Source organism: Mesoplodon mirus, assembly GCF_964341445.2.
Source record: "Mesoplodon mirus genome assembly, chromosome: X".
Classification (NCBI taxonomy): domain Eukaryota; kingdom Metazoa; phylum Chordata; class Mammalia; order Artiodactyla; family Ziphiidae; genus Mesoplodon; species Mesoplodon mirus.
Genome location: NC_138981.1, coordinates 51,295,120 through 51,432,341, shown reverse-complemented (window position 1 = coordinate 51,432,341; position 137,222 = coordinate 51,295,120). Strand labels below are relative to the sequence as shown.

Below are 137,222 nucleotides of genomic sequence, written 5' to 3'. Positions count from 1 at the left end.
TTCCCACCCTTCTTCTTTCCACTTTCTTTTTCTTTCCTTCCTCCCTCCCTCCCTCCTGTCTTTCTTTCTTTCCTCCCTCCCTCCCTCCCTTCTTCCATTCACTCTTCCTTTTGCTTTCATTCCACACTACCTCCCTCCTGTCTTTCTTTCTTTCTTTCCATCCTTCCTCACTCCCACCCTCCTTTCTTTCTTCCTTCCTTCCTTCCTTCCTTCCTTTCTTCCCTTCTTCCTTTCTTTCCCTCTCCCTTTCTTTCTTCTACTAATTCTTTCTTTCTACTCTTTCTCTTTTATTCTGAGCCGGGTGGATGAAAGGCTCTTGGTGCTGCAGCCAGGAGTCAGTGCTGTGCCTCTGAAGTGGGAGAGCCAACTTCAGGACACGGGTCCACAAGAGACCTCCCAGCTCCACATAATATCAAGCAGCGAAAATCTCCCAGAGATCTCCATCTCAACACCAGCACCCAGCTTCAGTCAACGACCAGCAAGCTACAGTGCTGGTCACCCTATGCCAAGCAACTAGCAAGGCAGGAACACAACCCCACCGGTTAGCAGAGAGGCTACCTAAAAACATAGTAAGGCCATAGGCACCGCAAAACACACCACCAGACGTGGACCTGTCCACCAGAAAGACAAGATCGAGCCTCAACCACCAGAAAACAGGCATTAGTCACCCCTACCAGGAAGCCTACACAACCTACTGAAACAACATTAGCCACTGGGGACAGACACCAAAAACAACGGGAACTACGAATCTGCAGCCTGCAAAAAGGAGACCCCAAACACAGTAACATAAGCAAAATGTGAAGACAGAAAAACACACAGCAGGTGAAGGAGCAATATAAAAACCTACCAGACCTAACAAATGAAGAGGTAATAGGCAGTCTACCTGAAAAAGAATTCAGAATAATGATAGTAAAGCTGATCCAAGATTCTATTTCCAAGATCCACAATCTTGGAAATAGAATAGACAAAATGCAAGAAACAGTTAACAAGGATCTAGAAGAACTAAAGATGAATCGAGCATCGATTAAAAACACAATAAATGAAATGAAAAATACTCTAGATGGGATCAATAGCAGAATAACTGAGGCAGAGGAACGGATAAGCGAGATGGAAGATAAAATAGTGGAAATAACTGATGCAGAGCAAAATAAAGAAAAAAGAATGAAAAGAACAGAGGACAGTCTCAGAGACCTCTGGGACAACATTAAACGAACCAACATTCGAATTATAGGGGTTCCAGAAGAAGAAGAGAAAAAGAAAGGAACTGAGAAAATATTTGAAGAGATTATAGTTGAAAACTTCCCCAATATGGGAAAGGAAATAGTTAATCAAGTCCAGGAGGCACAGAGAGTCCCATACAGAATAAATCCAAGGAGAAATACACCAAGACACATATTAATCAAACTGTCAAAAATTAAACACAAAGAAATCATATTAAAAGCAGCAAGGGAAAAAAAAAAACAAATAACACGCAAGGGAATCCCCATCAGGTTAACAGCTGATCTCTCAGCAGAAACTCTACAAGCCAGAAGGGAGTGGCAGGACATAATTAAAGTGATGAAGGAGAGAAACCTGCAACCAAGATTACCCTTCCCAGCAAGGATCACATTCAGATTTGATGGAGAAATTAAAACCTTTACAGACAAGCAAAAGCTGAGAGAGTTCAGCAACACCAAACAAGCTTTACAAAAAATGCTAAAGGAACTTCTCTAGGCAAGAAACACAACAGAAGGAATATACCTACAATAACGAACCCAAAACAATTAAGGAAATGGGAATAGGAATATACATATCAATAATTACCTTAAATGTAAATGGACTAAATGCTCCCACCAAAACACACAGAGTGGCTGAATGGATACAAAAACAAAACCCATATATATGCTGTCTAGAAGAGACCCACTTCACACCTAGAGACACATACAGATTGAAAGTAAGGGGATGGAAAAAGATATTCCATGCAAATGCAAATCAAAAGAAAGCTGGAGTAGCAATTCTTATATCAGACAAAATAGACTTTAAAATAAAGACTATTAGAAGAGACAAAGAAGGACACTACATAATGATAAAGGGATCCATCCAAGAAGAAGATATAACAATTGTAAATATTTATGCACCCAACATAGGAGCACCTCAATACATAAGGCAAATACTAACAGCCATAAAAGTGGAAATCGACAGTAACACAATCATAGTAGGGGACGTTAACACCACACTTTCACCAATGGACAGATCAACCAAAATGAAAATAAGGAAACACAAGCTTTAAATGATACATTAAACAAGATGGACTTAGTTGATATTTATAGGACACTCCATCCAAAAACAACAGAATACACATTTTTCTCAAGTGCTCATGGAACATTCTCCAGGATAGATCATATCTTGGGTCACAAATGAAGCCTTGGTAAATTTAAGAAAATTGAAATTGTATCAAGTATCTTTTCCGACCACAATGCTATGAGACTAGACATCAATTACAGGAAAAGATCTGTAAAAAATACAAACACATGGAGGCTAAACAATACACTACTCAATAACGAAGTGATCACTGAAGAAATCAAAGGGGAATTTAAAAAATACCTAGAGGGGCTTCCCTGGTGGTGCAGTCATTGAGAATCTGCCTGCCAATGCAGGGGACATGGGTTCGAGCACTGGTCTGGGAAGATCCCAACATGCCGCGGAGCGGCTGGCCCCGTGAGCCACAATTACTGAGCTTGCGTGTCTGGAGCCTGTGCTCCGCAACAAGAGAGGCCGTGATTATGAGAGGCCCGCGCACCGTGATGAGGAGTGGCCCCCACTTGCCGCAACTAGAGAAAGAACTCGCACAGAAACGAAGACCCAACACAGCCATAAATAAATAAATAAAATGAAAAAAAAATACCTAGAAACAAATGAAAATGGAGACACGAGGACCCAAAACCTATGGGACGCAGCAAAAGCAGTTCTAAGGGGGAAGTTTATAGCAATACAATCCCACCTTAAGAAACAGGAAACATCTCGAGTAAACAACCTGACCCTGCACCTAAAGCAATTAGAGAAAGAAGAACAAAAAACCCCCAAAGTTAGCAGAAGGAAAGAAATCATAAAGATCAGATCAGAAATAAATGAAAAAGAAATGAAGGAAATGATAGGAAAAATCAACCAACTAAAAGCTGGTTCTTTGAGAAGATAAACAAAATTGACAAACCATTAGCCATACTCATCAAGAAAAGAAGGGAGAAGACTCAAATCAATAGAATTAGAAATGAAGAAGGAGAAGTAACAACTGATGCTGCAGAAATACAAAAGATCATGAGAGATTACTACAAGCAACTCTATGCCAATAAATTGGACAACCTGGAAGAAATGGACAAATTCTTAGAAATGCACAACCTGCCAAGACTGAATCAGGAAGAAATAGAAAATATGAATAGTCCAATCAAAAGCACTGAAATTGAAACTGTGATTAAAAATCTTCCAACAAACAAAAGCCCAGGACCAGATGGCTTCACAGGTGAATTCTATCAAACATTTAGAGAAGAGCTAACACCCATCATTCTCAAACTCTTCCAAACAATATCAGAGGAAGGAACACTCCCAAACTCATTCTACGAGGCCACCATCACCTTGATACCAAAACCAGGCAAGGATGTCACAAAGAAAGAAAACTACAGGCCAATATCACTGATGAACATAGATGCAAAAATCCTCAACAAAATACTAGCAAACAGAATCCAACAGCACATTAAAAGGATCATACACCATGATCAAGTGGGGTTTATTCCAGGAATGCAAGGATTCTTCAATATACACAAATCAATCAATGTGATACACCATATTAACAAGTTGAAGGAGAAAAACCGTATGATCATCTCAATAGATGCAGAGAAAGCTTTCGACAAAATTCAACACCCATTTATGATAAAAACCCTGCAGAAAGTAGGCATAGAGGGAACTTTCCTCAACATAATAAAGGCCATATATGACAAACCCACAGCCAACATTGTCCTCAATGGTGAAAAACTGAAACCATTTCCACTAAGATCAGGAACAAGACAAGGCTGCCCACTCTAACCACTCTTATTCAACCTAGTTTTGGGAGTTTTAGCCACAGGAATCAGAGAAGAAAAGGAAATTAAAGGAATCCAAATTAGAAAAGAAGAAGTAAAGCTGTCACTGTTTGCAGATGACATGATACTATACATAGAGAATCCTAAAGATGCTACCAGAAAACTAATAGAGCTAATCAATGAATTTGGTAAAGTAGCAGGATACAAAATTAATGCACAGAAATCTCTGGCATTCCTGTACACTGATGACGAAAAATCTGAAAATGAAATCAAGAAAACATCCCCATTTACCACTGCAACGAAAAGAATAAAATATCTAGCAATAAACCTACCTAAGGAGACAATAGACCTGTATGCAGAAAATTATAAGACACTGATGAAAGAAATTAAAGATGATACAAATAGATGGAGAGATATACCATGCTCCTGGATTGGAAGAATCAATATTGTGCAAATGACTCTACTACCCAAAGCAATCTACAGCTTCAATGCAATCCCTATCAAACTACCACTGGCATTTTTCACAGAACTAGAACAAAAAATTTCAAAATTTGTTTGGAAAAACAAAAGACCCCGAATAGCCAAAGCAATATTGAGAACGAAAAACGGAGCTGGAGGAATCAGGCTCGCTGACTTCGGACTATACTACACAGCTACAGTAATCAAGACAGTGTGTTACTGGCATAAAAACAGAAAGATAGATCAACGGAACAGGATAGAAAGCCCAGAGATAAACCCACGCACATATGGCCAACTTATCTTTGATAAAGGAGGCAGGAATGTACAGTGGAGAAAGGACAGCCTCTTCAATAAGTGGTGCTGGGAAAACTGGACAGGGACATGTAAAAGTATGAGATTAGATCATTCCCTAACACCATACACAAAAATAAGCTCAAAATGGATTAAAGACCTAAATGTAAGGCCAGAAACTATCAAACTCTTAGAGGAAAACATAGGCAGAACACTCTATGACATAAATCACAGCAAGATCCTTTTGGACCCACCTCCTAGAGAAATGGAAATAAAAACAAAGATAAACAAATGGGACCTAATGAAACTTCCAAGCTTTTGCACAGCAAAGGAAACCATAAACAAGACCAAAAGACAACCCTCAGAATGGGAGAAAATATTTGCAAATGAAGCAACTGACAAAGGATTAATCTCCAAAATTTATAAACAGCTCATGCAGCTCAATAGCAAAAAAACAAACAACCCAATCCAAAAATGGGCAGAAGACTTAAATAGGCATTTCTCCAAAGAAGCTATGCAGACTGCCAACAAACACATGAAAGAATGCTCAGCATCATTAATCATTAGAGAAATGCAAATCAAAACTACAATGAGATATCATCTCACACCATTCAGAATGGCCATCATCAAGAAATCTAGAAACAATAAATGCTGGAGAGGGTGTGGAGAAAAGGGAACACTCTTGCACTACTTGTGGGAATGCGAATTGGTACAGCCACTATGGAGAACAGTATGGAGGTTCCTTAAACAACTAAAAATAGAACTACCATATGACCCAGCAATCCCACTACTAGGCATATACCCTGAGAAAACCATAATTCAAAAAGAGAAATGTACCAAAATGTTCATTGCAGCTCTATTCACAATAGCCCGGAGATGGAAACAACCTAAGTGTCCACCATCGGATGAATGGATAAAGAAGATGTGGCACATATATACAGTGGAATATTACTCAGCCATAAAAAGAAACGAAACTGAGCTATTTGTAATGAGGTGGATAGACCTAGAGTTTGTCATACAGAGTGAAGTAAGTCAGAAAGAGAAAGACAAATACTGTATGCTAACACATATATATGGAATTTAAAAAAATATGTCATGAAGAACCTAGGGGTACAACGGGAATAAAGACACAGGCCTACTTGAGAATGGACTTGAGGATATGGGGAGGGGGAAGGGTATGCTGTGACAAAGCAAAAGAGAGGCATGGACATATATACACTGCCAAACGTAAGGTAGATAGATAGTGGGAAGCAGTCGCAGAGCACAGGGAGATCAGCTCTGTGCTTTGTGACCACCTGGAGGGGTGGGATGGGTAGGGTGGGAGGGAGGGAGATGCATGAGGGAAGGGATGTGGGAACAGATGTATATGTATGACTGATTCACTTTGTTATAAAGCAGAAACTAATAAAAAAAACTGGAAAAAAAAGAAGTTGAGATGTGAGGCAAATAGAAGGTCACTTTGCTATGGCTGAACATGTCTCAAGGCCTCATAAATTTACCTGTTCAATGTGAGAGGCCTCATGTGGCTATGGTCTATGTATCTACCTCTGAAGACAACGTGGAATATAGGGAGCCACTGATGTTTACAGTCAAAGACACCTAGATTCACTCCTGAAATGACTGGCTATGTGATAAGGGAAAGGCTAAATTATCTGATTCTCACTTTTCCCATTTCAAATGAGGATATAAGAATGCATAACTGGTATGGTGTTTGTGAGTGTCAAATGAGAAAAATGCATATAAATTGCTTGGAATATTAAAGTTGTTCAGTAAATATTAGCTCCTTGCTCTACTACAAACTCTCCATCCCTAAATGTGAACAACTGAGTTTAAATCTTTGTCATGATGTCCATTAGATTCTGTTGATGTCTTAAAATTTTCCCTAAGGAACACTGGGTTAGGGTAAAGCTGTCTATCTACAAGTATTTACTCATAGCAGCACACCTGACTCGGCAACACTGGTAAAATGTCATGGGTTAATGTGACAAATAGAAATAGGATATATTACTTCCAAACCACTAGAGGGAATAAAGTATTAAAGAACGCTCAGTCCATCCTACAGAGACTCAGTCAGTGCAATACAAAACAGAAAATGTGAATAATACATGAAAAGTGTAGGAAACAAATCACAATAAATAGGAAGCAGAAATAAGATGACAGGAACAACTGCAAACTACAGATTACTAGGAAAAATTCAGAATGGAGCCATATGACCGTTAAAAGAGGACTATCTATATCATAAGGGCATGCCAGCATCAAAAGTATACAGTTGTGAACATTTTTTAAATGATTATCTCAGTTCTTAAATGATTAAAAGGAGGTATTCAGGGCTAATCAGTGTGATGATAATTCTGAAAGCTCAAAATATACATTTGCCAAAAATGCACAGAAATTGACAAATTCACAGATTGGGGACTTTTAGTTTCTTGCTCAGTAACTGATCAATTAAGAAAACAGTAACTATTACCAATGATATGGAAGATTTGAAGAACCCTATTAAAATCTTGATCTAATGGGCATGTACACAATACTAGGTCTAAAGATTAGAGAATATATATTATTTGGAAGCCCAATTGGAACATTTAGAAAAGCTGATAATACACTAGGGTACAAAAATATGTCAGCAATTTTCAAAAAAGTGTTGTGAAGGTGGAAACCATGCTCTCTGAATGCAATGTAATTATGTTAAAAGATAATAACCCAAGGAAAACAGAAACAATCAACTTAGGGTGGGAACATTTAAAAATGCGACCTGAATCAAGTGATATGTATGACCAACAAGGGATAAATTGTAATTATTAATCATAATAGAAATTAAGAAATATTGCAAACAAATGATAATGAAAATAGCCCCTATCAAATCTTGTGGAATACACCAAAATGGTAGTTTGAGGGACATTTATAACACCAAATGCTTATATTAGAAAAGCAGATAAATGAGCTAAGCAACAAAAATATGAAATTAGAATGAGAGTAACAGAATAAATACAAGAAAGTGAAAGGAAGGAACATTTATCAAAATTAAATAAAGAGAAAAGAAAAGAAAACTCCATAAAGAAGTTCATGCAAACCAAACGCTTGTTCTTAGGAAATGCAGAAGAAATGGAGAAATGTATAGCAACGGTTATTGAGAGAGAGAGAGAGAGAGAGAGAGAGAGAGAGAGACAACTAAATGATACTAGGAATGAGAAAAGAAGTAATCATTCAGATACAGTAGATATTTATGTAAGTAGCATACCACTTAATTTGAATTAATTTTAAAACAGATGAAATAAATAATTTTCTTCACCTACCAAAATTAAATCAAATAGAAACAGACTGATCATTTCTATAATACAAGTGTAATCCATCAAAAATATGGAATGTTAAAACTAAAATTGGTAAAGCCCCTCAAAACTTTTCCATGGCCTCAAATATTACCATTAACTTTCATGTCTGTAAGATCAACCCCATCTGGGACTCACAGTTTATCTACTTATTAATTCATATCAGGCCCGTCCATACACTTGGGAACCTCATCTCCAATTTTGGATTCTACTGTTTCTACACACTGTTAGGGTTAATTACTTGAAAGCCCTCATGTGATACTTCCAGCTTTATCTCACGGATATGAGCAAATCTCCAAAACACTCACCTAAACAGCCTGTACATGATCTGCAACCTGGAGACTTGGTCTTCTGAAATAAGCATCAGAAAAATCTGCCCTTGTGCCTAGGTTAAAAAAAAAAAAGTCTTACCAGGTACTGTTAACAACTACCAGTAAAGCTCCAGAGTGTTGATCCTTGAGTTGTTCCTCATTACATCCCCCTGTCTACTGGATATCCACTCCATCTGAAGACCTTAAACTGAGGATTCCTAGCAGTCTTCCAGGTGACACTGAAGGAGTGGACAGATTCCTCCCAAGATGACAGAATAAGATTAATTTTCTGATTCTCTAAGACCTTTTTCTCCTCCTTTACTCTACTATTAATATTGCCTATCATTACATTGTGATGTCTTTCTGACACATTACTGTGACCTTCCCTTATCATTATTGTATTATTTTTTAACTCCTGTGGTCTCCTACCACTGAAGGAAAAACATCTGACATTCCCAATCAGACCCTGCTAATAAAAGAAACAAATGCTGCTTCTTTAAACACACTTAAAGGAAGATTTCTTTTTGAAGGCACTTCTGATTTCTCAGTTTCCCTTTCAGCATTAATCCCAACCTCCGGACTTTGAAATTTGGACACTGACCTCCTGCTGAGGTCATTGCAATCCTATCAGCAAGTCCTACTCAATCAGGAGTAGTCTCCAATATTGGGGCCGTCCTGCCCCTGATAGTCAAATTTGCTCATGGTGTTCAGTTTGTTCATGATAGTCAGCCTGCTTTGTGAAACTGGTTAACTCTGCTAAATACATTGTTTACCTTGAGGAACACAAACTTGGTTTCTCTTGTTGGGATAAGTGATACTTATACTCTGGATACAGTCTGTGCCACACTGGGGTACTATTTCTTACATAACATCTTACATAACACCCATATGGCATACGCTAACTTATCTTCTTAGAGACGTTCAGATATGTAAAACTGAACATTCCAGCAGATCTTGTTCCCCTGGGGTGGCTGAGTGGGGGTGGGGGATTATCCAGTAACAGTCAAAATAATTTCTTTTAAAAAACTCCCAGGAAGAGTAACTGACTCCCTATTCATATATGCTTTGTGACCAGCTATCCTCACATTAGGGAAAATAATAACTAGAAAGGATGGCCCCAAACTTGTCATTGATTCTGAAAAAGTCATGTGGCTCTCAGAAGTGAATGCAGCTAGATTCTTTGCCTGTTTTTTATAATCTAGGCCCTTGACTTCAAGACTAGCTTCAAGGACTAATAATCATTGTGTTTTGTATGATTACTTTTTTTGCAGTTGGCCAGTGCATCCTGTCCAGAGTCTTAAATGCTATTGCACAGGCAATGTCATATCAGAGCATTCAACAATGCATTCTACAACGAAAGGAGCAGGAGAGATCAACCCATCTCCAACTAAAGACTACATTCTCTAAATAAATTCCTCACCAGCAAAATCAGAGCAATCGTGTAAGACTGGATAACATGGATTAAGGTCTTGTGGCCAAAGGCGGGTAATAACAGTATCTCTTAACATGCAGGCTGGGACAGGTGATTCTCCCATTAGGAATTAAAAAATCTCACAGAATGCCAACTTCAGATGAGATCATGAGATCTCTTCACTCTGAGATCATGATAAAGTGAGACAAAAAAGGCCGCTTCATCATTCTTTTTCTAAGCACAGACAAAAGCAAGATCACTGGACAAATCACCATATGTCCCTCTCCTAGCTAATATGAGTGACAGCTAGTTGGGGGTTTTGGGGTTTTTTTCTGCTTTGTTTGTTTTTTTTTGTTTTCACCAATTGAAGCTTTAACCTCACTCTAATCTATTCTCTCTATACAACAGATTTATGAAGATACTCAGTCATAGGAATACCTGTCTTCCTGAATTTATTCAATCCAGATCAAAACTCTGCTTCCTTCAAACCTCACCCAAATCACCTAAAACAACTACGATGTATTAATATCCCTTTTCCATCACCCTCTTACTTATATGGCCCACAGTTTCTCATTGTGTGTGTTCTCCTTCACTGCTAGGAAAAGTAAACCCAGCTTGTTCAACTACAAATGCGTTCCTGGTGGTTGTTAGCTGGGAGGCATTGACATATTTTGTCATGTTAAACTTGATGACAAAGCAAAATGAAGAATCAGATGTGTTTACTACAATAACCCCACATGCTAATATTTCTAACATAATTTTCAGTTCACAAAGACATTTATTTTGTAACCTTTCAACTGGCAATTACAAGGTCTTGAGACTGAGAAGAAGGCTGGCATACTGGTAGATATATTAACAAGATGAACAGTAAAAAAAAATCAAACATAAAATATACTGAAAATAGATTTTCATGATAGTGGAATGGGAGAAGGAAGGAAAAGGTTGAGTTTTGGACAACGAGTTTGAGATGATGGTCTGACTACCAGGTCACATGTTCTATGGGCCACAGTAGATAAGACCCAAATTCTTCCAATTCCAGAGCACAGGGCTTCAGAACACACCATCCCTGTGGCTGGCTACCAACCTTCCTCAAGCCCAGGCCCCAGCCTCCATAACATCTCAACAAGCACAGTGAGACAGACAAGATCCTGATGAGACCCTGCAAATCCAAATGTGACCATTTTGTATTTCCATTTTTCTAACCCTCCCCACCCCCACAATCATCATCAAACCACTTCGAGATTATCCAGGCCACCTATGTATTCAGAAGGAGAAAGAAATGTAAAATTTACTTGGGGCAACTGATTATAGAACAGCACTATCTAACAGAACTCTCTGCACTGATAGAAATGTTCCATATCTTTGCTGCACACAGTGCAGTAGCCACAGTTTACATGCAGCCATTGAGCACTTCACATGTTGCTAGAGAGACTGAGAAACTGAGTTTTCAATTGTAGTTAATTGTAATCAATTTAAATTGTCACATATGACTAGGGGCTACCATTTTGGAGAATGTAGCTCTTACAGGAAGTCTCCTCACCTGCTGGTGGACCATACTCAGCCACTTGCCTTCATTCAAAACATGCTCTTCGTAACTGCTTGGAAATTTTTAATTCACTTAGAGTCACCGTTCTTCACAAAATTCCATGTGCTTCAAACATGCTAATCAAAACAGTTGCTTGTAGATTCCTATTTTTACCATCATTTTGTATTATTTTTATTTTTTAAAAAAATACTTGACAGGTATCACCAATGCAATGAATTGTGTTTTTGTGATGAATACTTTTCAGAGACTTAAGGATCTTTTGGGTATTCAAATATTAGCATGAATTTGCACAGGTTGTTTTTTTTTAATTTATTTATTTTTGCTGTGTTGGGTCTTCGTTTCTGTGCGAGGGCTTCCCCCAGTTGTGGCAAGCGGGGACCACTCTTCATCGCGGTGCACGGGCCTCTCACTATCGCAGCCTCCCCCGCTATGGAGCACAAGCTCCACACGCGCAGGCTCAGTAGTTGTGGCTCACGGGCCCAGCCACTCCGCGGCATGTGGGATCTTCCCAGACCAGGGCTCGAACCCGTGTCCCCTGCACTGGCAGGCAGACTCTCAACCACCGTGCCACCAGGGAAGCCCTGCACAGGTTGTTTTTATCCCATCCACTGCATCATATTACCCTGCTAGTCTTTAAAGCAAGTTTGATAGTTGAATTTTGCTACAATGAGGAGTGAAACTATTCTTTGTTGTCTAATCTCAGAATCATAACAGTCGATGTGGAAAATGTGTTCACATACTAAATCATACTTTCCCTTGCACCATTAGAACAAATCTTTCCCAAAGACTGTTCATATATCAATTGGCTATTTGTTGTCTGAATAAATGAGGTAAATTTCAGTTCTCTGGCCTACTACAGAAAACGCCACCTATCTTTAGAACATCATGAAGAGACAAATTTGATTCCTGAAACTCAAACACTTGAGTAAGGATAACTTTCAGCCAACGTCTTGGTTATTATCTCCTTACCACCATCAATGACTTTCTATTTATTTATTCAAATGAGAAAGGAAGCTACAGTTAGATTAAAATTGGTTGCCTGGACCATAAGTTTGGTTTGTTCCTTTGTAGATTGCAGCACCTTTGAAATTTCCACATTGCGGGGCAGACCGTTGCCTATAGGTCTGGATTCAAAGAAGAGGTCTGTGCATGGGCTATGAATTTGAGAGTCTATGACATTTAGATGGTAACAGGAGTCAAGCAAGTAAACCTTGGAACCTGAGGCAGGTGATACACCCCTTTCAAGAGACTTATCCTGAATAAAGGGAAGGGCATCAAGGCCCAGGTAGCTGAGTGAACAAGGAAGGGTGGAACTTTATGTGGGCTCATAAAATATGAATGTCTTAGGAGTCATGTTACTAGCTAAACAGGTGATGACATTGAAAACTTGGATCTTGTTTCAATCCACTTATTACAATGTGCTTTTTACTCACCCGAATTCAAAATTTTATGTTTAATCCCATGGTTTGTGCTGTGTACTTATATAAAATAGGTGCATTTTGCTATTTTAACTCTCATCAGGCAGCTTCATTGTCCAAATTCTTTGGTTTAGACTTGGCAAGCACTTTCCTGTAGACCCTGTAGCTAGACACTCCCTCTTGTTTTTCTTTTCCTCTTAAAAAAGATGGTTGTCTTTTTCTAGCACATGATGGATCTTTCATTAAAATTCCAATGCCATCTTTGTGCTGTTTCTATGTAGACCCTTTCCACAGTAGCATACTTTACACTTGTGTGCTGTCTGTGTCCAGCCCACCTACATCCCTGGGACACTGCTTTCTCCTTCATAGGCCATTGTTTATTTAGGTCTCTTATGTCTTTGAACATGAATGCTAACCTTCATCTTCTTACAGCATCTGTCTCCGGGACGCCACTAGAAGGAAACATAAGAGAAGAGGGTTTGTGTACTGAATTGTAATAACCTTTCATCACTGTCTCCTTAAGAGAGGCAGAGACAGAGACAGACTATCAAAAGATGTAACAGAGCCTGAGGCAGAAACAACCAGAAACAGGACAGCCTGACAGAAAAACAGAGACAGCTGGTTGGACAGGCTGTGAATGTCCAACAGATGGACAGAGCCAGATATTACACCTCATCCCCAAAAAGAGACAGTTAGAAAGGGATACACAGAAAGGGGCAGACACATACAGCTAGAAATACATAGATACAGAAAGAGGGAGACAGAAAGAGACAGACCCAGACAGGGACAGACAAACATATGTACAAACTAAGAGAGAGAGCGATGGTTACAGACAGAGAGAGGGAGATAGGCAGAGGCTGATAGACACAGATTGGAAGACAGAGACAGACAGACTGAGAGACAAATGCAGAGACAGAGAAAGACAAAGAGAAAGAGAGTGACACATTGAAACGGAAATGTAGAGATAGTGATGGAGAGAGACAAAGACAGAGACAGAGAGAGAGAGGGAGGGAGGGAGGGAGAGAGAGAGAGGAGAGGGACAGAGAGAGAGAGACAGAGACAGAGGCAGAGACAGATTGTGACAGAGACCGACCGAGACAGAAAGGGAAAGACAGAGACAGACAGATGGAGAAAGAGACACATGGACACAGACAGATACAGAAACAAATGGATATAGAAACACCAGAGAGATACAGAGACAGAGACAGAAAGATAGAGACAAAGACAGACACAGTCAGACAGGCACAGATTCTCAGAAACAGAGGGAAACAGAAAGATAAGGATGGTAAGACAGAGACAGAGAGTGACAAAGATAGACTGAGACAGAGACAGAGGTAGACAAAGACAGACGTAGATAGAGATAGAAAGAAATGCAGACAGAGACAACAGAGATAGAGATAGGGAATGACAGGGAGACAGAGACATACATACAGAGAGGGAAAGACAGAGACAGGGATAAATCCTCATCATTGTCAAGGACTCCACTCTATCCCATAGGGGTACACCACCTTTGGTGTGGTGTTTAGTTTGCTGTTATTTAGTGTGATTGTTTCCTGTAGCCTTACCATGACTATACATCTGGTTCTGCCTCCCCATCTCCTCACACCTTGACTAAGAGGCTACAAAAATAAGTGAGGGTCAATGTGGAAGAAGTTTTCTTCCTCATCATTAGCAGTCAAAAAGAAAGAAAAAAAATTGAAGTCAAAAAATAGGGACTGATGGGGGCTTCCCTGCTGGTGCAGTGGTTGAGAGTCCGCCTGCCAATGCAGGGAACATGGGTTCATGCCCCAGTCCGGGAAGGTCCCACATGCCATGGAGTGGCTGGGCCCATGAGCCATGGCCGCTGAGCCTGTGCATCCAGAGCCTGTGCTCCGCAACGGGAGAGGCCACAACAGTGAGAGGTCCGCGTACCGCAAAAAAAAAAAAAAAAAAAATAGGGACTGAAATTGGATAAATTGCCCAAACTGGCAATGGCAACAGTCACTGATTGTGAGATTTTAAATGTTTATTAAATGAGTGTATTTCAGCTGTCACTGTGGGTACATTATTGAACATCTTTCTATTGTAAACAGCAAAAAGCAATTTAAGAATTTAAAGTTAGTTGGGGAGGAAAATAAAAGCAGATCTCTCAGTCAATGTGCATTTCCAGATAAGCAGTCTCTGAATTCCCCAAGTGAGGATACCTCTCTTTAGATGAAATGGCATCCTGGCATTCAGCTCAAGAAAAAGTAATTGGAAATTGCTTAGAGATTTTATATAAAAGCAGTGAAATCGTTACATAAAAAATAAATAATAATTTTTACCTTTCTACTGAATCAATGACTTACACTTTCCCCCAGTTTAGTTATTTAAAAAAATGTAATGAAGTTTATTGTTTGTAATTGGTCAGATATACAGAGTATAAGGGAACACTGGGAAGGGGGGCGGAATGAGAAATTAAGGGCAAACAACAAAGGATGCAACAGCAGCTTCCTGATTGAACTATTTCTTATAACTAACTGTTATGTAAATATTACTCTAATACTAGTATGTGGGTATGGGATAATGAACCTATAAAACTGCCTTAAATGGAAAAAGTGAATAAATGAATGAATGAATGAACAAAGAAAAATAAGAAAGTCAAAAGTAATTTGTTCACAGGATGACAAAGGACAAAATTTCATTGGGAAGAGAAATATAAGCAAACGGTAAGGAAAATTCTGGTTCAACTAAATAAAACATTAAATATGGAGATTATTATTTTTAATTTATTTGTTCATCTTGTATGAACTTTTCACACTCTTCCCAAGCATGTATTTATAATTTGTATGGATTCTTAAACAGAGCTTTCCATTCTTTGACCTCCTTTAACCACAAAAATCACTCAGTGAAATGCAAACAAGTAGGGCATTTAAAAGGGAATGGGATGGGGTCAGTTTGCAAGTTAGCAGTAATCAGAAACCAACATATTCAAATCATGACTAGTGTGTTTCTCCTTTTGTGACAAAACAGTCTCTACCTCATCCTTCTCATTACTGGCTTGGTCTGCTTTTCTTTTGATCTCATTTCCAGATGCCCAGTAATTCCCACCCTAATTCAAAGGCATTCTGTTCCAGAGGTTACCACTCCTATTCTTAAGGGGGAAAGAGTCATTCCTAATACAATTTGAACATCAAAGCTTTCTGAAGAGCAAAAGCCATCAACTTGCTTAAAGAGTACTTTCTCTGGTGCATAAATAATTCATGACTGTATGCCACAGAAAAACTATATTTAGTACAGGAATAATCTCATAGAATTCATCAGCTTCCTTCCACTCCACCCCCAATATAGGGAGTTATAAGATTTGAAATGTTTCTCTGGGGTTAAAATGCTAGGGAAGTTTAAGTCTAATTAACATCAAGATATGCTTACGTTCATAAAAAGAAATGAAATTGGGTTATTTGTAGTGAGGTGGATGGACCTAGAGTCTGTCATACAGAGTGTATTAAGTCAGAAAGAGAAAAACAAATGCCATATGCTAACACATATATATGGAAACTAAAACAAAACAAAACAAAACAAAAAAGGTTCTGATGAACCTAGAGGCAGCACAGGAATAAAGACGCTGATGTAGAGAATGGACTTGAGGACACGGGGAAGGGGAAGAGTGAGCTGGGACGAAGTGAGACAGTAGCACTGATATATATATACACTACCAAGTGTAAAACAGAGAGCTAGTGGGAAGCAGCCGCATAGCACAGGGAGATCAGCTTGGTGCTTTATGACCACCTAGAGGGGTGGGATAGGGAGGGTGGGAGGGAGACACCAGGGGTAGGGGATATGGGGATATATGTATACATATAGCTGATTCACTTTGTTATACAGCAGAAACCAATACAACATTGTAAAGCAATTATGCTCCAATAAATATGTTAAAAAAATGATATGCTTAGGTTGAAGAGCAACCAATAAAAAGAAGATCATCAGTGTGGTCTGGGTGGTGTGCTCACATAGTAAGAGACCATGGAAACCAAGTAGCAGCTCTAAACACACCAATTGAAAGAGAAATGAAACTGTTACTTTAACATTCATTTAATCAAACTAAAGGAAACACATATATTAAGAGAGTTTCACTAAGAGTAGTAGAGTAGGTAGGCTCACAGTTTCTCTCTAAAGTCAAGAGCTCTTTGGCTTCACAGAAGTGATGGGCGGGGCGGGGGGTGGTGTCGATGGATCCTAAACCAGGATGACAGGTTGCCACATTAACAGCCCAAATGAGTTCTCGAGGTGTTTGCGGGGCTTCAAAATTTGTCCTCTTCATATGCTCATGTAAACAATCTCAAGTATTATGAGCTACAGTTCAACAAAGCCTCTGACAGAGTTGGTTACCAGAGATGGGCAAGCCTGGTTGGTCCCGCAGAAGGAGCTGGCATCTGGACCAAGCTGGTCATCCCTGACCCCAGGAAAGAGCTGCTCAGTTCTCTGAGGTTTTTTGCAGGGGCAAACGCCCTGGGAAACGCCCCTCTCGGTGGCGGTACCGGAAGTTACAGGCCACATATATGGGGAAAACCACGTCTTGGTTTTCCAGGTCCATTACCTCTAGCTCTTGATTCTGTCTCAGGGAAAGCATCCGGTATTCTGTGCGCTTCCTGAAAACGGCTCTCCCAGCCCTGTCCAAGGAGGACAGGCGCAGGCGGAACGTGACCTTTCTCTGCCAGAGTAAGGTGACCCCGAGGCTGCGGGACTTGTTCCGTGCGCTGCACCGGAAAATGATGTGCTGGTTGGCATAGCACACCACCAGGTCCCAGCTGAAGTCGAAGCCTTCCCACTGCCAGCTGCACTGCTTGTCCTATGGAGGTGGCCCCTGCACCGCATGCTGTTCCCCTGGGGGTCGGACACATAGACGTCCACGGGCCAGAGCTTTCTGGTCTGCTCAGCCCGGAGGGGGCCAAGCCAATGCTCGTTGTACACTGGGGACAGCCAAGCAGCAGGGATTGCGCATCCCGGTGGATGACGCGTGCTGACGTCAGGTCCCAGATTATGTAGGTAAGCTGCAGCTGCTGGAACACTGGCACGAAGGCTCTGCCCTGCTCGGTCTCCAGGAAAGCGGTGCCCTCCGAATCCCTCCTGGACCTGGCAAACCACGAGTCGGTGTCAGGCAATAGGGCCCTGCGCGGGCCCCTCCATGTCGGCTGCAGCTGCAAGAACGTCCACTTTTTCAGCATGGTGTACACGTCCATCTCCACCCCCATCACCAAGAGCCGTGAAGAGGCAACGACCTCTTTCATGAGATCCAGGCTGACTTCTCGCAATAGCCCCTCACTACACTGGGTCATCATGTTGTCCAGCAGCCACTGAAGACACCTGGTCCTGATGGTCGGGAGTCCGTAGCTTTCAGCAGAGTAGTAGTAGCTGCACACGATCTGGGCACTGACAGTCTCCTTCATGACCTCCCTGCACTGCTGAATCACCTCGTCCAGCTGCAGCATGCTGGCTGTGGCCAGGATGGTGATGACTCGACCGGATGGGATGAGCATGGAGTCTCGGTACAGGGAACCTAAGGCCTCGTGCAGTGCCTCACGATCAATGTTCTCGTCAGGCACCTGCAACTCTATAGTATCCATGTTTGTCTCCCGCCAAGCGCCACTGAACATGCTAGCAAAGTACCCTGACTGGCACAAGGAGACCCTATGCAAGTTCCACTCCTCCCCCTGTGCGCAGATCCGCACGTCGCTCTGTTCTCCTCTCAGGAAGAGTGCCTCATAAACGGACCCTGAACAATGTTTAGCATGTTTCCGGCAGCTCTCTTTTGTGAGCGGCCCCACTGGGCCTGTCTTCCACTTGCGGCTCCCCTGACTGGCGGCGGGTCTGGCATCTTCACTATCGTTCCCTTCCTCTCTCTCTGCCACTACTGCCTCCTCAGCCTCCTCCTCCCCGCCACAGGCACCTGGCTCCTCTGGGGCACGCCCCCACCAGTGCCATGGCATCCTACTGCTTCGTGCTCCCATGGCCTATACCTCAGTGGTGCAGTGGACAAGCTTCCTTTTCAGGCGTCGTTGCCACGGGCACGAGCTCAGCCCAGAGTGCTGCTGGGTACGGATGACGTTTGCTCTAACGGTCTCTAGAGAGGACGCCACGCTAAGCCACACCCACTAGGCCCCACCCCGCCGGATAAGGGCACTCCGTACCAGGGATTCCACTCTGTTTATCTTTCCCTCCTGGGATGATTGCTGTCAGGCTCCCTTCATAAGATGATGGGGGAACAGGGGCCTTTGTGTGCGAATTTTCCCCATTAATTCCAAGAACGCTCTTCCCCATCTAAAACAGTTAGTGATTATTCCTTTATGGAGAATTACATCTTGGTTCCAGCTCTGTCCTCTAGGCACCTTAATTTCCATAATTAACTTCTTAGGCTATCTCATCACTTGACCTGTGAAACCATGTTTTTGTGATAAAAGTGGCAATTTTGCCCCAGTCTTTGCTTTGGTCTTTAACTTTTGTTTTAATATAGCATTGCCAATTATAGAATCATTTGGAACTCTGTGTGTGTGTGTGCATGCCCGTGTGCATGTGCATGCACATGTGCGTCCAATCAGCTTCTCAGAGTGCATGACTCCATTTTCCATAGGCACACATACCTTTAGTTTGTGGGAAGATCTTATGTTCCCAAAATAATTTTAGCTTTTTTTTAATGTTTTTATTTTTGTTCCCACTCCACCTGTGTGAACATCTTGAGCTCTCTTGGCACTTTCATTGTTTCTTGCAAACAACTACTCATTCCTCGTGGTTTGAGCTCTGGATCAAAGACCACCGTTTCTCACACCTCCAAGGCAGTTATATATATCTTTCTTCAACTGTACTCCCATCAGGCCTTGATCAAATATTTATCCCAATATGGCTGTAGTTATTTTACTGTATTATTTTTCAGCACTAGATTTTTGAATGTTTGAGGCAAGGACTTTGGATTACCAGCACCAGACACAAGGCTTAGCAAAGTAACAAACTTACAGTGAAAGAAAATGAGGAATGAATGGGATGTTTTCCATTTTTGAGGAAATGAATAATATTAAATACTGCACTGACAAGTGTAATATGCTAAACAAATGATGTGTTGCAGAGAGAGTCTGGATCTTTCAATGACAAGGGAAGTACAGTATAAGAGAAAATACAAACAAACAAAATCCTCTTGAAAATGGCAAGCATCTAAGTTCATTTGATCCTGCCTAAGGAGAATGTTTACATAATTTGAATAGTGCAGTATAACAATATGTTACATTTTAAGAATTCTCTGTTATATAGCTTTACAGAGGTGCTGATAAGAGGGTCTACAAAAAGGCTGCATGTTCAGTGGCGCTTGACGGGAGACAAACATGGATACTATAGAGTTGCAGGTGCCTGACGAGAACATTGATCGTGAGGCACTGCACGAGGCCTTAGGTTCCCTGTACCGAGACTCCATGCTCATCCCATCCGGTCGAGTCATCACCATCCTGGCCACAGCCAGCATGCTGCAGCTGGACGAGGTGATTCAGCAGTGCAGGGAGGTCATGAAGGAGACTGTCAGTGCCCAGATCGTGTGCAGCTACTACTACTCTGCTGAAAGCTACGGACTCCCGACCATCAGGACCAGGTGTCTTCAGTGGCTGCTGGACAACATGATGACCCAGTGTAGTGAGGGGCTATTGCGAGAAGTCAGCCTGGATCTCATGAAAGAGGTCGTTGCCTCTTCACGGCTCTTGGTGATGGGGGTGGAGATGGACGTGTACACCATGCTGAAAAAGTGGACGTTCTTGCAGCTGCAGCCGACATGGAGGGGCCCGCGCAGGGCCCTATTGCCTGACACCGACTCGTGGTTTGCCAGGTCCAGGAGGGATTCGGAGGGCACCGCTTTCCTGGAGACCGAGCAGGGCAGAGCCTTCGTGCCAGTGTTCCAGCAGCTGCAGCTTACCTACATAATCTGGGACCTGACGTCAGCACGCGTCATCCACCGGGATGCGCAATCCCTGCTGCTTGGCTGTCCCCAGTGTACAACGAGCATTGGCTTGGCCCCCTCCGGGCTGAGCAGACCAGAAAGCTCTGGCCCGTGGACGTCTATGTGTCCGACCCCCAGGGGAACAGCATGCGGTGCAGGGGCCACCTCCATAGGACAAGCAGTGCAGCTGGCAGTGGGAAGGCTTCGACTTCAGCTGGGACCTGGTGGTGTGCTATGCCAACCAGCACATCATTTTCCGGTGCAGCGCACGGAACAAGTCCCGCAGCCTCGGGGTCACCTTACTCTGGCAGAGAAAGGTCACGTTCCGCCTGCGCCTGTCCTCCTTGGACAGGGCTGGGAGAGCCGTTTTCAGGAAGCGCACAGAATACCGGATGCTTTCCCTGAGACAGAATCAAGAGCTAGAGGTAATGGACCTGGAAAACCAAGACGTGGTTTTCCCCATATATGTGGCCTGTAACTTCCGGTACCGCCACCGAGAGGGGCGTTTCCCAGGGCGTTTGCCCCTGCAAAAAACCTCAGAGAACTGAGCAGCTCTTTCCTGGGGTCAGGGATGACCAGCTTGGTCCAGATGCCAGCTCCTTCTGCGGGACCAACCAGGCTTGCCCATCTCTGGTAACCAACTCTGTCAGAGGCTTTGTTGAACTGTAGCTCATAATACTTGAGATTGTTTACATGAGCATATGAAGAGGACAAATTTTGAAGCCCCGCAAACACCTCGAGAACTCATTTGGGCTGTTAATGTGGCAACCTGTCATCCTGGTTTAGGATCCATCGACACCACCCCCCGCCCCGCCCATCACTTCTGTGAAGCCAAAGAGCTCTTGACTTTAGAGAGAAACTGTGAGCCTACCTACTCTACTACTCTTAGTGAAACTCTCTTAATATATGTGTTTCCTTTAGTTTGATTAAATGAATGTTAAAGTAACAGTTTCATTTCTCTTTCAATTGGTGTGTTTAGAGCTGCTACTTGGTTTCCATGGTCTCTTACTATGTGAGCACACCACCCAGACCACACTGATGATCTTCTTTTTATTGGTTGCTCTTCAACCTAAGCATATCATTTTTTTAACATATTTATTGGAGCATAATTGCTTTACAATGTTGTATTGGTTTCTGCTGTATAACAAAGTGAATCAGCTATATGTATACATATATCCCCATATCCCCTACCCCTGGTGTCTCCCTCCCACCCTCCCTATCCCACCCCTCTAGGTGGTCATAAAGCACCAAGCTGATCTCCCTGTGCTATGCGGCTGCTTCCCACTAGCTCTCTGTTTTACACTTGGTAGTGTATATATATATCAGTGCTACTGTCTCACTTCGTCCCAGCTCACTCTTCCCCTTCCCCGTGTCCTCAAGTCCATTCTCTACATCAGCGTCTTTATTCCTGTGCTGCCCCTAGGTTCATCAGAACCATTTTTTTTTAGATTCCATATATTTGTGTTAGCATATGGCATTTGTTTTTCTCTTTCTGACTTACTTCACTCTGTATGATGGACTCTAGGTCCATCCACCTCACCACAAATAACCCAATTTCATTTCTTTTTATGAACCTAAACATATCTTGATGTTAGTTAGACTTAAACTTCCCTAGCATTTTAACCCCAGAGAAACATTTCAAGTCTTATAACTCCCTATATTGGGGGTGGAGTGGAAGGAAGCAGATGAATTCTGTGAGATTATTCCTGTACTAAATATAGTTTTTTCTGTGGCATACAGTCATGAATTATTTATGCACCAGAGAAAGTACTCTTTAAGCAAGTTGATGGCCTTTGCTCTTCAGATACCTTTGACGTTCAAATTGTGTTAGGAAAAACTCTTTCCCACTTAAGGACAGGACTGGTAACCTCTGGAATGGAATGCCTTTGAATTATAGTGGGAATTACTTGGCATCTGGAAATGAGATCAAAAGACAAGCAGTCCAAGCCACTAATCAAAAGGATAAGGTAGAATGTGGTTTTGTCACAAAAGGAGAAACACACCAGTTATGATTCCTATATGTTGGTTTCTGATTATTGTTAACTTGCAAACTGGCCCCATCCCATTCCCTTTTAAATGCCCTACTTGTTTGCATTTCACTGAGTGATTTTTGTGGTTAAAGAAGGTCAAAGAATGGAAAGCTCTGTTTAAGAATCCATACAAATTATAAATACACGCTTGGAAGGAGTGTGAAAAGTTCATACAAGATGAACAAATAAATTAAAAAGAATAATCACCAGATTTAATGTTTTACTTAGTTGAAACCAGAATTTTCCTTACCGTTTGCTTATATTTCTCTTCCCAATGAGATTTTATCCTTTGTCATCCAGTGAACAAATTACTTTTGATTTTCTTTTTTTCTTTCTTCATTCACTCATTCATTTATTCATTTTTACCCTTTAAGGAGGTTTTAAAGGCTTCATTAACCCAAACCCACATACTAGTATTAGAGTAATATTTACATAACAGTTAGTTATAAGAAATAGTTCAATCAGGAAGCTGCTGTTGCATCCTTTGATGTTTGCCCTTAATTTCTCATTCCGCCCCCCTTCCCAGTGTTCCCTTATACTCTGTATATCTGACCAATTACAAACAATAAACTTCATTACATTTTTTTAATAACTAAACTGAAGGAAAGAGTAAGTCATTGATTCAGTAGAAAGGTAAAAATTATTATTTATTTTTTATGTAACAATTTCACTTCGTTTATATAAAATCTCTAAGCAATTTCCAATTATTTTTTCTTGAACTGAATGCCAGGATGCCATTTCATCTAAAGACAGGTTATCTGGAAATGCACCTTGAATGAGAGATCTGCTTTTGTTTTCCTCCCCAACTAACTTTAAATTCTTAAATTGCTTTTTGATGTTTACAATAGAAAGATGTTCAATAATGTGCACACAGTGACAGCTGAAATACACTCATTTAATAAACATTTAAATTGTCACAATCCGTTAGTGTTGCCATTTGCCAGTTTGGGCAATTTATCCAATATCAGTCCGTATTTTTTGACTTCAATGGTTTTTTTTTTTTTTTTCGTTTCTTTTTGACTGCTAAGGATGAGGAGGAAAGCTTCTCCCACCTTGACACTCACTTTGTTTTGTAGCCACTTACTCAAGGCGTGGGGGAGATGGGGAGACAGAACCAGATGTATAGTCATGGTAATGCTACAGGAAACAATCACACTAAATAACAGCAAACTAAACACCACACCAAAGGAGGTGTACCCCTATGGGATACAGTGCAGTCCTTGACAATGATGAGGATTTATCCCTGTCTCTGTCTTTCCCTCTCTGTATGTCTGTCTCTATCTGCCTGTCATTTCCTATCTCTGTCTCTATTGCCTCTGTCTGTATCCCTATCTCTATCTATGTCTGCCTTTGTCTACCTCTGTCTGTGTCTCAGTGTGTCTATCTTTGTCACTCTCTGTCTCTGTCTTACCGTCCCTATCTTTCTGTTTCCCTCTGTATCTGACAATCTGTGCCTGACTGACTGTCTCTGTCTGGGTCTCTATCTTTCTATCTCTGTCTCTGTATCTCCCTGGTGTTTCTATATCTGTCTGTTTCTGTATCTGTCTGTGTCCATGTGTCTCTTTCTCCATCTGTCTGTCTCTGCCTTTCCCTTTCTGTCTTCGTCTGTCTCTTTCTCCATCTGTCTCTGCCTCTATCTCTGTCTCTGTCCCTCTCCTCTCTCTCTCTCTGTCCCTCCCTCCCTCTCTGTCTCTGTCTCTGTCTTTGTCTCTCTCCATCACTATCTCTACATCTCCGTTTCAATGTGCCTCTCTCTTTCTCTGTCTTTCTCTGTCTCTGCATCTGTCTCTCAGTCTGTCTGTCTCTGTCTTCCCATCTGTGTCTATCAGCCTCTGCCTGTCTCCCTGTCTCTGTCTGTAACCGTCACTCTCTTTCTTAGTTTGTACATGTGTCTGTCTGTGCCTGTCTGGGTCTGTCTTTCTCGGTCTCCCTGTCTCTCTATATATCTATTTCTATCTGTCTGTGTCTGCCCCTTTCTGTGTATCCCTTTCTACCTGTCTCTTTTTGGGGAGGAGGTGTAATATCTGGCTCTGTCCATCTGTTGGACTTTCTCAGCCTGCCCAACCAGCTGTCTCTGTTTTTCTGTCAGGCTGTCCTGTCTCTGGCTGTTTCTGCCTCTGGCTCTGTTACATATCTTTAGGGAGTCTGTCTCTGTCTCTGCCTGTCTTAAGGAGACTGGGATGAAAGATTATTACAATTCAGTACACAAACCCTCTTCTCGTATGTTCCCTTCCAGTGGCGTCCCAGAGACAGATGCTGTAAGAAGATAAAGGTTAGCATTCATGTTCAAAGACATAAGAGACCTAAATAAACAATGGCCTATGAAGGAGAAAGCGGTGTCCCAGGGATGTAGGTGGGCTGGACACAGACAGCACACAAGTGTAAAGTATGCTACTGTGGAAAGGGTCTATATAGAAACAGCACAAAGATGACATTGGAATTTTAGTGAAAGATCCATCATGTCCTAGAAAAAGAAAACCATCTTCTTTAAGAGGAAAAGAAAAACAAGAGGGAGTGTCTAGCCACAGGGTCTACAGGAAGGTGCTTGCCAAGTCTCAACCTCAGAATTTGGACATGAAGCTGCCTGATGAGAGTTAAAATAGCAAAATGCACCTATTTTATATGAGTACACAACACACACCATGGGATTAAACATAAAATTTTGAATTGGGGTCAGTAAGAAACACATTGAAATAAGTGGATTGAAACAAGATCCAAGGTTCCAGTGTCATCACCTGTTTAGCTAGTAACATGACTCCTAAGACATTCATATTTTATGAGCCCACATAAGGTTCCGCCCTTTCCTTGCCCACTCAGCTACCTGGGCCTTGATGCCCTTCCCTTTATTCAGGATAAATCTCTTGGAAGGGGTGTATCACCTGCCTCACGTTCCAAGGTTTACTTGCTTGACTCCTGTTACCATCTAAATGTCATAGACTGTCAAATTCATAGCCCATGCACAGACCTCTTCTTTGCATCCAGACCTATAGGCAACGGTCTGCCCCACAACGTGGAAATCTCAAAGGTGCTGCAATCTACAAAGGAACAAAATCGAACTTATGGTCCAGGCAACCAATTTTAATCTAACTGTAGCTTCCTTCCTCACTAGAATAAATAAATAGAAAGACATTGATGGTGGTAAGGAGATAACAACCAAGACGTTGGCTGAAAGTTATACTTCCTCAAGTGTTTGTTTGAGTTTCAGGAATCAAATTTGTCCGTTCATGATGTTCTAAAGATAGGTGGCGTTTTCTCTAGTAGGCCAGAGAACTGAAATTTACCTCATTTACTTAGACGACAAATAGCCAATTGATATATGAACAGTCTTTGGAAAGATTTGTTCTAACGGTGCAGGCGAATGTTTGGTTTAGTCTGTGAACACATTTTCCACATCGATTGTTATGATCAGATTCTGAGATTAGACAACAAAGAATAATTTCACTCCATATTGTAGCAAAATTCAACTATCAAACTTGGTTTAAAGAGTAGCAGGATGATATGATGCAGTGGAAGGGATAAAAACAATGTGTGCAAATTCATGCTAAGATTTGAATACCCAAAAGATCCTTAAGTCTCTGAAAAGTATTCATCACATAAACACAATGCATTGCATTGGTGATACCTGTCAAGTTTTTTTTTTTTTTTTTTTTTTTTTTTTTTTTGCGGTACGCGGGCCTCTTACCGTCGTGGCCTCTCCCGTTGCAGAGCACAGGCTCCGAATGCACAGGCTCAGCGGCCATGGCTCACGGGCCTAGCCACTCCGTGGCATGTGGGATCTTCATGGACCGGGGCACCAACCTGTGTCCCCTGCATCGGCAGGCGGACTCTCAACCACTGCGCCACCAGGGAAGCCCCTGTCAAGTAATTTTTTAAAAAAATAAAAATATTACAAGGTGATGGTAAAAATAGGAATCTACAAGCAACTGATTGTTTTCATTAGCATGTTTGAAGCACATGGAATTTTGTGAAGAACCGTGACTCTAAGTGAATTAAAAATTTCCAAGCAGTCACGAAGAGCATGTTTTGAATGAAGGCTAGTGGCTGAGTATGGTCCACCAGCAGGTGAGGAGACTTCCTGTAAGAGCTACATTCTCCAAAATGGTAGCCCCTAAATAGTCATATGTGACTATTTAAATTGATTACAATTAAGTAAAGTTGAAAATTCAGTCTCTCAGTCTCACTAGCGACATTTGAAGTGCTCAATGGCTGCGTGTAAACAGTGGCTACTGCACTGTGTGCAGCACAGATATGGGACATTTCTATCAGTGCAGAGAGTTCTGTTAGATAGTGCTGTTCTATAATCAGTTGCCCCGAGTAAATTTTACGTTTCTTTCTACTTCTGAATACATAGGTTGCTTGGATAACCTCGAAGTGCGTTGATGATGTTTGTGGGGGTGGGGAGGAGTTAGAACAATGGAAATACAAAGTGGTCACGTTTGGATTTGCAGGGTCTCATCAGGATCTCATCTGTCTCACCGTGCTTGTTGAGATGTTATGGAGGCTGGGGCCTGGGCTTGAGGAAGGTTGGTAGCCACCCACAGGGATGGTTTGTTCTGAAGCCCTGTGCTCTGGAATTTGGGGAATTGGGGTCTTATCTTCTGTGGCCCATAGAGCATGTGACCTGGTAGTCAGACCATCATCTCAAACTCATTGTCCAAAACTCAACTTTTTCCTTCCTTCTCCCATTCCAATATCATGAAAATCTATTTTCAATATATTTTATGTTTGATCTTTTTTTACTGTTCATCTTGTTAATATCTCCACCAGTATGCCAGCCCGCTTCTCAGTCTCAAGGCCTTGTAATTGCCAGTTGAAAGGTTACAAAATAAATGTCTTTGTGAACTGAAAATTATGTTAGAAATATTAGCATGTGGGGTTATTGTAGTAAACACATCTGATTCTTCGTTTTGCTTTGTCATCAAGTTTAACGTGACAAAATTTGTCAATGCCTCCCAGCTAAGGACCACCAGGAACACATTTGTAGTTGAACAAGCTGGGTTTACTTTTCCTGACAGTGAAGGAGAACACACACAGTGAGGAACTGTGGGCCATATAAGTAAGAGGGTGATAGAAAAGGGATATTAAAACACTCGGACTTGTTTTAGGTGATTTGGGTGAGGTTTTAAGGAAGCAGAGTTTTGATCTGGATTGGATACTGTCAGGAAGACAGGGTATTCCTATGACTGAGTATCTTCATAAACCTCTTGTAGAGAGAGAATAGATTAGAGTGAGGTTAAAGATGCAATTGGTGAAAACAAACAAACAAACAAAGCAGAAAAGCAAAAACAAAAAACCCCAACTAACTGTCACTCATATTAACTAGGAGAGGAACATCTGGTGATTTGTACAGTGATCTTGCTTTTGTCTGTGCTTAGAAAAAAAATGATGAAGCGACCTTTGTTGTGTCTCACTTTATCATGATCTCAGAGTGAAGAGATCTCATGATCTCATCTGAAGTTGGCATTCTGTGAGATTTTTTAATGTCTAATGGGAGAATCACATGCCCTAGCCTGGATGTCAAGAGATATTTTTAGTACCCCTCTTTGGCCACAAGACCTTAATCCATGTTATCTAGTTTTCAACCACTGCTCTGATTTTGCTGGTGAGGAATTTATTTAGAGAATGTAGTCTTTAGTTGGACATGGGCTGATCTCTCCCGCTCCTTTCATTGCAGAATGCATCGTTGAGTGCTCTGATGTGACATTGGCTGTGCAATAGCATTTAGGACTCTGGACAGGATGCACTGGCCAACTGCAAAACAAGTAATCATACAAAACACAATGATTATTAGTCCTTGGAACAAGTCTTGAAGTCAAGGGCCTAGATTATAAAAACCAGGGCAATGAATCCAGCTGTGTTCACTTCTGAGAGCCACATGACTTTTGTCAGAATCAAAGACAAGTTTGGGGCCCTCCTTGCTAGTTATTATTTTCCCTAATGTGAGGATAGCACGTCACAAAGCATATATGAATAGGGAGTCAGTTACTCTTCCTGGGAGTTTTTTAAAAAGAAATTGGTTTGACTGTTACTGGATAATCCCCCCCGACCCAGCCACCCCAGGGGAACAAGATCTGCTGGAATGTTCAGTTTTACATATCTGAACGTCTCTAACAATTATCCTGAACACACAAGACAAGTTAGCATATGCCATATGGGTGTTATGTAAGATGTTATGTAAGAAATAGTACCCCAGTGTGGCACAGACTGTATCCGGAGTATAAGTATCATTTATCACAACAAGAGAAACCAATTTTGTGTTCCTCAAGGTAAACAATGTATTTAGCATAGTTAACCAGTTGCACAAAGCAGGCTGACTATCATGAACAAACGGAATACCATGAGCAAATTTGACTATCAGGGCCAGGATGGCCCCAATATTGGAGCCTATGTGTTTGGGAAAGCCTTACTGATGGCTTGGCAAACGGGTCTCCCTTATGGAAAACAAATATGTGTCCCTAAAGCTAGGTGAAAGGAATGTTAGGCATCTGGCCCTTTCTGGATCTGGAGCTTAGCCACAGAATTCCATATGGGAGTGAATTATTTGGTAGACCTGGAAATAGCACTTTCACCAGAGGTGCCGTCGTGCTGCCCTGAGCTCTGTGTTCAATATTCCAAATGGAGTGAATGAAGCCTTGTGCAGAAAGCACGGCCAGGCTCGTTCCCCAGATGTGCACGTGCATCTGACGAGCTAGGTGAAAGCAATGTGACATCCACGATTCTTACGGGATCAGGCAGTTATGAGCCGGCTGGTTCCAAGCAGGTTCTGAAAGGTTTGCGCCCCTTTTCCCTACACACCAGTCCCCGGTTAATGCAAACAGCACTACGCTCCTTGTTTCTCAGGGTGATAACTAGTGACAGCCTTTCAAACTGCCTAGGAAGGCAGTTTCTCACAGGGTAAATGGGATGTGTACCTGAGAGTCTTGATGAAGGAAATTTCAAATGCAGAATTCATTCAGTATAAAGGGAACTGGACACTGGTCCGGGGAGCATGCAGTGTCTTCAGTCACAGACATCCTCTGCCACTGTGGTGCATCGGCTCCCTCAAAACACTCTGCTCTCATGGAGCAATCTGTAGAGACTAGTAGCAGAATAGCAGGTTGAGCACATCACAACAAAACATTGCCGGTCTCCAATACGAAGCCCTGTGGAGACAGAAGGGTTTGCAAACGTTTCTCCCACAAGGGTTCCTTCAACAATAGAAGGTCATACCGAGTGCAGTGACACCTGTGGTGATGAGTGGTTTGAATTAAAAACTTATCATTTGTGCATGCTTCTTGGAGGTGGAGCTTAGCGAGGGGTGCTCCAGGGGACGGGACGAGAAAGCCTTTCAGCAGCAAGTTGGAAGATACTGCTCCTACAAGGCAGGCGGGAGTTGGTTCATTGCTGCATGCGGGAAAGAAATCCTGGGCTTGTGTTGTTCCTTGAGTGCGGGAAGTCCTTACTGACTGAAGAGGGAGGTGACTTGTGTTCACACAAAGCAGTTACGATCACAGGAGGGAGCATTGAAAATTCTTCTTGGCACTGTGTCCTCAAGTCCATTGCAAGGGAGGACTCTCCCATGGCATGGGAAAAGAGTTTGTCCCCAGTTCAGAAATGCATATGACTGAGGTGGGCCGGACGGAAGCAATGGTATACCATGTTGCTTTCCGTGCAGGAAACACATAAGCCAAGGGTCTAGAATGTAGTGAAACCTATTGGAGAACTGTGGTAACCGGTTTCCACAAGGGCTCCCATAAGCTGCACTAAGCCCTCGGTTCTGAAGCCCACAGGGAGCAAAAGCATTTAAAGGCACTTGGCCACGTGCTGCTTGCCCACCTCGGCAAAGGATGGTACTTTCACTCAGTAGATGGATGGCCCACGTGGAACACAAATTTCATTCACTCCTTGACCACTGAGCCTAGTGGCAGAGGCAAAAGCTGGGTCATTTCAGAGGATTCTCCACCGAAGTTTTCGAGAGGTGCCTGCCTTTGAATTGAAGCTACACACAAGCGGGGACCTTAGGCCCAGGGGCAGCTTGTGCTTTCTCCACCTGCCTATCATGAAGACGGCCCTAAGGAACGGGATCCCTTTGATGTCAGCACTCAGCACCAAGGATTCCCGAGAGTGCTCCTTCGGTGACCAGAAGCTATCCCTTGTGAGGGACACATGCAGTGATTACTTTTGAACCTTCTAAACCCAGACACTGTAACTCTTAGGTCTTTGGAAGCTGAGCGAAGCTAACAAGGTGCGCTGAAGCCCCATGGGTGAAAAGAGGCTCATGGATCTCAACAGGAGGCCTGTTGAAATGTGTGGCTCCTAGAAAGATTGCAGAAGTTTGTTACCGGCTATACGAAAGAAATGTGATGCAGGCTGATAGAAATCCCTGGAGTGGTCCCATACTGAAAGTGTCATGCATGCACGGGGTTGTTTCTTCTACATTCCCAAACCCCACATATACCTAACCGACATGTGCCCCTGCTCCAGGCTAGGCATGGTGAAACCACATGTTTGGCAAATCCTTACAGATAAACTGGCACGTGCGTCCCCCAAATGGGAAATGCTTATGTGTCCTTCAAGTTTGCTGAAAGGAATCGATGGAAGATGAATTATCTGCAGTTGTGTGGCAGTGGCAGTTTTGAGGGAAAAAAAGTTGAGTTGTGAGGCAAATAAAAGGTCACTTTGCTATGGTTGAACATGGCCCGGGCTCTCATAAGTTTAACTGTTCAATGTGAGAGGCCTCATGTGGCTATGGTCTATGTATCTACCTTTGAAGTCAATGTGGAATATTGGGAAGCCCCTGATGTTTACAGTCAAAGGGACCTAGATTCACTCCAGAAATTACTAGCTATGTCATAAGGGAAAGGTTAACCTCTCTGATTCTCACTTTTCCCATTTCGAATGAGGATATAAGAATGCCTACCTGGTATGGTGTTTGTGAGGGTCAAATGAGAAAAATGCATATAAAGTGCTTGGAATATTAAAGCTGTTCAGTAAATGTTAGCTCCCTGCTCTACTACAACCCTTCCACCCCCAAATCAGAACAACTGAGTTTAAATCTTTGTCATGATGTCCATTAGATTGTGCTGATGTCTTAAATTTGCCCTAAGGAATACTGGGTTAGGGTAAAGCAGTCTATGAACAAGTATTTACTCATAGCATCACACCTGACTTGGCAACACTGGAGAGCATGTTAAAATGTCATGGGTAGTTCACCCATTTCTTGAGAAATAGAAATAAGATATATTACTTCCAAACCACTAGAGGGAATAAGGTACTAAAGAACACTCAGTCCATCCAACAGAGACTCAATCAGTGCAATACAAAACAGAAGAAGAGAATAATACATGAGAAGTGTAGGGGAAAAAATCACAATAAATAGGAAGCAGAAATAAGATGACAGGAACAACTGCAAACCACAGATTACTAGGAAAAATTCAAAATGGAGCCATATGATCTTTAAAAGAGCACTATCTAAATCATAAGGGCATGGAAGGGTCAAAAGTATATAGTTGTGAACATTTTTTAAATGATTATTTCAGTTCTTAAATTATTAAAAAGAGGGATTCAGGGCTAATGAGTGTGATTATAATTCTGAAGGCTCAAAATATACATATGCCAAAAATTCAGTGAATTTGAGAAATTCACAGAGTGGGAACTTTTAGTGTCTCAGTAACTGATTTATTAAGAAAACAATAACTATCAGCAATGACAAGGAAGATTTGAAGAACCCTATTAAAATCTTGACCTAATGGGTATGTACAGAATACTAGGTCCGAAGATTAGAGAATATATATTCTTTGGAAGCACAATTGGAACATTTAGAAAAGCTGATCATACACTAGGTCACGAATATGTCAGCAATTTTCAAAAAAGAGTTGTGAAGGTGGAAACCACGCTCTCTGAACACAATGTAATTAAGTTAAAAAAATAATAACCCAAGGAAAACAGAAACAAACCACTTAGGGTGGAAACGTTTAAAAATACGACCTGAATCAAGTGATAAATATGACCAACAAGGGATAAATTATAATTATTAATCATAATAGAAATTAGGAAATATTGCAACCAAATGATAATGAAAATAGCACCTATAAAATCTTGTGGAATACAACAAAATGGTAGTTTGAGGGACATTTATAACACATCCCCCCGTCTACTGGATATCAACTCCATCTGAAGACCTTAAACTGAGGATTCTTAGCAGTCTTCTAGGTGACACTGACTTCAGAAGTGGACAGATTCCTCCCAAGATGACAGAATAAGATTAATTTTCTGATTCTCTAAGACCTTTTTCTCCTCCTTTACTCTACTATTAGTATTGTCTATCATTACACTGTGATGTCTTCTAGCACATTACTGTGACCTTCCCTTATCTTCATTGTATTATTTTTTTACTCCTGTGACCTCCTTCTACCACTTAAGGAAAAACATCTGACATTCCCAATCAGACCCTGCAGACAAAAGAAACAAATGCTGCTCCTTTAAACACTCTTAAAGGCAGACTTCTTTTTGAAGGCCCCTTCTGATTTGTCAGTTTCACTTACAGCATTAATCCCAACCTCCGGACTTTGAAAATTGAACACTGACCTCCTGCTGAGGTCAGTACAATCCTATAAGCAAGTCCTACTCAATCAGGAGTAGTCTCCAATATTGGGGCCCTCCTGGCCCTGATAGTCAAATTTGCTCATAGTATCCCGTTTGTTCATGATAGTCAGCCTGCTTTGTGCAACTGGTTAACTCTGCTAAATACAGTTTGTTTGCCTTGAGGAACACAAAATTGGCTTTCTCTTGCTGTAATAAATGATACTTATATGACGGATACAGTCTGTGCCACACTGGGGTACTATTTCTTACATAACATCTTACATAACACCCATATGGCATATGCTAACTTATCTTGTGTGTTCAGGATAATTGTTAGAGACGTTCAGATATGTAAAACTGAACATTCCAGCAGATCTTGTTCCCCTGGGGTGGCTGGGTGGGGGGGATTATCCAGTTAACAGTCAAACCAATTTCTTTTTAAAAAACTCCCAGGAAGAGTAACTGACTCCCTATTCATATATGCTTTGTGACGTGCTATCCTCACATTAGGGAAAATAATAACTAGCAAGGAGGGCCCCAAACTTGTCTTTGATTCTGACAAAAGTCATGTGGCTCTCAGAAGTGAACGCAGCTAGATTCATTGCCTGGTTTTTATAATCTAGGCCCTTGACTTCAAGACTTGTTTCAAGGACTAATAATCATTGTGTTTTGTATGATTACTTGTTTTGCAGTTGGCCACTGCATCCTGTCCAGAGTCTTAAATGCTATTGCACAGCCAATGTCACATCAGAGCATTCAACGATGCATTCTACAACAAAAGGAGCGGGAGAGATCAGCCCATGTCCAACTACAGACTACATTCTCTGAATAAATTCCTCATCAGCAAAATCAGAGCAATGGTGGCAATCTAGGTAGCATGGATTAATGTCTTGTGGCCAAAAGGGGGTACTAAAAATATCTCTTGACATCCAGGCTAGGGCATGTGATTCTCTGATTAGACATTAAAAAATCTCACAGAATGCCAACTTTAGAAGAGATCATGAGAGCTCTTCACTCTGAGATCATGATAAAGTGAGACACAACAAAGGCCGCTTCATCATTTTTTTCTAAGCACAGACAAAAGCAAGATCACTGGACAAATCACCATATATCCCTCTCCTAGCTAATATGAGTGACAGCCACTTGGGGGGTTTTGTTTTTGTTTTTGTTTGCTTTGTTTGTTTGTTTTCACTTAACCTCACTCTAAACTATTCTCTCTCTACAAGAGGTTTATGAAGATACTCAGTCATAGGAATACCTGTCTTCCTGATAGTATCCAATCCAGATCAAAACTCTGCTTCCTTAAGACCTCACCCAAATCACCTAAAACAAGTCCGAATGATTTAATATCCCTTTTCTATCACCCTCTTACTTATATGGCCCACAGTTCCTCATTGTGTGTGTTCTCCTTCACTGCAAGGAGAAGTAAACCCAGCTTGTTCAACTACAACTGTGTTCCTGGTGGTCCTTAGCTGGGAGGCATTGACATATTGTATCACGTTAAACTTGATGACAAAGCAAAACGAAGAATCAGATGTGTTTACTACAGTAACCCCACATGCTAATATTTCTAACATAACTTTCAGTTCACAGAAACATTTATTTTGTACCTTTTCAACTGGCAATTACAAGGCCTTGAGACTGAGAAGAGGGCTGGCATACTGGTGGAGATGCTAACAAGATGAACAGTAAAAAAAGAAATCAAACAAACATAAAATATATTGAAAATAGATTTTCATGATATTGGAATGGGAGAAGAAAGGAAAAGGTTGAGTTTTGGACAATGAGTTTGAGATGATGGTCTGACTACCAGGTCACATGCTCTATGGGCCACAGAAGATAAGACCCCAATTCCTCGAATTCCAGAGCACAGGGTTTAAGAACAAACCATCCCTGTGGGTGGCTACCAACCTTCCTCAAGCCCAGGCCCCAGCCTCCATAACATCTCAACAAGCACGGTGAGACAGATGAGATCCTGATGAGACCCTGCAAATCCAAACGTGACCACTTTGTATTTCCATTGTTCTAACTCCTCCCCACCCCCACAAACATCATCAACGCACTTCGAGGTTATCCAGGCAACCTATGTATTCAGAAGTAGAAAGAAACGTAAAATTTACTCGGGGCAACTGATTATAGAACAGCACTATCTAACAGAACTCTCTGCACTGATAGAAATGTCCCATATCTGTGCTGCACACAGTGCAGTAGCCACTGTTTACACGCAGCCATTGAGCACTTCAAATGTCGCTAGTGAGACTGAGAGACTGAATTTTCAACTTTACTTAATTGTAATCAATTTAAATAGTCACACATGACTAGGGGCTACCATTTTTGGAGAATGTAGCTCTTACAGGAAGTCTCCTCACCTGCTGGTGGACCATACTCAGCCACTTGCCTTCATTCAAAACATGTTCTTCGTGACTGCTTGGAAAATTTTAACTCACTTAGAGTCACGGTTCTTCATAAAATTCCATGTGCTTCAAACATGCTAATGAAAACAATCAGTTGCTTGTAGATTCCTATTTTTACCATCACCTTGTAATATTTTTAATTTTTAAAAAAAAATACTTGACAGGTATCACCAGTGCAATGCATTGTGTTTATGTGATGAATACTTTTCAGAGACTTAAGGATCTTTTGGGTATTCAAATCTTAGCATGAATTTGCCCAGGTTGTTTTTAATCCCTTTCACTGCATCATACTACCCTGCTAGTCTTTAAAGCAAGTTTGATAGTTGAATTTTGCTACAATGCGGAGTGAAATTATTCTTTGTTGTCTAATCTCAGAATCTGATCCTAACAATCGATGTGGAAAATGTGTTCACAGACTAAACCAAACTTTCCCCTGCACCGTTAGAACAAATCTTTCCCAAAGACTGTTCATATATCAATTGGCTATTTGTCGTCTAAGTAAATGAGGTAAATTTCAGTTCTCTGGCCTACTAGAGAAAACGCCGCCTATCTTTAGAACATCATGAACAGACAAATTTGATTCCTGAAACTCAAACACTTGAGGAAGTATAACTTTCAGCCAACGTCTTGGTTGTTATCTCCTTACCACCATCAATGGCCTTCTATTTATTTATTCAAGTGAGGAAGGAAGCTACAGTTAGATTAAAATTGGTTGCCTGGACCATAAGTTCGATTTTGTTCCTTTGTAGATTGCAGCACCTTTGAGATTTCCACGTTGTGGGGCAGACCGTTGCCTATAGGTCTGGATGCAAAGAAGAGGTCTGTGCATGGGCTATGAATTTGACAGTCTATGACATTTAGATGGTAACAGGAGTCAAGCAAGTAAACCTTGGAACATGGGGCAGGTGATACACCCCTTTCAAGAGATTTATCCTGAATAAAGGGAAGGGCATCAAGGCCCAGGTAGCTGAGTGGGCAAGGAAAAGGCGGAACCTTATGTGGGCTCATAAAATATGAATGTCTTAGGAGTCATGTTACTAGCTAAACAGGTGATGACACTGGAACCTTGGATCTTGTTTCAATCCACTTATTTCAATGTGTTTCTTACTGACCCCAATTCAAAATTTTATGTTTAATCCCATGGTGTGTGTTGTGTACTCATATAAAATAGGTGCATTTTGCTATTTTAACTCTCATCAGGCAGCTTCATGTCCAAATTCTGAGGTTGAGACTTGGCAAGCACCTTCCTGTAGACCCTGTGGCTAGACACTCCCTCTTGTTTTTCTTTTCCTCTTAAAGAAGATGGTTTTCTTTTTCTAGGACATGATGGATCTTTCACTAAAATTCCAATGTCATCTTTGTGCTGTTTCTATATAGACCCTTTCCACAGTAGCATACTTTACACTTGTGTGCTGTCTGTGTCCAGCCCACCTACATCCCTGGGACACCGCTTTCTCCTTCATAGGCCATTGTTTATTTAGGTCTCTTATGTCTTTGAACATGAATGCTAACCTTCATCTTCTTACAGCATCTGTCTCCGGGACACCACTAGAAGGGAACATAAGAGAAGAGGGTTTGTGTACTGAATTGTAATAACCTTTCATCCCTGTCTCCTTAAGACAGGCAGAGACAGAGACAGACTCCCTAAAGATGTAACAGAGCCAGAGGCAGAAACAGCCAGAGACAGGACTGCCTGACAGAAAAACAGAGACAGCTGGTCGGGCAGGCTGAGAAAGTCCAACAGATGGACAGAGCCAGATATTACACCTCCTCCCCAAAAAGAGACAGGTAGGAAGGGATACACAGAAAGCGGCAGACACAGACAGATAGAAATAGATAGAGACAGAGACAGGGAGACAGAGAAAGACAGACCCAGACAGGCACAGACAGACACATGTACAAACTAACACAGAGAGCGACGGTTACAGACAGAGACAGGGAGACAGGCAGAGGCTGATAGACACAGATGGGAAGACAGAGACAGACAGACTGAGAGACAGATGCAGAGACAGAGAAAGACAAACTGAGAAAGAGAGAGACACATTGAAACGTAGACGTAGAGATAGTGATGGAGAGAGACAAAGACAGAGACAGAGACAGAGAGAGAGAGGGAGGGAGGGAGGGAGAGAGAGAGAGAGAGAGAGGAGAGAGACAGAGAGACAGAGACAGAGACACATTGTGACAGAGACAGACCGAGGCAGAAAGGGAAAGACAGAGACAGACAGGTGGAGAAAGAGACACATGGATACAGAGAGATACTGATACAGCCAGATATAGAAACACCAGAGAGATACAGAGACAGAGACAGAAAGATAGAGACCCAGACAGACACAGTCAGAGAGGCACAGATTGTCAGAGACAGAGGGAAGCAGAAAGATAGGGACAGTAAGACAGAGACAGAGAGTGACAGAGATAGACAGACTGAGACAGAGACAGAGGTAGACAAAGACAGAGGCAGATAGAGATAGACAGGGATGCAGACAGAGACAATAGAGACGGAGATAGGGAACGACAGAGAGACAGAGACAGACATACAGAGAGGGAAAGACAGAGACAGCGATAAATCCTCATCATTGTCAAGGACTGCACTGTATCCCATAGGGGTACACCTCCTTTGGTGTGGTGTTTAGTTTGCTGTCATTTAGTGTGGTTGTTTCCTGTAGCATTACCATGACTGTACATCTGGTTCTGCCTCCCCATCTCCCCAAGCCTTGACTAAGAGGCTACACAACAAAGTGAGTGTCAAGGGGGGGAAGCTTTCCTCCTCATCCTGAGCAGTCAAAAAGAAAAGAAAAAAAAATTAAAGTCAAAAAATAGGGACTGATATTGGATAAACTGCCCAAACTGGCAAATGGCCACAGTCAGGGTTTGTGAGAGTTTAAATGTTTATTAAATGAGTGTATTTCAGCTGTCACTCTGTGTACATTATTGAACATCTTTCTATTGTAAACAGCAGAAAGCAATTTAAGAATTTAAAGCTAGTTGGGGAGGAAAACAAAAGCAGATCTCTCAGTCAAGGTGCATGTCTAGATAAGTAGTCTCTGAATTTCCCAAGTGAGGATACCTCTCTTTAGATGAAATGGCATCCTGGCATTCAGCTCAAGAAAAAGTAACTGGAAATTGCTTAGAGAGTTTATATAAAGGAAGTGAAACTGTTACAGAAAAAGTAGATAATAATTTTTACCTTTCTACTGAATCAATGACTTACTCTTTCCCCCAGTTTAGTTATTTAAAGAAAAATGAAATGAAGTCTATTGTTTGTAGTTGGTTAGATATACACAGTATAAGGGAACACTGGGAAGGGCGGCGGAATGAGAAATTAAGGGCAAACATCAAAGGATGCAACAGCAGCTTCCTGATCAAACTATTTCTTATAACTAACTGCTATGTAAATATTACTCTAATACTAGTATGTGGGTTTGCGATAATGAAGCCTTTAAAACCTCCTTAAAGGGTAAAAGTGAATAAATGGATGAATGCATGAAGAAAGAAAAAAAAGAAAGTCAAAAGTAATTTGTTCACCGGATGACAAAGGATAAAATCTCATTGGGAAGAGAAATATAAACAAACGGTAAGGAAAGTTCTGGTTTCAACTAAGTAAAACATTAAATCTGATTTAATCAGATTATTAAATTATTAATAATTATTAATTCTATATTATTCTTTTTAATTTATTTGTGATTATTCTTTTTAATTTATTTGTTCATCTTGTATGAACTTTTCACACTCTTTCCAAGCATGTATTTATTATTTGTATGGATTCTTAAACAGAGCTTTCCATTCTTTGACCTTCTTTAACCACAAAAATCACTCAATGAAATGCAAACAAGTAGGGCATGTGAAAGGGAATGGGATGGTGCCAGTTTGCAAGTTAGCCATAATCAGAAACCAACATACTCTAATCATGACTAGTGTGTTTCTCCTTTTGTGACAAAAACACTTTCTACCTTATCCTTTGATTACTAGCTTGGACTTCTTGCCTTTTGATCCCATTTCCAGATGCCAAGTAATTCCCATTATAATTCAAAGGCATTCCGTTCCAGAGGTTACCAGTCCTGTTCTTAAGGGGAAAGAGTCTTTCCAAATACAATTTGAACATCAAAGGTTTCTGAAGAGCAAAGGCCATCAACTTGCTTAAAGAGTACTTTCTCTGGTGCATAAATAATTCATGACTGTATGCCACAGAAAAACTATATTTAGTACAGGAATAATCTCATAGAATTAATCTGCTTCCTTCCACTCCACTCCCAATATCGGGTGTTATAAGATTTGAAATGTTTTTCTGGGGTTAAAATGCTAGGAAAGTTTAAGTCTAACTAACATCAAGATATGCTTAGGTTCATAAAAAGAAATGAAATTGGGTTATTTGTAGTGAGGTGGATGGACCTAGAGTCTGTCATACAGAGTGAAGTAAGTCAGAAAGAGAAAAACAAATACCGTATGCTAACACATATATATGGAATCTAAAAAAAAAAAAAAGGTTCTGATGAACCTAGGGGCAGGACAGGAATAAAGACACAGACGCAGAGAATGGACTTGAGGACACAGGGAGGGGGAAGAGTAAGCTGGGACGAAGTGAGAGAGTAGCACTGACATGTATACACTACCAAATGTAAAGCAGATAGCTAGTGGGAAGCAGCGGCACAGCACAGAGAGGTCACCTTGGTGCTTTATGACCACCTAGAGGGGTGGGATAGGGAGGGTGGGAGGGAGATACAAGACGGAGGAGATATGGGGATATATGTATACATATAGCTGATTCACTTTGTGATACAGCAGAAACCAACACACCATTGTAAAGCAATTATACCCCAATAAAGGTGTTCAGAAAATTTAAAACAAAATAAAATAATTACCTTTGTGTAAAGTTTCAGAGGGGTTGAAAGTCAAATATGTGATGGAAAAATATATACCATGCAAACAGTACACATACGAAAACTGAGCCAGCAAATTCATACTGTATAAAATTGACTTCATGACAAGGAGTATAACCAGAGAAAAGAAGAACACTTATAACAACAAAATGGCCAGTTCATTTGGGAATATATAACAATTAAAAAATTATAAATGTATATGCACCTAATAACAAGGTTTCAAAAACATGAAGCAAAAACTGACAGAACCACAGTGAAAACAGACAAATCCATAATCACAGCTGGAGATTTTTAACACCTATCTCTCAGTAAGTGATAGAACAACCAGAGAAGATAGTAAGGGTATAAAAGACCTGACAGAATTATCAACCACCTTGAACCAGTTGACATTTAAAGAACACCACACAGTATATGTATAGCTGATTCACTTTGTTATAAAGCAGAAACTAACACACCACTGTATAAAGATGTTAAAAAATAAAAAATAAAATAAAATAAAATTACTTGTACTTGGGAAAAAATAATAATGATAAAAGTAAAGAACACCACACATAAGAATGGCAGAAACACATTCTTTCCAAGTGTACCTGGAAGCCTAACAGGCCGACCATATGCTTGAAAATAAAAAAAAGTTTCGATAAATTTAAAAGGATTGACATCTTACAGACTCAATTCTCTGATCACAAAATTATTAAATTAGGAGTCAGTAACTCTAAGATATTTAGAAATTTAACTACTCAGTTCTAAATAAACCATGGATAAAAGAAGAAATCACAAGGACAGTTAGAAGATACATTGACTTATGCTCATAATGATACATCAATTTTTGTGGGATGTAGCTAAGGAGGTTCTTGGAGGGAAATTTATGGTTTTAAATATTTAGATTAGAAAAGAAAAATGGTTTACAATCAATCTAAGGTTCTACGCTAAGAATCTAGAAGAAGATGAGCAAATTAAACCCAAAGTAAATAGATGGTAGGTAATTACAAAGGTAAGAACAGATATAAATGAAACAGAAAATAGACAATAGCTTAAATTAACAAGGCAAAAGTTTGGTTTTCTGAAAAAAAATTAAAAATATTGATAAATCCCTAGCAAGACTGACTAAGAAAATTGCCAGTATCTACAATAAATGACCTTATGGATGTTACATGAATAATGACAGAATATTATGAACAAATTTATGACAATATATCCAATAACTTAAATGAAATAGAAAAATTTCTTGAAAAACGAAACTTACCCAAACTGGCATAAGATGAAATAAAAAATAAGAGTAGTTCTATATCTTTTGAAGACATTGAGTTTGATATCATAATCTTTTCCTCAAATAGCACTCCAGAAACAAATAATTAGCTGGTGAATTCTATCAAACGTTTATTAAATAAACAATACCAACCCTACCAAACCTTCTCAAAAAACAGGTGAAGAGATAACTCCCATCTTGTTTTTATGAGGTCAGGAGAATCCTGAAACCAAAACCTGACAGAGACGTACCCACCCCACCCCCAAAAAAAATTCAGTAACCAATAACCCTCATTAACATAGATGTAAGGTTTTTCCACAAAATATCTGTAATCCAAATCCAACAATATATGAAAAGGACAATGCATTTTGACCAAATGAGGATTATCTCAGAAATGTAAATTTTAGCATTCAATTATCAATCAATGTAACACGTCATATCAACAGAATAAAGGAGAAAAGGAATCAACTCAATAGGTGCAGAAAGAACATCTTACAAAATTCAACATCCATATATATAAGAACTCTCAGCAAACCAGAAGTAGAGGGAAACCCCCTCAACCTGATAAAGGCATCTATAAAAATCCTAATGTTAACATCATACTTAATGATGACATAGTTGTTGCTTTCCCCCCAACACTGGGAACACGCAAGGATGTGCACGCTCTTTTTTTCCTAAAAAAAAAAAACAAAAAAAAAACAAAAAAACTGTAAATAAGTATTTAACTCTAGCTTGCTGGTTTGCTTTTCATTGTGGCACGGGTTAGCAGTTCCAAAACCATTTTTTGTATTGAAGACTTGAAGAAAAGAATAAATACATTGAGAACAATGGGAAGAAGGAGCTATAAATACAGAAAGTGAGAAGCATGCATTACATACAGCCTGCAGTTTTTGACTGGAAGTGCATGTATCAGTTTTAAAACATGGTTTTTAACACTGACAAAAATAAATATCCGTGTCTATGTTTTAATAGAGATAGAAATAGACAGAGATATACAAGCACACATGTGTTTTCTAAGACCCCTTAGAAAACTTAGGTCTTAGGAGCTAAGACCCCTTGGAGAAATGACAGATTGCAGGGCTGGAACAGGAAAAGTACAGGGGGGAGCCTGGAACATCTGATTGAATCAGCTAGGGAAGCAAGTGCTCAGGGAGTGACTGGGTCATGCCAAATTACACAGGAGTTATGATGAAGGGGCTCAGGCTAGACAAACCTGGAACAATTTGAATGTCAAAATAACTATTCATAGATTATAGTTATAGTTAGTGTTTATAACTAAACAATATATTATATCCCATTGAATAATAAAAGTACGTATGAGGCCATACTGATATAAATAAACCAGTGAACAGATAAATGAATGGGGAGGAAAAGAAAGGCCTTTCTCACCATAATATGCCAAGAAAAGGGGTAGGTGAGAAAGAGAGAGAGAGGGAGAGAGGGAGAGAGAGAAAGAAAAAGGAAGGAGGGAAGGAAGGAGGGAAAGAAGGAAGGAAGGAAAGAAGAAAGAAGGAAAGAAAATAGAATTAAGAAATCAATTGATACTAAAATTAGTAGGTGAGAGTTTGATGAAGAACAAGATATTTGCAGTCTTTGTATTTATTAATTACAAAGGAAAATAAAAACTTTATATTGGACAAACCTGGTGGAACCACCTTACCTTAGTAATCAAAATGAACATCATGAATATTGGGACAAACCAGCATCATGGACCTTTTGTCCTGATGCTGAGAAAGACACATCACCTCACTGATACTCCCACCAAAAATGCATAACCCAATTTTTTTCAACATTTCTAAATGAGCTAAATAGACAGGTGGAAAACAACCCTAGCTTATTTAAAACAAAACAAAACAACAACAACAACAAAAACCCATACCTGTGTTGTTCCTGAAAATATGTAAGATAGCTAAAGTAAAAGTTAACATTTTGAAATAATTTTAAACCCAGAAATAAGTCTGTACTAAAATAAATTAAACTGTCTCCTAGGGTGAAATATTACTACAGGAACAACAGCAAGTAATAAAAATGAAAATTTCTTGAAAATATATTTGCACTCTTTATCTTATTAGATCATCTATAATTAAGACTATCCTGGATACTTTTACACCCCAAATAGGGATAATCTTCAGATTTCACTAGTGTATAGTTATGCAGATGTTTGTAGGAGAATAAGGACACACTGGTTTTCTGAATTAGCAATCAGGCTATTGATCCCCCGAAGAAATCCTTCCAAGTGAGTAGACACACTTATAAAGGTCTCAATTTCCTTTTGAAAGAAAATGATAATAAATAGTGAAAACTGATGAGAAAAGGAAAAAATAATAAGAATACCAGTAATACCTGCTTATGAATTTACTATTGACCAGCACTTTCACATACTTTTTTTGATCTCACAACCAACCCTTGAGGTGGGTAGGTTTCAGTTATTCATTCCAATGAGGTTTTTATTTCCCACAAGTGCCAAGGATGCCAAGAAAAGTTTGTCCTTGGATTTGGTTTCCGTGTATTCAGAAAATAAATAAAAGTCAAACAAGTCGTTTTACTGACTAGCTTTACTTCAGAAATAGCATTAGACATTTCTCAAAATCCCTTCTTTACAGAGGAGACAAGAAATGTCTGAAATCCACTTTGGATTCTTTTGGAATTCTTTCTGACTAAGCAGCATTTTTAGTTAAGAGAAGTGTTTCTTTGTTTTGCTCACATCCTTTGAGGAGCAAATGGGTATTGACTGTCCAGATGTAGGTGCTTTGAAAACCAGGCTGGGCTCTTGCCATTGCAACCAGACTTGCAGAACTCGGAGCTTTAGTCTCCTGTGTCTTCCTGCAAGGGTTAAATCTGAGGAGTGGTGGAATTGTTTCACATCACCTATAGGAAGCTTCTACTTTTCCCATTATTTTACCGGTTACTGTTCTGTTGCATATTTTACAAGTAATCAACAAAATAGTTTTGGAGCCTTTGAACTTCATAATTTTTGCTTCTTTAAAACTGAGTGCTTGCTTCTCAATTAATAAGTATCTGTATTTGGGGGTGTTGGTTTAGCCTTGGGCTGGAGGCACATTCCAGCTTTATCCAGCACCTGCAGCTGCAAGCAGTATGGACATGCTTCTTCAAAATTCTGTGAGGAACTCCAGGCCAAGAAGCAGCAGCAGGTGTGACCCAGGCAGGTATCTTGCAGTTTCAGCTGAAACCTGATGACAGCTCCATCGTGGATTTTATTGTGAAGAAACGCCAGCCAAACCCCAATGGAGTGACACTGCACAAAATAAGTGGCCTAAACTCTTCTAAAATGTCAAGAGCAAGAAACTAAAAGAAAGGGGGTAGAACTGTTCCCTATTGAAGGAGTAAGTGCTAGGTATGAACCTGGGCTGGATCTTGAACTAGGAAATATTAACTATAAAGGACATTATTCGGACAATTGATGAAATTGGATTATGGACTGCATATATGTGTGTGTATGTGTATGCCTATAATTATATGAGCCTGGAGAAGGATATAGACTAAGTTGTTAACATTGGTTATTTGGGGAAAAGTGGGGGTTGAGGATGAAGGGGGAAAATACCACACTTTACTTATTTTTCTTTTAACTTTATTGGAGTAGAGTTGCTTTACAATGTTGTGTTAGTTTCTGCTGCACAGCAAAGTGAATCAGTTTTACGTATACATATATCCCCTCTTTTTTTAGATTTCTTTCCCATTTAGGTCACCACTGAGCACTGGGTAGAGTTCTCTGTGCTATACAGTAGGTTCTCATTAGTTACATATTTTATACACAGTAGTGTATATATGTTAATCCCAATCTCCCAATTCACTCCACCTCTCCTTCCCCCCTTGGTATCCATACATTTATTTTCTACATCTGTGTCTCTATTTCTGCTTTGCAAATAAGTTCATCTGTACCATTTTTCTAGATTCCACATATAAGCGATATTATACGATATTTGTTTTTCTCTTTCTGACTTACTTCACTCCGTATGACAGTCTCTAGGTCTATCCACGTCTCTGCAAATGGCACCATTTCGTTCTTTTTTATGGCTGAGGAACATTCCATTGTATATATGTACCACATCTTCTTTATCCATTCCTGATGGACATTTAGGTTGCTTCAAAATTAAATTATATTTAAATTCTATTTCATTATTACAAAATAAAAAATGTTTTCAAGGTACCATATTCAACATTTCTTCCCTTCTTTAGTGGACTCAATGAAGGAGGTTAACAACAGCATTCAGGAGCAGAAGGCACCACCATGAAGTGGTTGCGAGCCACGGACACTGTATAGCAAGCAACAGATGGCACAGAGCACTTAAGAACAGTTCAGACCAGGTTCAGAGCTCAGAGGCCCTACTTGCTCACCAGTTGTGTGACCTCAAGACAAATTCTTCAGGCCCTCCGAGCCCACTCTTCTCTAAAATAGGCAAGCAGTCCCTTCTAGAGCGTCCATGTGAGGAATAAATAGGTTATTGTATGTATCATGGCTGGCACATGGAAAGCATTGGCCACATGGCAGTGTTTTGTTTTATGATGCTTACAAAGCTTCAGAGAATTTTAGAGGACAGATCAGGTGGAAAGTTAATCATTTACCTTCCAGGGAGAGTCTCTTAGGGTTCAGGACAGGAGCAATGCTTCAGACTCCTGTGACTTTGGACTCCAGCCACAATTCAGAAACCTGGAAATAAAGAGGTCCATTGTGTGTTAGTCTTTCTCAGCCCAGAAATTAAAGTAATAACCCCCTTGCCTCAGGGCAATGGGTACAACTGCAAAGTTAGCAGAAGACACTTCTGATTTCATCTCAGTATCACCACTCCAGCTAGTGATACCCCACACCTCACCAAAAGCACCCAACATTTCTTCACTTCCACAATCACTGTCTATGAATTGCAGCTTCTATCCAGTGCACATCATGGTCCCCTGTGTCATACCCTTATTCCGGCTAACTTACTCTCTCTTTCAGGGGAGGAAGAACCTCATGGTTGTCTAATCTTAACCCAAGAACTTCCCCTGCCTCACTCTGATCTCCTTGAAACTTTTTTTTTTACAAGGCCCAGACATAGAAGTCTCTGCAGGCGGGTCATATCTTAAGAGAGTACCGGGATATTTTCAAGCTGGTTATGCAGTCACCACTTCCCAAGAGCTTATAGAAACCAATCTCCTTCCTGAAGTCAAGTCAGCACAACTAGCTAAACTTAGAGACTTGACTCGAGCCAGTCAGCTAGCAAGGGATAAAAGGGCTAACATAGACATGGCAGCAGATAAACCTTTGGGGTGCTTCATGATTTTTGTCATGCTATGGAAACAACACTTTTAACTTTTATGTCAGATGTCTTGCTCCTTCCCAAGAATTTAGATGTGATTAATCTGGAAGTTCATACTAGGGAACAAACCCGTGAGGCAAAAGGAAACGTTTTGGCTGACCACTATGCTAAAGAGGCTGCCCTCACTCAAGTTTGATCGGTTCAACAAGTTAAAGACAATCTGGTTAACTCTGGATCATTTCTTTGAAACCTTGCACAAACTTCAATCACAAGCCCCAGCCTCTTGTAAAAATACATTGGGAGAAATCTGGACACGACTCCCAATTACGTGGATTATGGAGACACCTAGATGGCTGCTTGGTCTCTCTAAACACTCTAAAATGGAGCTTGGTGAAAAAATTTGCACACCATGGCCTACCACAGTGAAGCAACTTGAAAATCATTCTGGGACATCATAGGGAAATTTTAAATCGGTTGGCAGAGGGATGTCCCCAGTGCCTGTTGTACCTGCTTGCCACTCTAAATTCCAGCTTCTGTGAAAGGACTAAAATCAGAGATTTAAGAGGATGTAAGAAATCTTACCTTTGCTGGTTTCTCTGTTGCAAGTGGGAACCACGTCATGTGTATATCCATGTATTCAGTCGTTTACTCAACAAATACTTGCTGAGCACCTAATGTTTGTGTCTCATCCTGTTCTGGGAAGTAGAGATAGAGTGGTGAGTGAGAGAGACCAAGTTCCTGCTCTCAGAAATTTACATTCTGTTAGGGGGAGAAAATAAAACATAAACACAAGACACACTTTCAGACAAATAGGTAAAGGGATGGAAAGTGACTAGTTATCTCACTATACTTAGGGGGTTGAGGGACATGTGACATTTGAACTCAGTGCTAAATGACAAGAAGGAGACAGCCATATGAAAATCTGAAGAATTAATTGCCAGGCATCTGAGAAGGGAGTGAGTTTGGTGTGTTTTACAAACAGAACAAGATCCCAGGTGGTGATTCTGTAGTGAACATAGTGGAGAGTGGTTGGGGATGAGGTCCAAGAAATAGTCAGGTATCTGATGACTCACGGCCTTGTAGGCCAAGGAGATGGATTGAATTTTATTCTTAGAGTAAAGAGAAGCCATTATAGGATTTTATGCCAGCAAGTGATAGGAGCCAACCTGGGCTTTGGGACAGTCACACTGTCTGCTTTGTGGAGAGCAGATTGTTCCTGGCCATAGCAGATATTGCCACTTGCCCACACCAACAGTCATTATCCCCTCCCTCATTTCTTGCCAGCCACTTTGCTGTCTGGAACAAAATATTACATTCAAAAGTGTTGGAAGTGATTCTTGGGAATGCAGCTTAAGTGGAATTTACTCAGTGAGAAGAGCTCCTATTTTTGCCTTTTGCATTACTATTTTCTTCAGGTACACAACTTTGGCTGGAATTTGGCATGATGGCTGGAATTCTAGTGGCCACTTTGGATCATGATGGGACCCTGAGGCTTGAATCCATGTGCACAGGTGGTGGAAGAGAAAGATCATTACCTGGGTCCCTCATGACTTTATGGAGCCTTCATAACTGCCCTGAACTGGCAATCTCCTGGAGTGGCAAATCTTCTTTTATGTGAGAGAGAAAGGAAAAAACAACTTTTTATTTGCTTTAGCCATTATTGTGCACAGCCAAAGCCACTCAATACTGATACAAGAGTGGAATCAAGGAGTCCAGTCTAGGAAGCTATTATAGTAATCCAGGCAAGAGAAGAGGGTGCCTTTGGGTGAGAGTGATAGCCTTGGATTTGGGGAACAGTGATCTAATGCTAGATATAACCTGAAGGTAGAGTCAATAGGATAATGTCAAAGATTGGATGTATGGTGAATGACGGTAGCATTTACTGAGACAGGGGAGACGTAGAGAGCAGTAAACTGTGTGGAAAATCAAGAGTTCCATTTTGAACTTGCCAATTCCCTGATGTTTTGTCTATGGGGGATGCTGGGGAGGCACTTAGATATGGTAGAGGTAGAGTGAGAGGTAAAGATTTGGAAGTTAAGAGGATAGTATTTTTTTTATCTGTAAACACTTTATTTTGTATCTCTTAAAGATAAGGGCTAAATTCTTCCTCCTAAATATCAAACCCATCCACTTCCCTCCAAATCCCATTATCACCATTCTAGTTTCAGACCATCGCTGTCTTGTGCACAAATTACTTACATGACATTCTAGCTTGCCTTTCTTCCTTTGGGCTTGTTTACACTCCAATCTACTCTCTACACTGGAGTATTCCAACTTTTTCTTCTCTTCAACAGTATTACTGAATTTTTTTAAATATGCACCCTAATATGTGCACATTTACTAACCACATATATTTAGTAATACATTCTAATATGCAAGGACATAATAAAGTTGTTGATTGCTTCCTGTCTTGTTCTCACCCCCACCCCCTTTTATCATTTGGGGGAGTGGAGTGTGGGAAGAGAGTGCAGCAGGAAGCTGAGAGGCTGAAGTGGGTGGGTTCCTATGTCCTTGGGACTTTGCTTTCCTAAGCCCAGCATCTCAGATCAAGTCGACAACAGGGCACCAACCAATGTCCTGGAAGTTTCAGCCAGCCTGTGTAAAGAATTGTCCCCAATGATGATTAAACTAGAGTGGGACATGACCACCAGGTGGAACCACAACACAAATGAGACAAAGATGGACTTGGTTCTCAGTCAGATGCCCAAATCCCTGGCTGCCTAGCTCTGCCAAGTTCCACTGTAATGCACTGGATGTTTTTTCGTTTTGTTTTGTTTAGTTTTGTTTTTGTATTTTTTTTTTGGCTGCACTGGGTCTTCGTTGCTGTGTGCGGGCTTCCTCTCGTTGTGGCGAGCTGTGGCTACCCTTCGTTGAGGTGTGCGGGCTTCTCCATGCAGTGGCTTCTCTTGTTGTGAAGCACGGGCTCTAGGCACACAGGCGTCAGTAGTTGTGGCCCACGGGCTTAGTTCCTCCACAGCATGTGGGATCTTCCCAGACCAGGGCTTGAACCCGTGTCCCCTGCATCGGCAGGTGGACTTTTAATCACTGCACCACCAGGGAAGTCCCCGGGTTGTTTTTTTTTTAAAAAAAAACTCCATTTTGTCAGGATTTTACTGTGCACAGTGAAATAGAAATCTTAAAGAAATGAGATTTAAAAATATAAACAATTTTACAAGTTCCTTTCTACAACTGAATGGACTTCAACATACAGTTCCTTGGTACACACACACACACACACACAAATGCATTGTAAATAATGTTTAATACCTTTCGTTTTTAATAGTTTTCATTTATTTATTTGGCTGCTTGAGATCTTAAGTTGCAGTACTTCGGATCTTTGTTGAGGCATGTGGGATCTTTCGTTGTGGCACGGGCTTCTCTCTAGTGGTGGCATGTGGGTTTTTCTCTCTGTAGTTATGGCTGTGGGCTCCAGGGCGCGTGGACTCTGTAGTTTGCGGCATGCAGGCTCTCTCATTGAAGCGCACGAGTTCGGTAGTTGTGGCATGCAGGCTTACTTGTCCCGTGATCCCGGGATCTTAGTTTCCCAACCAGGGATCGAACCCGCGCCCCCTGCATTGGAAGGCGGATTCTTTACCACTGGACCAGCAGGGAAGTCACTCATTTTCAATAATTTTAAAACCTATTTATTTTTTATTATTTAATAATTTACATTATTAATACTTTTTTAACATCTTCACTGGAGTGTGATTGCTTTACAATATTGTGTTAGTTTCTGCTGTATAACAAAGAGAATCAGCTATGAGTATACATATATCCCCATATCTCCTCCCTCTTGCGTCTCCCTCCCACGCTCACGACCCCACCCCTCTAGGTGGTCACAAAGCACCGAGCTGATCTCCCTGTGCTATGTGGCTGCTTCCCTCTAGCTATCTCTTCTACATTTGGTAGTGTATATATGTCCATGCCACTCCCTCACTTCGTCCCAGCTTACCCTTCCCCATCCCTGTGTCCTCAAATCCATTCTCTACATTTGCATCTTTATTCCTGTCCTGCCCCTAGGTTCTTCAGAACCGTTTTTTTTTTGTTTTAGATTCCATACATATGTGTTAGCATACGGTATATGTTTTTCTCTTTCCAACTTACTTCATGCTGTATGACAGACTCTAGGTCCATCCACCTCACTACAAAAAACTCAATTTCGTTTCTTACTATGGCTGAGTAATATTCCATTGTACATATGTGCCACATCTTCTTTATCCATTCATCTGTCAATGGACACTTAGGTTGCTTCCAAGTCCTGGCTATTGTAAACAGAGCTGCAATGGACATTGTGGTACATGACTCTTTTGGAATTATGGTTTCCACAGGGTATATGCTCAGTTGTGGGATTGCTGGGTCATGTGGTTGCTCTATTTTTAGTTTTTTGAGGAACCTCCATACTGTTCTCCATAGTGGCTGTATCAATTAACATTCCCACCAACAGTGCAAGAGGGTTCCCTTTTCTCCACACCCTCCCCAGCATTTATTGTTTGTAGATTTTTTGATGATGGCCATTCTGACCAGTGTGAGGTGATACCTCATTGTAGTTTTGATTTGCATTTCTCTAATGACTAGTGATGTTGAACATCTTTTCACGTGTTTGTTGGCAACCTGTATCTCTTCTTTGGAGAACTGTCTGTTTAGGTCTTCTGCCCATTTTTGGATTGGGTTGTTTGTTTTCTTGATACTGTGCTGCATGAGCTGCTTGTATATTTTGGAGATTAATCCTCTGTCAGTTGCTTCGTTTGCAAATATTTTCTCCCATTCTGAGGGTTGTCTTTTGAGCTTGTTTATGGTTTCCTTTGCTGTGCAAAAGATTTTAAGTGTCATTAGGTCCCAATTGTTTATTTTTGTTTTTATTTCCATTTCTCTAGGAGGTGGGTCAAAAAGGATCTTCCTGTGATATATGTCATAGCGTGTTCTGCCTTATGTTTTCCTCTAAGAGTTTCATACTGTCTGGCCTTACATTTATTTCTTTAATCCATTTTGAGTTTATTTTTGTGTACGGTGTTAGGGAGTGTTTTAATTTCATTCCTTTACATGAAGCTGTCCAGTTTTCCCAGGACCAATTATTGAAGAGGCTGTCTTTTCTCCATAGTACATTCTTGCCTCTTTTGTCAAAGATAAGATGACCATATGTGTGTGGGTTTATCTCTGGGCTTTCTATTCTGTTCCATTCCTCTATAGTTCTGTTTTTGTGCCAGTACCATACTGTCTTGATTACTGTAACTTTGTAGTATAGTCTGAAATCAGGGGGCCTGAATCCTCCAGCTCCGTTTTTCTTTCTCAAAATTGCTTTGGCTATTCGGGGTCTTTTGTGTTTCCATACAAATTGTGAATTTTTTTGTTTTAGTTCTGTGAAAAATGCCATTGGTAGTTTGATAGGGATTGCATTGAGTCTGTAGATTGCTTCGGGTAGTATAGTCATTTTCACAGTGTTGATTCTTCCAACTCAAGAACATTGTATATCTCTCAATCTGTTTGTATCATCTTTAATTTCTTTCATCTGTGTCTCATAGTTTTCTGCATACAGGACTTTTGTCTCCTTACATAGGTTTATTCCTAGGTATTTTATTCTTCTGTTGCAATGGTAAATGGGAGTTTTTTCTTAATTTCTCTTTCATATTTTTCATCATTAGTGTATAGGAATGCAAGAGATTTCTGTGCCTTAATTTTGTATCCTGCTACTTTACCAAATTAACTCTAGTAGTTTTCTGGTAGCATCTTTACGATTCTCTATGTACAGTATCATGTCATCTGCAAACAGTGACAGTTTTACTCCTTTTCTGATTTGGATTCCTTTTATTTATTTTTCTTGTCTGACTCCAAAACTACGTTGAATAATACTGCTGAGCGTCAGCAAACTTGTCTTGTTCCTGATCTTAGTGGAAATGGTTTCAGTTTTCACCACTGAGAATGATGTTGGCTGTGGGTTTGTCATATATTCCCTTTATTAGGCTGAGTTAAGTTCCCTCTATGCCTATTTTCTGGACGGTTTTTATCATCAGTGGGTGTTGAATTTTGTCAAAAGCTTTTTCTCATCTATTGAGATTAACATATGCTTTTTATCCTTCAATTTGTTATTATGGTGTATCACATTGATTGATTTGCGTATTTTGAAGAATCCTTGCATTCCTGGGATAAACCCCACTTGATCATGGTGTATGATCCTTTTAATGTGCTGTTGGATTCTGTTTGCTAGTGTTTAGTTGAGGATTCTCGCATCTATGTTCATCAGTGATACTGGCCTGTAGTTTTCCTTTTCTGTAACATCTTTGTCTGGCTTTGGTATCAGGGTGATGGTGGCCTCACAGAATGAGTTTGGGAGTGTTCCTCCCGCTGCTATATTTAGGAAGAGTTTGAGAAGGATAGATGTTAGCTCTTCTCTAAATGTTTGACAGAATTCGCCTGTGAAGCCATCTGGTCCCAGGCTTTTGTTTGTTGGAAGATTTTTAATCACATTTTCAATTTCAGTGCTTATGAGGGATCCATTTATACTTTCTATTTCATCCTGGTTCAGCTCTCGGGAGGTTGTGCTTTTCTAAGAATTATGCCATTTATTCCAGTGTCCATTTTATTGGCATATAGTTACTTGTAGTAATTTCTCATGATACATTGTATTTCTGCAGTGTCAGGTTTTTTCTGTCCTAATTCTGTTGAATTGACTCTTCTCCCTTTTTTCTATGATGAGTCTGGCTAATGGTAAATCAATTTTTTTTTATCTTGTCAAGGAGCGAGCTTTTTTTTTATTAACCTATGCTATCGTTTCCTTCATTTCATTTTCATTTATATTGGATTGGATCTTTTTTTTTTACATCTTTATTGGAGTATAATTGCTTTACAGTGGTGTGTTAGTTTCTGCTTATAACAAAGTGAATCAGTTATACATATACATTTCCCATATCTCTTCCCTCTTGCATCTCCCTCCCTCCCACCCTCCATATCCCACCCCTCTAGGTGGCCACAAACCACGGAGGTGATCTCCCTGTGCTATGCAGCGGCTTCCCACTAGCTATCTATTTTACATTTGGTACTGTATATATGTCCATGCCTCTCTCTCACTTTGTCACAGCTTACCCTTTCCCCTCCCCATATCCTCAAGTCCGGCTGGGCCCATGAGCCATGGCCGTTGAGCCTGCACGTCCGGAGCCTGTGCTCCGTAATGGGAGAGGCCACAACAGTGAGAGGCCCGCGTACTGCAAAAAACAAACAAACAAACAAAAACTTCTCTCGGATTGGATCTTTATGATTTCTTCCTTTCTGCTAACTTTGGGTTTTTTTTGTTCTCCTTTCTCTAGCTGCTTTAGGTGAAAGGTTAGGTTGTTTATTTGAGATGTCTCTTGAGGTAGGACTGTACTGATATAAACGTTCCTCTTAGAACTGCTTTTGCTGCATCCTATAGGTTTGGGGTCATCGTGTTTTCATTGTCATTTGTTTCTAGGTAATTCTGATTTCCTCTTTGATTTATTCAGGAATCTCTTGGTAATTTAGTAGTGTATTGTTTAGCCTCCATGTGTTTGTATTTTTTTACAGTTTCTTTCCTGTAATTGATATCTAGCCTCATAGTGTTGTGGTCGGTAAAGATACCTGATACGATTTCAATTTTCTTAAATATACCAAGGCCTGATTTGTGACCTAAGATACGATCTGTCCTGGAGAATGTTCCATGAGCACTTGAGAACTGTTTTCTGTTGTTTTTGGATGGAATGTCCTATAAAGATCAATTAAGTCCATCTTGTTTAATATGTCATTTAAAGCTTGTCTTTCCTTATTTATTTTCATTTTGCATGATCTGTCCATTGGTCAAAGTGGGGTGTTAAAGTCCCCTACTATTATTGTGTTACTGTCAATTTCCCCTTTAATGGCTGTTAACATTTGCCTTATGTATTGTGGTGCTCCTATATTGGGGGCATAAATATTTACAATTGTTATATCTTCTTCTTGGATCGATCCCTTGATCATTAAGTAGTGTCCTTCTTTGTCTCTTCTAATAGTCTTTATTTTAAAGTCTATGTTGTCTGATATGAGAATTGCTACTCCAGCTTTCTTTTGATTTCCATTTGCATGGAATATCTTTTTCCATCCCCTCACTTTCACTCTGTATTATGTGTCCCTAGGTCTGAAGTGGGTTTCTTGTAGGCAGCATACATATGCATCCTGTGTTTGTATCCATTCAGCCATATGCCTTTTGGTTGGAGCATTTAATCCACTCACATTTAAGGTAATTATCAATATGTATGCTCCTGTTACCATTTTTTTTAACTGTTTTGGGTTTCTTATTGTCAGGGTTTTTCTCCTCTTTGATTCCTGTCTAGAGAAGTTCCTCTAGCATTTGTTGTAAAGCTAGTTTGGTGATCCTGAATTCTTTTAGCTTTTGCTTGTCTGTAAAGGTTTTGATTCCTCCATCGCATCTGAATGAGATTCTTGCTGGGTAATCTTGGTTGTAGGTTTTTCCTTTTCATAACTTTAAATATGTGCTGCTATAGGCTGGAAGATGGCGGAAGAGTAAGACACGGAGATCACCTTCCTCCCCACAGATACACCAGAAATTCATCTACACATGGAACAACTCCTACAGAACACCTACTGAACGCTGGCAGAAGACCTCAGACCCCCGAAAAGGCAAGAAACTCCCCACGTACCTGGGTAGGGCAAAAGAAAAAAGAATAAACAGAGACAAAAGGATAGGGACGGGACCTGCACCAGTGGAGGGAGCCGTGAAGGAGGAAAGGTTTCCACACACTAGGAAGCCCCTTCGCGGGCGGAGACTGCGGGTGACGGGTGGGGGGAAGCTTCGGAGTAGCGGAGGAGAGCACAGCAACAGGGGTGTGGAGGGCAAAGTGGATAGATTCCCGCAAAGAGGATCAGTGCCGACCGGCACTCACCAGCCCGAGACGCTTGTCTGCTAGGCCGCCGGGGCGGACAAGGCTGGGAGCTGAGGCTCGGGCTTCAGTTGGAGAGCAGGGAGAGGACTGGGGTTGGCGGCATGAACACAGCCTGAAGGGGTTAGTGCACCACGGCTAGCCGGGAGGGAGTCCGGGAAAATGTCTGGACCTGCTGAAGAGGCAAGAGACTTTTTCTTCCCTCTTTGTTTCCTGGTGCGCAAGGAGAGGGGATCAAGAGCGCTGCTTAAAGGAGCTCCAGAGATGGGCGCGATCCGCGGCTAAAAGTGCGGACCCCAGACACGGGCGTGGGACGCTGGGGCTGCTGCTGCTGCCGCCGCCAAGAGGCCTGTGTGCGAGCGCAGGTCACTGTCCACGCCCCCTTTCTGGGGAGCCTGTGCAGCCCACCACTGCCGGGGTCCGGGCATCCAGGGGCGGCTTCCCCGGGAGAGCGCACAGCGCGCCTCGGGCTGGTGAAACGTGACTCCGGCCTCCGCCACCGCAGGCTCGCCCCACACTCCATACCCCTCCCTCCCCCCGGCCTGAGTGAGCCAGAGTCCGCGAAGCAGCTGCTCCTTTAACCCCGTCCTGTCTGAGCGAAGAACAGACGCCCTCCGGCTATCTACACACAGAGGCTGGGCCAAATCCAAAGCTGAGACCCGGGAGCTGTGAGAATAAAGAAGAGAAAGGGAAATCTCTCCCAGCAGCCTCAGTAGCAGCAGATTAAAGCTCCACAATCAACTTGATGTACCCTGCAATTGTGGAATACGTGAATAGACAATGAATCATCCCAAATTGAGGAGGTGGACTTTGAGAGCAAGATTTATGAGTTTTTCCCCCTTTTCCTCTTTTTGTGAGTGTGTATATGTATGCTTCTGTGTGAGATTTTGTCTGTACAGCTTTGCTTCCACCATTTGTCCTAGGGTTCTATCCGACCGTTTTTTATTTTAATAACTTTATTTATTTTATCTTTATTTTATTTTACTTTATCTTTTCTTCCTTCCTTCCTTCCTTCCTTCCTTCCGTCCGTCCTTCTGTCCTTCCCTCCTTTAGACAACGAATCATCCCAAATTGAGGATGTGGACTTTGAGAGCAAGATTTATGATTTTTTTCCCATTTTCCTCTTTTTGTAAATGTGTATGTGTATGCTTCTTTGGGAGATTTTCTCTGTATAGCTTTGCTTCCACCATTTTTCCCAGGGTTCTATCCGTCTGGTTTTTTTGTTTGTTTGTTTGTTTTTCTTTCCTTTCTCAATAATTATTTTTATATTAATAACTAATATATTTTATCATACTTTATTCTATTTTACTTCATCTTCTCTCTATCTTTTTTTCCTACCTTCCCTCCTTCCTCCCTCCCTCCTTTCTTTCTTTCTTTCCTTCTCTCTTTCTTTCTTTCTTTCCACTTCTACTATTTCTTTCTTTCTACTTTTTCGCCCTTTTATTCTGAGCCATGTGGATGAATGGTTCTTGGTGCTGCAGCCAGGAGTCAGTGCTGGGCCTCTGAGGTGGGAGAGCCAACTTCAGGACACTGGTCCACAAGACACCTCCCAGCTCCACATAATATCAAATGGCTAAAATCTCCCAGAGATCTCCATCTCAACACCAGCACCCAGCTTCACGCAATGACCAGCAAGCTACAGTGCTGGACACCCTATGCCAAACAACTAGCAAGACAGGAACACAACGCCACCCATTAGCAGAGAGGCTGCCTAAAATAATAACAAGTCCACAGACACCTCAAAACACACCACCAGACGTGGACCTGCCCACCAAAAGACAAAATCCAGCCTCATCCACCAGAACACAGGCACCAGTCCCCTCTACCAGGAAGCCTATGCCACCCACTGAACCAACCTTAGCCACTGGGGACAGACACCAAAAACAAAAGGAACTATGAACCTGCAGCCTGCAAAAAGGAGACCCCAAACACAGTAAGATAAGCAAAATGAAAAGGCAGAAAAACACACAGCAGGTGAAGGAGCAAGACAAAAACCCACCAGACCTAACAAATGAAGAGGAAATAGGCAGTCTACCTGAAAAAGAATTCAGAATGATGATAGTAAAGATGATCCAAAATCTTGGAAACAGAATAGACAAAATGCCAGAAACAGTTAACAAGGACCTAGAAGAACTAAAGGTGAATCAAGCATCGATTAAAAACACAATAAATGAAATTAAAAGTACTCTAGATGGGATCAATAGCAGAATAACTGAGGCAGAAGAATGGATAAGTGAGGTGGAAGATAAAATAGTGGAAATAACTGCTGCAGAGCAGAATAAAGAAAAAAGAATGTAAAGAACTGAGGACAGTCTCAGAGACCTCTGGGACAACATTAAATGCAGCAACATTCGAATTATAGGGGTTCCAGAAGAAGAAGAGAAAAAGAAATGGACTGAGAAAATATTTGAAGAGATTATAGTTGAAATCTTCCCTAATATGGGAAAGGAAATAGTTAATCAAGTCCAGGAGGCACAGAGAGTCCCATACAGAATAAATCCAAGGAGAAATACGCCAAGACAAATATTAATCAAACTGTCAAAAATTAAACACAAAGAAAACATATTAAAGGCAGCAAGGGGAAAACAACAAATAACACACAAGGGAATATCCATAAGGTTAACAGCTGATCTCGCAGCAGAAACTCTACAAGCCAGACTGGACTGCCAGGACATAGTTAAAGTGATGAAGGAGAAAAACCTGCAAACGAGATTACTCTACCCAGCAAGGATCTCATTCAGATTTGATGGAGAAATTAAAAACTTTACAGACAAGCAAAAGCTGAGAGAGTTCAGCACCACCAAACCAGCTTTACAACAAATGCTAAAGGAACTTCTCTAGGCAGGAAACAGAACAGAAGGAAAATACCTATAATAACGAACCCAAAACAATTAAGAAAATGGGAATAGGAACATACATATCGATAATTACCTTAAATGTAAATGGACTAAATGCCCCTTCCAAAAGACACAGATTGGCTGAATGGATACAAAAACAAGACCCATATATATGCTGTCTACAAGAAACACACTTCAGACCTAGAGACAGATACAGACTGAAAGTAAGGGTATGGAAAAAGATATTCCATGCAAATGGAAATCAAAAGAAAGCTGGAGCAGCAATTCTCATATAAGACAAAATAGACTTTAAAATAAAGACTATTACAAGAGACAAAGAAGGACACTACTTAATGATCAAGGGATCGATCCAAGAAGAAGATATAACAATTGTAAATATTTATGCACCCAACATAGGAGCACCTCAATACATAAGGCAAATACTAACAGCCATAAAAGGGGAAATCGACAGTGACACACTCATAGTAGGGGACTTCAACATCCCACTTTCACCAATGGACAGATCATCCAAAATGAAAATAAATAAGGAAACACAAGCTTTAAATGACACATTAAACAAGATGGACTTAATTGATATTTATAGGACATTCCATCCAAAAACAACAGAATACACATTTTTCTCAAGTGCTCATGGAACATTCTCCAGGATAGATCATATCTTGGGTCACAAATCAAGCCTTGGTAAATTTAAGAAAACTGAAATGTTATCAAGTGTCTTTTCCGACCACAATGCTATGAGACTAGGTATCAATTACAGGCAAAGATCTGTATAGAATACAAACACATGGAGGCTGAACAATACACTACTTAATAGCGAAGTGATCACTGAAGAAATCAGAGAGGAAGTAAAAAAATACCTAGAAACAAATGACAATGGAGACACGACGACCCAAAACCAATGGGATGAAGCAAAAGCAGTTCTAAGAGGGAAGATTATAGCAATACAATCCCACCTTAAGAAACAGGAAACATCTCGAGTACACAACCTGACCTTGCAACTAAAGCAATTAGAGGAAAAAGAAGAAAAATCCCCCAAAGTTAGCAGAAGGAAAGAAATCATAAAGATCAGATCAGAAATAAATCAAAAAGAAATGAAGGAGACGATAGCAAAGATCAATAAAGCTAAAAGCTGGTTCTTTGACAAGATAAACAAAATTTATAAACCATTAGCCAGACTCATCAAGAAAAAAAGGGAGAAGACTCAAATCAATAGAATTACAAATGAAAAAGGAGAAGTAACAACTGATGCTGCAGAAATACAAAAGATCATGAGAGATTACTACAAGCAACTCTATGCCAATAAAATGGACAACCTGGAAGAAATGGACAAATTCTTAGAAATGCACAACCTGCCAAGACTGAATCAGGAAGAAATAGAAAATATGAACAGACCAATAACAAGCACTGATATTGAAACTGTGATTAAAAATCTTCCAACAAACAAAAGCCCAGGACCAGATGGCTTCACAGGCGAATTCTATCAAACATTTAGAGAAGAGCTAACACCTATGCTTCTCAAACTCTTCCAAAATATAGCAGAGGGAGGAACACTCCCAAACTCATTCTACGAGGCCACCATCACCTTGATACCAAAACCAGACAAGGATGTCACAAAGAAAGAAAACTGCAGGCCAATATCACTGATGAACATAGATGCAAAAATCCTCAACAAAATACTAGCAAACAGAATCCAACAGCACATTAAAAGGATCATACAGGAGACTTCCGGGTAAGATGGCGGAAGAATAAGACGCGGAGATCACCGTCCTCCCCACGGATACACCAGAAATACAGCTACACGTCGAACAACCCCTACAGAACACCTCCTGAACGCTGGCAGAATACCCCAGACCTCCCAAAAGGCAAGAAACTCCCCACATACCTGAGTAGGGCAAAGCGGAGAGATTCCCGCACAGAGGATCGGTGCCGAGCGGCACTCACCAGCCCGAGGGGCTTGTCTGCTCGCCCCGGTGGCGCTGGAAGCTGAGGCTCGGGCTTCGGTCAGAGTGCAGGGAGAGGACTGGGGCTGGTGGCGAGAACTCAGCCGGAAGGGGGCTAATGAGCCACAGCTAGCCGGCAGGGAGTCCGGGAAAACTCTAGAGCTGCCGAAGAGGCAAGAGACTTTTTCTTCCCTCTTGGTTTCCTGGTGCGCGAGGAGAGGGGATTAAGAGCGCTGCTTAAAGGGGCTCCACAGACGGGCGCGAGTCACGACTGAAAGCGTGAAGCCAAGTGACGGGCGTGGGACGCTGGGGCTGGTGCTGCCGCCGCCAAGAAGCCTGTGTGCGAGCGCAGGTCACTGTCCACACTGCCCTTCCGGGATCCTGTGCAGCCCGCCACTGCCGGGGTCCCGGGATCCAGGGGCGGCTTCCCTGGGAGAACGCACGGCGCGCCTCGGGCTGGTGCAAAGTCACGCCGACTTCTGCCGCTGCAGGCTCGCCCCGCACTCCGTGCCCCTCCCTGCTGCAGGGCCTGAGTGAGCCAGAGTCCCCGAAGAGGCTGCTCCTTTAACCCTGTCCTGTCTGAGCGAAGAACAGATGCCCTCTGGTGACCCACACGCAGAGGCGGGGCCAAATCCAAAGCTGAGACCCAGGAGCTGTGAGAACAAAGAAGAGAAAGGGAAACCTCTCCCAGCAGCCTCAGAAGCAGCGGATAAAAGCTCCACAATCAACTTGATGTACCCTGCATCTCTGGAATACATGAATGGACAACAAATCATCCCACATTGAGGAGCCAGGAGTCAGTGCTGTGCCTCTGAGGTGGGAGAGCCAACTTCAGGACACTGGTCCACAAGAGATCTCCCAGCTCCACATAATATCAAACGGCGAAAATCTTCCAGAGATCTCCATCTCAACACCAGCACCCAGCTTCACTCAACGACCAGCAACCTACAGTGCTGGACACCCTATGCCAAACAACTAGCAAGACAGGAACACAACGCCACCCATTAGCAGAGAGGGTGCCTAAAATCATAAAAAGTCTGCAGACACACCAAAACACACCACCAGACGTGGACCTGCCCACCAGAAACACAAGATCCAGCCTCACCCACCAGAACACAGGCACTACTCCCCTCCACAAGGAAGCCTACACAACCCACTAAACCAACCTTAGCCACTGGGGACAGACACCAAAAACAACGGGAACTACGAACCTGCAGCCTGCAAAAAGGAGACCCCAAACACAGTAACATAAGCAATATGAGAAGACAGAAAAACACACAGCAGGTGAAGGAGCAAGATAAAAACCCACCAGACCTAACAAATGAAGAGGTAATAGGCAGTCTACCTGAAAAAGAATTCAGAATAATGATGGTAAAGATGATCCAAGATTCTATTTCCCAGATCCAAAATCTTGGAAATAGAATAGACAAAATGCAAGAAACAGTTAACAAGGATCTAGAAGAACTAAAGATGAATCAAGCATCGATTAAAAACACAATAAATGAAATGAAAAATACTCTAGATGGGATCAATAGCAGAATAACTGAGGCAGAAGAACGGATAAGTGAGGTGGAAGATAAAATAGTGGAAATAACTGCTGCAGAGCAGAATAAAGAAAAAAGAATGAAAAGAACAGAGGACAGTCTCAGAGACCTCTGGGACAACATTAAACGCACCAACATTCGAATTATAGGGGTTCCAGAAGAAGAAGAGAAAAAGAAAGGGTCTGAGAAAATATTTGAAGAGATTATAGTTGAAAACTTCCCTAATATGGGAAAGGAAATAGTTAATCAAGTCCAGGAGGCACAGGGAGTCCCAGACAGAATAAATCCAAGGAGAAATACGCCAAGACACATACTAATCCAACTGTCAAAAATTAAACACAAAGAAATCATATTAAAAGCAGCAAGGCAAAAACAACAAATAACACACAAGGGAATCCCCATCAGGATAACAGCTGATCTCTCAGCAGAAACTCTACAAGCCAGAAGGGAGTGGCAGGACATAATTAAAGTGATGAAGGAGAAAAACCTGCAACCAAGATTACTCTACCCAGCAAGGATCTCATTCAGATTTGATGGAGAAATTAAAACGTTTACAGACAAGCAAAAGCTGAGAGAGTTCAGCACCACCAAACCAGCTTTACAACAAATGCTAAAGGAACTTCTCTAGGCAAGAAACACAACAGAAGGAAAATACCTACAATAACGAACCCAAAACAATTAAGAAAATGGGAATAGGAACATACATATCGATAATTACCTTAAATGTAAATGGACTAAATGCTCCCACCAAAAGACACAGACTGGCTGAATGGATACAAAAACAAGACCCATATATATGCTGTCTACAAGAGACCCACTTCAGACCTAGAGACACATACAGACTGAAAGAAAGGGGATGGAAAAAGACATTCCATGCAAATGGAAACCAAAAGAAAGCTGGAGTAGCAATTCTTATATCAGACAAAATAGACTTTAAAATAAAGACTACTAGAAGAGACAAAGAAGGACACTACATAATGATCAAGGGATCGATCCAAGAAGAAGATATAACAATTGTAAATATTTATTCACCAAACATAGGAGCACCTCAATACATAAGGCAAATACTAACAGCCATAAAAGGAGAAATCGACAGTAACACAATCATAGTAGGGGACTTTAACACCCCACTTTCACCAATGGACAGATCATCCAAAATGAAAATAAATAAGGAAACACAAGCTTTAAATGATACATTAAACAAGATGGACTTAATTGATATTTATAGGACATTCCATCCAAAAACAACAGAATACATATTTTTCTCAAGTGATCATGGAACATTCTCCAGGATAGATCATACCTTGGGTCACAAATCAAGCCTTGGTAAATTTAAGAAAACTGAAATTGTATCAAGTATCTTTTCCGACCACAATGCTATGAGACTAGATATCAATTACAGGAAAAGATCTGTAAAAAATACAAACACATGGAGGCTAAACAATACACTACTTAATAACAAAGTGATCACTGAAGAAATCAAAGGGGATATTTAAAAATACCTAGAAACAAATGACAATGGAGACACGACAAACCAAAACCTATGGGATGCAGCAAAAGCAGTTCTAAGAGGGAAGTTTACAGCAATACAATCCCACCTCAAGAAACAGGAAACATCTCGAATAAACAACCTAACCTTGCACCTAAAGCAATTAGAGAAAGAAAAACAAAAACATCCCAAAGTTAGCAGAAGGAAAGAAATCATAAAAATCAGATCAGAAATAAATGAAAAAGAAATGAAGGAAACGATAGCAAAGATCAATAAAACTAAAAGCTGGTTCTTTGAGAAAATAAACAAAATTGATAAACCATTAGCCAGACTCATCAATAAAAAAAGGGAGAAGACTCAAATCAATAGAATTAGAAATGAAAAAGGAGAAGTAACAACTGACACTGCAGAAATACAAAAGATCATGAGAGATTACTACAAGCAACTCTATGCCAATAAAATGGACAACCTGGAAGAAATGGACAAATTCTTAGAAATGCACAACCTGCCAAGACTGAATCAGGAAGAAATAGAAAATACGAACAGACCAATCACAAGCACTGAAATTGAAACTGTGATAAAAAATCTTCCAACAAACAAAAGCCCAGGACCAGATGGCTTCACAGGCAAATTCTATGAAACCTTTAGAGAAGAGCTAACACCTATCCTTCTCAAACTCTTCCAAAATATAGCAGAGGGAGGAACACTCCCAAACTCATTCTACGAGGCCACCATCACCTTGATACCAAAACCAGACAAGGATGTCACAGAGAAAGAAAACTACAGGCCAATATCACTGATGAACATAGATGCAAAAATCCTCAACAAAATACTAGCAAACAGAATCCAACAGCACATTAAAAGGATCATACACCATGATCAAGTGGGGTTTATTCCAGGAATGCAAGGATTCTTCAATATACGCAAATCAATCAATGTGATACACCATATTAACAAATTGAAGGAGAAAAACCATATGATCATCTCAATAGATGCAGAGAAAGCTTTTGACAAAATTCAACACCCATTTATGATAAAAACCCTGCAGAAAGTAGGCATAGAGGGAAGTTTCCTCAACATAATAAAGGCCATATATGACAAACCCACAGCCAGCATCGTCCTCAATGGTGAAAAACTGAAACCACTTCCACTAAGATCAGGAACAAGACAAGGTTGCCCACTCTCACCACTCTTATTCAACATAGTTTAGGAAGTTTTAGCCACAGCAATCAGAGAAGAAAAGGAAATAAAAGGAATCCAAACTGGAAAAGAAAAAGTAAAGCTGTCACTGTTTGCAGATGACATGATACTACACATAGAGAATACTAAAGATGCTACCAGAAAACTACTAGAGCTAATCAATGAATTTGGTAAAGTAGCAGGATACAAAATTAATGCACAGAAATCTCTGGCATTCCTGTACACTAATGATGAAAAATCTGAAAGTGAAATCAAGAAAACACTCCCATTTACCATTGCAACAAAAAGAATAAAATATCTAGGAATAAACCTACCTAAGGAGACAAAAGACCTGTATGCAGAAAATTATAAGACACTGATGAAAGAAATTAAAGATGATACAAATAGATGGAGAGATGTACCATGTTCTTGGATTGGAAGAATCAACATTGTGAAAATGACTCTACGACCCAAAGCAATCTACAGATTGAATGCAATCCCTATCAAACTAACACTGGCATTTTTCACAGAAGTAGAGCAAAAAATTTCACAATTTGTATGGAAACACAAACGACCCCGAAGAGCCAAAGCAATCTTGAGAACGAAAAATGGAGCTGGAGGAAACAGGCTCCCTGACTTCAGACTATACTACAAAGCTACAGTAATCAAGACAGTATGGTACTGGCACAAAAACAGAAACATAGATCAATGGAACAGGATAGAAAGCCCAGAGATAAACCCACGGATATATGGTCACCTTATTTTGATAAAGGAGGCAGGAATGTACAGTGGAGAAAGGACAGTCTTTTCAATAAGTGCTGCTGGGAAAACTGGATAGGGACATGTAAAAGTATGAGATTAGATCACTCCCTGACACCATACAGAAAAATAAGCTCAAAATGGATTAAAGACCTAAATGTAAGGCCAGAAACTATCAAACTCTTAGAAGAAAACACAGGCAGAACACTGTATGACATAAATCACAGCAAGGTCCTTTTGGACCCACCTCCTAGAGAAATGGAAATAAAGACAAAAATAAACACATGGGACCTAATGAAACTTAAAAGCTTTTGCACAGCAAAGGAAACCATAAACAAGACCAAAAGACAACGCTCAGAATGGGAGAAAATATTTGTAAATGAAGCAACTGACAAAAGATTAATCTCCAAAATTTATAAGCAGCTCATGCAGCTCAATAACAAAAAAACAAAAAACCCAATCCAAAAATGGGCAGACGACCTAAATAGACATTTCTCCACAGAAGATATACAGACTGCCAACAAACACATGAAAGGATGCTCAACATCTTTGCTCATTAGAGAAATGCAAATGAAAACTACAATGAGATATCATCTCACACCAGTCAGAATGGCCATCATCAAAAAATCTAGAAACAATAAATGCTGGAGAGGGTGTGGAAAAAAGGGAACACTCTTGCACTGCTGGTGGGAATGTGAATTGGTACAGCCGCTATGGAGAACGGTATGGAGGTTCCTTAAAAAACTACAAATAGAACTACCATATGACCCAGCAATCCCACTACTGGGCATATACCCTGAGAAAACCATAATTCAAAAAGAGACATGTACCAAAATGTTCATAGCAGCCCTATTTACAATAGCCCGGAGATGGAAACAACCTAAGTGTCCATCATCGGATGAATGGATAAAGAAGATGTGGCACATATATACAATGGAATATTACTCAGCCATAAAAAGAAATGAAATTGAGCTATTTGTAATGAGGTGGATAGACCTAGAGTCTGTCATACAGAGTGAAGTAAGTCAGAAAGAGAAAGACAAATACCGTATGCTAACACATATATATGGAATATAAGAAAAAAAATGTAATGAAGAACATAGGGGTAAGACAGGAATAAAGACACAGACCTACTAGAGAATGGACTTGAGGATATGGGGGGGGGAATGGTAAGCTGTGACAAAGAGAAAGAGCGGCATGGACATATATACACTACCAAACGTAAGGTAGATAGCTAGTGGGAAGCAGCCGCACAGCACAGGGAGATCAGCTCGGTGCTTTGTGACCGCCTGGAGGGGTGGGATAGGGAGGGTGGGAGGGAGACGCAAAAGGGAGGGGATATGGGAACATATGTATATGTATAACTGATTAAATTTGTTATAAAGCAAAACATAAAAAATAATTTAAAATAAATAAATAAATAAATAAACAACAACAACAACAGCAACAACAAAAGGATCGTACACCATGATCAAATGGGGTTTATTCCAGGAATGCAAGGATTCTTCAATATACGCAAATCAATCAACGTGATACACCACATTAACAAACTGAAGGAGAAAAACCATATGATCATCTCAATAGATGCAGAGAAAGCTTTTGACAAAATTCAACACCCATTTATGATAAAAACCCTGCAGAAAGTAGGCATAGAGGGAACTTTCCTCAACATAATAAAGGCCATATATGACAAACCCACAGCCAACATCGTCCTCAATGGTGAAAACCTGAAACCACTTCCACTAAGATCAGGTACAAGACAACGCTGCCCACTCTCACCACTCTTATTCAACATAGTTTTGGATGTTTTAGCCACAGCAAAGAGAGAAGAAAAGGAAATAAAAGGGATCCAAATTGGAAAAGAAGAAGTAATGCTGTCACTGTTTGCAGATGACATGATTCTATACATAGAGAATCCCAAAGATGCTACCAGAAAACTACTAGAGCTAATCAATGAATTTGGTAAAGTAGTGGGATACAAAATTAATGCACAGAAATCTCTGGCATTCCTGTACACTAATGATGAAAAATCTGAAAGTGAAATCAAGAAAACACTCCTATTTACCACTACAACACAAAGAATAAAATATCTAGGAATAAACCTACCTAAGGAGACAAAAGATCTGTATGCCAAAAATTATAAGACACTGATGAAAGAAATTAAAGATGATACAAATAGATGGAGAGATATACCATGTTCCTGGATTGGAAGAACCAATATTGTGAAAATGACTCTACTACCCAAAGCAATCTACACATTCAATGCAATCCCCATCAAACTACCACTGGCATTTTTCACAGAACTAGAACAAAAAAATTCACAATTTGTATGGAAAAACAAAAGACCTGGAATAGCAAAAGCAATCTTGAGAACGAAAAATGGAGCTGGAGGAATCAGGCTCCCTGACTTCAGACTATTCTACAAAGCTAAAGTAATCAAGACAGTGTGGTACTGGCACAAAAACAGAAAGATAGATCCATGGAACAGGATAGAAAGCCCAGAGATAAGCCAACGCACATATGGTCAACTTATCTTTGATAAAGGAGGCAGGAATGTACAGTGGAGAAAGGACAGCCTCTTCAATAAGTGGTGCTGGGAAAACGGGATAGGGACATGTAAAAGCATGAGATTAGATAACTCCCTGACAGGATACACAAAAATAAGCTCTAAATGGATTAAAGACCTAAATGTAAGGCCAGAAACTATCAAACTCTTAGAGGAAAACATAGGCAGAACACTCTATGACATAAATCACAGCAAGATCCTTTTGGACCCACCTCCTAGAGAAATGGAAATAAAAACAAAAATAAACAAATGGGACCTAATGAAACTTCAAAGCTTTTGCACAGCAAAGGAAACCATAAACAAGACCAAAAAACAACCCTCAGAATGGGAGAAAATATTTGCCAATGAAGCAACTGACAAAGGATTAATCTCCAACATTTATAAGCAGCTCATGCAGCTCAGTAGCAGATAAACAAACAACCCAATCCAGAAATGGGCAGAAGACCTAAATCGACATTTCTCCAAAGAAGATATACAGACTGCCAACAAACACATGAAAGAATGTTCAACATCATTAATCATTAGAGAAATGCAAATCAAAACCACAATGAGGTATCGCCTCACACCAGTCAGAATGGCCATCATCAAAAAATCTACAAACAGTAAATGCTGGAGAGGGTGTGGAGAAAAGGGAACACTCTTGCACTGCTGGTGGGAATGTGAATTGGTACAGCCGCTATGGAGAACACTATGGAGGTTTCTTAAAAAACTACAAATACAACTACCATATGACCCAGCAATCCCACTACTGGGCATATACCCTGAGAAAACCATAATTCAAAAAGAGACATATACCAAAATGTTCATTGAAGCTCTATTTACAGTAGCCCAGAGATGGACACAACCTAAGTGTCCAGCTTCCGACGAATGGATAAAGAAGATGTGGCCCATATATACAATGGAATATTACTCATCCATAAAAAGAAATGAAACTGAGCTATTTGTAATGAGGTGGATAGACCTAGAGTCTGTCATACAGAGTGAAGTAAGTCAGAAAGAGAAAGACAAATACCGTATGCTAACACATATATATGGAATTTAAGAAAAAAAAAATATCATGAAGAACCTAGGGGTAAATCAGGAATAAAGACACAGACCTACTTGAGAATGGACTTGAGGATATGGGGAGGGGGAAGGGTAAGCTGTGACAGAGCGAGAGAGAGGCATGGACATATATACACTACCAAACGTAAGGTAGATAGCTAGTGGGAAGCAGCTGCATAGCACGGGGAGATCAGCTCAGTGCTTTGTGACCTCCTGGAGGGGTGGGATCGGGAGGATGGGAGGGAGGGAGATGCAAGAGGGAAGGGATATGGGAACAGATGTATATGTATAACTGATTCACTTTGTTATAAAGCAGAAACTAATACACCATTGTGAAGCAACTATACTCCAATAAATTTGTAAAAAAGAAAAAGAAAAAAAAAGAAAGTTACAAAACTGCAGGTACAGTCCGGAGGAAGATGGCGGAAGAGTAAGATGCGGAGATCACCTTCCTCTCCACAGATACATCAGAAATTCATCTACACGTGGAACAACTCCTACAGAACACCTACTGAATGCTGACAGAAGACCTCAGACCCCCCAAAAGGCAAGAAACTCCCCACATACCTGGGTAGGGCAAAAGAAAAAAGAATAAACAGAGACAAAAGGATAGGGAAGGGACCTGCACCAGTGGGAGGGAGCTGTGAAACAGGAAAGGTTTCCACACACCAGAAGCCCCTTCACGGGCGGAGACTGCGGGTGGCCGAGGGGGAAAGCTTCGGAGTAGCCGAGGAGAGCACAGCAACAGGGGTGTGGAGGGCAAAGCGGAGAGATTCCCGCACAGAGGATCGGGGCCGACCGGCACTCACCAGCGCGAGAGGCTTGTCTGCTCGGCTGCCGGGGCGGGCAGGGTTGGGAGCTGAGGCTCGGGTATCGGGTTTCGGTCAGAGCGCAGGGAGAGGACTGGGGCTGGCGGCAGGAAGAGCCTGAAGGGGTTGGTTCACTGCAGCTAGCCCGGAGGGAGTCCGGGGAAAAAGTCTGGAGCTGCCGAAGAGGCAAGGGACTTTTTCTTCCCTTTTGTTTCCTGGTGCACGAGGAGAGGGCATTAAGAGCGCTGCTTAAAGAAGCTCCAGAGACGGGCGCGAGCCGTGGCTAAAGGCGCGGACCCCGGAGATGGGCGTGGGACGCTGGGGCTGCTGGTGCCACCGCCGCTGCCACAAGGCCTGTGTGCGAGTGCAGGTCACCGTCCACACCCCCCTCTGGGGAGCCTGTGCAGCCCGCCACTGCTGGGGTCCCGGGACCCACCGACGTCTTCCCCGGGAAAGCGCATGGTGCGCCTCGGGCTGGTGCAACGTCACGCCGGCCGCTGCCGCCGCAGGCCCGCCCCGCACTACGTGCCCCTCCCTCCCCTCGGCCTGAGTGAGCCAGAGCCCCCGAATCAGCGGCTCCTTTAAACCAGTCCTGTCTGAGCGAAGAACGGACGCCCTCCAGCAACCTACACGCAGAGGCGGGGCTAGGTCTAAGGCTGAGACCCGGGAGCTGTGAGAGCAGAGAAGAGACAGGGAAATCTCTCTGTGCAGCCTCGGTGGCAGCGGATTAAAGCTCCACGGTCCACTTGATGTGCCCTGCGTCTGTGGACTGCATGAATGGACAGCGAATCATCCCAAATTGAGGAGGTGGACTTTGAGGACAAGATTTAAGATTTTTAACCCTTTTCCTCTTTTTACAACAAATTATCCCAAATTAAGGAGGTGGACTCTGAAAGCAAGATTTCAGACTTTTTCCCCTTTTCCTCTATTTACAACGAATTATCCCAAATTGAGGAGGTGGACTTTGAGAGCAAGATTTTCGATTTTTTTTCCCCCTACTCTCTTTTTGTGAATGTGTATGTGTATGCTTTGTGTGAGATTTTCTCTGTATAGCTTTGCTTCCACCATAGGTCCCAGGGTTCTATCCGTCCGTTTTTTGTTTGTTTGTTTGTTTTTTCAATAATTACTTTTTTTATTTTTAATAACGCTACTATATTTTATACTTTATTCTATTTTACTTTATCTTCCCTCTTTCTTTTTTCCTACCTTCCCTTCCTCCCTCCCTCCCTCCGCCCCTTTCTCTTTCTTTCCTTCCTCCCTCCCTCCCTCCTGTCGTTCATTCTTTCCTTCCTCTCTCCCTCCCTCCCTTCTTCCTTTCACTCTTTCTTTCCTTCCTCCCTCCCTCCCTCCTTTCTTTCTTTCTTTCTTTCCGTCCTCCCTCCCTCCTTTCTTTCTTTCTTCCTTCCTTCCTTCCTTTCTTTCCTTCTTCGTTTCTTTCTCTCTCTCTTTCTTTCTTCTACTAATTCTTTCTTTCTACTTTTTCTCTTTTATTCTGAGCCGGGTAGATGAAAAGTTCTTGGTGCTGTAGCCAGGAGTCAGTGCTGTGCCTCTGAAGTGGGAGAGCCAACTTCAGGACACGGATCCACAAGACACCTCCCAGCTCCACATAATATCAAGCAGCGAAAATCTCCCAGAGATCTCCATCTCAACACCAGCACCCAGCTTCAGTCAATGACCAGCAAGCTACAGTGCTGGTCACCCTATGCCAAGCAACTAGGAAGACAGGAACACAACCCCACCCATTAGCAGAGAGGCTGCCTAAAAACATAATAAGGCCACAGGCACCCCAAAACACACCACCAGACGTGGGCCTGCCCACCAGAAAGACAAGATCCAGCCTCAACCACTAGAACACAGGCACTAGTCCCCCCCACCAGGAAGCCTACACAACCTACTGAAACAACCTTAGTCACTGGGGACAGACACCAAAAACAACGGGAACTACGAATCTGCAGCCTGCAAAAAGGAGACACCAAACACAGTAAGATAAGCAAAATGAGAAGACAGAAAAACACACAGCAGGTGAAGGAGCAAGATAAAAACCTACCAGATCTAACAAATGAAGAGGTAATAGGCAGTCTACCTGAAAAAGAATTCAGAATAATGATAGTAAAGCTGATCCAAGATTCTATTTCCATGATCCAAAGTCTTAGAAATAGAATAGACAAAATGCAAGAAACAGTTAACAAGGATCTAGAAGAACTAAAGATGAATCAAGCATCGATTAAAAACACAATAAATGAAATGAAAAATACTCTACATGGGATCAATAGCAGAATAACTGAGGCAGAAGAACGGATAAGTGAGGTGGAAGATAAAATAGTGGAAATAACTGCTGCAGAGCAGAATAAAGAAAAAAGAACGAAAAGAACAGAGGACAGTCTCAGAGACCTCTGGGACAACATTAAACGCACCAACATTTGAATTATAGGGGTTCCAGAAGAAGAAGAGAAAAAGAAAGGGTCTGAGAAAATATTTGAAGAGATTATAGTTGAAAACTTCCCTAATATGGGAAAGGAAATAGTTAATCAAGTCCAGGAGGCACAGAGTCCCATACAGAATAAATCCAAGGAGAAATACGCCAAGACACATACTAATCAAACTGTCAAAAATTAAACACAAAGAAATCATATTAAAAGCAGCAAGGGAAAAACAACAAATAACTCACAAGGGAATCCCCATCAGGATAACAGCTGATCTCTCAGCAGAAACTCTACAAGCCAGAAGGGAGTGGCAGGACATAATTAAAGTGATGAAGGAGAAAAACCTGCAACCAAGATTACTCTACCCAGCAAGGATCTCATTCAGATTTGATGGAGAAATTAAAACGTTTACAGACAAGCAAAAGCTGAGAGAGTTCAGCACCACCAAACCAGCTTTACAACAAATGCTAAAGGAACTTCTCTAGGCAAGAAACACAACAGAAGGAAAATACCTACAATAACGAACCCAAAACAATTAAGAAAATGGGAATAGGAACATACATATCGATAATTACCTTAAATGTAAATGGACTAAATGCTCCCACCAAAAGACACAGACTGGCTGAATGGATACAAAAACAAGACCCATATATATGCTGTCTACAAGAGACCCACTTCAGACCTAGAGACACATACAGACTGAAAAAAAGGGGATGGAAAAAGATATTCCATGCAAATGGTAATCAAAAGAAAGCTGGAGCAGCAATTCTCATATCAGACAAAATAGACTTTAAAATAAAGACTATTACAAGAGACAAAGAAGGACACTACTTAATGATCAAGGGATCGATCCAAGAAGAAGATATAACAATTGTAAATATTTATGCACCAAACATAGGAGCACCTCAATACATAAGGCAAATACTAACAGCCATAAAAGGAGAAATCGACAGTAACACAATCATAGTAGGGGACTTTAACACCCCACTTTCACCAATGGACAGATCATCCAAAATGAAAATAAATAAGGAAACACAAGCTTTAAATGATACATTAAACAAGATGGACTTAATTGATATTTATAGGACATTCCATCCAAAAACAACAGAATACACATTTTTCTCAAGTGCTCATGGAACATTCTCCAGGATAGATCATACCTTGGGTCACAAATCAAGCCTTGTTAAATTTAAGAAAATTGAAATTGTATCAAGTATCTTTTCCAACCACAATGCTATGAGACTAGATATCAATTACAGGAAAAGATCTGTAAAAAATACAAACACATGGAGGCTAAACAATACACTACTTAATAACAAAGTAATCACTGAAGAAATCAAAGGGGAAATTAAAAAATACCTAGAAACAAATGACAATGGAGACACAACAACCCAAAACCTATGGGATGCAGCAAAAGCAGTTCTAAGAGGGAAGTTTATAGCAATACAATCCCACCTTAAGAAACAGGAAATATCTCGAATAAACAACCTAACCTTGCACCTAAAGCAATTAGAGAAGGAAAAACAAAAACATCCCAAAGTTAGCAGAAGGAAAGAAATCATAAAAATCAGATCAGAAATAAATGAAAAAGAAATGAAGGAAACGATAGCAAAGATCAATAAAACTAAAAGCTGGTTCTTTGAGAAAATAAACAAAATTGATAAACCATTAGCCAGACTCATCAAGAAAAAAAGGGAGAAGACTCAAATCAATAGAATTAGAAATGAAAAAGGAGAAGTAACAACTGACACTGCAGAAATACAAAAGATCATGAGAGATTACTACAAGCAACTCTATGCCAATAAAATGGACAACCTGGAAGAAATGGACAAATTCTTAGAAATGCACAACCTGCCAAGACTGAATCAGGAAGAAATAGAAAATATGAACAGACCAATCACAAGCACTGAAATTGAAACTGTGATAAAAAATCTTCCAACAAACAAAAGCTCAGGACCAGATGGCTTCACAGGCAAATTCTATGAAACCTTTAGAGAAGAGCTAACACCTATGCTTCTCAAACTCTTCCAAAATATAGCAGAGGAAGGAACACTCCCAAACTCATTCTACGAGGCCACCATCACCTTGATACCAAAACCAGACAAGGATGTCACAAAGAAAGAAAACTACAGGCCAATATCACTGATGAACATAGATGCAAAATTCCTCAACAAAATACTAGCAAACAGAATCCAACAGCACATTAAAAGGATCATACACCATGATCAAGTGGGGTTTATTCCAGGAATGCAAGGATTCTTCAATATACGCAAATCAATCAATGTGATACACCATATTAACAAATTGAAGGAGAAAAACCATATGATCATCTCAATAGATGCAGAGAAAGCTTTTGACAAAATTCAACACCCATTTATGATAAAAACCCTGCATAAAGTAGGCATAGAGGGAACTTTCCTCAACATAATAAAGGCCATATATGACAAACCCACAGCCAGCATCGTCCTCAATGGTGAAAAACTGAAACCATTTCCACTAAGATCAGGAACAAGACAAGGTTGCCCACTCTCACCACTCTTATTCAACATAGTTTTGGAAGTTTTAGCCACAGCAATCAGAGAAGAAAAGGAAATAAAAGGAATCCAAATCGGAAAAGAAGAAGTAAAGCTGTCACTGTTTGCAGATGACATGATACTATACACAGAGAATCCTAAAGATGCTACCAGAAAACTACTAGAGCTAATCAATGAATTTGGTAAAGTAGCAGGATACAAAATTAATGCACAGAAATCTCTGGCATTCCTGTACACTAATGATGAAAAATCTGAAAGTGAAATCAAGAAAACACTCCCATTTACCATTGCAACAAAAAGAATAAAATATCTAGGAATAAACCTACCTAAGGAGACAAAAGACCTGTATGCAGAAAATTATAAGACACTGATGAAAGAAATTAAAGATGATACAAATAGATGGAGAGATGTACCATGTTCTTGGATTGGAAGAATCAACATTGTGAAAATGACTCTACCACCCAAAACAATCTACAGATTCAATGCAATCCCTATCAAACTAACACTGGCATTTTTCACAGAAGTAGAGCAAAAAATTTCACAATTTGTATGGAAACACAAACGACCCCGAATAGCAAAAGCAATCTTGAGAACGAAACACGGAGCTGGAGGAATCAGGCTCCCTGACTTCAGACTATACTACAAAGCTACAGTAATCAAGACAGTATGGTACTGGCACAAAAACAGAAAGATAGATCAATGGAACAGGATGGAAAGCCCAGAGATAAACCCACGGACATATGGTCACCTTATCTTTGATAAAGGAGGCAGGAATGTACAGTGTTGAAAGGACAGTCTCTTCAATAAGTGGTGCTGGGAAAACGGGATAGGGATATGTAAAAGTATGAGATTAGATCACTCCCTAACACCATACAGAAAAATAAGCTCAAAATGGATTAAAGACCTAAATGTAAGGCCAGACACTATCAAACGCTTAGAGGAAAACATAGGCAGAACACTGTATGACATAAATCACAGCAAGATCCTTTTTGACCCACCTCCTAGAGAAATGGAAATAAAGACAAAAATAAACACATGGGACCTAATGAAACTTAAAAGCTTTTGCACAGCAAAGGAAACCATAAACAAGACCAAAAGACAACCCTCAGAATGGGAGAAAATATTTGTAAATGAAGCAACTGACAAAGGATTAATCTCCAAAATTTATAAGCAGCTCATGCAGCTCAATAACAAAAAAAACAAACAACCCAATCCAAAAATGGGGAGACGACCTAAATAGACATTTCTCCACAGAAGATATACAGACTGCCAACAAACACATGAAAGGATGCTCAACATCTTTGCTCATTAGAGAAATGCAAATCAAAACTACAATGAGATATCATCTCACACCAGTCAGAATGGCCATCATCAATAAATCTACAAAGAATAAATGCTGCAGAGGGTGTGGAGAAAAGGAACACTCTTGCACTGCTGGTGGGAATGTGAATTGGTACAGCCACTATGGAGAACGGTATGGAGGTTCCTTAAAAAACTACAAATAGAACTACCATATGACCCAGCAATCCCACTACTGGGCATATACCCTGAGAAAACCATAATTCAAAAAGAGACATGTACCAAAATGTTCATAGCAGCCCTATTTACAATAGCCCAGAGATGGAAACAACCTAAGTGTCCATCATCAGATGAATGGGTAAAGAAGATGTGGCACATACATACAATGGAATATTACTCATCCATAAAAAGAAATGAAACTGAGCTATTTGTAATGAGGTGGATAGACCTAGAGTCTGTCATACAGAGTGAAGTAAGTCAGAAAGAGAAAGACAAATACCGTATGCTAACACATATATATGGAATTTAAGAAAAAAAAATGTCATGAAGAACCTAGGGGTAAATCAGGAATAAAGACACAGACCTACTTGAGAATGGACTTGAGGATATGGGGAGGGGGAAGGGTAAGCTGTGACAAAGCGTGAGAGAGGCATGGACATATATACACTACCAAACATAAGGTAGATAGCTAGTGGGAAGCAGGCGCATAGCACGGGGAGATCAGCTCGGTGCTTTGTCACCTCCTGGAGGGGTGGGATAGGGAGGGTGGGAGGGAGGGAGATGCAAGAGGGAAGGGATATGGGAACAGATGTATATGTATAACTGATTCACTTTGTTATAAAGCAGAAACTAATACACCATTGTGAAGCAACTATACTCCAATAAATTTGTAAAAAAGAAAAAGAAAAAAAAAGAAAGTTACAAAACTGCAGGTACAGTCCGGAGGAAGATGGCATAAGAGTAAGACGTGGAGATCACCTTCCTCCCCACAGATACATCAGAAATTCATCTACACGTGGAACAACTCCTACAGAACACCTACTGAACGCTGACAGAAGACCTCAGACCCCCCAAAAGGCAAGAAACTCCCCACATACCTGGGTAGGGCAAAAGAAAAAAGAATAAACAGAGACAAAAGGATAGGGAAGGGACCTGCACCAGTGGGAGGGAGCTGTGAAACAGGAAAGGTTTCCACACACCAGAAGCCCCTTCACGGGCGGAGACTGCGGGTGGCCGAGGGGGAAAGCTTCGGAGTAGCCGAGGAGAGCACAGCAACAGGGGTGTGGAGGGCAAAGCGGAGAGATTCCCGCACAGAGGATCGGGGCCGACCGGCACTCACCAGCGCGAGAGGCTTGTCTGCTCGGCCGCCGGGGCGGGCAGGGTTGGGAGCTGAGGCTCGGGTATCGGGTTTCGGTCAGAGCGCAGGGAGAGGACTGGGGCTGGCAGGAAGAGCCTGAAGGGGTTGGTTCACCGCAGCTAGCCCGGAGGGAGTCCGGGGAAAAAGTCTGGAGCTGCCGAAGAGGCAAGGGACTTTTTCTTCCCTTTTGTTTCCTGGTGCGCGAGGAGAGGGCATTAAGAGCGCTGCTTAAAGAAGCTCCAGAGACGGGCGCGAGCCGCGGCTAAAGGCGCGGACCCCGGAGACGGGCGTGGGACGCTGGTGTTGCTGCTGACGCCGCCGCCGCCACAAGGCCTGTGTGCGAGTGCAGGTCACCGTCCACACCCCCCTCTGGGGAGCCTGTGCAGCCCGCCACTGCTGGGGTCCCGGGACCCACCGACGTCTTCCCCGGGAAAGCGCACGGAGCGCCTCGGGCTGGTGCAACGTCACGCCGGCCGCTGCCGCCGCAGGCCCGCCCCGCACTACGTGCCCCTCCCTCCCCTCGGCCTGAGTGAGCCAGAGCCCCCGAATCAGCGGCTCCTTTAAACTCGTCCTGTCTGAGCGAAGAACGGACTCCTTCCAGCAACCTACATGCAGAGGCGGGGCTAGGTCTAAGGCTGAGACCCGGGAGCTGTGAGAGCAGAGAAGAGACAGGGAAATCTCTCTGTGCAGCCTCGGTGGCAGCGGATTAAAGCTCCACGGTCCACTTGATGTGCCCTGCGTCTGTGGACTGCATGAATGGACAGCGAATCATCCCAAATTGAGGAGGTGGACTTTGAGGACAAGATTTAAGATTTTTAACCCTTTTTCTCTTTTTACAACAAATTATCCCAAATTAAGGAGGTGGACTCTGAAAGCAAGATTTCAGACTTTTTCCCCTTTTCCTCTTTTTACAACGAATTATCCCAAATTGAGGAGGTGGACTTTGAGAGCAAGATTTTCGATTTTTTTTCCCCCTACTCTCTTTTTGTGAATGTGTATGTGTATGCTTTGTGTGAGATTTTCTCTGTATAGCGTTGCTTCCACCATAGGTCCCAGGGTTTTATCCGTCCTTTTTTTGTTTGTTTGTTTGTTTGTTTTTTCAATAATTACTTTTTTATTTTTAATAACGCTACTATATTTTATACTTTATTCTATTTTACTTTATCTTCCCTCTTTCTTTTTTCCTACCTTCCCTTCCTCCCTCCCTCCCTCCGCCCCTTTCTCTTTCTTTCCTTCCTCCCTCCCTCCCTCCTGTCGTTCGTTCTTTCCTTCCTCTCTCCCTCCCTCCCTCCCTTCTTCCTTTCACTCTTTCTTTCCATTCTCCCTCCCTCCCTCCTTTCTTTCTTTCTTTCCGTCCTCCCTCCCTCCTTTCTTTCTTCCTTCCTTCCTTCCTTTCTTTCCTTCTTCGTTTCTTTCTCTCTCTCTTTCTTTCTTCTACTAATTCTTTCTTTCTACTTTTTCTCTTTTATTCTGAGCCGGGTAGATGAAAAGTTCTTGGTGCTGTAGCCAGGAGTCAGTGCTGTGCCTCTGAAGTGGGAGAGCCAACTTCAGGACACGGGTCCACAAGACACCTCCCAGCTCCACATAATATCAAGCAGCGAAAATCTCCCAGAGATCTCCATCTCAACACCAGCACCCAGCTTCAGTCAATGACCAGCAAGCTACAGTGCTGGTCACCCTATGCCAAGCAACTAGGAAGACAGGAACACAACCCCACCCATTAGCAGAGAGGCTGCCTAAAAACATAATAAGGCCACAGGCACCCCAAAACACACCACCAGACGTGGGCCTGCCCACCAGAAAGACAAGATCCAGCCTCAACCACTAGAACACAGGCACTAGTCCCCCCCACCAGGAAGCCTACACAACCTACTGAAACAACCTTAGTCACTGGGGACAGACACCAAAAACAACGGGAACTACGAATCTGCAGCCTGCAAAAAGGAGACACCAAACACAGTAAGATAAGCAAAATGAGAAGACAGAAAAACACACAGCAGGTGAAGGAGCAAGATAAAAACCTACCAGATCTAACAAATGAAGAGGTAATAGGCAGTCTACCTGAAAAAGAATTCAGAATAATGATAGTAAAGCTGATCCAAGATTCTATTTCCATGATCCAAAATCTTGGAAATAGAATAGACAAAATGCAAGAAACAGTTAACAAGGACCTAGAAGAACTAAAGATGAATCAAGCATCGATTAAAAACACAATAAATGAAATGAAAAATACTCTACATGGGATCAATAGCAGAATAACTGAGGCAGAAGAACGGATAAGTGAGGTGGAAGATAAAATAGTGGAAATAACTGCTGCAGAGCAGAATAAAGAAAAAAGAATGAAAAGAACAGAGGACAGTCTCAGAGACCTCTGGGACAACATTAAACGCACCAACATTTGAATTATAGGGGTTCCAGAAGAAGAAGAGAAAAAGAAAGGGTCTGAGAAAATATTTGAAGAGATTATAGTTGAAAACTTCCCTAATATGGGAAAGGAAATAGTTAATCAAGTCCAGGAGGCACAGAGTCCCATACAGAATAAATCCAAGGAGAAATACGCCAAGACACATACTAATCAAACTGTCAAAAATTAAACACAAAGAAATCATATTAAAAGCAGCAAGGGAAAAACAACAAATAACTCACAAGGGAATCCCCATCAGGATAACAGCTGATCTCTCAGCAGAAACTCTACAAGCCAGAAGGGAGTGGCAGGACATAATTAAAGTGATGAAGGAGAAAAACCTGCAACCAAGATTACTCTACCCAGCAAGGATCTCATTCAGATTTGATGGAGAAATTAAAACATTTACAGACAAGCAAAAGCTGAGAGAGTTCAGCACCACCAAACCAGCTTTACAACAAATGCTAAAGGAACTTCTCTAGGCAAGAAACACAACAGAAGGAAAATACCTACAATAACGAACCCAAAACAATTAAGGAAATGGGAATAGGAACATACATATTGGTAATTACCTTAAATGTAAATGGACTAAATGCCCCCTCCAAAAGACACAGATTGGCTGAATGGATACAAAAACAAGACCCATATATATGCTGTCTACAAGAGACACACTTCAGACCTAGGGACACATACAGATTGAACGTAAGGGGATGGAAAAAGATATTCCATGCAAATGGAAATCAAAAGAAAGTTGGAGTAGCAATTCTTATATCAGACAATATAGACTTTAAAATAAAGACTATTAGAAGAGACAAAGAAGGACACTACATAATGATAAAGGGATCGATCCAGGAAGAAGATATAACAATTCTAAATATTTATGCACCCAACATAGGAGCACCTCAATACATAAGGCAAATACTAACAGCCATAAAAGGAGAAATCTACAGTAACACACTCATAGTAGGGGACTTTAACACCCCACTTTCACCAATGGACAGATCATCCAAAATGAAAATAAATAAGGAAACACAAGCTTTAAATGATACATTAAACAAGATGGACTTAACTGATATTTATAGGACATTCCATCCAAAGACAACAGAATACACATTTTTCTCAAGTGCTCATGGAACATTCTCCAGGATAGATCATATCTTGGGTCACAAATCAAGCCTTAGTAAATTTAAGAAAACTGAAATTGTATCAAGTATCTTTTCCGACCAGAATGCTATGAGACTACACATCAATTACAGGAAAAGATCTGTAAAAAATACAAACACATGGAGGCTAAACAATACACTACTCAATAACGAAGTGATCACTGAAGAAATCAAAGAGGAAATTAAAAAATACCTAGAAACAAATGACAATGGAGACACGACGACCCAAAACCCATGGGACACAGCAAAAGCAGTTCTAAGGGGGAAGTTTATAGCAATACAATCCCACCTTAAGAAACAGGAAACATCTCGAGTAAACAACCTGACCCTGCACCTAAAGCAATTAGAGAAAGAAGAACAAAAGAAACCCAAAGTTAGCAGAAGGAAAGAAATCGTAAAGATCAGATCAGAAATAAATGAAAAAGTGATGAAGGAAACGATAGCAAAGGTCAATAAAAGTAAAAGCTGGTTCTTTGAGAAGATAAACAAAATTGATAAACCATTAGCCAGACTCATCAAGAAAAAAAGGGAGAAGACTCAAATCAATAGAATCAGAAATAAAAAAGGAGAAGTAACAACTGACACTGCAGAAATACAAAAGATCATGAGAGATTACTACAAGCAACTCTATGCCAATAAAATGGACAACCTGGAAGAAATGGACAAATTCTTAGAAATGCACAACCTGCCAAGACTGAATCAGGAAGAAATAGAAAATATGAACAGACCAATCACAAGCACTGAAATTGAAACTGTGATTAAAAATCTTCCAACAAACAAATGCCCAGGACCAGATGGCTTCACGGGCGAATTCTATCAAACATTTAGAGAAGAGCTAACAGCTATTCTTCTCAAACTGTTCCAAAATATAGCAGAGGGAGGAGCACTCCCAAACTCATTCTACGACGCGACCATCACCTTGATACCAAAACCAAGCAAGGACGTCACAAAGAAAGAAAACTACAGGCCAATATCACTGATGAACATAGATGCAAAAATCCTCAACAAAATACTAGCAAACAGAATCCAACAGCACATTTAAAGGATCATACACCATGATCAAGTGGGATTTATTACAGGAATGCAAGGATTCTTCAATATACGCAAATCAATCAATGTGATACACCATATTAACAAATTGAAGGAGAAAAACCATATGATCATCTCAATAGATGCAGAGAAAGCTTTTGACAAAATTCAACACCCATTTATGATAAAAACCCTGCAGAAAGTAGGCATAGAGGGAACTTTCCTCAACATAATAAAGGCCATATATGACAGACCCACAGCCAACATCGTCCTCAATGGTGAAAAACTGAAACCATTTCCACTAAGATCAGGAACACGAAAAGGCTGCCCACTCTCACCACTCTTATTCAACTTAGCTTTGGAAGTTTTAGCCACAGCAATCAGAGAAGAAAAGGAAATAAAAGGAATCCAAATTGGAAAAGAAGAAGTAATGCTGTCACTGTTTGCAGATGACATGATGCTATTCATAGAGATCCTAAAGATGCTACCAGAGTATTACTAGAGCTAATCAATGAATTTGGTAAAGTAGCAGGATACAAAATTAATGCACAGAAATTTCTGGCATTCCTGTACACTAATGATGAAAAATCTGAAAGTGAAATCAAGAAAACACTCCCATTTACCATTGCAACAAAAAGAATAAAATATCTAGGAATAAACCTACCTAAGGAGACAAAAGACCTGTATGCAGAAAATTATAAGACACTGATGAAAGAAATTAAAGATGATACAAACAGTTGGAGAGATATACCATGCTCCTAGATTGGAAGAATCAATATTGTGAAAATGACTCTACTACCCAAAGCAATCTACAGATTCAATGCAATCCCTATCAAACTACCACTGGCATTTTTCACAGAACTAGAACAAAAAATTTCAAAATTTGGAAAAACAAAAGACCCCGAATAGCCAAAGCAATCTTGAGAACGAAACACGGAGCTGGAGGAATCAGGCTCGCTGACTTCAGACTATACTACAAAGCTACAGTAATCAAGACAGTGTGGTACTGGAACAAAAACAGAAAGATAGATCAATGGAACAGGATAGAAAGCCCAGATATAAACCCACACACATATGGTCAACTTATCTTTGATAAAGGAGGCAGGAATGTACAGTGGAGAAAGGACAGCCTCTTCAATAAGTGGTGCTGGGAAAACTGGACAGGGACATGTAAAAGTATGAAATTAGAACATTCCCTAACACCATGCACAAAAATAAGCTCAAAATGGATTAAAGACCTAAATGTAAGGCCAGAAACTATCAACCTCTTAGAGGAAAACATAGGCAGAACACTCTATGACATAAATCACAGCAAGATCCTTTTGGACCCACCTCCTAGAGAAATGGAAATAAAAACAAAGATAAACAAATGGGACCTAATGAAACTTCCAAGCTTTTGCACAGCAAAGGAAACCATAAACAAGACCAAAAGACAACCCTCAGAATGGGAGAAAATATTTGCAAATGAAGCAACTGACAAAGGATTAATCTCCAAAATTTATAAGCAGCTCATGCAGCTCAATAGCAAAAAAACAAACAACCCAATCCAAAAATGGGCAGAAGACTTAAATAGGCATTTCTCCAAAGAAGGTATACAGACTGCCAACAAACACATGAAAGAATGCTCAACATCATTAATCATTAGAGAAATGCAAATCAAAACTACAGTGAGATATCATCTCACACCAGTCAGAATGGCCATCATCAAGAAATCTAGAAACAATAAATGCTGGAGAGGGTGTGGAGAAAAGGGAACACTCTTGCACTGCTGGTGGGAATGTGAATTGGTACAGCCGCTATGGAGAACACTATGGAGGTTCCTTAAAAAACTAAAAATAGAACTACCATATGACCCAGAAATCCCACTACTAGGCATATACCCTGAGAAAACCATAATTCAAAAAGAGACATGTACCAAAATGTTCATTGCAGCTCTATTCACAATAGCCCGGAGATGGAAACAACCTAAGTGTCCACCATTCGATGAATGGATAAAGAAGATGTGGCACATATATACAGTGGAATATTACTCAGCCATAAAATGAAACGAAACTGAGCTATTTGTAATGAGGTGGATAGACCTAGAGTCTGTCATACAGAGTGAAGTAAGTCAGAAAGAGAAAGACAAATAACGTATGCTAACACATATATATGGAGTTTAAGAAAAAAAAATGTCATGAAGAACCTAGGGGTAAAACAGGAATAAAGACACAGACCTACTGAGAATGGACTTGAGGATATGGGGAGGGGGAAGGGTAAGCTGTGACAAAGCGAAAGAGAGGCATGGACATATATACAGTACCAAACGTAAGGTAGATAGATAGTGGGAAGCAGCCGCATAGCACAGGGAGATCAGCTCGGTGCTTTGTGACCACCTGGAAGGGTGGGATAGGGAGGGTGGGAGGGAGGGAGACGCAAGAGGGAAGGGATGTGGGAACAGATGTATATGTATGACTGATTCACTTTGTTATAAAGAAGAAAGTAATAAAAATTGCAATGGAAAAAAAAAACTGCAGGTACCATACCTACATATTTCACAAAAATGAGATCACAGCTATACTGAGATGTATACATAAAATCGGGAAGACAGGAAAATTTAAATAGCGATTATTACTGAGTGACAGAATTACGGAAGAACTTTTTTTCTTCCCATCTTTATTTTCTAATGCTTTCACATATTACATATACACTGAAAAATACATATTTACAATTTGATTTACCATTTAAAAGCTACAGAAGATTCTTACTTATATCTAATCTCATTTCTCTTTCACTTCCACAGTATTCCTTTGGCTAGCATTTTGATTTGCTACACTGGTACCATCCATGAAGAGAAAGCACTGATGACCTGTGATGGTTAATTTACAGGTCAACTTGGCTAGGCTATGGTGTCTAGTTGTTTGGTCAAACACCAGTCTAGATGTTGCTGGGAAGGTATTCTGCAGATGTGATTAACCTTTCTAATCAGCTGACTTTAAGTACAGCAGACTATCCTCCATAATGTGGACAGATCTCATCCAAAGAGTTTATAGAGCCTTAAGAGCAAAAACTACAGCTTCCCAGAGAAAAAGGGATTTTGTCTCAAGACTGTAACACAGAATCTTGTCCAAGTTTCCAGACTGTGGGCCTGTCCCACAGATTTTGGATTCAAGATTGCAACATCAACTCTTCACTGAATTTCCAACCAGCCAGCTTACCCTGATTCTGTTTCTCTAGAGACCCTGCCTGATACATAACTGAAATCCCTCCCATCAAAAGCTAACCACTCCCTCATCTCTACCTACCCGCCTCAGTTATCTTTGATTCCATTACAGGACTAAGTGAAAGGGATAAAGGAAACTCCACGGCCTACTACTTTCAATTACATTTTATGGGGCAGAAGGCTGAGATACTAGAGCTGTCTTACCATAGGTGTTTAGAGTGGAATTTTCTTCCCTCTGAAGGTCTTCCAGCCATACTGCAAGCACAGTGGAATCTGCATTGCAGAGAAGGTCATTAACCTAGTAGGGAAAAAAAGACCTGTCACTGGCCTTTACGTATTTACCTCAAAATCTTTATGAGAGCTAAATTCCCTGCTCTCACAAGTCAAATAATCCCACACCTGAGTTGATCCCTAGCTGTAAATTACTAACCTATGGAGTTATTAAACAAATCTCTGTCATCATATGTAGAGGACTTCAAAAAATGCATTATGTTTAAATATTTAACCAAATGAAGGCGACATTTTTAGACAATCAGGGAAATTTGAATACAGACGAGGTATTAGGTAATATTAAGGAATTATTACTAATTTTATAAGGTGTGATAATGGAATTGTGCTTATATAAAGAAAAATGTTCTCAACTGTTAGAGAAATGAATACTGAAAATATGATTTTTAAAATTAAAACCCTAGGAAATTTTTACAAAGTGTGTGTGTGTGGCGGGGGGGCCAGAGAGTGAAGAATAGATGAAAATAATTTTGCAAAATGCTGGTATATATCTGTTGAAAGTAAGTAATAGGTACATGGGAGTTCATTAAACTCTTCTCTCAACTTTTAATATACTTAAATTTTTACACAATTAAAAATTACCATGATTTGTTTCCGCTCCAGCAAAGATCCAAATGGTACACAACCTCCTTAAGGTTTAAATGTTAAAACTGACAAGTAGGGCTTCCCTGGTGGCGCAGTGGTTGAGAGTCCGCTTGCCGATGCAGGGGACATGGGTTCGCGTCCCGGTCTGGGAAGATCCCACATGCCACGGAGCAGCTGGGCCCGTGAGCCATGGCCACTGAGCCTGTGCGTCCGGAGCCTGTGCTCCGCAAAGGGAGAGGCCACAACAGTGAGAGGCCCGCGTACCGCAAAAAAAAAAAAAAAAAAAAAAAAAAAAAAAAAAAAAAAAAAAACTGACAAGTATCTTTATCACTGGAAGAATTATGCTTTTGTCAAAATGAACAATAAAAACTGACATTTTTATTTCCTTTCTGTGTTTTATCTAGGGTGAGGAAGGAATGCTATTTCTTCTCTGCAAAATCTCCTTAAGAAAAACAATTTGGTTTGTAAAAAAAATTCAGTCATAGGAAGCCACTATTTTTATTACTGTCTACTCTGGGGCTTCTATTTACATACCCATATCAAATACAAATCTTCTCTATGGCTGTGGAAAGTCCTCTAAATGTGATGCTAGAACAACTCAGGCAGCCTACCTTAACCTCATCTTTGAGGAAAGGAAGTGTAAAATGTCCATGGAGAAGTCCATTTTTCGCAAACAACACAACATCCTGCCGATTGGGTTTATCTTGCGTAGATGCAATCAAACTGCCTGAGGGCCTTAAAGCAAACCCAGAGTGTTAGGAGCATCCAAAAGCTCATCCAGATGGCTAAGAACAAGATGAAATTCAGAGAAACAATTCTTTCAGCAAAAACAAAAAGCCTCCATCCAAGGAAGTTTTAAATCCCATGTTTCCTGGCAAGCAGTCACCCTAGTGTGGGACTGTATCTGCCCAGAGGACACAGTGCCTTTTTCTGATTTGCACAAGGGCTCTATTTGCCCACAAAGACTCACAGATTTAGACTGCACTTGGGTGACTTTTTAAAAGAACCAATAAATTATTTAAACCATTCCCAGTATAATGTCCTATAAAACCATGAACTATTTCTCCTTCAATTATATGACTTCAGCAACTCAGGTAGGTATTTTTAAAGACTTCTCAATCTACTGAAGACACCTTGATCGCCCCATATTGTTTATATTTGTCTCTAGTTTTAATTCAAATACATTTCTCTCTTTCCTCTGTCATCCAATTGCCACTCAAATACTGGTGGGAAACAGATGTCTAAAACCTAGAGACCTAGGTTTTGCCTGTAACAGATGCTACTGAGGCAGGAAATATTTCTTCTATCTATAATCAGGACAGCCATATATCACAAGCCGGTTGTGACCTGCACAAGGGTACTAGGCCAACAGGTGAATAGGGCCCAAATCCAGCCCACGTGTTCCTCAGCAAACAGGTCCCCTTAGTGTGGGAGTTTGTGCAGAGAAAGGAAGCCCTTTCCTGGTTTTCACCAAAGCTCTGCTGCCCCACAGAAATTCACAGACTGCAACTTTCCTTCTAAGCACCACTTTCTGTTTTACACAGTGGCTTCATGTAGGCCCTGCCTATAACCTACAAAACGTGTGGGCCTTGGAATGATGAGGTCTGTGAAGCTCAGAATCTACTATTCAAACCACATTCAGACTTCACGGAACAAAAAAAGAAAGATACGGGCTTACAGCCAAATGAGAAAAAGTAATTATCTCTTTGTGTTTTATAAACACCCACATTCAATAGGTACCACCACTCCCACCCTAGTACCAAGAAATTCTCTGGGAAGAAGTTACAAGGTTTCTTCTCCCACTCACTTCCAAGCCAGAGCAGGTCCCAGTCCTGCCACAGGCTCACTGGCTGACTGTGAAGCAAACTCCCAGCTCCACACCCTGACCTTTCGAGCCCCTGTGTAGTAGATAGAAGGAGAAAAACAACAACAGCAAAACTTAAAGCATTGTGATAAATGTTGTCAAGTCCGAACTTCCAAACACCTTCCTTATTAATAAAAACTGTCGTGGGTTCACAAAGCCAATTAGATGAATCTTGTTAAAAATTCGTATCCAACAGGTAGGAGGCTGGGCCAAATAGCCTCAAAGAACTCTTCTGATTCTTAGCTCTATATTCATTTAACACCTAAAGCAGCACATCGTTACCTCATGGGTGTAATGAAAGAAAACCCTCAAAGCAAAAGGAAGAAAAATTTATTTCCATACCTGTCTCTGGGCAAACAACACTCATAGCAAAAAACTGTCCATCGCCACGCCAGGTAACTTGTGGTCTATGGTCATCCCAGGGAAAAGCAGACTTGTGCTAAAGAGAGGAAAAACCACAAATGTTACTGGGGGCCTTAAATGGCCCAGAACCAAACAAGCCCCAGGCTACTAAAGTTAAACCTTTTATTTAAGGTTTAAGCTATCTAGAAATCGAGTTTCACAGAATCCTCAGGAACCCTTCCAGAAGGGCCCTTAGACCCAGAAATCGAGAGAAAAGAACTTAACAAAGCAAAACAAAATCTTTCTCTGGGCATTAAAAAGTGGCCTCCAAGCACAGCAACAGGGAAAAAGAGCCACAGATCTAGATATTAAAAATAACGAGCTGAGGAATCTATCAGGTAACTATACAAGGAAATTTATGTTTGTCTAAATTTAAGCGGGTAGAGTTTCATTCACTGGGTAAACTTCGCAACTCTGCACAGAAGAGATAAGAAGATGAGAGGAAGGTGGGCAGGGAAGAGCCAGAGGAGATAAAGCCAGCAGCAGTGATGAAAACATGGACAAGCTCCGCATTCTGCAGCACAGAAAGAAGAAAGGTTTCCAGTGCCACTTGCACCTCCGTCCCGAAAGCCTTGAAGACAGAAGCCAATTCTGTGGGGCTGGGGACAAATGACCACCTGAGCATCCATCACCACATTCCAGTGACAGGCTAAGTCAGAATGATGCTAGTGCCACAAGCTGCACAGTAGGGAATACACAGCAGCCTAACAAGATTTATTCTCAATGAAATCGCCCTGTGGTATACACAAACTTCCTCTAGTGAAGGGTTAGGAGACAATATGAGTTACACGGAATGTAGCCAGAAATAAAGTAAGGATGGAAAATGTAACGGCAGGCAGTATATGATTCCATCTATCCTAGAAGGTCAGCTCAGGGAAATTTCCACATATAATACAGACAAAACGCTTCCATTTGCTCCGGCCCACATCTGGGGATTATCCTCAATTCCTCTCTCTCTCTCTTACCCTACGTCTATCTATTATCAATAAATCCTGTAGCTCTATCTTCAAAATGTATCCAGAAAGAAGGAAAACATAGTTTCATCCAGGAAGGGAAATCAGAAAAAAAAAAAAGACTAATATATACATATGTAGGAAAAGGATAAAAACATGCATGTGAATGATCAACAGTGAATGCAGGGCAGCAGCTCCTTCTCGGGAGGAATGGGAAGGGTATCAGGAAGGGATACAGAATGTTTCATTTCTGTCTGTGATGACTTATTTTTTTAAATGAATATTGGTGATAGTTATTCTCTATGTGAAAAAAAGAATAACAAAACAACTTGGCAATAGAAAGGAAAAAAGGATCTTTCTAGGATGACTCATTCCCTAAGGTCTCTAAACAGCTTCAGTTTTACTAGAGCAGAAGAGATCTGTCCATTAACACCCTCTACCTGTGAAACAGAGCAGGACCCTATGGTCCCCCACCCCACCCCATGTCCTCAGCCTGCCTTTTGTCTGCAGAAAACCTTTAGCCAAACAATAAGTTTAATCAGAGAAGTGAGAAAATGCAGAAACAAAGGAAAACAGTCCAACATGACTACATAATAATAGTTTAGTCATTAAGCACAGTCAAGGACCTTTTTGGTTCCTCCTCAAGGGCTATAGATAATATTCTGAGCCATATCCTTTGAACTGTCTTATAGATATTGAAACCCCCACTGGGTGGAAGAAGTTAACTACATGATGACCAGACTGTGGCCATGACATAAGTTGCCACAAATCCGAGAATTGGCCTCAAAGAAATGGGAACAAACCGACCCTGGAAGTAAAGACTAACTGTACTTAATAATCGAGATGATGCTGGTCAGACCACCACATGACCAATTTCAAGATGACTGTCAGAGCTGCCTGTACTGTTTCTGCATATAGCCCCCTCTCTCGGCCTATAAAAGCTCTTGCCCACTGGTTGTCAGGGAGGGGAGTCGGCCTTTGCACAAAAATCCGCCCCCAACCCTCCCACCCCCCGGTTGCTGGCATCCAGTGGAATAAAGCTAACTTTCCTTTCCACCAACCTTGCCTCTTTATTGGCTTTAGAGCGGCGAGCAGCCGGACCCCACTTTTGGTAACACCTGGACACCTAAGAGCTCCTGGTGTGTAGCAGAACTTCTATTTGTTCCAAAGAAGGTTCTTTATCCATCAGACCAACCTTACCATTTGCAGCTGAAAGGCAGCTTGCCTGCCTTCTGATCCATGGAACCGCGTCTCCTTCCTGCCCCAGCCAACAGTGATGAACTTGCCTAGAGAACAACTGAGTGAGAATATGCACGACAACCAATAAGCTAAATAAAATAAATGCAGTTTCATAGCTATTCTTCATGAAGTTGGGTCCTCTGAGACCTCTCAATAAATTGACCAGCAGTCAATATTTTAAAAACTTATGTTCCATATTATATGCTGAAGTGATTTTGAAGACTTTGAAATGCCCTTATTTTGGAAAGAGCTCTACTACCATCGTATATAAATTCCCTTGATGACAGTCAGCAATCCATCCCCAGTTTACAAGGAGAATGAAACATGAAGAATCTATGCAATACGTCCACAGATAACAAAACATAAAACTCAAGAAGACAAGAGCTGGGAATAAAATTCCGACTGTAAGTGTTCAATCCACTAAATGTATCCAACCTCCCTGCTAGCGTTGGAGGAGACCATGATTATGGAACTCAACCCCTCACAGAGACAGAGACTGAGACCCCCTAGTGACAGAGGCCAAAATTAGAACACAGGGCTTCTGCCTTCCAGGCTGGGCTTCTTTCTAAATTATAATGCTGATCTTACCTAAAATATAAAGTCAGAGTTGCTGAAATAATGCAGCCTTCTGTTGTTGAAGGTAGGACTTGGCATCCACCTATAAGAGGTACTACAGAGATGCCCCTGAAAGCATCAGCCAGATCCAGGACCCAATATTTCCCTCCTATAACTGATGCTGATTCTGACGAAGCAGGGCTGTTTATAATTCCTACAAATTATGGGTCAGCATGACCGTTTCCTGTCTGCTCTGCTTGGGCACATCCAAGTATTGTAGTACCCCAAAGCATACCTTGCTGCTGTATACAAACAGTAGTGCCTATCCTGGTGCAGACCCCTGGGCTTCTATCCGAAAGTTTCCACAGAGAGATAAAGGGTCAAGGAGCAAAGCAAGACAACTTTTCCAGTGGGATCAGATAATAGGTGGTGGAGTTACAGCAGCAATCAGTAAACTACAGCCTGCATCTGCTTTTACAAATAAACTTGTATTGGAACACAGCCATACCCATTTCTTTATGTACTGTCTTTTGAGTGTTTTCATACTACATCAGCAGAGTTGAGTAGCTGCAACACAGACCATATGGCCTGAAAGCGGAAAACAGTTACTGTCCAGTTCTTTACAGAACAAGTTTGTCGACACCCCAGTTAGAAGAAAAATATCTATTCACCACTCCACAGAGTGACTTTTTGTACTGACAAATACATTTCTGAGACCTAAGACCCTGACTTGGACTCCCTCTCCTTTGATTTACTCTATTAGACTTCTTATGGAAAAGTCGGTGGGATGAGCCAGGCCCAGAGCACCTTCCCATGCAAAGATGTGTTGGTTACTACCTCTATGACTATCCTCAAAGCTGGATGCCCCAGAGTCCCCCCCGGGCCCTAGATCCAGCACCATACCTGCTCCTTGAGCAAGCACATCTAATCCCAAGATTGTAAAGATTCCCCACATGCCAGTGACTCCCAGTCCACAGCTCTGGCCTCTCCTGAGCTTCAGCCCCTTCTACTCACCTGCTTTACTTGGTGATCCCATAGCGCCCTTAAACAAATCCAAAAAGGAACTCATCACCCACCCTTTACAGACCAGCACTTCCCCCACCTTCCCTCTCAGATACTGACATCTTTATTTCCACCACCTGAGCTTCTGGCTAGAGTCCCACTAAACTTTCTTCTTCACCTTACATACCCAAAGCCTATTTATTTCACTTTCTAAACTGGTATTTCTCAAACTAGCTAGGGCAGGAGGGGGACCATGCACATATATTCAAAAAAAGTTTCCCGTAATTCCAAAAAATGTACTCCTATCCTCATTGAGAATCAAAATTTTCCTGCATTTTTCCCTTTTCTAGTCCCACACCCACCTTCTTTATCTCTCACCTGGATTCCTGCAGCAACCTCCTACCAGGTAACCCTGTCTCGTCTCTTCCCTCTCCACCAATCAATCAATCTTGCATCATCAGAACGTTTAATGACTGATCTCCTATAACTTAATGTCCAAATTCCCTATCAAACTTAATCAAAATCCCTCCCCTTTATTTCATTCCACATCCATGTCCTGTCATTAGGCAATGCTGAAGTACTCATAGTTGCCTGAATAAGCCATGCTGTGTCAAAGGCTTCTATGAAACATCCCTGCCTTGGAATGAACTAATTCACTTGCTTGGACCACTCCCCCACCCTCAACCCTCATTTACCCAACACCAAACCAGCCAAAACTCAGCTCAAGTCGGCCTCCTCTGGGAAGTCTTCCATCCCCATTACTCCCTTTCTCTCCTTATGCTACCCTAATACCTGCACATCCTGTTATTATTGACTCCTTAAGGGAAAAGATGAATTAGCCACAGCACCAAACACACTGCTGGGTTCATACTACCTACTCAAACATTATTTCTGAACAAACAAATTATTTTTGAATGAATAAATGAGTAGCACCTTTCTAAATGATTTCTTACTTAGTAGAACGAGAAGTCATGAGGTTAGACCTCAGCAAAAGTTAAAATACCATCTCCCCCATCCTTGAGAACCTCAATCAGGCCAGCCACCTGGTGCCCTCAAGTTGGCCAGAGCTTCTTATACTCAATAAGCATCTCCCCTTCAATAGTTCCACAGCCTAATGCCCATATCACCTCAGCTAGATCTTAGCAAGAAAACAATATGATGGTTCCCATGAAAATTCAGGTCTAATCAGTAGGAACAAAAATCAGCTCTCTATCCTGCCTCTCTTATCTTCTCCCCAAAATTGTACCTCAGAAATGCTCTCCTTATTCTAGCTAGTACAGTCCTTTTCATTAAACACCCCGGCTAAGCCTGTCCTGGGGTTTGGGCAACAACTACCCAGGTGATTCTAAGCACAGATCCCTATTCCCCAAGTTATTGACCAAGCCAACTCTGAGACTTGGAGAGGCGCCAGAGGTATGCCTTTTAAAATCTGGAATGAACTAAAGGAATTGGGCTATCAGACAGTGAATTAAGTAGGGGTTTAAGTTCCTTGGGCTTATGACGTGCCTACTAGTGTGCAAGACAAGTCACAAAATGTTTCAAACAAAGCTATACTTACTTTCACCAAAATCATCCTGGTGGATTTGCTGTTCCATGATTGGTTCAAACTCCTTTGTCATCATAATTAGGGTCTGTTGACCTTGGGGGAGCAAAAACAAGAATGATTTTGTTCTCATTTAGCAAATCTGCCATTCCGTAAGTATCTATAGCACTGGAAGCTACTGAGCTGGAGTGGAGGAGCTTATAGTCAAAACAGGGAAGACAGAACTTATTCAAAATGTTCTGACTCTCATTTTTATAAAGAACTTTTGACTGGGTACGTCACCTAGTGCTTATTCTCAGCTATTTATGTATGTCAAGCTAACATTAAAGTCCACATAGCCCTCCTCCACTAACTTCAACGATTTAGTCAGCAAGATATCTCTTCAAATGTATACCTCATCAGGGTGCTAGTTTGCAGAAACTCATCTGGAATGAAAAGACTTAAGGGAAAAAAATAGGACTGGGAGAGCAGTTCTTAGAATCAGTTTATTTTATGTAGCAACTCTTCCTCTTAGAGTAGGTTAAATATTGCTGACATTTTAAACCATAACTATGGACCTTAGCAGCAACTTTTTTTTTTTTTTTTTTTTTTTGCGTACGTGGGCCTCTCACTGTTGTGGCCTCTCCCGCTGCAGAGCACAGGCTCCGGACGCGCAGGCTCAGCGGCCATGGCTCACGGGCCCAGCCGCTCTGCAGCATGTGGGATCCTCCCGGACTGGGGCACGAACCCGTGTCCCCTGCATCGGCAGGCGGACTCTCAACCACTGCACCACCAGGGAAGCCGAGCAGCAACTTTCTAAAACAATATATTAAGAAGTAACACTTAACTCAAAAACACCACATTCCCTACAGATTATCATGCTGGTATCCTTGTTCCAAGAAATGTGTTTTTTTTTGAAACTTAAGCACCCTAAAACTTAAGCCTGTGAGATATTAGGAGTCATGTTTTATAAAAGTCAAGAATTAGGGACCAGTGACATGCTTACCTGTGGCAAGAAGAACCAGTTCTTGGTCAGGACTCCAACTCCTGACAGAGATACCACTGGCTACACTCCCGACACATTCCAGCTGAGAGAGACATTTCAAAATGTTAAGGGAGATATGAAAATATAAGCGTCTCAGTAAATATTTACTATGACCTTAATCAAAACAATTAACAAAACACACAAAGGTGAAATTATTCAGTAAACACTTATTCAGTAACACGTATTAGAAGACCAGGCATGACACAGACCATAGGGACTGGAGGTGACTACGGCCACTCCATTCCTCCCGTTAAGGAGATAAAAGAGAGATAAAAGATGCCTCTACAGCAGGGTTAGGGATGTAACCGTGGTCTCTGGGAATTAAGTGTGGGCTCAGAGCAGAGACTGACAAATGGCCCCAGAGAGTTCAGGAAAGCTTCTCTGAGGAGGTGCTTTGAAGGGTAGGAATAGGGCTAGGAGGCAGACACTGGGGGGAAAATGTGCAGTTAAAAAGAGCAGTTAAAAATCAGCTGCAACTAGAGCATAAGGTATATATACACACAGGAATGATGGGGGTGGGAGGTGAGGCTAAAAAGGAATTTGGGGAACAGATAGTGAAAGGTCTTATAAGGCACAGTAAGGAACATGGATTCTGTCTTGCAGACACTGTGATGCCACAAATATGGAGGATCAGCACCATCTGGTGGAGACCAATGGATTGGAGGAGCTCAGTAATTAGGAAAAACTTCTACAAAATGTTTTGAAAGTAAAAGCATACCTTTTAAATGTGAGAAATACTAATTAAGTTATGGCTTTGATATTTCTCACCATGAACTGAGAACGAGATTTATTGTTTGATTAAATGGAACCGTTAAAAGCAAAGGTGCCAGAGTTAGACTGCCAGGGTTTAAATCCCACCTGATAACTGTTTGACCTTGGCCTAGTCATTTAAGCCCTCTGTGCCTCAATTTCCTCTTCTGAAGAATGGAAAAACAACAATCTACCTCATAAGGTTGTAGTGAAGATTAAATACAATTTTGCATGAAAAACACTTGAAAAAGTGCCTGGTGCATTGTAAACATTTAATAAATGTCAGCTGCTATTATTATCCTATGATTAGTAATATGACTTGTGATACATCCATGTTAAAGAGATCACAACTAAGGGAGTAATCAACAAAGTTTAAAAAGCTGTCAAGAAGGTGAGAATAGAAATCCAGAAACTCAGCCTTATGCTAAGTAGAGAAGGAGGCAAATGGTTGAAGTCTATCTTCTCTGGTAGTCATAAGATGTGCACATAATGATAGCATTATCACCTTAGCACCTGTAGTTCAGGGACTCTTAAAGTTAGCCATCAAGGAGAGGCTTACTCAGCATTCATAAAAGAAAACATAAGCCATATAAACACTTCAAAGACTTCATAAATCGAGAAATAAAGGTTACAACTCAGGATCAGATTCTAGTAAGAGGTGAGCTATACCATACAAGAATGGCCAGGTTTGAGTTTTTGTTAAGTTCTTATTTGGAATGTTCTGATTGTTCTAATTAATAAATGCAGTAGACAAAACTGACTTTTAGAAGAATCCTGAAATATAGCTAAAGCCATGCCAACAATTTTCTGTAAAGAATTATATAATGCAAAGACTTAAATTTGCAAAATGCTTAAATATTATGGCTCCTGACATTTTAAACTTCTACGAAAAACTAGTGACATGAAACAAAAAAAAAAGGCATTTGAGGATGCCTAAGATTTCCTCCTCACTGGTCTCTTCCACTTACCTGGTGTGTGTTGAGATTGCAAAGTAGGACATCTCCAGAGGCTGTGGCCACACACACAGACTCATGATCCAGCAACTCCTGAATACCAACAACGCAGCCACTTCCACCCTCTGGGAGAAAGCCTTCTGCCACCAAAGGAGTGTCATTTTTCACCTTTCACCAAAACAAACAAATAAGCAAATTAAGTCAATCTACTTTCAAGAACAATTCATAAGACTTCCAGAAATACTTTTTAATGTTTCTTTTATAATATAAAAGCTTTCTAAAATGTTTTTTCCTAGATTAAAACCCAAACTTTCGTTTGAGAAATATCACAACACTACCATCTTTAACACAAAACACAGTTAATATGACCTTTGTGCCACGCAAACATAAAAGCCTGGTATCTTTGAAAATATCCAATGAAACATGAAGCTACTAACTATGATTTCCTAAAATGGACACAGTATGGGGAAAGGGGACTAAGAATGTAATCACCTAAAATACATTAGTAGCAAAATATAGTTAAGGGAAGATATCAGAATCAACCTAAAGAGCTTTTAAATATACATACGCTCACGCTCCAGAAGTGAAGATTCTGATTTAGTTGGTATGAGATGGTGACTGAAACAGTTTAAAAAGCCCTACAGGAAATTTTCATCTGCATTCCCACTTGAGAACTGTTAATAGATAGTATTTACATGGTAGAAAGGGTAAAAAGTAGGGCACCCCCACAAAATACAATGTCAGAGTTTTGCCAACTTAGATTAAAACAGAAGCAGACTAAAAGATAGGGTACTAGTTAAGTTATGCCTAATATGACATCAGTATAAAGTGAAGGGAAACATCATTAATCATTAGAGAAATGCAAATCAAAACTCCAATGAGATATCATCTCACACCAGTCAGAATGGACATCATCAAGAAATCTAGAAACAATAAATGCTGGAGAGGGTGTGGAGAAAAGGGAACACTCTTGCACTGCTGGTGGGAATGTGAATTGGTACAGCCACTATGGAGAACAGTATGGAGGTTCCTTAAAAAACTAAAAATAGAGCTATCATATGACCCAGAAATCCCACTACTAGGCATATACCCTGAGAAAACCATAATTCAAAAAGAGACATGTACCAAAATGTTCATTGCAGCTCTATTCACAATAGCCCGGAGCTGGAAACAACCTAAGTGTCCATCATCGGATGAATGGATAAAGATGTGGCACATATATACAATGGAATATTACTCAGCCATAAAAAGAAACGAAACTGAGCTCTTTGTAATGAGGTGGATAGACCTAGAGTCTGTCATACAGAGTGAAGTACGTCAGAAAGAGAAAGACAAATACCGTATGCTAACACATATATATGGAATTAAAAAAAAAAAGTCATGAAGAACCTAGGGGTAAAACGGGAATAAAGACACAGACCTACTTGAGAATGGACTTGAGGATATGGGGAGGGGGAAGGCTAAGCTGTTACAAAGCGAGGGAGAGGCATGGACATATATACACTACCAAACGTAGGGTGGATAGATAGTGGGAGGCAGCCGCAGAGCACAGGGAGATCAGCTCGGTGCTTTGTGACCGCCTGGAGGGGTGGGATGGGGAGGGTGGGAAGGAGGGAGATGCATGAGGGAAGGGATGTGGGAAAAGATGTATATGTGTGACTGATTCACTTTGTTATAAAGCAGAAACTAATAAAAAATATATATAAATAAATAAATAAATAAAGTGAAGGGAGTATTCATTTGGCGGGGCATAAATTCAGAAAGATTTAAAGGACATACTATTTGGGGAAGCAAGTTTGGAAAAAGACAAGTCAAGAGTCATGCCAAGTGCTAGCATCCTCCATCAGTAACTTACCTCTCTTGTGACAGGGTCTACTTCTATCAGTCCATGTTCTGAGCCAAGGAGCACTGTGTCTTGTTCAGTTCGGAGAGAGAAGCACTGAGGTTCCCCTGGAGCCTGAATATCCCTGAACTCCAAGCTCCGAAATAACTTTAGATTTCTCATGATGAAGCGACTCCTGAAAGAAAAGTACAAATATCTATTTTTTAGACATCTTTATTGGAGTATAATTGCTTTACAATGGTGTGTTAGTGTCTGCTTTATAACCAAGTGAATCAGTTATACATAAACGTAAGTTCCCATATCTCTTCCCTCTTGCATCTCCCTCCCTCCCACCCTCACTATTTGTATATATGTGGCACATATATACAAATATCTCTTGATGAAGCTTTAATTTCTCTGAGAAATAGAAACAGCTTAGTAGCGATAAATGACACTCCAATATAAGCAAAATGATTCAGGGAGCAGACAAGTTAGAATAACCAAGAAAAAAAAGGAAAAAAAAATGATCTAATCTGAACCCACACAGAGATGAGTGGTAGCACCATAATCAATTGTGTAAATCTATGGTCTACAAATTGAGGCTCTGAAATCTATTTTACGGTCTCACTCTTTGAAAGAGGCAAGATTCTCAACTTCACAGTTTTTTCTTCAAAAAAGATTTAACATCAGTTATTCTGCAGGAAAGTTGAGAAGAACACAATGAATGAGAAAACACTTTATTTTTGCACATGAGGATGTTCTCATAACTTGACAGATTTACAAAATAATATAAAAATCCACATATATCCTGGCAGTTGAAGAAAATAAAATTACTTTAATACCACCAACTACATTTATTTATAAACTGGCTCTATATCTTCATTAAAAAATTAAAATTGAAATCAAACATAGAAATAAAGAAAAGCATTTATGGGACTTCCCTGGTGGCGCAGTGGTTAAGACTCTGCACTCCCAATGCAGGGAGCCCGGGTTTGATCCCTGGTCAGGGAACTAGATCCCACATGCATGCCGCAACTAAGGAGCCCGCCTGCTGCAACTAAGGAGCCCGAGTGCCACAACTAAGACCCAGCACAACCAAATAAGTAAATAAATAAATATTTAAAAAAAAAAAAAGAAAAGAAAAGCATTTATTGCTCTCAGGGAGAAAAGAAGACACTATGAAATTACCACAGTATACTTCAAAATGATGACCAACAAGTCGAGGAGCTTGATAACCAGATATAACTACTTCGCATTACTCCACTTTCCTGGCCTGATTTTCACCAGGGCAATAGAAAAGCTGAGAAAAGAACGATCAATAGGAAATCTACTTTGGTCTGGCAAAATCAGACTTGTTTTAACGTATAACATTATCTAAGAGGAAAAAAAAAAGTTAACGTGCTGTATATTTATATCCAGACCCCTTTAAGGTTTATACTGTAATTGGAAGTCCCTAACTTATGTTAGGGGTGACAATTACACAGTCCACACTGGCCTTCTTGTCACCTTAATCCAAGGTGAATTCTCTCATCTTGCATTTCATACTTATGACAATGAAAGGATAAACATGAGTTAATCCTTATACTACATAGCAGATAAAATATTAAGTGTAGTATGAGTGAGACAACATAAAATGTGGGTTAAGAGGAAGGCAAGCCCACACATGGTGGAAGCGAGGAAGAGAATCAAGGCAAACAATGGTTTTGTAAGCTTTCATGACATTTATATTCAAGAACTTCTAGAAATTATTTGAACCTGTATTACACCATGAAGACTTTTTATTTAGATCTAATTCTATATAGAAAGCTTGCGTTTTTGAAAGCATACAAAAATTACATTATCTTTCATCTCGAGATAACATAAGGATGACCACTGACGTAGATCTGGAAGGATGGGTAGATTTGAGATGAGAGGATGTCTGACTAGAGGGGAGTAAACATGGGACAGAGTAGCAAGAGATGAAAACAGGCAACAGAAGACCAGGTGTATTTCATCCTGGTTTAACTAATAATAATTATGCTGTTATTGTTATGATCAGAGCATCAAAATGTCTCCCTGTGAATTTGGATTCTATTCACCAACAATCTGTGGAGCTCTGGGGTCCGTGAACCCCAGCATAAGAATTTAGAAGGCAAAGGCAGAAGGAGCTGAGGAGGACTCCCTTTTTCCGGTTACCTTGCTGTTTCAGTCAGTATCGCCCCAGCAGCGGGCCTTCATCCTTCCAGGGGCCCTTGGTCCCAGCCTCTAGCACTCCCATGACCAGCATGATAACAAGCACCCCAGAGGTACCAGCACTAACCAGGCAGGTGCCCCCCTCCAGGTGCCTGAAATCTAGTAACAGGGAGCTCCTCCTCTGAATTCCAGAGTTATCAACACCAGCTTTATAATGCCTCTCCTCCAAGGTTAGGTCATGATAACCCCAATGGCTTCCCTTGTTTTGATCCTCAGACCTAGCTAAGTGTTGTAACTTCTTCCATCAGTTTACTTTTTTAGTTACTTCACTGCTCCCTTTTGCTTTTTGTTCCTCCATCAGCTATTTAACCAATTCTTCGTTTTAAAGTCTGTTGAAATATTGTGTGGTTTCTACTTTCCTGACTGGACCCTGACTGACAAACATATCAAACAACCTGAGTTCTCAAATCACTGAGCTTTCAAAATCACCGGCCAAGTGTAATAGGGAAGAACCTTTTGTATTCTATTACAAGTTAATCACTAAAGGGATGCAGCCTATAAGCTTAAATTACACATAATCACCCAACTCTCAGAACCCTGACTCCCAGGTAATGAGCATTAAGCTAAAATACTTTTGTTTAGCTCACAAGAAACATCCTGACCAGGCCCACCTGTGAATGACTGCAGGGAGAAAGAAATTAACACCAGAGGGGTATCTCTGGAGGCTGATGGGAACCAGGAAATGTTTGACTTTACTCCCTCCCCTTTTAGTATAAAAGAAGCCTGAATTCTAACTCAGGCAAGATGGTTCTTTGGGGGCACGAGCCCACTATCTTGGTTTGCTGGCTTTCCGAATAAAGTCGTTATTCCTTGCCCCAGCAACTCGTGTCTCGATTCTTGGCCTGTCGTGTGGTGAGCAGTACAAGCTTAGACTTGGTGACACAAGGGCAGCTCATCATTCATCGCCCTCCTCCCCAACCCTTCCAGCCTCAGAATGAACTTCTCTAAAATTTCACACCTATCATCCTTATTCCCTTACCTTCTCAGAAGTGTCCTACTCTTTTTCAAGACCAGCAAAGGAGAACCCTCCAAACTCCCCCAGGACCTTGGCTTATCAGTACCCTTTCTTTTACATCCGCAATCTCCAAACTCCCCTGCCCTCAAATGACTCATCCTTTCTCAGCCCTTAAATGCGCTAAAGATCTCTCCACTCCATAGATCAATTCTGGATCCTCTCTGAAATTTCTGACAACTCCTGTATTTTCTTCCCTTGCTCCTTCATCCAACCACCTCTTGGCTAATTATCATGTCCATGACCACAAGTACCAAACAGGTCACTAATATGCTTAGTAGATCTAAACTTCTAGCCCTGACCCTCCCTAAACTGAACACTAAGCTCACATTCTCAACCTCCTGCTGCTACCACAAGGATTTCTCAAAAGCACATCAAATGCAACCTGTTAAATGAAGTACCTGCTATTTCTCCACCAAACTAGTTTCCCCTCTGGGGGCATGGCACTCCTACTTTCTCTGTCCTCCAAGTTGAAACTGTGTGTCTGCTTCCCTTTTGCCCACACTTTCACGGTAAACTATTCACTGGTTATTGCCCTGCCTGTCAGTGTACGGTTTGAATCCTTTACATAGTACGTAAACCTACGATCCGGTTTGTGGCCTACATCAAATACCGACTGAGCACTTGCTAAGTCCTAGTCTGGACAAGAGATGACTGACAGTCACTGCCTCCTCAGAGGTCACAGCTTAACGGGGGAGAGGGCCACATAAGATACCACGTTACATGGAAATGCACAGGGACAACATCTCCAAGGAAAAGTTGCAGATGCGAGAAGGGACTCGCAGCACAGTACCTGAACTTCTCTCTACTACCGTCACCTTCTATCATGCACTGTTGCGCTTTAATTGGTGCATTACTTGGTTCGGCAGTATTGTCCGCAACTGCAAGGAATCCGGAGACTGGGTAAGTGTGCAGCTGGGGGAGCAGCATGTCATTCCTCCTCCTGCCGCGCCGCGCAGAGCCCACTGATGGCCGCGAGTGCAGCAGGCGGCAAGTCTGCAGAAAGAGGACTCAAGGAGGGCAGAGGTGGTCAAGCCGCACTTCACTCCCAGACCAGCAGCAGGCAGCGGTTGGGCGCTAGAGGGTCCCCTTCATCAGGACACCCTCTGGCGGACAGGGCCCGTTTCCATGCCCCCACCCCAGCTAGGTCGCTCGAACGCTCACCTACGCCGCGCTCTGAGGACCCCCAAACAGCGGCGCGTCCGCCCAGGGCTGCGCACGGGCCTCTCCCTGTCCGGTGCTTCTGAGCTCTCGTGACGCGCACTGGGTCTCCGAGCCGCCGGGCCGCTCGACCCCCTCCGGTAGTGGCTGAAGCCGGGCGGAAGGGCGACCGGCGAAACACGTACTCACAAGCGAAGATACCCTGACACGCGCCGAGCGGCGCGGGAGTGACGCCGCGAGGCGGAGGGGCCGTAGCCTGCCTTCTTCGTCGCCCCGCAAAGATTTGTGAGGAGCGGCGCTGGCCGCTGCCCCCTATCCCTACATCCTGCTGACTAGCCTATCGTGTTTGAACCCCGCTTTGACGTCAGACCACAAAGCTCAGTAAGGGGCACCGGTGGGTGGAGCCTGCGGAGCCTGGGGAGCAGTGCGCGTGCGCACAGCGCGTGTCCCGGGCTACACGCCGGAAAGACACCTTCCTCCGTGGCAAGCGGGAGGAGGAGTACAGGTTCCCAGGGGGCGGGGTTTGCAGCACCTGAGGTCGCCATGGCTACCGAGCCCGAGACCCCTGAGGCCGCCTTGGCTGCGGAGCCCGCGGTGCCGTCGCTTGTGGATCGTTACTTCACTCGCTGGTACAAAGCGGGTAAGTGGAGAATAATGTCAGTCTCCTCTGGGCCCAATCTGCCTGACAGTATAGGGACTATGATGACAGATCATAAGGCACACGCGCCCTCCCCAGCGCTTCCTCCCCACGTCAGAAGGAACTGGATCTCTCTGTTCCCCTGTAGGCCAAGGGAATGGCACTTGCAAAGACGTGGAAAACAGAAGGGTGCATGCTGGGTAGGGCGAGCGCAGTGCGAGTTCACTAGGGTGGGTTGCTTGTGGGAAGATGGTAGACTAAGGTGAGATCCCCGAGGGAGGCAGGAGCTGGGTTGCAATCTCCATGAGTGCCTAAAGGGATTGGAGGGTCTCAGTCCTCCAAGAAGAGGCGATACATAAACTGATTTAAATGGTAGTGGTCTAAACTAAGGTAGAGGCATAGGGATGGAGAGAAGAGGGTGGGTTAGAGTAGAGGCATTTAGAAAGCAGAATCTAACAGTTTTACTTAAAGGAAGTCGCTGGTATTACACATTTGCCACTTAGAAGTAGGTATCCTGTTGTACAGCTCTGTGCACGCAGCAAATATCAGTGATGAGAGCATCGTTGGGGACCCTCCTCTAACCCAACTTCCTCCCATTCATTTAGGGACAATAGGTGTACTCACCTTTTACAATATTGAAATATTTCGCAATAGCATACGTTTTATTAGCCAGACTTAGTGTAACCAACCGTCCGGTTTACCCTGGATTGAGGTGTTTTCTGGAATCCATTACTTTCAGTGCTAAGATCAGGACAGTCCTGGGCGAACCAGGATGAGTTCGTCTCTCTAAAATCGACCAACAAAACATGCTACTAAATTAAATAAAGAATACATTACTAATCACTTTTTTTTCTAATAGAAATAATGACTGTACTCATTTTAAAGTGAGGATAAAAAAAGGTGGAGCAAAGAGTTAATCATCATTTTAACATTGAATGAAAGATTCCATCTGGACCAGATATCTTTAAATACTTTATGGTAAGCCTTTAGGTATATCTTTTTGAGTAATGAAGGGATACCAGTGATGTATGTGTCCAGCCTTCATAATTAACTACCTCTATGAACCAAAGAAAGTACTAGACAGACAGTGGTACTAAATATTGACTCAACAGCCATCAGACTCATTCAGTTCTTCTGGATGTCAAAGGAAAACCCTGTGAGGACCACTGTATACTACAACACTCTAACCGGTAAGCAAATTGGGAATTTTAAATTATCAAAAAAAATTTTTTTCTGGCATTGTAGCCTGGTACGGTCTTGTATTGAATAAATATTCATTAAGTGATTATCTTCCACTGTACTGAGATGGTATTATTTATAGTAAGAGTTTGGTTGCCAAGAATGAGTCTTTCAGCTTTCGACAAAATTCAACACCCAATTATGATAAAAACCCTGCAGAAAGTAGGCATAGAGGGAACTTTCCTCAACATAATAAAGGCCATATATGACAAACCCACAGCCAACATCGACCTCAATGGTGAAAAACTGAAAGCATTTCCACTAAGGTCAGGAACAATACAAGGTTGCCCACTCTCACCACTCTTATTCAACATAGTTTTGGAAGTTTCAGCCACAGCAATCAGAGAAGAAAAGGAAATAAAAGGAATCCAAATCGGAAAAGAAGAAGTAAAGCTGTCACTGTTTGCAGATGACATGATGCTATACCTAGAGAATCCTAAAGATGCTACCAGAAAACTACTAGAGCTAATCAATGAATTTGGTAAAGTAGCAGGATACAAAATCAATGCACAGAAATCTCTGGCATTCCTATACACTAATGATGAAAAATCTGAAAGTGAAATCAAGGAAACACTCCCATTTACCATTGCAACAAAAAGAATAAAATATCCCGGAATAAACCTACCTAACAAGACAAAAGACCTGTATGCAGAAAATTATAAGACACTGATGAAAGAAATTAAAGATGACACAAATAGATGGAGAGATATACCATGTTCCTGGATTGGAAGAATCAACATTGTGAAAATGACTCTACTATCCAAAGCAATCTACAGATTCAATGCAATCCCTATCAAGCTACCACTGGCATTTTTCACAGAACGAGAACAAAAAATTTCACAATTTGTATGGAAACACAAAAGACCGCGAATAGCAAAAGCAATCTTGAGAACGAAAAATGGAGCTGGAGGAATCAGGCTCCCTGACTTCAGACTATACTACAAAGCTACAGTAATCAAGACAGTATGGTACTGCACAAAAACAGAAATATAGATCAATGGAACAGGAGAGAAAGCCCAGAGATAAACCCACGCACATACGGTCACCTTATCTTTGATAAAGGAGGCAGGAATGTACAGTGGAGAAAGAACAGCCTCTTCAATAAGTGGTGCTGGGAAAACTGGACAGGGACATGTAAAAGAATGAGATTACATCACTCCCTAACACCATACACAAAAATAAGCTCAAAATGGATTAAAGACCTAAATGTAAGGCCAGAAACTATCAAACTCTTAGAGGAAAACATAAGCAGAGCACTCTACGACATAAATCACAGCAAGATCCTTTTGGACCCACCTCCTAGAGAAATGGAAATAAAAACAAAAATAAACAAATGGGACCTAATGAAACTTCAAAGCTTTTGCACAGCAAAGGAAACCATAAACAAGACCAAAGGACAACCCTCAGAATGGGAGAAAATATTTGCAAATGAAGCAACTGACAAAGGATTAATCTCCAAAAGTTACAGGCAGCTCATGCAGCTCAATAACAAAAAAACAAACAACCCAATCCAAAAATGGGCAGAAGACTTAAATAGGCATTTCTCCAAAGAAGGTATACAGACTCCCAACAAACACATGAAAGAATTCTCAACATCTTTAATCATTAAGGAAATGCAAATCAAAACTACAATGAGATATCATCTCACACCAGTCAGAATGGCCATCATCAAGAAATCTAGAAACAATAAATGCTGGAGAGGGTGTGGAGAAAAGGGAACACTCTTGCACTGCTGGTGGGAATGTGAATTGGTACAGCCACTATGGAGAACAGTATGGAGGTTCCTTAAAACACTAAAAATACAACTACCATATGACCCAGCAATCCCACTACTGGGCATATACCCTGAGAAAACCATAATTCAAAAAGAGACATGTACCAAAATGTTCATTGCAGCTCTATTCACAATAGCCCGGAGATGGAAACAACCTAAGTGTCCACCATCGGATGAATGGATAAAGAAGATGTGGCACATATATACAATGGAATATTATTCAGCCATAAAAAGAAACGAAACTGAGCTATTTGTAATGAGGTGGATGGACCTAGAGTCTGTCATACAGAGTGAAGTAAGTCAGAAAGAGAAAGACAAATACCGTATGCTAACACATATATATGGAATATAAGAAAAAAAAATACCATGAAGAGCCTAGGGGTCAGATAGTAGTAAAGACACAAACCTACCAGAGAATGGACTTGAGGATATGGGGAGCGGGAAGGGTAAACTGTGACAAAGCGAGAGAGAGGCATGGACGTATACACACTACCAAACGTAAAATAGGTAGCTAGTGGGAAGCAGCCGCATAGCACAGGGAGATCAGCTCGGTGCTTTGTGACCACCTAGAGGGGTGGGATACAGAGGGTGGGAGGGAGGGAGACGCAAGAGGGAGGAGATATGGGAACATATGTATATGTATAACTGATTCACTTTGTTATAAAGCAGAAACCAACACACCATTGTAAAGCAATTATACTCCAATAAAGATGTAAAAAAAAAAAAGAATGATTCTTTCAGTGCCTTCGCTAAACAAATAAACTTGATTACCCAAGCATCCAAATGGAGGACCACACCCTAAGTTGGCTACTACCTCAAGTAGCCAGCCTGTGCCTAACCACTGAATTGCCCAAGCCCATGGAGAGGGCTAGGGTAGAAGCACATATGGTATCCTGTACATACCAGCATGCCTTACTTTTCTCTCTTTCTCCTCAGTGCTGTCTAAACACCTCTGGTACTCTTCCCTTTTGGGGAAGGAAATTCAGTCCCATTTTCTCCATTTTTATTACTGCATTCTTTTCTTCAGTTAAGCTACAATAGTAGCCCGAGGAAAATGGGGGAAATGATAGGCTGAGTAAACAAATGTCAGCTCAGCTCTTCTTGTGCCAGTAGGAATATGGTGTTATAGGAGGAAGAATCATACCAAGCAATAATAATACAGGATCAATTTTTGCTCCTCGTAGAATGTGTCATCACACTGGCAGGATCCCATCTAGTTCTTCAAAATGGAAAAGCAATTAAAAGCATTTCCTATCTAATCAGTACCAATTGTAGCAGACTTCAGAACAAAGTCTCTGGGAAATTTAAGCGGGTATGTTCCTGTATTTCTCTACTTAAATCCTCTATTATCATAATAATGATAGAGCCAGCCAGTCTTAGAACCCAGTAAAGTATGCTCAGCATACTTCCCTGGCAGTTAGAGATGATTTTAAGACTACGTAAACTCTAAAGAAATTCTCAGCCCCCCAAAATGAGGTATTTCAGAAGGTATATTATCTGTCATATTAGCTTCTGGGCCACCATCCCTATCACCTCCAGGATGAAGGATGGAGAAGCTGGGCCTTTGAAAGAACAACTCTAATACCAATATAACAAGATATTTTGTCCTTTCTAGTTTTGATAAGCCAGTATTTCGAATTCTATAAAATTTAGGTGATCAATACTTCCTTATCGTATATTTTCACATGTGAACTTAAAAGTAAAAAAAGTCCTGAGGTAGTGAAAAAAAAATCAATCTGAGAAAGTATACAGTATTTGCTTCGTATCATTTCCCATTCCTAAATCACTGTCAATTTAATACACATCTAGCTACACCCTCTACCTCCATGTAGTGTTTAGTTATAGAAAATGTTACCTCTGCCCTCTACAACCCTAGGCAGGATGGACATTTTATTGTTAAAGGAGGGTATCACACCAAGGACAACTCAATACCATACTAAACTATCCTGACAAACCCCCCTGGATAGGAAAGTTTCAGTTGGTGATTTAGGTCCTTCATTTACTGAGATCATACTAACAGTTTCTGCTAATTACCCTCAGTGTTCTGGAAGACCCTTGTTTATACTCCCCTTTGTAGTCCTGAAGGCCCCTAATAACCTGCCTTATAATTATTGATTTTTCCTCATTCAAGAAGCAAGTGGACTTTAAAAAGCATAGACCATTCTTAAAAGTCTACAAATTGCAAGTAAAACAGTTAGTGCTTGTGATGTTCCTGTGATAAATCTTTGTCCAAAATAGTAACACTCTTGTTACTTCTGAGGAACAAAGAGGGACCTGCATATGGAACCCACTGTAGATAAGCTTTGATCACATCTCAGCACTGCCCATCATTTATTCTCCCATGGGAGGTGACAAAAGGGGGTTAAAACACTTCTTTCTGACACAGAGCCAGTGGTAGACAAACCATCTGGGACAAGTCCCCAGCCCCTCCTCCCAAAAGTGGGGAGTCACACTGACTAGTATTTTGAAACGAAGTACCCACAGGCAGAGGAGTGAAGCACATGCAGTAACACCTGAATGCCGTCTAATAATGTGAGTGGGAAAGAGGCCATAAAGAACAGCATCTTGACCTCAGATGTTCACTGCAGTAAAAATTCCTGGGAAAAAGGGCAACACACGAGACATGCTTGCATGCATTTCCCATGAGCCTCCTGGTATTGGGTTGGCCAAAAAGTCCGTTCGGGTTTTTCATGTTAGGGAAAAATCTGAATGAACTTTTTGGCCGACTCAGTAGATATTTGTCAGAACCTCCCCAGATATATCCATACAGTGGAGTACGTGGAAGTATAACCATACCACAACAAACAGACATGTGTCAAAATGTAGTATTTGCTAGCGGGTTATAGGATAATGGGTAAGTTACACTTATCTGCTACTTAAAATTTTTCTGTTTTCCAAATATTCTTCAAATTGCATTTTTTTAATTAGAAAAATAGCCCTTCTTCAGAAAGTCTTAATGATTGACCTAATGAAGAAGTTATTTTCTCTGTTAAGTTCTAATATAAAAATAAGGTAGGAATCTTTTTTTTTACAACTTTATTGGAGTATAATTTCTTCACAATGGTGTATTAGTTTCTGCTTCATAACAAAGTGAATCAGTTATACATATACATCTGTTCCCATATCTCTTCCCTCTTGTGTCTCCCTCCCTCCCACCCTCCCTATCCCACCCCTCCAGGCGGTCAGAAAGCACTGAGCTGATCTCCCTGTGCTACGCGGCTGCTTCCCACTAGCTATCTACCTTACGTTTGGTAGTGTATATATGTCCATGCCTCTCTCTCGCTTTGTCACAGCTTACCCTTCCCCCTCCCCATATCCTCAAGTCCATTCTCAAGTAGGTCTGTGTCTTTATTCCTGTTTTACCCCTAGGTTCTTCATGACATTTTTTTTCTTAAATTCCATATACATGTGTTAGCATACGGTATTTGTCTTTCTCTTTCTGACTTACCTCACTCTGTATGACAGACTCTAGGTCTATCCACCTCATTACAAATAGCTCAATTTCGTTTCCTTTTATGGCCGAGTAATATTCCATTGTATATATGTGCCACATCTTCTTTATCCATTCATCCGATGATGGACACTTAGGTTGTTTCCATCTCCTGGCTATTGTAAATAGAGCTGCAATGAACATTTTGGTACATGACTCTTTTTGAATTATGGTTTTCTCAGGGTATATGTCCATAGTGGGATTGCTGGGTCATATGGTAGTTGTATTTGTAGTGTTTTAAGGAACCTCCATACTGTTCTCCATAGTGGCTGTACCAATTCACATTCCCACCAGCAGTGCAAGAGTGTTCCCTTTTCTCCACACCCTCTCCAGCATTTATTGTTTCTAGATTTCTTGATGATGGCCATTCTGACTGGTGTGAGATGATATCTCATTGTAGTTTTGATTTGCATTTCTGTAATAATTCATGATGTTGAGCATTCTTTCATGTGTTTGTTGGGAGTCTGTATATCTTCTTTCGAGAAATGTCTGTTTAAGTCTTCTGCCCATTTTTGATTGGGTTTTTTGTTTTTTTGCTATTGAGCTGCATGAACTGCTTATAAATTTTGGAGATTAATCCTTTGTCAGTTACTTCATTTGCAAATATTTTCTCCCATTCTGAGGGCTGTCTTTTGGTCTTGTTTATGGTTTCTTTTGCTGTGCAAAAGCTTTGAAGTTTCATTAGGTCCCATTTGTTTATCTTTGTTTTTATTTCCATTTCTCTAGGAGGTGGGTCCAAAAGGATCTTGCTGTGATTTATGTCATAGGGTGTTCTGCCTATGTTTTCCTCTAAGAGTTTGATAGTTTTTGGCAATAATGTAGGAATTTTAATGAAACTAACTTTGTACAATATTGCTGTCATTCTCTATAATGTTGAATTTTATATTACTGCTTATTGGTAAGATTTTCCTACCCTTTTGAAATCTTTACACTTGGCTATGTGCAGCTTTCTCATGTACAGTTAAATATAAAGTATAATAAGTTAGGATAAAATATATTCTTAATATGTAACTAAACTACCTGTTATCACATTTGTCTTAGTCTGCTTTTTCCTCTAGAGCCTAGGGTGGTGCCTAGCCCATAGAGGCTTTTAGTATATAAGTATTTGAATAAATGAATGGTTTTTCTGTACTTAAGTCATTTTTATTTAAAACGCTAATTCCAGGAATATATCCTATTGTAACTCTGAGGGCTGCCTCACAAAGAAAAGTGAAAATGTACATCAATTAATTTTTTCTTCCCTTTTATTATCAGGGGGCACAGTTTCTAACAGAACTTGCACCTCTGTGTAAGATTTACTGCTCTGATGGAGAAGAATACACCATGTCTAGGTGAGTTACTTTTTAACCACAATTTTGGGGAAACAAAGAAGGTAATAATTTTCTTCAAAGCAATTTTTTCTTTAAATAGCCGTGTTAGAGGACGGTTGATGGAAGTGAATGAAAGCATCCTTCATAAGCCATCTATTCTTCAAGAGAAGGTGAAAGGGTCTTGGGAAGTAAGATCCCATCCACATACTTTTTATCTGTTTTTTTTTTTTACCGTTTGACAGTATTAAGTATTCTATTTCCCTTCTAGCCATCCACCGAAGGCTACACTGCAATTGTGTTGCCCAAGTTTGAAGAAAGTAAAAGCATAACAGAAGGGTTCCTGACACAAAAACAGTATGAAGAAGTGGTGAAACGCATCAATGCCACAACAACTACCCCATGAGGATTAAGATTGAGTAAAAACAACAGGGCATTCTTATCTTTACCTGGCCTATGAGTTAGTGCACTAAGGAAGAACCAGAGGTGCTGAAGCATCCTTCACACCGGGCTATCTGCAGGGAGGCCTGATCTTAACACCTGACCTAGTTTTCCTTCTTTGTCTTGCATAACAAGCCTTGATTCCATTTTGTCTTCAACCTCCCAGATCTGCCTGCCCATGTACTCACTCTGTTCTTCTTTTGCTTTTCTCTTTCTAACAACTGGCAAGTGAGAGGCGTTTTTCTGATTAAAAACCAACAAACAAAGCACTTTGAGGAAAATTTGAAAAGACAGAAAAGCAAAAATAATTTACCCTTCATCCTGTAACCCATTAGTAAATACTAGGTTTTGATGTAATTCTGTTTGAATATTATGTCATGGTTATTGTTTTTGCCTCAATTTTCCATCGCTTTGAAGTTGAAAAACAACAACTGGCCTTTCTTACCCAGGCTGCTTCAGTGTGACACGACCGAAACATCTGGTCCCACCCCTTTTGCCCCAACTGCCCCCCAGGTTGCCGGGAAGAGGCAGGGTGTACAGTGTACTTTCTCTAAGTCCATGGCTTGGCCTTCAACTCTGAACAATGTAACACTGTAACACTGGCTTCTTTTTTTTTTTTTTTCCCTTTGATGTCCCCTGCATCGGCAGGCGAACTCTCAACCACTGCGCCGCCCGGAAAGGCCCTGATGATTTTTAAAAAGAAATATTTTATAAAGGTCATAACCAAGGTGAGTGCATCCCATTTTCTCTCCAAGGCCTACAGTAAATTAAAGTTTCCTTCAATAAAATATTGACTAGCTAATTGGTAGCACTGTGGTTCTTCAGGATCTTGTGAATATTGACTGTGATGGCTGATAATGATAATCATCATTGACTTGAACAGCAAAAGATGATGGAGACCTAAAAGAATGATCATCAGACGAGCTTATAGAACTACTGCCGTTTGGCAACTGACATGTCCCGTTAGATTTCAAAATACATTTCAAAGCATCGGGATACAAGCCCCCGAAAACAAAGTTAACTATACTACATCATAAGGACAGAACTTATAACCAGATCCTTCAGTCAAAACCCACCCCACAAAAACAATAGCTTTAAACCCTAAAATTAAAAAGACTAAAGTCGTTTATTTAATGAATATTCCAAAGGCACATATGTATACTTACTCAGAAATTATTTTGAACAGCTTAGTTCAATTGTTCTCTGTCTTCTATCATCTGTCCCATCCATTACTACTGAGAAGTACAAAAACTACTTTTCAAGCCAGGAAGATAGGCTTAGGATTCCAGCTAATATCCAGGGCAGACAGGCCAGCTATGCTAGAACAAGAACTAAAACCATCCCCTCGTGAGTTCCTCCAGGATTCCATGGAGTGAGCTCCATGACCCTGTTTTTGGGTGGGGGAGGGACATGCATCACAACAGATTTCCTGTGCTCGGTGAAACACTTACTAGAGGACAAACGTGTGCTCCTGGCATGGATGATCTATGACAGAGGGGACAGCAGAGGCCCAGTCATACTCAGTGGACAGAGGGATTGAAGAAGAGTCCACAGGTTTAAGGAAAACCCTGCATCACCCAGAGTACTGTGTCTCTTCTGCTGCAAATTAGTGTCCCAGATGATAAGCTTAAATTTAAAAAAATAGGAAGTTAGGGTCAAATGTGCCAAAGGTGAGCATATTTTCAAAATAGCTTCTTTGGATTAAATTGTCATTAAGGCAGTAAGGATATTTGGTTTGCCTTTTAGAGAACACTATTCATGGCAATGTCCCATTTAACATCACACTGCAATTAGAAATATAGCAAGCACCATGGCATTTATAGTTGTCAGAAAGCTTCACAATCGGTTTCATGATCAGAAAATAAAGCAAGATTTCTGTTTGTTTTCTTTACAAAATTGTTGTATTTCTGAAATATACAGGATCATTTGCTTTCTAAAAATGTCAGCTTTGCCACATGGTGTTCCAGAGATCTGGCCGCAAGAGCTTCTCAAGTTTTACCGTCCACAGAATCTTTATTTGTAACTGAGATCCATCGGTTGTTTTCCATTTGAACCTGGAAAGAATTAAGACAACTGGTTTCTGCTTTACTCTTAAAATAAAAATTGCAAAATTAAATAGTATCTATTTTCTTCTGCAATTTCCTTTAGACTAATTTTTTTTTTTTTTTTTTTTTTTTGCATTACGCGGGCCTCTCACTGTCGTGGCCTCCCCCGCTGTGGAGCACAGGCTCCGGACGCGCAGGCTCAGCGGCCATGGCTCATGGGCCCAGCTGCTCCGCGGCATGTGGGATCCTCCCGGACCGGGGCACAAACCATTGTCCCCTGCATCGGCAGGCGGACTCTCAACCACTGTGCCACCAGGGAAGCCCTAGACTAATTTTTTAAATGTGAGTTTAATATAGAGAAAATATCTTACCTTCTTCAGCAGTTTATAGCAAAATGAGAGAGGTTGGATCAAAATAGCCATTATGCCTCTTGTCTTTGTAATACTCTTATCAACCTGTAGTGACAGAAAGCAAGCAAATCAAATTCTTATAAGGAGGCCCTCAAAAGACTTTATCATTTATTTAGTTTGAAAATGGTAAAAATTTCTTCTAAGGGATCTCAAAGGGTATGTAGATTGAGGCATCTGAGCTGACTTGATGACCTGAGGTCCCGGAACTCAGAAGCAGGGACTGTTGCCTAAGTCTCATGCCAATTTCATGGAACCCCAGGAAGAATGGATGGAAAATCAACCTGTTCTATTTCAGACGGTTTAGGGGCTTCTCAAAGTGCACCAAATAGTGGCAGTGAACCCCCTTCTTTGCAATTCCTTGCACTCTACTTTTTTGCACTCAGACTCCCTAAAACAAACAATAGAAGCCCTTCACTCTGAGGGGTCTGTGCCCTAGTTAGTCGGGTGATGATGTTGGGATTTAAGGGTAGCTGCTCCGTGCTATGGTATTAATCATGTCCAAAAAGTTAATTTATTTGGTGAACCTACTGCTTCCTGGGGGTGAGTTTTAATTACAGATGATAAATGGTTCTTGCAGTCAAGGCAGGAAAAGATGGAAATAAATTGTTCTTCTGTGGGTATTAACACTTTATTTGAAGAAAAAGGGGCTGGAAGCTAACCTACTAAAAAAAGAAGTGTGAGAGTTTCTCAAGTGCTTTCCTGAATGTCCCACCCTCCCTTTTACCTTTAGAAACACTTGATTCTGCAAAGGTGTCTTAGTTACTCTCTGGAGCTGGTGGCATAGAAGAACAAGCTTGTTTATTTCCAGGAGAAGCATAAGCTTATCATCATCTTTCAGCTGAAATGTAAATAAGGAAGTTATAACAACTCCAATGAAGTTCCATCTTTTAAACCTTAAGTACCTTTATACCTCAATAATATACCCTCAAAGTGGGTATTTACGACATCACCACCAGCACCAGGAAGGGATACGTGCATTACCTGTTTTGAGAAAACTTGCACACCTGAAGCAAGCTTCAAACCCTCTTCAGCAAAAACCGGGTAGAAAGGAAAAACATCACTGTGTTAGGTGTATGTCATCTAGATAGTTGGTAAGAAATACACTCATGGATAATTTTCATACAGAATGTAAAAAATAAAACCTAAACTTAAAAGGTCTGTCACGGAACTTCTGTGTTTTTTGTTGTATCCCTGAGAACACAAGAGTTTAACTGTATTCAGAAGCAGTTTTCCCAGACCTGGTGCAGAATCAGTCCCTGCAGTGGCTCCCCTACACCGGGACACCTCCAATTACCACGCAGGATCGCAAGACATTTGACGCTTAGCCACAAAAATATTGCCTGGGCTTTTGGATGGATCCGAAGCGCATCTCATAATATCCCCAATTATAAGAGGGTGCTGAATCTTGGAACATGGGGTCAAAAGGGTTAGATGAGGTCAAAAGCGTTTGAACATTCCTGCTTCCAGCTCAGCAAGATAGAATTTGTCACCTATACACATTCTTCAACCAGCCATTTGAGGGGATTATTTTTTCACTATTCACCATACATTGTACAATTTAGTGAGGAGAAGAGGATGATGGGAAAGAATACTGAAAAATACTTTAGAATATTCGGGATGATTATTTTTAAATGGCACACAGAATGTTTTAGGGTGAGAGATACCAGGGAAGTGAAGACTGAGCTTTAGGTGGCAGCAGGAAGAATGAAAAGAACAGGGCAAATCTGAGAGTGATTTTGTGAAGAAAAATAATAGATCTTGGTAATAAATTAGATAAAACATATGAAGAAGAAGGAGGCAATAATTTCAAGGTTAACTTTAATTCCCTTTCCAACAGCCTTGTTATAATTGGATAACCTGATCTCAAGGTCAAATAGTCCTTTCGCATCCTTCCCTATCCTTTAAAAGGGAAAACAATGCGGGCTTCTCATTGCGGTGGCTTCTCTTGTTGCGGAGCACGGGCTCTAGGTGCACGGGCTTCAGTAGTTGTGGCACACGGGCTCAGTAGTTGTGGCTCGTGGGCTCTAGAGCGCAGGCTCAGTAGTTGTGGTGCACGGGCTTAGTTTCTCTGCGACATGTGGGACCTTCCCGGACCAGGGCTCGAACCCATGTCCCCTGCATTGGCAGGCGGATTCTTAACCACTGCGCCACCAGGGAAGCCCCTATTCCAACTTCTTAAAAAGGGAAAAACTCACTTATAGTCAACTTTACAGAAAATTCCACAAGAAGTATTTTCTATAATTCTTCTGACTCTGATGACAATCATCCTCTCAAGCTGAAATCCCTTTCCTGAAGAGGCTCAGGTGAAAACACATGGGAATGCCAAAGGAAAATACATAGAGTTGATAAAGTGATAGAAATTTCAAATTTAAAATGCAGGAATGCCCTTGGTTCTAGAGAGGCAAACGGACTAACATGAGAGTCAGGGGAAGTAAGAAAGGATTCCTGTAATCCACTTATCAATCTAAGCCGCCAGGTAAGTGAGGAGAATGAGAGCAAGTCCTATGTGGAGTATCATGAGACACGTAGGGCAGAAGGGTGAGTGTCAGTACATGTGTCTCTCCCTGAATGCCCTAAATCATCAGGAACATGGAATAAGAAAAGGAAACTAATCTGTACTGAGAACCTGTAATGGTCTCAACCCTATGACAGATGCCTTCTTATGTGTTATCTCATTTCATCAATATCATTCATCCAATTCAATAATGAAGAAGCCAAAAATATTTCCTCGCATTCAGGGCAGTATAAGAGATACTCATTTGCTGATAGGATATTTTCACCTACTTGGGAAAACCTGAAACTTAATATTGCATCTAGTGACTATCGAAGCCCATTCTACTTTATCCCTATAGTATTTAAGTACTTTTTCAAATAAGATAACCAAAAAGCTCCAAAAAGTGCTACTGCAAGTCCTCTACTTTTCTACCACCATCTATAGTACACATGTGTTGTGTGCACAGGTAAACATACAATTACATTAAATCATTTAGAAAGCTAGCTATTACCAACTTTTAGCCCAACTTTTATGCTACAGTATTAGCATGAAATAGAAATTAAATCTATCTCTAGTTGACGAATTAAATCCTGCGAAGTTTTTAGTGGCCTCTCTCCCATGAAATAAAATGAATTATTAACGAGGTAAGAAAAAAATATTGCCTGGAAATTGATTTTACATTAAAGTTTTAGAGCATTTCATGCATTAACATAGCCCAAGTTTTGAAGAATAATATTGAATAGACTAAAAATATTTTGAGTATTCTTTTTTTTTAACATCTTTACTGGAGTATAATTGCTTTACAATGGTGTGTTAGTTTCTGCTTTATAACAAAGTGAATCAGTTATACATATACATATGTCCCCATATCTCTTCCCTCTTGCGTCTCCCTCCCTCCTACCCTCCATATCCCACCCCTCTAAGTGGTCACAAAGCCCAGAGCTGATCTCCCTGTGCTATGCGACTGCTTCCCACTAGCTATCTATTTTACGTTTGGTAGTATATATAAGTCCATGCCACTCTCTCACTTTGTCACAGCTTACACTTCCCCCTCCCCATAACCTCAAATCCGTTCTCCAGTAGGTCTGTGTCTTTATTCCCGTCTTACCCCTAGGTTCTTCATGACTTTTTTTTCTTAGATTCCATATATATATATATATATATATATATATATATATATATATATGTGTGTGTGTGTGTGTGTGTGTGTGTGTGTGTTAGCATACGTTATTTGTCTTTCTCTTTCTGACTTACTTCACTCTGTATGACAGACTCTGGGTCCATCCACCTCACTACAAATAACTCAATTTCGTTTCTTTTTATGGCTGAGTAATATTCTATTGTATATATGTGCCACATCTTCTTTATCCATTCATCCAATGATGGACACGTAGGTTTCTTCCATGTCCTGGCTATTGTAAATAGAGCTGCAATGCACATTTTGGTACATGACTCTTTTTGAATTATTGTTTTCTCAGGGTATATGCCCAGTAGTGGGATTGCTGGGTCGTACGGTAGTTCTATTTGCAGTTTTTTAAGGAACCTCCCTACTGTTCTCCATAGTGGCTGTATCAATTTACATTCCCACCAGCAGTGCAAGAGTGTTCCCTTTCCTCCACACGCTCTCCAGCATTTATTGTTTCTAGATTTCTTGATGATGAAGCAACTTTAATATTTAACTATTACTTCTTAAGGCACTTCAAAGAATTTCAGGTAAGCATTATATATGTTCATTTTATAATGTAAGAAACTTAAAACTGACAAGTTATATTTAAGTTTTATTTTTCCTTTTTAAACTTTTTTCTTTTGCTTCATAAGTTAAAGGTGTAATATGTCTTAACTGAAGGGGCTTTGTTCCACAATGGAAAAAAGGTCTGGCCAAAAATCAGGAAATTCTCACTTTTTATTCTAATTTCAACTCTGGCAGGAATTCAGTTGTTTTTGATGAGGTGTGTCAGTTAAGTTTCAATTCTGAGTCTATAAAATAATCATAATAATATTTGTGCTACCACTCTCATCAGAAGATTAGGGAATATCACATTGACAACTACTAAGAAGAATTAAGTTCTGCCCCTTAATACCTATGAGACGTGAACAAAATATTCTTATTCTCAGATAAACTTCAAATGAAATTATGAAGCAGAAACCACTTTAAAAACTATAAGGCACTGGTGAGTGTGAAATATTTTAAAACTATAATGCACTAGAAAATCTAAAATATATAAATTATAAAGAAATATGAGTAACTGCATATAAATGATAAAGAAATTATATAAATTGTTAAGACAACCTTAAACCATAGCCTGAAGAAAAGCTATAAAATTGCCCAGGAAAACTACAAAACTGGACACAGTGAAAACTAACAGATGAGTCTCAGAAAGAAGCAATTAGATGAGGCTGGTAAACCATCGTCTTAAGGGAAAACAGAAAAATTGTTTGGTAAAAAACAGGTATACTGACAGGGTGGGTAGAAAGCAAAGCCAGCTTGAGATTTTACCACAATCATGTTACCAAGACTTACCAAATTGGCACAAGGTGTTATCTATTACCATTATTCCATTATCCATTCCCATCAAGAATTCTAATATAGTGTCATCTATTTTTGTGTATATCTGCTCACCTCAGGTGTATTTTTCAGAGTTTTGATTTTGATTCAGAAAGCCTGGTTTATCAGTCAGAGTCCATTAAGGAAAACAAAAACCACAGCTATTATTTTATCAGGGAGAGTTTAACATATGGAACTGGTTAACCAAGTACTAGAGGACTGAGAAGGCAGAAAGGGAACACAGAGAAGCAACACTGAGATTGAAACAGTGGGCAGCCGCTTGTACCCCTAAGGCTGAAGGAACAAAAGGAAGAGTTTGGGATTCTTAGAATTTAGACGCTTGGCGGTGAGGCCCCTGCAGAGCTGGTTCTTGAACCTGTGAGAAGGGGGTGGCAGCCAGCTGGAGCTGGTATTTCCGAGGGGGCAGGATGAGAGTGGTTCTAAGTGTATAGAAATAAACAGAAACTGGAACGAACAGCTGCTGCGGGGTACAGAGCTACTGTTGAGTGAAAGCAAGCGAACAAGGGAACAAATTCCTTCTCCTTCCTCTATCCAGTCTTGCCCCATCCCTCTGGTGTCTGCTACTGTTGGAGCATAACAGCTGTCAAAGGAGGGGTGTTTTCTCAGGCCCCCAGTCCCAGCATCATGAGCAGTGTATAGGAAGGGTGGGTTTGGAGCTGAGAGAGAGGCTGGAAATCAGCTCATCAGCTTACTGGGTCTTGATTTCCTCAGTTATAAATGGGGATAATACTCCCCTGTATACTTCACTGGAATGTTTTGAAGGTTAGATGAGAGGGTAGATATAAAAGCATTTTACAAGCCATAGAAATAAAAGCAACTGAGAATTAGCCTCCCATAAATACTTGAATTTACTGTAATAGGTATTTCTTAGAAGAAATGTGATCACCTTCAGAACTAGTGGTTTTGAAGCTAACAATTTATAGTGCTTCCCCATGCCCTCCCTTATCCTCATCTATTCAGATCATGTTAACATCTAAGATACTAACTTATGAGTCTCCTAGGGGAAATGACCTGGAAAATTGTGGTTTTGCTTTGGTTGGTAAAGCATGGTAATGTTATCTGTGCAGGATACCATGAGTCACATGGCAGTGTTTTGAGCACGACATCACTGCTGAGAGTGTGCCCGGAGGGAACACGCAGACCTGAGTGAAGGTGAGGCGGAGGGCCTACAATGTGCCTGCTGAGGCTCGTGCACGTGTGGAATTCCTGCAAAGTCTCTTATTTATTTATTCATTCATTCATTTATTTTTATTAATGGTTGCATTGGGTCTTTGTTGGTGCGTGTGGGCTTTTCTTTAGTTGCGGCGAGTGGGGGCCACTCCTCATTGTAGTGCGTGGGCTTCTCATTGCTGTGGCTTCTCCCGTTGCAGAGCATGGGCTCCAGGTACACGGGCCTCAGCAGTTGTGGCACACAGGCTCAGTAGCTGTGGCCTGTGGGCTCTAGAGCACAGGCTCAGTAGTTGTGGCGCATGGGATTAGTTGCTCCACGGCATGTGGGATCTTCCCGGACCAGGGCCCAAACCTGTGTCCCCTGCATTGGCAGGCGGATTCTTAACCACTGCGCCATGAGGGAAGCCCCTTGCAAAGTCTCTTGTTTTACCTTAAACACATGTGCGGAGTTTGCTTTCTCCTCCATGATATGCACAGAATTGTTTTAATGTAAAAATTCTCACAAATCTTTGAGTACAATCTGGTGCTCTGTGTATTCTATAACCTCTTATTATACCCCCTCCCCCCAGGGTATGGCTCGCTCATTTGGAAAGGACCAGGCATATATCACTGAGATTTTCTTTTTCTGTTTTTCCCCCATCATTACCTTGTTCTTCTGGTGGACAGGAGATGTAGTGGTCTGAATTGAGACTGGAGAAACTGGCAAATTAAAATCACATAAGTGTTTGACACCACAATGAAAATGAAAGGCTATTTATTGCTGGTAGAGATTTGGGTATTTGCAGTCATCAGAAGTATAAAATAATTTTTGCTGACTCAGTCTACATTCTACTGTGTTGGTCAGAAGGTTCGTTTGGGTTTTTTTTTTTCGTAAGATGGCTCTAGTAGCACCTAGTTATCTTTAACTTCACTCAAAACAACTTTGTTAGATAGTATATGACAGCGGTCGTATCAGCGTGCATTTAAAAAAAGACGTTAAATTGCTGAATTTTTGTGTAGCCATTTTAACATTGAAGATGGCATTTAAGAAAAAGCAATATTTTTGGCATATTATACTTTATTATTTCAAGAAAGGTAAAAACGCAACTGAAATGCAAAAAAAAAAAAAAAGATTTGTGCAGTGTATGGAGAAGGTGCTGTGATGGATCAAACATGTCAAAAATGGTTTGCGAAGTTTTGTGCTGGAGATTTCTCGCTGGACGATGCTCCACAGTCAGGTAGACCAGTTGAAGATGATAGCAATCAAATCGAGACATTAATTGAGAACAATCAACATTATACCACGCGGGAGATAGCTGACGCACTCAAAATATCCAAATCAAGCGTTGAAAATCATTTGCACCAGCTCGGTTATGTTAATCGCTTTGATGTTTGGGTTCCACATAAGTTAAGCAAAAAAAAACCCTTCTTGACCGTATTTCTGCATGCGATTCTCTACTGAAACGTAGTGAAAATGCTCCGTTTTTAAAACAAATTGTGATTGGTGATGAAAAGTGGGTACTGTACAATAATGTGGAACAGAAGAGATCATGGAGCAAGCGAAATGAACCACCACCAACCACACCAAAGGCCGGTCTTCATCCAAAGAAGGTGATGTTGTGTATATGGTGGGATTGGAAGGGAGTGCTCTATTATGAGCTCCTTCCAGAAAACCAAACGATTAATTCCAACAAGTACTGCCCCCAGTTAGACCAACTGAAAGCAGCACTCGACAAAAAGCATCCAGAATAATGCAAGACTGCACGTTTCTTTGATAACCAGGCAAAATTCTTGACTGGGAAGATCTGATTCATCCGCTGTATTCACCAGACATTGCACCTCAGACCTCCATTTATTTAGGCCTTTACAAAATTCTCTTAATAGAAAAAATTTCAATTCCCTGGAAGACTGCAGAAGGCACCTGGAACAGTTCTTTGCTCGAAAAGATAAAAACTTGGGGGAAGATGGAATTGTGAAGTTGCCTGAAAAAAGACAGAAGGTAGTGGAACAAAAGAGTGAATACATTGCTCAATAAAGTTCTTGGTGAAAATGAAAAATGTGTCTTTTATTTTTACTTAAGGACCGAAGGCACTTTTTGGCCAACCCAATACTTGGGTTCTAGGTCCCAATTCTACTGCAAATGGTATCATGGTCTCTTATCAACAAGAGAAGACTTCAGTTCCTGTTCTTGGTTAGTATTTTTTTTCACTCTAAATTATTACATTAGTAAGTAGAAGGAATATCTTTCTGTAAGTGTTGAGAAGCTTAGTAGTATTAGGAGAGAATGGAGAGTCACTACAATTTTCCCTCAGTTCTAAGACTATATCTTTATTAAAATCAATTTAATGCCTTTAGTGTTGGGATCCTAGGTGGGGGGCTGGGAAATCCAACATGACATTAACTGTATAATTTTAAAAAATTGTTCTGACATACACACTTGTCAGTGCAGTGGCATACACTCATCCACACAGGCACTTTACAGTTGAAGTTTGAGTCTAAACAGTCTAATTTGAATGTACATTTTAAGGATTCATCTGAGTCATCTTTGGCTATTGGCAGTTTTGCATTGCGTCTCGGGGACATTTTCATATTCCTTGCTTAAGAGCTGGAACTTTTTAGTCATCCTTAGGATTGACAGTATAATTTGAAAACAAATCCAAAGAAGATTAGCATTTCATCTGCATTTCCTATTGAATTATACTGAAAATGTTTTATTTATTTCAATGTTTTGTTTATTTGTTGGGGGGAGAGGATTCTCATCAATTAGGTTACATATTCCTCAACAAAGTTAAAAGCTCTAAAGGCTTTCTTTTGAAAGTTGGTTGAAGAGTCCTTTTTTTTTTTTTTTTTTTTTTGGCCGCAGGGGATCTTAGTTCCCTGACCAAGAACCTGGGCCCTGGCAGTGAAAGCGCTGAGTCCTAGCCACTGGACTGCCAGGAAATTCCCTAAAGAACTTTTGACAGATCAGTTTGGTGCCACCGTGTTCGCCCTTCATGTGGATCAATCAAGCATAGCAACTTCTTTTTAGCTTTGAAAAGGTGGCAATTTTTACGGCTGCTATTTGCATTCCTGGCATGTGAGAGGCAACGTTCTGAAATCTTTTCATTTAAATGCTATACTCTGGTAGCATTTTGATGGCATTTGAAGTAGACTTTGTGGGAGCCATGTCAAGTTTAACTTTCATGGCTGTGTTGCTACCAGGAATAAATGAACCACCTTCCGTTCCAGCTAAGCTCATATAGCCAGACAGTTAACTGCTGTATCCCTAGATCCCCTTCTTCCTGGAGGCTGGCAAGCTGCCTTTGGTATCAGTCCCAAAACGTACACTTATTTCTGAGATGCTAACAGTTCATCTCAGACCAGAGGCAGTTTGGTAATTTTTTAGTTTGTAATGTGTCTAATCCAGTTGTGATTTCTGTCCCCTGTTTTCCTTACTGCTGGCTTGATGCTGACCTTCAGGTCAAGTTCAGTCACAGCTTTCTCTAGGGTGGTCTAGTTGGCTTTATCAAAGAGCACTTCCGTTTCCCAGCTGAGCCTTAAAGACTTTAAAATTTTGAGGCTTCTCGTTATCAGAGTATGTATTATCAGTGTCCCTGTGTAGGAACTCCAGTGTAGATTGTGTAGGAAAGGAGGAGTTCTCATAATCCAAAAAGAGGCAGATGAGCTACTCACAAAATTAGTTCCTCTCAAATATTCCTCACCTGCCCCTTCCCAGCTAATGGTAGTAGGGGATCAGTGACTTGATGGGGCGTTTTCTGATTGCTTCACGTTAAGATGCAACGTAGTACCATGCAGGTCGATTGCAAGTCTTGCAAAAATGTAATCCATTTCATAAAATGGATTAACGTTTTACCAGAGTAGTGCTTAAATTGGACTTGTTATAACTGATAACAAAATTACTTCAAATGAGTATGATTTGACTATCAAAGGATTAAGAGAAGTCTTTGGAAAAACTGATAAAACCCTCAAAATATTTTTGTGAAATGACTCCCTCTGTGCTGTGAAATTCAAATATGGAAATGGGAAAGATGTCATGTCCTGCTGTCATACAGTTTGTCAGAATAATTTCTTTCCTGCCAATAAGTCAATACTTGGTATTTATACATAGTTAAGCCTAAGAATCAAATATAATTGTACTTATGCCTAATTTTTAAAAATAAGATACACTATTTTCAGAACTTGTTTCTTCTTTAAAAACAGATAAGGTGTCATTGAAAGTCTAGTTACTATTTAACATGAAATTATGGGGCTTGTTGACCGTGAATTTAAGTAGCCTTTTCCAATATTGTTAAATAAGCAAAACCTCTTGTGGTCTTTTTCAATATATACAATAGATTTTTGTTTGGGAGTGTAGGGAGTAGAAATTGTATGTGAAATCATAATATGTGATTAATAGAGAAAATCTGGATTGTACAGAAAAGTATGGCAAAGAAAATTAAGATCTGATAATTTGTAGTCATACGTGTGTACATGCATGTGTATATGTATAATGAAAATCATGTTTTTAAAACATTTTATCTGGAGCATTTTTCTCACATTTTAAAATATTCTCATAAAAGAATTTTTCACGTCTGTATGGGTCATATATATAGGTGCACCATTAATAATACTGAGAAAGAATGTCTCTCTATATACATATTTTCTCATGTCTCTACTTCCTGTGTATGATTTCTACTTAAGTAAGAGACTCCATACATCTAACTGAAAGAGGGCCTGGGAGTGTTATCTAACAGTGACAAATTTTCCCCAACCATCACCCACCTGTTCCAGTTATTTATTTGTTTTTTTAAGTAAGGACATTTTTATTGATCAGTGTGTTTGTAGAAAATTTTATTATAAGTATTTTCTGTCCATTAACTTTACTTACTGAATACACACCACTCTTATAATTGAGGTAAATTTTACATACAGTGAAATGTACAGCTCTTTGGTGTATAGTTTGGTGAAATTTAATACATGTATATGGCCTCGTAAGCACCACAACCACAACCCCCTCCCATTTGAAATACAGAACATTCTTCCACTTTGAATCACTCAGTGGGCATTTTTTCCTTCAACCCTCCCACATGCCTAAAGTTGAAGTGGAATTCCTCTTCTTGGGGCAGGGCCTCCAGGCTGTGTTTGCTGTGACCAGGAGGTTGTTAGGGTGACAGAAACATTAACTCTGGTTCTGATGGTCCTCTTGTAGGTGCAAAGCCCAGTCGCCTAGCTTTAGCTTAGACTTATTGCCTCAGCTCCCACCAACATGAAGGTGTGTGTCTGTCACATTTTCTCTTTCCTTTCAGATGCTGAGCTTTTTATGCCACCAAAGATCAACAAAAGAACCCAGTGGAAACTCAGCCTTCTAGAGTGACTCTGACCCCAGTTAGGAGGGCTCTGGCAGAGAAGGCTGTTTTCCTTCCATTCCTCACTCCTCGAGGCCTGGCTGTTGGGAAGTGGGACGAGTAAGACCATCTACCTTAGCATTACGGAGACCTGCTCTGTACAGCAGACCTCATGAGACACCAATTCTATTTTATTTTGCATATAATTTTAATCATTAAGCAAGACTTTAGGCTTTAACCCCTATAGCATCATTTTGTAAAAATTACTGTTCTTTTACTTAGTGCTGATTGAGAGCATATTTCTGGTATTTATGGTAATCAGGACATTGGGTTTCATTCCCAGCTACAGGTCGGAATCATACTGGGACCCTAGACAAATCACAGAATTGATTTGTGCCTCAGTTAATTGGGAATGTTTCGTGGCTGCTACCTCAAAAGTGTGAAGAAAAGTAAAATAATGTTTTTAAACTGTTTTATGTTCCTTGAGGAAAGCATTATATATAAACAACATGGCTATTAGTGCTCCCAACATTTGGTCAAATTTAATCATTTAAATGATTTCACCTTGAACTAAAGCAAAATGAAAAGCGAAATCTATCCTTTGATATTCTAAGCCTTCCTATGCTGACAGCGGTTATTTTGTAATATCTTGCCAGGTCATGTGCTTCCAGTTATAACTGGTTTGAGCCTCCTATCACTACAGGGCCCATACGGACCATTTTTATTGCCTGTGAATGTTCTGCTAGAGTTAGCAGTGTTAGAGCTGGAACAAATTAGAATTTCTGAAACAGTATTGCGTACATTTGGGATGGTGAGCAGTGTGCATCATAGGCATGAACAGTAGTAAGTTACTCCTTTTTCTCCAAATGTTGCTTCTTTTAACATAGTGTTTTTGTCAGTATCTAGGCCATTTCATTTATTTTTCTCTATGGTGCTTAACCGACCTATGTCTTTTAGTTATTTTCTTTGAAGCAAATGAGAATTTATCTCTTTTTGGTGAGTCTAGAAAAAGCTCAGTTTGTTTTGACAACAGTTTTGTGGCTGACTCTTGGGTAAGGTTAACAATCTCTTTCATGCTTTTAATACCAGAACCAGACCTTTATTACTCTACGTAGACTAACAGGAAGTCAGAGTATAGGTATACCCAGAATTGTGTAACTAAAGAAGCCTTTCCCTAATATAGCAAAATGTAAACTATAGAATCTAGGTGTGTTCACTGTATAATTCAACTTTTCTGTGTGTCTGAAAATGTTCACAAAATAATAGAAAAAGAAGATCTATAATTAAGTGCCCAACATTGAAAGGTTGCAAGTGCTTTGTGACTACTCTTTGGTGTGGATTAATGAACATGGTAATTTATATGACATTTTAATATATTATAGTGCTCTTGCTATGGATAATAGTAAAGGGACCCATGCTGATGGGTTGGAAATAGAAGTAAATGTGCCTGTTTATAATGGTGTGACTTTGCATGGATGTTCACTTTCCTTGAAATACTGTATGGAAACAGCAAGAAAGAATTTGTGTGAATACAAATTACTATCAATTACTCTCTCTCTCCTCTGAGCAAGATGGAATTTTATCCATTTGGAGAAGCAGCAGGTGGGAGCAGACGTTCCAAATTGAAGGCAGAAGGCAAAGTCAAGGGCGAATTTATGGGGGGAAATGCTGTGTATAGGCAAAGGAGAAACTCCTGGGAGTGATGAATGCTTAATTGGGGGGAAAGATTCTATCAAGTTCTAGAGAAGAGTATATAATTCTTCCCCCAAATTTGGGCTCTTCCCAAATCCATGTTGCAGGAAGCTAAAAGCCTCAGTTATTTAGTTTGTTCCATGGAATCAGCTTTGTTCAGATGCTCCAGACATCAAGAGGAAACTTGCAGAGGATTGTCTCTTGTAATCAGAGTGTATTTTATATTTAGACTTTTTAAAAAACTGAGGCAGAAGCTAATGTTTTTATTATGCCTTTATGAGTATAGCTTGGTGTTATTTCTTAGCACTGTTGCATATTTTAAAATAAATTTATTTTTCGCATACATCTACATATATACACACATATATTTATGTGTGTATATACATACAAGTGCACACATCTGAGGGATTTTTCATAGCCATAATTGAAGAGGATGTTTTTAAAAATAAACAAAACTGACGATTCTTAGTAATTTAAGGTGACTACAAGTTTGGGAAGCAAAATTAGCTTTTTTTCCTCCTCCTGTGCCGGCCCATAACCTTCTTTGCTTCACTAGAAGCACCACCTGGACAAGTCCTTGGGAGTCTTTGGCTGTCCTTCCTTGTCTGTCATATTTAGTAGTAACTGAGTTGAGGGTGAACATCTTAGAAGCTAGGTAACCATAAATGTCCGAGATCTGTAGACAAGCCAAAGTTAATATGGTGATGTTTGGCAACCGTGAAGGCCTGCTCTTGATTCCTATTTTCTCTGTGCTCCCTAAGCCCTTGCCTATGCTTCATGCCTACAGTAGGCTGTTCCACCATTATTCTTACTAGCTTTGAAGTCCCAGGAACTTCAAGACCAACAGATGTCCTCTTGGTATATGGAAAGAACAAAGTCATGGGTCCACTCATCTTAGTGTCCTTGAACAAAGTCATTTAATCTCACTGAATCTTGCTTTTCTACAACCTTGTGTGCCCACTGGGATAACCTGGGTTTCTCAGTCTTGGCACTGTTGATATTTTTGGTTACGTCATTCTTTGCTGTCCTGTGCCGATAGGATGTTTAGCAATATCCCTGGCCTCTACACATTTGATGCCAGTACTACGTACCCTCTACTCCTGTTATGATAACCACCAATATCTTTAGACATTGCCAAATGTCCCTTGGGGTTCAAAATTGTCCTCAGTTGAGAACCATTGGGCTAAGGTGACTTCCAAATACTTACTAAAAACTATTCATCTTTTTCTTTTTATGTGTGAGGAGGATTCTTTTTGTCTGCAAGGGTGATTTATATGGGTCAAGTGAGAGAATTCATAAATGTGCTTTGAAAGAGATTACACAGTTTTTTACCCTTATATCGGTATTTTTCATTTTAAAATGCTGTATAACATTTGGTCCTAGGATGGCCTGGGAGTTCCCATTCTCCAAAACCACCTCTCGTGCCTCCCCTTCATCAAGACCCTCACCTTTTGGGGGGTAATCGATTGGGGGTTCATAGACCCTTAAGGGATCTAAAATAGAATATTTCTATAATCCTATGTATTTTATTTGATGCAGTTAAAAATATTGTTCTATTATTCTGAGGGGTCCATAGGATTTACCACCCTGCCAAAGAGGTCCAAAGGTTAAGAATTAACTAAACTTCAACCTACCCATCAGTGAATGTTCATAGAGTGTTGATGGTAGTGGTTTGGGCAGAAACTGAGGTGAACAAGGCATACCTCTCTCAAGTCAATGTACCCAACTCCTAGCTGATTCCCTGATCCTCCAGGGTAAGGCTTAGTCCTTGCTGACTAAGCTCTTCTGTGGCTATTTTTGCTTCTCTACTCTAGCTTGCTGGTGCCAGCCAGCTGTGCTTACTTACCAGGCCTCCAGGGTGGAGCATTTAGGTCTTTCAAGGCTGTCTAGGCAAACCTGGAGGCTATGGGGGTGGTTCTGTAGGGCTTCTCCCTGGGAATGGTAGAGATGCCATCGCTCTCCTATGAGTGATTGAATGTGTGTGTCTTTGGGTGTACGTGTGGCTCAGGATCATAGTAAGGCATTTGGGCTCCTTTATAAGAGGTAGAATTCTACGAGATAATACTAGCTAACAGCCCTTGGGATCACCTCCTGGAGGCCACACACTGGTATTCAGATGTTTACCTCTGATATTTACATCAGCTGTGTGAGGTAGGCATTTGAATTCAATTTTACAGATGAGCAGACTCAGGTCACACAGCTAGTTGGTAGCAAAAGTTTCAAATCACAGAGTCTAAAGCCCATGTTCTTTCCACTACTTTATGCTGCCTGCCAGTGTTGGAGGCAGGACCGAGAATGTACTGGGGACTGCTCTAAAAAACTGAAGGTCCAATTATAAACTGCCCCGCAGGAAATACCACAGAACATGCTGGGCTCTGGAAGGGCTTACCGGACCATGAGGATCTTTATGTTCCTTCAGTTCCTTAGTTGGGTTAGAATGACCAGCATGGACCAGCCTCCCACAAACCCACACTGCAGAACTGGCAGCCTTTATCCTGCACCCATTCCAGACTCCAGTTGTATACCCTGCAGGTTGATGGAGAATCCAGTCTGGTTGGAGAGGAGCATCTGCTGCTTGAAGTGTCTGGAGAATGGCTGTGGGTTCCATCCTCATGACCTTAGTGCTGATAACCCAAAACAAATCTGCCCCCAATTTTTTAAAGGGGTAAATCTATATAGCACCTATTCCCTGAAGAGTTTTTCCCTTAAGATACACATATCTTGCTCATAATACACCAGGCTTCAGCAGCCAGTCACCATGACGGCTTGGTAAGAACTGGTATCGAGACATAAATGACTACTGGAACTAAAAGGAAGTACAGTTAAAGCAGGCATCAGACATCTTCGTCAGCTCTTTCCAAGCCTTCAGAGTCGCTGATCAAGTGTGAAATGCACTCTGCTGCTTTGTGGGCGACTGAACCATTACAGCATACTTCCTGTTGGTGTTTATTGAAAGGGATCTTCTTAGAGGCCACAACAGCATTTGCTCTATCTATCTAATCTATCTTTATCACACTCCCCCTTCCAAGCAGAGTTTAACAATACTGTAGTACCTAAAGTGGGGAATATACAAAATAAGGGACAGAATAATTTTAGAGGTAGTTTCTCCCCCAAATACTTAAGCAATCAAACTATAAAGCACGTCGTTTTGGTCCATAATCACTCCCCCCTTCTTCCCCCCCACCCCCCGCACTGCCCCTCTCCTTCACCCATCCCCTGCTGTTGTTTTGGCAAATGGACATTTTAAGGCAGATGCTGCGTGTATGAAGTTCTCATTGCATTAGGAAATAGAGAAATACACTGTGGAGGGAAATGCATGGATTGTTTAATACTGCAGGAGTGAACTGGCTGGCTCAGCTCCCTATGCATGGGATGGGTGCTCACCCAGCAAAGCTGACACATGGCCACCACAGCAACCATGCTTCGTTGGAGTTCAGAAGCACCTTCTGTAGAGGAAGAAGGGCCCGTGTTCCTCGTACTCAAAGCGGTGGACCCATAGTCGGTGGTTGGAAGCCCTGAAGCGATGCTAGGAGGGAGCCCCCCGTCCACACTGCAGTGTCTCTTTTGGGCAACACGTTTACCTGGGTGGGGGGGGTGTCATTAGGACACATGCTTCTCAGCTCCGTCTGCAGATGGTTAGGGAAACCACTGAGCATAGTGCTCCCCCCACAGAGTAGGATATACCCCATGAGGTCTCATTTGAGGGCGATGTCACACTTGTCAAGGCAGGACACTGTCTGCGTGTGGAGGCCCAGCTGCATGGACTTGATCAGAGAAGGCTTGAAGAACATCTCTGAGCAGAGGAACCTTTCCTGACACAGGTATATCTCCTGCTCATCCAGCAGGGTGTACTGGATTGTATGCTCAGTAGCTGGGACTTTCTTCTCTTCAGTGGGGTCCAGGGCCACAAAGCAGCATTTCTTCTTGATGTCCTCCACAATGCCCAGCTGGTCCTCAGTGAAGTGTTTCCCCGAATTGTTCATCAGGCCTATCAAGTAGGTTGTCGGGTCAGAACACACGTAGTCCAGACGTCCGGTGATGCTGGGCAAAGGATAGCCCTCGTAGATGGGAACTACATAGGACACACCGTGGCCGACCTCCACAACCAGGCCGGAGGTCCTTCCGTAGGAGTACATGGACAGGCGGGACTGGTAGGCGATATGCATTGCAGGAGTCTTGAAGGTCTCAAACAACATTTCAGCCTACTTCTCTCTATTTGTGTGTGGGCCCAGGGGTGGGTCTGAAACCAAGGCGGCGTGCTCCTCTGGGGCAATCTTCATCTCTTGATGGAAAAGATATTCCCAGATATCCTGCACTGTATCCCAGTCCATGATGATGCCATGCCGCAGAGGATTAATTAGCTTGAGACAAACCTCTGGGTTGATAAGCTCGTGCCACACGAATGTCTCCTTGTGATTGTCCCCGGTTTTGGCCGTCTCCATGTAGGGTTTGCCCACTGTGGAAGAGCTCATGTGGGTGGGCTTTGGCAGCCCGGCAAAGCCACATTTACAGTAGCCCGTGCCAAGGTCCACGACCAATGCTTTGGTCAACTCTAGCTTGGGCTTCTTATTGACCACAGGTGATTTCGTAGGTTCTTCTGGCTCTGAACGGTTACGGCGAACCCACACTGCCCACTTCGCTGGGCCATCCTTTAATGAGGCAGTCTGGAGGACCTGTGTCTGCAGGGAGTCCTGCTCACCCATTCTCTCGGAAGGCCAATCCCCTATGATTGCCGCCTGTGGAGCCCACATGCTCTCAAGAGCCGTTTTGCTCTCAGAAATTTCCTCAATCCCACTGGCCTCAAGGCCAGAAAGGCTTAAATCAGAGGGCAACTTGAGAATTTCCCCAGTGATGACACCACTGATTATGACATAATCCAGTGTCCCAGGGCTTTCTAGATACTGGGAACCTTTGTCCTGTGTTAGGGTAGATTTGAAATAGTGTTTTTGAAGTGACTTACTTTTTACTAAATTTTGTAGTAAACCTGGTTTATCCAACCAATTAATATTTATTGAGTGCTTGCTATGTGCCAGACAGGCAGCAGTGGAAAAAAAAAAAGACAAAAATCTCTGCCCTTGTAGAGTTTACATTCTAGTCAGTGGGGGCTGGGGAGAGGCAGACAATAACCAAAATAAATATATGTTACAAGATGTTAATGGCAAAAGAGAAAAGCAAAGCAGGGAAGGCTGGGGAGAGGGTGGTTGTGTTAATGTGCCATGTATTTTTCTCCCTGAGATAGTGACACTTGAGTGAGGACCTGAAGGAAGTGAGGGAGAGTGCCACGTGTATATCGGGGAGCAGCAGGTGCAGACGACTGTGGGTTAGAGCAGGGTCTGCAAACTCAGGCCTGCAGCCTGTTTTTCTTAATAACGTTGTATTGGATCACAGACACACTCATTCGTTTACATGTTGTCTATGTCTGCTTTTGTGCTACAACCTCAGAGTTGAGTCATTGCAATAAGTACTGTATGGCCTGCAAAGCTGAAAATGAGTATCGACTATCTGGCCCTTTGCAGAAAAAGTTTGCCGATTCCCAAGTTAGAGGATTCCAAGAAGACCAGTGTGGCTGCAGTGGAGAGAGCAAGGAAAAGTAGAGATGGGAGAAGGGGTGGGGGAGGGAGAGCAGCTCACGTTAGGCCCCATAGGCCATTGCTAGGACTTTGGCTCTAACTCTGTGTGAAGTCAGAAAGCCCTAGAGAATTTTGAGCAGAGAGTTGACACCATCTGATTTAGATTTTAGCAGGACAAATGGCTGCTATGGTGACCGTGCCAAGCACTTCTGTCCCACCTATTTCTTAGGGCAACCTGCAGAGGAATTATTTTTGGACACATATTTGCACACATACTCCTCCTTTGTCCAGGTCATTGGGTTGACAATGAAATTAGACCCTACAGTCCCACTGATGAGAACACTGAGGCTCTCAGGTACATAGCTCACCCAAGGATATCCAGCCAGCAGTGCCAAGTTCTGCTGACTGCGACTTCTTCCCAGGGGTGTCCCTTGATGGGACCCAACCTGTGTCTCTGAGGCTGCTTGGCCACTGTATCACATGCCGTCTCTGAAGCTGGGCCTGTTGGTGCTGACACCTGCTGCTCTCAAGGCGCCCAGGATCCATCCTTATGTTATGCAGCACCGTGCTCTTAATAAGGAGGCAGTCACTACAATGGTGGGCTTTCTCCTTTAAGGAAGTTACTGGGGATGCTCTTTACTCCTTTTGGGGTATGAGAGAAGAAAAGGACTAAGTGCAGTTTCATGAGCCTTGTGACTATGTGATAGGGGCAGCTTCTTGGTTCAATGGGTAGAGGAGGAGATGGTATTGAACTTTGAAAGAAGAATAGGAAAGTACTTTTCTCTATGCCTGGCTGCCTGAGAAATAGCTTACCTCTGCTTTTCAGGGGTTTGCGTGGCCAACTTGGATTGTCTGACTTTATTTCAAGAGAACTTGTATGACAACCAAAGGTGTATTTAGTTTAGAATCATCCATTTTCCGTCTCCTCAACCCACCTCTTGATTTCTGAGAAATATGCAGCTGCTTAGTACATTTTTACTGCCCTGGAGTCCTGTAAGAGCCTCTGTTAGTTTCCTATTGAGGCTGTGACAAATTACCATAAATTTAGTGGCTTAAAACACAAATTTATTATCCTGCAATTCTGGAGGTCAGAAGCCCACAGCCAGTCTTAGTGGGCTAAAATCAAGGTCTCAGCAGGGCCTCGTTCCTTCTGGAGGCTCTAAGGGATAATCCTTTTCCAGCTCCTAGATGCTGCCTACCTTCCTGGGCTTGTGGCCCCTTCCTTCATCTTCAAAGACCTCTCAGACTTCTGCTTCCATTGTCATATCTCCTTATCTGAACTTGACCCTCCTGTCTCTCTCTTCTTAAGATACTTCTGATTACTTTGGGCCCACCTGGATAATCGAGGGTTGTTAATCTCCCCATTGAAAACTTCTTAGCTCGTGTCTGCAAAGTCCCTTTTACCATGAAAGGTAACATATTCACAGGTTCTAGGGATTCAGACGTGGACATCTTTGGGGGACCATTATTCACCCTCTGTCACTCGACCTGTGCATCCCACTTCACTAAGACACTCAGAGCCGGACATGCTCTGTTTCACAGGCTCCTCCCCCACTGCCCATGCTTGCTGTCCTTAGTGCTTTCTGTCATCATAGGTGTGAGAGGTGCTGTGCTAGCTTAAGGCCAATCGCTCCATCTGTAAGTCTGTAAGGTCCATGGGCACAGGGACTGTCAGGGTCCATCCCCACATCCTTCAGGCTAAAGCCAATGGTCCCATTTCACTCTTTTTACTTCACCTCTCAGGATTATGCATACTTGGGTGCTGTCTCCTGATGGAAACCCTTTTCCCCTTAGCTTTCACGTCACCCCTTGTGACCCTTCTCTCTGGGTCAGCACACAGTGGTATCAATGATGGAAAGATATAAAGACTGTTGGCACACTGCACCCAAAACCTCCACTGCCTGGCACACGCAACCCTGCACACTTGTCACCAGCCATCTAAGGCATATGTGGGCTCCTGGGGTCTCTGGTGAGGTCCCTCTAGGTAGAGACACTCTATGTTGCTCATACTTTCTTGGGCCGTATTTTCTCATGGGATAGCACCTACTTTTGCTCCTCTGGCCCAAGACCAACAAAACCATGAGATGATCCTTCTGGAAAGCAACGCTGAGGCTCTCCTCTATCGTGGAGAAAGAAAACATGAAAAAATTAGACCAAGAAACACATTTCTCCCTGAGGTGGTATCCTTGCTCCTAGCTTTGTTTTTTGGGACACCACCCACCCTTGACCTTCGGAGGAAAGGTGAACCAGGCCCTGTAGCTTTAGCAGCTGTGGAGGGACGAAAGAGAATCTAGTAAGGAAAAGGCCAAAGTACAACATTTCTTTTCACGAATGCAGATTCCTAGATCCCACCCCCACCTTACTGAATCTGAATGTTTCGAGCCTAGGACTGTTGAGACCTAGGAATCCAACTCTTCAATATGTTGACATTTGGGAATCTCTGAGTCAAGCTCCCAGCAAGGAAAAGAATTCCTTGTCAGACAGACAGTGAGCCTCATTCCCAAAGCTCAGCCCTCAGTGTGATAACCCCAATACTAAGACTAACCAGTTCCCTTGAGGTGGAAGGGAAAGGAACTGTCTTCAGAAGGTGGAGTTACTCTGTTGAGGACTAAATCTAGATCATTTCTCTTTCCCGAGCTCCATAATCCACAGCCTAGTGGCCTCCGGACATCTCTAAGTCATCATGCCCCAAATGGAACTCATTGCCTTCCCCTGTATAACCGCTCTTGCCCCTGTATCCTCTGTCTATATACGAGGAGCCCTACCATCCACCTAGATGCTCAAGCCTGAAACCTGGAGGCAGTGGATAGGGATCAAGCTGATGAGGGAATATAGCACTATCAAAATCAGATTCGACTAACATTTTGAGTAGTTTGCCCAAGCTCATACAGATTATAATAATGAAGCTAGATTTGAACTCGGGTCTTCTGAGTCCAGTTCCTTACTCCTCTTTCTATTCTGTACTGTCTTTCCATAAGGAGTAGAAGAAGAGGAAGCTTAGGGGGTCCACAAGCATTGCCTTTAAATAGCCTAAGTGTTGTCACATGGAAGAATTAGCTTGCCTTGCACAACCTCAAAAGTAGACCCAAGACCAATTAATGGCTTCTTCAGAGAGGTACAGATGTCAATCCAATGTGAGGGAAAGTTTGTCCCTCACAGCTTTCCGTGCCAGATCAAGTGTTTAATCCTCAGGTTCTGTGATTTTGAGACACCACCAATGGAACTTGGTGGTGTTCATAACTGTAATCCTTATAAAGTTGTTGCCCACATAATCCAGTTCCCTAGTGCCATGTTCCAAGAAACAATTCAGCAAACAGAAATCCCCACGAGTTATTTATTAATGTCCTCATATGTTCCACAGCAGTATTTCTTATGTCTTAACAATCCCTCTTTTCTTTCCTATCCCTGTCACCTAATCCTTCAACTACTTCTGCCCTTGTTAATTTTCCCAGAAAACTTCCTTAGCCCCAGTTGTTTCTCTTCCCCTCTTCCTCCTGTTTCTTTACCAAAGCCCTAATCTGTCTTTTTTTTTAGAGCGGTGACCGTTTGGTACAGAGGACCCTCTGGGAACCTAATGAATTTGTTTGTTCTGGATGACAGACCATCTTTGCTTGGGCAGAGGAAAGGGATTCATCCTTCCCTCTTCCTCACTCCCCACATCTAATCATCTAATGTAAACACAATGCTAGAGGCTAGAGATGTCACAGGAGCCTATGTGAAAGGGTCTCAAATGTTAGACTAAAAGCTTGGATTGAATTGAGGACAGTTGAGAACCAACCAGTTAGATTAGATTCTACCTTCTGAATTTCTTTAGAACCTGTCCCTTCCTTTTTTTCCACACTATCACAGCCCTAGCTTAGGCCACCTTCAAGCCTTACAAGAATTTCTTCAACATCCTCCTTTTAGATCTCAGAGTCTTGTCCCTCCATATTACAGCTAAACATGAATCTCTCTAAGATTCTGTCCTGGAAACCAAATCTGACCACTCCCCTGCTTAAAGGCTTCATTGGCTCCCCTGCTGTCATCAGTTTAATCCAAGCCCTTACCTCTAGCATTTGAGGTCCACCCTAGTTGCTCCCATGACTGCCTTAT

General features: G+C 41.2%; 2 protein-coding genes and 2 pseudogenes across 12 annotated transcripts; 1 reads left to right on the top strand and 3 right to left on the bottom strand.

Moving 5' to 3' along the window:
- Positions 1–17,246: 17,246 nt before the first annotated feature.
- Positions 17,247–18,780, bottom strand: LOC309796962 (germ cell-less protein-like 1; annotated as a pseudogene). The gene has a single exon. The product of its transcript is annotated as a germ cell-less protein-like 1 (transcript).
- An 11,077-nt stretch (positions 18,781–29,857) lies between these two features.
- On the bottom strand, positions 29,858–103,298 carry LOC309796831 (elongator complex protein 1-like). 9 transcript variants are annotated; one of them, XM_082610199.1, is made up of 15 exons: positions 102,996–103,298; positions 102,625–102,827; positions 98,621–98,783; positions 96,781–96,933; positions 95,024–95,105; positions 94,054–94,134; positions 90,900–90,985; positions 88,687–88,783; positions 88,288–88,378; positions 87,092–87,215; positions 85,812–85,905; positions 48,662–48,733; positions 47,709–47,885; positions 46,456–46,540; positions 29,858–29,916 (listed from the first exon to the last, which is right to left on the bottom strand). In XM_082610199.1, exons 2-12 carry the CDS (start codon positions 102,759–102,761, stop codon positions 48,690–48,692), a joined length of 1,152 nt encoding a protein of 383 aa, XP_082466325.1. In that variant the 5' UTR covers positions 102,762–102,827; positions 102,996–103,298; the 3' UTR covers positions 29,858–29,916; positions 46,456–46,540; positions 47,709–47,885; positions 48,662–48,689. The 9 variants fall into 9 exon arrangements, with proteins under 9 accessions (XP_082466325.1, XP_082466322.1, XP_082466324.1 ...); XM_082610196.1 differs by lacking the exon at positions 29,858–29,916 and having other exon boundaries at positions 45,342–46,540; XM_082610198.1 differs by lacking the exon at positions 29,858–29,916 and having other exon boundaries at positions 45,342–46,540; positions 47,709–47,821.
- A 237-nt stretch (positions 103,299–103,535) lies between these two features.
- On the top strand, positions 103,536–112,629 carry LOC309796362 (protein Abitram-like; annotated as a pseudogene). The gene is made up of 6 exons (XR_014296175.1): positions 103,536–103,632; positions 104,759–104,819; positions 107,827–107,954; positions 111,387–111,463; positions 111,543–111,612; positions 111,711–112,629. The product of XR_014296175.1 is annotated as a protein Abitram-like (transcript).
- An 18,364-nt stretch (positions 112,630–130,993) lies between these two features.
- LOC309796564 (actin-like protein 7A) lies at positions 130,994–132,311 on the bottom strand (the record flags this gene model as incomplete). Its single annotated transcript, XM_082609806.1, is given in 4 exon segments — positions 130,994–131,062; positions 131,064–131,255; positions 131,259–131,762; positions 131,766–132,311. Coding segments are annotated over 4 exon segments (1,311 nt in total).
- Positions 132,312–137,222: the final 4,911 nt, after the last annotated feature.

Excerpts from the sequence above, each read along its gene's own strand:
- LOC309796831 (XM_082610195.1), bottom strand. The coding sequence starts at position 102,761 with ATGCTGCTCCCCCAGCTGCACACTTACCCAGTCTCCGGATTCCTTGCA. Across the intron at positions 95,106-96,780 it reads GCAATCTCAACACACACCAG|CTGGAATGTGTCGGGAGTGT; the intron begins GTAAGTGGAAGA and ends TGTCTCTCTCAG. Across the intron at positions 88,784-90,899 it reads CTGCCTTTCAGCTGCAAATG|CACAAGTCTGCTTTTCCCTG; the intron begins GTAAGGTTGGTC and ends TCCTCTCTTTAG.